The following is a 144,179-nucleotide window of genomic DNA, read 5'->3' as shown; positions in this document are numbered from 1 at the left end:
TAGCCTATATGTCTAAAGTTCCATATACTGCAGTGGTAGGTTCTTTAATGTATGCTATGGTCTGGACAAGGCCAGACATTGCACATGCAGTGGGAGTTGTGAGTAGGTTCATGGACAACCCAGGTAAAGAGCATTGGCAAGCTGTGAAGTGGATACTTAGGTATCTAAAAGGGACAACAACAAATGCTTTGTATTTTGGAGGAACTGATATTTTTCTAGAAGGGTATGCTGATGCAGATATGGCAGGTGACAAAGATACTCGAAGGAGCACTACTGGCTACGTGTTCATGGTTGGAGGCACAGCAGTAAGCTGGGATTCAAAGCTGCAGAAAGTGGTTTCACTTTCTACCACAGAAGCAGAGTATGTAGCAATGACGGAGGCAAGCAAAGAAATTCTGTGGCTTCACAGATTCTTAGAAGAGCTTGGATTCAAACAAGACAATTGTGTCTTGTACAGTGATAGCCAAAGCGCTATCCATCTTGCGAAGAACTCAGCCTTTCATTCAAGGACAAAGCACATTGAGGTGAGATATCACTTCATACGCACTCTTTTGGAAGAGGGACAACTAAAGCTAGGAAAGGTGCATACAAGTGAAAATCCTGCAGACATGTTTACAAAGGTGGTCAACAAGGAGAAGTTGAGCTTTTGCTCATCTTCAATCGGCATTCAAGGATAAGAAGCCAGAATGGAAAGCAGTCACAGGTTTGGTTTGGAGATCAGTCTCCAAGTGGGAGATTGTTAAGTATGGAGCCTGATTTAACCTTGTAATTTTCTGTGGTAAAAGCGCACATTTGTAAGGCCCCCATTATGAGGAGAAGCCATCGTGCGTGAAGGAAAATCACTCACCGGAAACCAAAATTTTCACGGACAAGAATCAGGGGCAACTTTTTTTTTCGCCGGAATATTCTTTTTCACCGGAATATTATGGCCGGACGGCGGCCAGAAAGTGGTCGTAAAACAACCGGTCGATTGGCCGGTGGCCGGTAGTCAATGGCCGATGGCCGGTGGTCGGAAGTCAATGGTCGGTGGCCGGTGGTCAGAAGTCAATGGCCGGTGGCCAGTGGCCGAATTCAAAAGCGGACTTGTCTTCTCAAGGGCGGCCACACATGGGCGGATTGGAGGGTCCGATTTGGACTTATTTGCACAAGGGCGGCTACACATGGCTGTCTCTCATAAGAGAGGGCAGCCCTTTTGGCCTATAAAAGGAGGCCATTTCTACACACATTTCATAGTGTGAAGTTGATGCAACAAGGTGAGTGTGAGGTGGTGAGAGTGAAGCAAGGTGGGAGCTCCATTAAGGGTATAATCCCTTTGTAAATTACTTCTTGTTTTGAAGTACTAAAGCCATTGAGTGGCTGCTTTCCCGTGGACGTAGCCCACATTGGGTGAACCACGTATATCGTGTGTACTCTCTCTCTCTCTCTCTCTCTCTCTCTCTCTCTCTCTCTCTCTCTACTCTATAATCTCGTGTATGTAAATCTGTCTCTCTCCATTAAGTAATCTACTCAATTATCTATTTAGCTACGTCTTATTTCCTAACATGCACCCCAGGATACCAATTTTTTTTTAGATTAAGTGAAAGCAAATCTTTATGCAACATGACAGTACAAATTCCACTTCTTTTCACTCAGATGTAATTAGAGCTCCCCCCCCCCCCCTTTCTTTGTGTTCAAAGGTCCGGAGCATTGACTATGTAAAATTTTCCTATATCATGTGCGTTCACTAGAATGGATTAAAAGTACCCCTTATAGGCCTTATCTACACATGTTTTTGCAACTTTACAAGAATATAAAATCCCTTCTGTTGAACACATGTGCTATGTTACATATACTTTAGTGAACTCCCCATGTCAACGGCCTCACAAATCTTGTGCACTAAACATTAAACACTAGAAATCGACCAAACAAGGAGCCAATTTTTACTTCCTTGTGTCCACCTAGTGTTCTTGTGAAACATTGCTAATGATATATATTCAACATCCCCAAATGAGGACATCTTGACAAAGTTTATGATCCACTTTAATAAGAATAACCATTAATGATTAAACTGAAATCAAAATATTGCTTGAATTTCTTCAAGGTGGAGTGATTAAGACTTGCGACCCGAATCATCGTACATGCAAATCAAAATATCCATAAAAGTAAACAATATTTCTCAGATCTGTATGAAACTTCAGTAATCTAAATTAAATACTCTCACTCAATGCGACACCATTTAACAAAAAACATATTTATATTGCATTTATAGAGGAATCCAGCCTCATGAAAAATAATTACAAATGGAGACAATGTTGTTGCTGTTAGGCTTATCTTACAAGTATTTGTCTTCCTCATCTAGAGATTCATATACACTTGAGTATTTGTGTGTCTATGACACTAGGGAAGATAGTAGTACTATATGGGTGGCTTCTATGAGAGCTCCTAGAGAGTCCCTATTGGTTCAAGATTCTAAAAAACACCTACTATTCTTATCAAAATCTTTTAACATGGTAGTGAAAGGTTCCTCAAGGAACAAAAATAGAGTGATTTCCATCTCTGCACATGGTTGCTTGCTCATGTCCTCTTAAAACAAGTTGAATCTGTAAGTAAACAAAAGATTATGTGAGCACAAAGTTATAAAGTACAAAATGATATCATTCCAATTATCTAATGACAATTATACGAAGAATAAATTACAAGAAAAATCTTTGACGACTCTCCATAGATAACACAACTTACTTACATTGTGAGACTCAAATCACCTGCTACACAACTATAGATGGCGCACCAAAGTCATCAACAAAATAGCACCACCCAGTGTTATGAGGTGTGAAGCCTAAACACTGAAATCCATAAAGAGGTTAATTCTCTCCAGCATGATAAACTTAAAGATGGAGATGATGTTAAGCTCTGAATGTAAGCTACAAGGGTAGTTTTCTTACCATTCTATCTTTATGTTGGAGATGAACCCTTGCAATGCCCACGCGATATTCACACCTCCTATTGTTGTGGTATGCAACTCATGTGAGCTCATACTTTTGCCACCTTCGGGAGTAGAGGTTTCCATGTAGTGTGAGTGAATGAAAGTAGGAGTAGAATCTTGTTTCATGTTGTAATGGAGATGAGAGAAGGGAGAGGAGCTAGCTTGGTGTGAAACTATGTGGTGGGTAAGGGGAAGAGATGGAGGAGGAGCTTGCTTGGTGCTACAATGGAGGTGAGAGAAAGCTAGCAGAGAGATAACGATGGACTATAGGGGGTGCATGTGGTTGTTGCAGCAATGGAGAGCTTGGAAAAAGGTTTGTAGAGATAGAAAAACACTTTTAGCTATAGAATAGGTTTGGAAAGACTTTGGAGGGTGAAAATGATGTTTTGATTTGTTTTTTTAAAAAATTAATTTTTTGGATTTTTTAGTGCACGTTTTTAACTTTTGAAGGTCAAAAATACTTTTTTGACCATGAAATAGGTTTGGGGACCTTTTAAGGAGGGAAAACTTGAAATTTGAAATTTTTAGTGTATTTTTAAATCCAGGCCAAAAAGTGGGGGAAAAGAGGTCAAAGTGGTCCCCCCCCCCCCTCTTTCCCCTAGCCACCTCCCTTACCTTCTCACTAGGTAAGAGACAATTAAGAGGTGTAAGGCTACCTTGTCCCCCTACTTTTTTGAGGGTATAGAGTGTGTCCACCACCCTCTTCCTATTGGCTGACCTCTAATTAACCTTAATCCCAAAGGGCCCCTAGAGGGTTCATATTTTTCCTAATGAGTGGCGCATCAAGTAGAGATTGCCTTCCATTTGTAGGCTCACCACATAGATTGACCATGGAAAATCTCTAGGCTCAGTTTTCTCCTTTTGAAGGTGAATTGCCCATTGCATGTATTTTATTGCTCCATCTGGAAAAGCCATTTTCTTTGTTCCACGCGTCAAACTAGATTTGATCCATTCCTCACATAGCATTAAAATTGTTTTATAAACAACATCATTGATGTTATACATTTTGACCACCTCCTCCCAGTCTTTACATGGTGAAGACTCATTCAAATTGTTGAAGCCTTCAAGAAGTGCATCTTGAATCAATTTGTCTTGCTTCAACTGCTTGATTCGATCATACATGTCAGTTGCATCACCATCCTTTGCACTCTTTGACAGTAAAGTCTTCTCATCTCTAATCTCTTCATGAATAGTCTTTACCTCTGATTCCTCAAGGCCACAAAGGTATCTAAATACAGTTGTTGGGGGTTTCTTATTCTCCTCTTCTAGCTTTTCAATGATTTCTATCCAGCAATCATAAACTAAATCAGAGTACGTGACCATGTGTGCTTGTTTAGCAATCCAACTTGCTGCTGCACTCATTCTTGCCAATCGAAGAAAAGCCTAAAAAGAAATAGAGAAATAATTAAACTATTGAGCAAGATTTGTTAATTAAACACTATCAAAAAGACAAAGAAAATAACTTACATCCCATCCGGCATGAGATGCATGTCCCTCTGCAATTCCACTTGCTGCCTTTGGTGGTCGTCCTGAGAAGATCCATTGACTCCGTAAATGTCTCAATATTTGGCTGTAAGGTTGCTTGACATACAATGCCTGAGCCTCCTCATTTGCAATGGCAGATATAGCAGTTGCAACAAATGGAGGAGCATTCACAACAATGCGAGCCTTTCTAAATTTATACACGTTAATCAGTCTTTCAAATATCTCTTTGTTGTTTTGTTCATTGTGAAGCAAAACTTTTTCAGCATAGATTGAATGCTGCCCATCAAGAATCCAATAATGATAATCTTTAATTTTTTGCTTCTCTACCTCTTCTACTGCCAAAGGAGTCCCCTTCTTTGATTTTGCATTTCGAACAGGCATCAAATATGCACATGCTGCAGGCTTGGTCGTACTCCGTGAAAATCCAAATAACACACTTTCAGCGTGTTTTTTATCCATAATACGTGCATTATAGTGATCAGGAGCAAGCCAACAATTTTGAATAGGGATATCAAATTCCCTATATTGGAAAGGAAAATAATTTATGTACTTATTCATTCCACCTGTATCTTTTTCTTGTTCTTTCATGGCCTCAGCTTCTAAAACATCTGGATCAACAATTCTCATCTTTGACATTGAACCCTCTGTTGATGAGGATGCCAAAGATGCCTTGTCTACATCCAAAATGGAACTAGTTCGCTTAGCTCCTATTTTTTGCACTTTTGCTTGCTTCTTTGTGGATGGTGGTCGTGAAGCTTTCACCTTTTTTCGTTGTAGTGTGGCAATGATGGATCTTTGAAGTTGATCTGCTGTGATGTTTGGATTTGATTCTGCAAACTTCCATCCTCGAGAAAACATTGTCTCTTCTTTGTTTCTAGACATGCGCTCCAATGCATATGTTCCTGGAGATAGTTGAAATTCTAGATTCATTGGAACTAGAATGTCAATGCATTCCACCTCCGGATGACTATCAACTACAGAGACAGATGCTTCCACAACTTGTCCAACATCTTCAAACAAGCTGTCATTCTCCTTTTTGGCAATAATTAGATGCACCTTATGAAATTGTGCACCCTCTATACCATGTATGCCCAAATACCATTTCCTAACATCATTGCAAGTATAGTCAACTGAGACAGCAACCCTTGCAACCTGTTTTTTTGGAGCCATCTTTCCTGAAACAAAAAAAACCAAATGTTATTTTAGCATATACTTTTTTGTAATGAATTAAGTTTGTGTGAATACAAGGTCCACCACTTGTTCAAGTTAGATCTAAGCAAGTATACATAGTAATCTTTTAAGCTAGTAAACTAAGGGAAGGGAGAAGTAAGGTCCACCACTTGTCCAAGCTCAGCTCTAGACAACATGGAGAGATTGAAGGTCTACTAATTGTCTAATATAGGCTAACTATATTGAAACATATAGAGAAGCAAAGGTCCACCACTTGTCCAATCTAGGGTCCATTGAAACATGGAGAGAAGGATGCTCCACCATTTGTCCAAAATAGGCTCCATTGAAAAATGAAGAGAAGCAATATGCACCATGTCTTCGAGATGCTAGGCTCCATTGAAATACCTTAAACCCACGATATTTTGTATATGGGGGGTTTAAATTCAAGGTCCACCACTTGTCCAACCTATTCTCCCTAGTAGCATGAGTGGTTTGGTCTCAAGATTCACCACTTTTCCACTCTATGTCATTATATTAAGAAGATCTGGGTGTTAAGGTCCACCACTTGTCCAACCTATAAGGCTATATCTTAAAGGGTATTCTTTCTGACCACTTGGAATGACCATGATAGGTTTTACATGGGGGTTTTGTTCCAAGGTCCACCACTTGTCCAAGATAACTCTATTGAAACATAGAGAGAAGCAAAGGTCCACCACTTGTCCAAGCTAGGGTCCATTGAAACATGTAGAGAAGGATGCTCCACCATTTGTCCAAGCCAGGTTCGATTGAAACATGAAGACAAGCAAGCTGCACCATGTCTCCAAAATGCTAAGCTCCATTGAAATATCTTAAACCCATGATATTTCGTACATGGGGGGTTTACATTCAAGGTCCACCACTTTTCCAACCTATTATCACTAGTAGCATGAGTGGTTTGGTCTCAAGATTCACCACTTTTCAACTCTATGTCATTATATTAAGAAGATCTGGGTGTTAAGGTCCACCACTTGTCCAACCTATAAGGCTATATCTTAAAGGGTATTCTTTCTGACCACTTGGAATGACCATGATAGGTTTTACATGGGGGTTTTGTTCCAAGGTCCACCACTTGTCCAAGATAACTCTATTGAAACATAGAGAGAAGCAAAGGTCCACCACTTGTCCAAGCTAGGGTCCATTGAAACATGTAGAGAAGGATGCTCCACCATTTGTCCAAGATAGGCTCCATTGAAACATGAAGAGAAGCAAGCTGCACCATGTCTCCAAGATGCTAAGATCCATTGAAATACCTTACACCCACGATATTTTGTACATGGGGAGTTTACATTCAAGGTCCACCACTTTTCCAACCTATTATCTTTAGTATCATGAGTGGTTTGGTCTCAAGATTCACCAGTTTTCCACTCTATGTCATTACGTTAAGAAGATCTGTGTGTTAACGTCGACCACTTGTCCAACCTATAAGGGTATATCTTAAAGGGTATAATTTCTCACCACTTGAAATGTCCATGATATGTTTTACATGGGGGTTTGGTTCCAAGGTCCACCACTTGTCCAAGCTAACTCTATTGAAACATAGAGAGAAACAAAGGTCCACCACTTGTCCAAGCTAGGCTCCATTGAAACATGGAGAGAAGGATGCTCTATCATTTGTCGAAGCTAACTCTATTGAAACATGGGGGGTTTACATTCAAGGTCCACGACTTGTCCCACCTATTAACGCTAGTAGCATGAGTGGTTTGGTCTCAAGATTCACCACTTTTTCACTCTATGTCATTATATTAAGAATATCTGGGTGTTAAGGTCCACCACTTGTCCAACCTATAAGGCTATATCTTAAGGGTTATTCTTTCTAACCACTTAGAGTGACCATGATAGGTTTTACACGGGGGTTTGGTTCCAAGGTCCACCACTTCTCCAAGATAACTCTATTGAAACATATAGAGAAGCAAAGGTCCACCACTTGTCCAAGCTAGGGTCCATTGAAACATGGAGAGAAGGATGCTCCACCATTTGTCCAAGATACGCTCCATTGAAACATGAAGAGAAACAAGCTACACCATGTCTCCAAGATGCTAATCTCCATTGAAATACCTTAAACCCATGATATTTCGTACATGGGAGGGTTACATTCAAGGTCCACCACTTGTCCAACCTATTGTCTCTAGTAGCATGAGTGGTTTGGTCTCAAGATTCACCACTTTTCCACTCTATGTCATTATATTAAGAATATCTGGGTGCTAAGGTCCACCACTTGTCCAACCTATAAGGCTATATCTTAAACTTTATTCTTTCTCACCACTTGGAGTTACCATGATAGGTTTTACATGGGAGTTTGGTTACAAGGCCCACCACTTGTCCAAGCTAAATCTATTGAAACATAGAGAGAAGCAAAGGTCCACTACTTGTCCAAGCTAGGCTCCATTGAAACATGGAGAGAAGGATGCTCCACCATTTGCCAAAGATAGGCTCCATTGAAACATGAAGAGAAGCAAGCTACACCATGTCTCCAAGATGCTAGGCTCCATTGAAATACCTTAAACCCATGATATTTCGTACATGGGGGGTATACATTCAAGGTCCACCACTTGTCCAACCTATTATCCTTAGTAGCATAAGTGGTTTGGTCTCAACATTCACCACTTTTCCACTCTATGTCGTTATATTAAGAAGATCTAGGTTTTAAGGTCGACCACTTGTCCAACCTATAAGGCTAGATCTTAAAGGGTATTATTTCTCACCACTTGGAATGACCATGATATGTTTTCATGGGGGTTTGGTTCCAAGGTCCACCACTTGTCCAAGCTAACTCTATGGAAACATAGAGAGAAGCAAAGGTCCACTACTTGTCCAAGCTAGGCTCCATTGAGACATTTAGAGAAGGATGATCCCCCATTGGTGGAAGATAGGCTCCATCGAAACATGAAGAGAAGCAAGCTGCACCATGTCTCCAAGATGCTAGGCTTCATCGAGATACCTTAAACCCAGGATATTTTGTACATGGGGGGTTTACATTCAAGGGCCACCACTTGTCCAAGCTATTATCGCTAGTAGCATGAGTGGTTTTGTCTCAAGATTCACCACTTTCCACTCTATGTCATTATATTAAAAATATATGGGTGTTAAGGTCCACCACTTGTCCAACCTATAAGTCTATATCTTAAAGGTTATTCTTTCTTACCACTTGGAGTGACTATGATAGGTTTTATATGGGGGTTTTGTTCCAAGCTCCACCACTTGTCCAAGCTAACTCTATTGAAACAGAGAGAGGAGCAAAGGTCCACCACTTGTCCAAGCTAGGCTCCATTGAAACATGGAGAGAAGGATGCTCCACCATTTGTCCAAGATAGGCTCCATTGAAACATGACGAGAAGCAAGCTGCACCATGTCTCCAAGATGCTAGGCTCCAGCGAAAAACATTAAACCCACGATATGTCGTAGATGAGGGGTTTACATTCAAGGTCCAACACTTGTCCAAGCTATTATTGGTAGTAGCCTGAGTGGTTTGGTCTCAAGATTCACCACGTTTCCACTATATGTCATTATATTAAGAATATGTGGGTGTTAAGGTCCACCACTTGTCCAACCTATAAGGCTACATCTTAAAGGTTATTCTTTCGCACCACTTGGAGTGACCATGATAGGTTTTACATGGGGGTTTGGTTCCAAGGTCCACCACTTGTCCAAGCTAACTCTATTGAATCATAGAGAGAAGCAAAGGTCCACCACTTGTCCAAGCTAGGCTCCATTGAAACATAGAGAGAAAGATTCTCCACCATTTGTCCAAGCTAACTCTATTGAGACATGGGGGGTTTACGCTCAAGGTCCACCACTTTCCAAGGTATTACCGCTAGTAGCATGAGTGGTTTTGTCTCAAGATTCACCACTTTTTCACTCTATGTCATTATGTTAAGAATATTTGGGTGTTAAGGTCCACCACTTGTCCAACCTATAAGACTATATCTTAAAGGTTATTCTTTCTCACGACTTGCAGTGACCATGATAGGCTTTACATTGGGGTTTGGTTCCAAGGTCCACCACTTGTCCAAGCTAACTCTATTGAAACATAGAGAGAAGCAAAGGTCCACCACTTGTGCAAGCTAGGATCCATTGAAACATGGAGAGAAGGATGCTCCACCATTTGTCCAAGATAGGCTCCATTGAAACATGAAGAGAAGCAAGGTGCACCATGTCTCCAAGATGCTAGGCTCCATCTAAATACCTTAAACCCACGATATTTCGTAGATGGGGGGTTTACATTCAAGGTCCACCACTTGTCCAACCTATTATCGCTAGTAGCATGAGTAGTTTGCTCTCAAGATTCACCACTTTTCCACTCTATGCCATTATATTAAGAATATCTGGGTGTTAAGGTCCACCACTTGTCCAAGCTATAAGGATATATCATTAAGGTTATTCTTTCTCACCACTTGGAGTGAACATGATAGGTTTTACCTGGGGGTTTGGTTCCAAGGTCCACCACTTGTCCAAGCTAACTCTATTGAAACCTAGAGAGAAACAAAGGTCCACTACTTTTCCAAGCTAGGCTCCATTGAAAGATAGAGAGAACGATGCTCCACCATTTTTCGAAGCTAACTCTATTGAAACATGGGGGGTTTACGTTCAAGTTCCACCACTTGTCCAAGCTATTATCGCTAGTAGTATGAGTGGTTTTGTGTCAAGATTCACAACTTTTTCACTCTATGTCATTATATTAAGAATATTTGGGTGTTAAGGTCCACAACTTGTCCAACCTATAAGCCTATATTTTAAAGGTTATTTATTCTCACCACTTGGAGTGACCATGATATGTTTTACACGAGGGTTTGAGTTCCAAGGTTGACCACTTGTCCAAGCAAACTCTATTGAATCATAGAGAGAAGCAACGGTCCACCACTTGTCCAAGCTAGTGTCCATTGAAACATGGAGAGAAAGATGCTCCACCATTTGTCCAAGATAGGCTCCATCGAAAAATGAAGAGAAGCAAGTTGCACCATGTCTCCAAGATGCTAGGCTTCATCGAAATACCTTAAACCCAGGATATTTTGTACATGGGGGGTTTACATTCAAGGGCCGATACTTGTCCAAGCTATTATCGCTAGTAGCATGAGTGGTTTTGTCTCAAGATTCACCACTTTTCCACTCTATGTCATTATATTAACAATATGTGGTTGTTAAGGTCCACCACTTGTCCAACCTATAAGTCTATATCTTAAAGGTTATTCTTTCTTACCACTTGGAGTGACCATGATAGGTTTTATATGGGGGTTGGTTCCAAGCTCTGGTTCCAAGCTCCACCACTTGTCCAAGCTAACTCTATTGAAACAAAGAGAGAAGCAAAGGTCCACCACTTGTGCAAGCTAGGCTCCATTGAAACATGGAGAAAAGGATGCTCCACCATTTGTCCAAGATAGGCTCCATTGAAACATGACGAGAAGCAAGCTGCACCATGTCTCCAAGATGCTAGGCTCCATTGAAAAACATTAAACTCACGATAGGTCGTAGATGAGGGGTTTATATTCAAGGTCTAACACTTGTCCAAGCTATTATTGGTAGTAGCCTGAGTGGTTTGGTCTCAAGATTCACCACTTTTCCACTCTATGTCATTATATTAAGCATATGTGGGTGTTAAGGTCCACCACTTGTCCAACCTATAAGGCTACATCTTAAAGGTTATTCTTTCTTACCACTTGGAGTGACCATGATAGGTTTTACATGGGGGTTTGGTTCCAAGGTCCACCACTTGTCCAAGCTAACTCTATTGAAACATAGAGAGAAACAAAGGTCCACCACTTGTCCAAGCTAGGGTCCATTGAAACATGGAGAGAAGGACGCTCCACCATTTGTCAAAGATAGGCTCCATTGAAACATGACAAGAAGCAAGCTGCACCATGTCTCCAAGATGCTACGCTCCATCGAAATACATTAAACCCACGATATTTCATAGATGAGGGGTTTACATTCAAGGTCCACCACTTGTCCAAACTATTATTGCTAGTAGCCTGAGTGGTTTGGTCTCAAGATTCACCACTTTTATTAAGAATATGTGGGTGCTAAGGTCCACCACTTGTCCATCCTATAAGGCTACATCTTAAACGTTATTCTTTCTTACCACTTGGAGTGACCATGATAGGTTTTACATGGGGGTTTGGTTCCAAGGTCCACCACTTGTCCAAGCTAACTCTATTGAAACATAGAGAGAAACAAAGGTCCACCACTTGTCCAAGCTAGGGTCCATTGAAACATGGAGAGAAGGACGCTCCACCATTTGTCAAAGATAGGCTCCATTGAAACATGACAAGAAGCAAGCTGCACCATGTCTCCAAGATGTTACGCTCCATCGAAATACATTAAACCCACGATATTTCATAGATGAGGGGTTTACATTCAACGTCCACCACTTGTCTAAGCTATTATTGCTAGTAGCCTGAGTGGTTTGGTCTCAGGATTTACCACTTTTATTAAGAATATGTGGGTGTTAAGGGCCACCACTTGTCCAACCTATAAGGCTACATCTTAAAGGTTATTCTTTCTTCCCACTTGGAGTGACCATGATAGGTTTTACATGGGGGTTTGGTTCCAAGTTCCACCACTTGTCCAAGCTAACTCTATTGAAACATAGAGAGAAACAAAGGTCGACCACTTGTCCAAGCTAGGCTCCATTGAAACATGGAGAGAACGATGCTCCACCAATTGTCGAAGCTAAGTCTATTGAAACATGGGGGGTTTACGTTCAAGGTCCACCACTTGTCCAAGCTATTATCACTAGTAGCATGAGTGGTTTTATCTCAAGATTCATCACTTTTTCACTCTATGTCATTATATTAAGAATATTTGGGTATTAAGGTCCACCACTTGTCCATCCTATAAGGCTATATCTTAAAGGTTATTCTTTCTCACCACTTGGAGTGACCATGATAGGTTTTACATGGGGGTTAGGTTCCAAGGTCCACCACTTGTCCAAGCTAACTCTATTGAATCATAGAGATCAGCAAAGGTCCACCACTTGTCCAAGCTAGGGTCCATTGAAACATGGAGAGAAGGATGCTCCACCATTTGTCCAAGATAGACTCCATTGAAACATGAAGAGAAGCAAGATCAACCATGTCTCCAAGATGCTAGGCTTCATTGAAATACCTTAAACCCACGATATTTCGTACATGGAGGGTTTACATTCAAGTACCACCACTTGTCCAAGCTATTATCGCTAGTAGCATGAGTGGTTTTGTCTCAAGATTCACCACTTTTCCACTCTATGTCATTATATTAAGAATATGTAGGTGTTAAGGTCCACCACTTGTCCAACCTATAAGTCTATATCTTAAAGGTTATTCTCTCTTACCACTTGGAGTGACCATGATAGGTTTTACATGGGGATTTGGTTCCAAGGTCCACCACTTGTCCAAGCTAACTCTATTGAAACAGAGAGAGAAGCAAAGGTCCACCACTTGTCCAAGCTAGGCTCCATTGAAACATGGAGAGAAGGATGCTCCACCATTTGTCCAAGATAGGCTCTATTGAAACATGACGAGAAGCAAGCTGCACCATGTCTCCAAGATGCTAGGCTCCATCGAAAAACATTAAACCCACGATATGTCGTATATGAGGGGTTTACATTCAAGGTCCAACACTTATCCAAGCTATTATTGGTAGTAGCCTGAGTGGTTTGGTCTCAAGATTCACCACTTTTCCACTCTATGCCATAATATTAAGAATATGTGGGTGTTAAGGTCCACCACTTGTCCAACCTATAAGGATATATCATTAAGGTTATTCTTTCTCGCCACTTGGAGTGACCATGATAGGTTTTACATGGGGGTTTGGTTCCAAGGTCCACCACTTGTCCAAGATAACTCTATTGAAACATAGAGAGAAACAAACGTCCACCACTTGTCCAAGATAGGCTCCATTGAAACATGGAGAGAACGATGCTTCACCATTTGTCGAAGCTTATAAGTCTATTGAAACATGGGGGGTTTACGTTCAAAGTCCACCAGTTGTCCAAGCTATTATCGCTAGTAGCATGAGTGGTTTTGTCTCAAGATTCACCACTTTTTCACTCTATGTCATTATATTAAGAATATTTGGGTGTTAAGGTCCACCACTTGTCCAACCTATAAGGCTATATCTTAAAGGTTATTCATTCTCACCACTTGGAGTGACCATGATAGGTTTTACATGGGGGTTTGGTTCCAAGGTCCACCACTTGAATCATAGAGAGAAGCAAAGGTCCACCACTTGTCCAAGCTAGGCTCCATTGAAACATGGAGAGAAGGATGCTCCACCATTTGTCCAAGATAGGCTCCATTGAAAATGAAGAGAAGCAAGCTGCACCATGTCTCCAAGATGCTAGGCTCCATCAAAATACCTTAAACCCACGATATTTCGTAGATGGTGGGATTACTTTCAAGGTCCACCACTTGTCCAAGCTATTATCGCTAGTAGCATGGTTTGGTCTCAAGATTCACCATGCAGTTTTCCACTCTATGTCATTACATTAAGAATATCTTGGTGTTAAGGTCCACCACTTGTGCAACCTATAAGGCTATATCCTAAATGATATTTTTTCTTACCACTTGGAATGTGCATGATATGTTTTACATGGGGTTTTTCTCCAAGGTCCACCACTTGTCCAAGCTAGATCTATTACATATATATTATACATACAATATTCAACTAGATTCCGTACCTATCATGTCCAGTAGCATGGATGCTGTAGCTTTAAGGTCCACCACTTGTCCAACCTATACTCTCTTATGTAAGGGAGATCTCGCAATAAATTCAAAACCTTCTTGCCTAAATTTAAAATTCAAAATCTAATTGCCTAAATTTAAAATATCCCTCCCAAATTTTAAATATCCCGCCTAAATTTTAAAATATCCCGCCCAAATTTTAAAATTCAAACTTTTTTATAAAAATTTTAATATTACCACTTAAATTTAAAATATTCCACGCAAAATTGATTTTAAATTCAAGTTTACCACAAAAAGATATCATTATACCACCTAAATTCAAATATGCAAACCTCAAATCATTATATTGTATATAAATTCAAACAAATTCAAATTAACAAGCCTAAACTGATATTAGTTTGCATAGATATGAATTTATCACACCTAAATTATGTCACCATGCTAGAGAGAGTGGTTAGAGAATTTGAACAAGGTCCACCACTTGTCCAACCTAGATACCAAGAAGGATTGAGTGTACAAGGTATTGTTTGGAGGTCCTTATAGTCCACTGGTCTCAAGGTCCACCACTTGTGGTAAGGGTCACCAAAAAGTGTATATATTCATCCAAATAAATACACGTATTTTTGGTCTACATGTCCTAGTTTCAACCATTTATGTCCATTAGGTGTATCACTAAACAACACTATTATTTTTGAGAAACAGAAGTTACAATCATATCTACAAATGGATTAGAGGAAAATCAGCTCAGCATACATCCAGAACTCGCTACAAGAATCGACTTTAACAGATCACGCAAGTAAGTATTCCATTCAAGTTTACTAGTATTACAATGTGTTAGTTATTTGTGATATTTATGTATGTATATATACTATGTGTGCATATCGTAATTAAGTGTAATTGTGTATCTGCATTATGTATGAGTATTACAATGAAATAACACAAATATACATACATACACATAGATAACACAGACGCACACATACATGAGCATGTATTTTCAAGAGAGAGATAGCAAGATACAGAGATAGATAGATAGAGAGAGAGAGAAATACCTGTTTTCTAGAGAGAGGAGAGAGAGAAAGATAACAGATTTCACTGTGTTTATGTATGTGGAAGAGAGGAAGACGATGTATGGGAATATGTGCACGTATTTTCAAGAGAGAGACAACAAGATAACAGATTTCACTGTGGTTATGTATGTGGAAGTGAGGAAGACGATGTGTGGGAATATGTGCATGTATTTTCAAGAGAGAGACAACAAGATAACAGGTTTCATTCTGGTTATTTATGTGGAAGAGAGGAAGCCGATGTGTAGGAATATGTGTATGTGTGCGGGGATATTTTTAAACTACGTATCTCTGTCTTTTGACGAGAGAGTGTGTGTGCAAGAAGAGTTACAGAGAACCATCTTCTGTATATTAAGAAAGACAGAGAGTGAGAGAGAGAGAAATACCTGTTTTTTCTCTATTCGTGAGGTGTGCAATGTCTCCTGAGAAGAAGCTATGCCCGATCCGGCCCTTCTGGAAAGCGTTGCGTACACTGCTGTTTCTTTCTCTTGTGCGCGAACTTTCAATCCTGTGCGCTCCACCTGTGTGTTGTGTACGATGCCGGGCTTGCTCCTCTACGTGCACGTATACTCCAACTGTGTACGATCTGTGTGCGCTTTCTGTGTGTTTTCTGCTCGCCTGATTTCTCTGTGTGCGTTGCTCGTGCGCTCTCTCTGTGCCTAATCTTGATAGGGTTTATTAGAATGCCACGTATGCTACAAGTCCATGTTTTATCATAGGATTAAAAAAAACAAAAGCAATATAAAACATTAACCAATTCACACATCCAAAATTAAAGAAATCATGGTTGAAAATATGCAAAACATGCGTAACTCTATACTATGAATTCACCCCGCCCCTTGACCCCGCCCGGGGTGCTGCCCTGGACCCCGCCTGGGGCGCTTCCCCAGGACCCCGCCCGGAACAATATCCCAAAATCAGCCTCCCTAGCCCCGCCATCGAGAGCGTTATATTCCACATCCCCATCAAGAGCGCTACCCCCAAACCTCACGTGGAAGCGCTGCCTTGTCACCCCATTGTGGCATTGCCCTAAGACCCCGCATCTGGAGTGCTAAATGGGAACATTCTTCATTAGTGAAATTTTGAACATAAATTATATTTAGCATATACTTAAATATAATACAAATATTAACATATTAACTATACTACTAATTTACTATAGCAGTTCTAGATTATGTCCCATACTATATTTAAGGTGCCAAAGGTTTGGCCTTATGGTCCTAGATTAGGCCAAGTGGTCAACACATATAGGACCAAGTGCACACTGTGCCACAAAACTTGGCCACCACTTCACTTGCCAAAGTTTAGGCCACATGGTCAATCCTAAGTTTCCAATGTTCTTATTATGTCACCTTTTTGCTCGTGGAAAACCTAGGCTTGTTTTCACATACTCAAGCACTTCAAGCCATAATAAATTTTCATTACTCTTCGGCAACCCTTTTGTTCAAGTCTTTGAAAAACCGTTGCTTAAGGCCACCCTAAACCATTTTCATTTAGGGGTGTCTAAAACTAGCTTTTTGGCAATTCGAGAAGAAAATGGTCAAAGTTTTATACTTAGTTTTAACCATTTGACCAATTCAAATATTGGAAAGCAAGGTCTTGTAATACTTTTCTTTGGACATCACACATTAAAACTAGGTCCCTTACTTGTCCAAGCTATGCTCTAATACAATGAAGGGATTTTGGTTTCAAGATGCACCACTTTCCCAACCTTGATTCCATTAAAGAAGCTAGCTCTACTTAGACATTTAATAGCAAGGTCCTGTAGCAGTTCACATTGAACATTTTCCATGGCAGCTAGCTCCGCCACTTATCTAAGCTATGCTCTAATACAGTAAGGGGGTTTTGGTTTCAAGATCCACCACTTGTCCAAACTTGATTTGGGAAGCAAGGTCCTACAATAGTTTGCTTTGGACATTCACCATTACAACTAAGTCCACTACTTCTCCAAGCTATGTTCTAATACACTAAGGACGTTTTGGTTTGAAGGAGAACCACTTGTACGACTTTGTTTTTGGAAGTAAGGTCTTTACATAGTTCACCTTGGACCTTGGACATTGGATACTACAACTAAGCCCACCACTTGTCCAAGCTATCCTCTATATATAGCCAAAGGGTTTGGGTTTCAAGATTCACCACGTTTCCAACCTTTCTTCCATTAAAGAAAGGAGGGGCATTATAACTAGGTCCACCAATTGTCCAAGATATGCTCTGATATAGAAAGGGGATTTTGGTTTCAATAATCCACCACGTGTTCAACCTTGCAAGACTCAAGGGATACTTGGACATTGGAAAGCATAGTCCTATAGTAGTTGATAGGTGGCAGTGGGTATAACAACTAGGTCCAACCTATGCTCTCATATAGATAAGAGGCTTTGGTTTCAAGGTCCACCACTTGTCCAACCTTGCTTCCATTAAAGAAATGAGGGGCTACGTAAACATTGGCAAGCAAGGTAGAAAGGTCCTAAGGTATTTCACCTTGGATATTGGGCATTATAACTAGGTCCACCACTTGTCCAAGCTATGCTCTGATATAGAAAGGGGATTTTCGTTTCAAGGTCCACCACGTGTTCAACCTTGCAAGACTCAAGGGATACTTGGACATTGGAAAGCATAATCCTATAGTAGTTGACAGGTGGCAGTGGGTATTACAACTAGGTCCAACCTATGCTCTCATATAGCAAAGAGGCTTTGGTTTCAAGGTCCACCACTTGTCCAACCTTACTTCCATTAAATAAATGAGGGGCTACGTAAACATTGGCAAGCAAGGTAGCAAGGTCCTAAGGTATTTCACCTTGGATATTGGGCATTATAACTAGGTCCATCACTTGTCCAAGCTATGCTCTGATATAGAAAGGGGATTTTTGTTTCAAGGTCCACCACGTGTTCAATCTTGAAAGCCTCAAGGGATACTTGGACATTGGAAAGCATAGTCCTATAGTAGTTGATAGGTGGCAGTGGGTATTACAACTAGGTCCACCACTTGTCCAACCTATGCTCTAATATAGCAAGGATGCTTTGGTTTCAAGATCCACCATAATTTCCAACCTTGCTTCCATTAATATAGCAAGGAGGATTTGGTCTCAAGGTTCACCACTTGTCCAACCTATGCAAACCTTTTCCATGTTGTAGCATGATTTTTTGTTTGAAGAGTATTTTTCTATAACTATGGATTTAACAATGTAATCTTTTTCACTTACAGGATGGACTTTGAATCTGGGGAGAAAGTACATATGATACTTGACAATGAAATTGTTGGTATTGGATGTGTGTGTAGAATAGATCCAAATTCCACTTGTGGTGGTACAAAGATAGGGCAAGAAAATGTCTCCATACTAGTGGAGGAATGCTTGAAGGATGTGGTCCTACCTTTTCCTACAATGGATACTTCATCTCTCCAAGGCTCATTATGGAGTTTTGTTCGATGGTCAAAGCTTCTTTTGTAATCTTTTGTATTAAATGGGAACTTAATTGATCCACAGGAAAGCTACAATGGTGATGACGAACATGATCATCCTGATCCTCTAGTTACAGATGCAATACCTATGACAAGCCCAGAATTTGAAGCAATGATTCCAGAGTCTTGGAGAAATCAGAGGGTCCTTTTAAAAGATGACACAATGATGCAAACCATGAATGAAGGGACCATCTTATATGTATTTCCACATGATTATGTCAACTTTCAGGAACTTGGTCCTGATTGTCTGGGTGTGGGTATTGAAAGAGAAAATGCAAGCATCACTTTGCTAAAGTGGCCCATCAAGCAGACAACAATGTTGAATGGGAGCCCATTACAACGATTTGTTCCTGTTGATGGCATGCATGCTACATATGAGGATGTATCCAACGATGACAATGTTGGAAAAAAACTTGATGGGAGTAATGTTGTCCAGTTGTCAAGGAAGAGACGATACACTTTCATGAACAGGACTCAAAAATCAAAAGCAACACCAGCTTCGACTTTTTACCTTTCAAACAAATCAATTCAAAGGGTATCATGCATTGATTGTTGTGCACAAAAATGTTGCCAGTTTGCAGATCGTGATATGGTGACAAGGTTACGACAACAGTTTTGGGGAGAGTCTCAAAAATCACGCACTAATTATGTTTATGATGTTCTTTCTATATGTTATCAGAAAGATGAGAAGTCACGATACCAATTCAGGCTAAATGGCTCTATTGTTTGTTGTAGAGCATGGTATGAGCTACATGGAATACCAAAGACATCATTTTATCGATACAAGGAGAACTTTGAAAATGGTGTGCGCCAATATGTACATGGGAACACATGTACATTGAGAAGGGGACTTCAACATACTAGTTTAGCAAGAGCACTACTAAATGAGTTTGTGGAAAACAACTCTGAGAAGATGCCACATAGAAGTAGAACACTGCTAGATGGCTCAAGAGAGACTCAATTGGTGATTCCATCAACATACAAACAAGTGGATATTTTATGTGAAATCAACATGACACTTGACCAAATGGACTATGAGAAGAAGCTATCCCAATCTTCTTTTGGTAGAATTTGGAACAAAGAGTACCCACATGTCACTTTAACAAAGACGAGTGAGTTCTCTAAGTGCAATATTTGTAGCTCAATCAAGGCAAGGTTAGAAGCTAAACCTTCTCTTGAAGAGAGAGCTCTTATCTTGAGGGAGAGAGAAGTTCACATGGCACAACAAAAGAGTTGCAGAAGCCTATATTATGCATGGCGCACGTATTCAGAAACTCAACCACAAAAATATGTATGCATAATCCATGATAAGATGGATCAAAAGAAGACTTCCATTCCTAGATTACGCATTGTTCCCAAGGGTGTGGATTCAGGATATAATCTGCAGGTGGCATTGATTGGCATGATCACTCATGGACATGGAGAAGGTCATTACGGACACTTTGTCTTGAATGGTTTGTGGCCAGCTGATCCAAATCTTACAATTGGCTCAATTGCTAATTGTTTACATAACCTAGAGAGGATAGATAAGCATCCTCTTGGTGATCTAGTAACAAATGGACTTCCAAGGAGCAATATTTCACTACTACATGCTTTGAACTCAAGGGATGCTTTGGACTACCATAACTTGAGTGATGGAAAAGAGCCCATTGTGCAGTCGTCAGAAATTGCAAAAGAGGAATTGGGGTCAACATTTCGCAGATTGCCAGAGAACTTGTTGCTACAATTGGATAATTGTGCAGGGGAAAACAAAAATCGATACTTATTTGCCTATTTGTCAATGCTTGTTGCAAGGGGTGTTTTCAAAACCATCCAGCTGGGATTTTTAATGGTTGGGCATACACATGAGGACATAGACGCCATGTTTAGTAGGTTTTCAGAGAAGCTGAGAGTTACACAAACCTATACTTTGCCACATTTGATGGATACATTACGAAACAGCTCATCTGCATCTCCAGCTCCATTTTTTCTCACAAAGATCCCCGATTTCAAGCAATATTGTGATGGCTATCTTTGTGATGGACAAGACATACTTGTTGGACATTCCAAACCGCTTCAGTTCAGGTTCTTTATGCAGGATGAGACACCAATGATGCAATATAAGGCACATGTAGGTGTATCAAGTTGGAGTGGAATTATTCGCCTTTGGAAAACAGACACAAAAGGCAAGCCAATGTTACCACATGGAGATCCACCTCTAGTACAAATGGCGGAGTATGTCAAGGCCCACAAAGAAGTCATTTTGGGGCTAAAGAACTATATAAAATTTTGGAAAAATTTAGGGAATGGTTCAAGTATTCCGCAATATTATAGACCCGTGATAGATTATTGGAGTAAGGTAATTGAAGAGATTGGAAAAGCAATCATATCAGAGGGAGTCTTGTATGAAATGTTTTGGCCAAAAACTCAAGAATATTCTCACCTACAAAGCACTACAATGAATTTGCAACAAGGAGCAGAAAGATTCCTAGGCCTTGAAGAGTTGAACGATCATTTTTGTGGGCCTCAACGAGATAGGCCAAGGGAAGAGTTTGACCCTATGTTTGATGTGCACCAAGGTGACTTTCTTATGCTTGTTCCGAGTGACACAGAAATCTATCCAGTGTGTCTTGCAATGGCTTTATCTGACATTGATAATGAGCCTACATCACCAAACTACAGAAAACTCTTGATTCAATATTGGGCACCTTGTGCGAGAAAAAGTGGGATGACAGATACTCAAGCTTACAGCAATTGTTGGAAGGGTTATTGGGCTGTCAACTATAAGGACCCACAAGTGTGGGAAACTGTAGATGCAATTGTTTGGTCCTGGAGACCCAACAAAGAAGGACCATTTTCTAGAATAAAGATTCCAGAAAGGCATGCTCTAAAAGCCAAAGAAGGCCTCACTCGTGCACATCAACCACACTTGGATCAAAGTTCAGATAGGGTATCAAATGTGGAGTAGAATTATGTGGAGCTTCTATTGTGACTATACTAGTCAGTTTGTAAACAAAATCTTTTTTGTATCTTCCTTTGTTTTATGTAATTTATAGTTATTATTCAAATCCATGTGTTGTATATCCTCTTGACTTTTGGTGTTTATCAACACCACAATCCTATGAGATTTTCACTTTATTTACTAACCACACACCTCAATTTTTCCCACTTTAAGTGGAAAATTCCCAAATTACATGAATTTAGTCGATTTGGAGATTCCCATAATGTGAGATTTTTACCAAAATACCTAATATGGTCTTTCTAATTGAACACTAAAATACAAAGGATCATCAGTGGGACACTTTGAGAGGGCTCTATTCATTAAAGTAATAGTAACAGGCTCTAGCTTCTTGTCTTTAATAAGCTCACACTCATCCCGTTTCAACAAAAAATGTAGTACCCCTCGTGACTCTTCAAATGTGATTTTGTAAAACTCCACCATTCACTTCTGCAACATCTGTAGGTCCATAAAAATATTATTGAACTCATCATATGCTATGTTTGCTCCATGGCCACTGTAAGCTGCTTTAATATGAAACGGATGTCCAAGATATTCTCCCTGTGAGTCGTTAAGCTGAAGCCTCTCTTCCCAAACACTTGAGGCTGATGGTAAAAGTTTGGATTTTATTCCCTTCTTAACAAAGATGGATGAGACAGATTTCTGTATAGCCGAATATCCTCTTTTGCTTACACCAAGTGAATCAAGTGTGCCTTGTATCTCTTTTGCAGGCACTGAGTTCTTTGAAATAAAGCGGTCCACTACATTTTGCTGTAGGACCTTAAACTTCATGTACTATATCTGTTGCAGGCTTCTACTTATAAGTGGCTTCAATCTCTTTCCTATATTGGCTTTGGGGTCAATGTTTTCCTTGTCAGGAGAGATTGAATCTCTACATGAAGACAATGCATAAGTAAATAACAGAAAATTTACTTAACTAACACTAAATTTAGGCACATGAAAACAATGCATAACTAGAAAAACAAAAAATTTACTTAACTAAGACTATTTAGTCAACCAAGAAGCATCACCTTAATGCCTGGATTCTTTTCTTGAGACCTCCGGATGCAACTTGCAATGTTTCAAGATTGCGCAATTTCTTCTTTCGGATACGACCACCCAAGATGGTGTCCTTCATTTGACAACTTCGTACCTTTCCTTTGAGTTCCTGTACCTCTGTTTTGTGTTGCAAAATGGTAACCTGATCTGTAGAATGCAAATCTGAAAGACGAAAAATCTCACATTGTTGAGCTTGGAGAATGTCCTTATAAGTTTCAGCTTGCCTTGTAAGAGATTTACAATAACCCAGAAGACCGTTTTCTCCATCACCAGCAAAGGTCAATAAGCTTGTAGGATTGGCAAATGCTGGAGACACATTAGTGATTGAATTCTTAGGATAGAGAGATCCTCTCGTCCAGATATCTATGTGTTTAGCTCCCTGAGCTTTGAGCGTGTCTATGGATGCGGGAGGTATATGTGTGTTTGCTTTACTCCGCTTAATCAATGGTTGGTACTCGTTGTCCAAATCAATGTGAAGGTGATATTTGGCTCGTTTCTGCGTAACATTTGTGCCATTTGAGGAGTGTTCCATTAGCCAAAGGTGCAGGTTTAATGAAAAGTGAATAGGCGGCTGGGGCTTCGTCCCTCCATGTTCGCCTCATTCCCTCCATGTTGACAAGGTTCATTCAATGCAACTGAAAAGAAGATTATCCCTCAATCATTATGGACGAATGTTCAGAAGGGTAAAGAATCTACTTAATGTACACTTTTTGAACTTTTACCATGACGGACCCGCATCTATTATTCGTCATATTTTCTAGAGAGAGAGTGCAAAAATTACATTTTCTTAGAAGGCCCTCCAAATGACCTCCGAAATTTCCTAATGTCTACGAAGGGAATTCTGTCTAAGGCATCTTCGCTGTAAGGCACTATAAGCTCTGGTTCTTTTGTTTCAAGGTGGGGTTCTACCACTACATCGGATTTTTCTTTAGTGTCTCTTACCACAAGCTCTTCAAGCTTTGCGATACTTTCAAGCTTGGGTTTTTGTTGTTCTAGCATTTCTTGCAAGATTCTTACCAAACAATGATAAGCTTCCAGCTTAGCTGCTCCATGTCTGGAGAAGGATAATTTTTCCATTTGTTTTCCATGTTTTGGCTTGCTTTAAGTCGTGCTTGGTAGGCTTCCAAGGTGACATTAATAGGCTCAAAAATTTTATCAACCATAATGGATCCTCCAGATTTCACGGTTGTTCCTTGAATTCACTTCCAGTTTCTTTCAACTTTTCTTGGAATAGCTTTTTTGCTTTCTCCTCGATTTCTACCCGTTGTTTTTGTTTTCTCATCTCATATCTTTTGCTTCTGCTCCTTTTGATTCTTTGAGAGGAAACTTTCGTATTTTTTGAATCATCAGAGGAGTTGTGTTTCTTTTTCTTGGCCTGGGCTCTAGTGATTACTTTGATTGGAACAATCGGTTCACTCTTTGATGAGCTACTATGTATCACTTGGACTACGTTTACTACGGTTTTACCCTTGTTTAAAGGATTTTTAGGAAAATCTTCCAGAAAGTGTCCACCCTTTTTGTATGCAATAGGCTTCAACTGGTTTGAGTTTTTTGTCAGGCTCTGGACATTCATTTTCCCAGTTGATCATCTGCACCACAGTTATGACAATCTCATGTTCTTGGCTTAACCATGGGTCTTACCATGGGAGGTCTAACACCTTGATTAGCTACATAATACATTGGTGCGAGCTCTAGTGGAGCATAAGTCACGGTTTCTTCCATTGGTGGTGGATGTGAACTATACCAATCTCCTTCTACCATTACTGTAGATGGACTAGGCTTCGCATAGGGTTTAACAGGCACTAATGCTTGTTCATCTATGACTCCTTCAGAGTGCATGTACTTTACAGGCACTGCATTATGTCCTTTATACGGAGGTTGTTGTCTCAACACAGGTTGAGGTCTTTCCATACCCATTGGTGGTCTTTGAGCTTGGGCCATATTAGGCTGATATCTGTACATGGGTTGTCCTTGTGGCCTCATGGGCACGTACTGAACATTCCCATCATTCTTTGGTCTGAAGTAGCACTCGTGGGTCTCATGATTGGTCCATTTACCCTCGATTGTACACCATTTTTGTGGCCTAATTGGTTGTCCCTGTGGAGGTATCCCTTGTCCTGGTCCCCTCATAAGTTCTTTTTGCATGTTGTTCATCATGTCGTTCATCCTTCTAAGCATATCTTCTATAATTGAGAGTGGTGCGACAACAACCGTTCCCACTTGTGCTGGTTAAGTGAATGTTGTTTTCTCACTTTGGTTATCCTTAGGGACATCTTATTCATTGAAAATATCACAATTGTCTCCTAAGTCAATAGCATCTGACACACACTCTTCTAGGGTTGTATGCTTTTTACTATAGAGTATAGCATGAAGCTCTTCGTTTATCAGTCCCTCTAAAAACAAGGATACAAGTTGTTCTTCTGCAGATATCTCTAGCCCTGGGCATCTGGCAATGTATTGTTTCATTCGAGTTGCACAATCTCTACAGACTCATCATGTTTCTGTTTAAAGCTATAGATTTGAGCTACCGTATTATGCTTGATCCCCGTTTTGGAACATCAACTACAAATCCTTGAGCTAAAATGTTCAAGTCCATGATTGACCTTGGTGGAATGTTTTGGAACCATGTCAATGCTTTTCCTTCTAATGTCATTCCAAACCCCTCGAATTCAGTATGGAAATCAAATATTCATTCTGCTCTTAGCATTTGTTTAAAGCTGGATAAGCGGTCGGTTGGATCCCCTGATCCACTGTATTTTCTGACCCATTTCTGAAAATCAGCTGGTCTGACACGTCTGTTTGGTTCAACTCCAGGTCTTTTGGCAGTTGGTCCTGTTCCGAGTCCTTCAAACCACTCTGTTGGAAATAGTGACTCATGTAGCCCTGGACTGGCCTTAGTGTCACCCGGTTTTCTATGTGATGAGAAGGTTTTTGACTTCTTTACATTACTTTCACATGATCTCTCACGGTGTTCATCTCTTGGAATTATTTCTGGTCCTTATCCCAATATCCAATCCCATATGGAATACCCTTGGTATTTGGTTTGTTCTACCTCTTCAGTCATCATAACAAAGTTGTTGTTATAACAATCCCTACACAGGTAGGCTGGTAGGTCTTCTGATCCCTTATCTTTGATCTTGAAGATATATATGATCTTCATGGCCATTAATTGTCCTGGTTTGGCATGCAAAATCCACAAAAGATCTTTTATGTTTCTATCTTCCCAACAATAGACCCCGATCCTAGGATTATCCGTACTAAGCCGTTTCAAAGGCTTCAAGTCTACTTGATCGTATCCCTTGAATTCTAAAGCTGGTGTCCTTCTTTTGCTGACATATCTAGGATTATTGTGTTTACTTCTAACCCCCATTTGTCTACCACGTCAAGGTTTTCAACTTGTACATATTGAGTTCCGTTTCTTTCCATGTACATTTTATTTGTTTATTTGCCCTAACCTCTTCTTCGAACTCAATACCATGATCATCAATGCGAATATCATACTCCTCGTTAGGGTCCAAGTAAACCTAGGCTCCATGGCGGTTAGTCTTGTAAAATGAGAGTATATGCTTATAGCGCACTGTTGTTCCTATTTCCGAGTGAGTCGAGTAAGAAGACATTTCGGATGTTGAATCTAAAAACGTGTATGAGACTTCTTCAAGAATTGTGTGCAAGGAATTGCCTTGATTCACGCTTTCTTTGGTGGATACTCTACTGGAGGTTTCTCTGAGTATGCCCTGATTTCCTAGTACACGACCAGATCTAAGGTTCATATAGACTTATGAAGCCCTAGATAGAGTATTCACCTTTGGATTGACTTGTCGTCAATTTCCACTTGATTTGATTGCAACTTTATGTCAAGCCACTAATTCCTCGTCTGCAACCTGATTCCCGTACAAATTTGATCAAGTTGTCTATTCTTCTATAAAGACAGTAGTATTTTTGCTAACTCTCGTGATTGGTCTCTGTGTATCACTTCAAATCGAGCTATGGGATTCAAAATTTGACTTTTTTTAGCAAAAAATCAAAGGTTTAATCTACAACCATGAAACTGAGTGAACATGTACCATTTCTGATCCGATTGAACCCAAAATTGCCCGGTGGCTTTATATTATGTTGGTCTAACACTGTATAAGTTCAAAAGTCAAAATTAATGTCTCTAGATTATTTAGTCGTGATTATTTAGTTTCGTCAGTTTTTTGCACTTTTTTGATTGGTTTGGCAAGTATACAACTTGGTAAAGTCTCTGGACTAGTTTCAACAAGTTTCGACAAAATCTGATCAAGTTTGTCAACTGTTTTGTGTCCACAGACTTTGATTTCGAGAATTTGGCTTAAGTCTCACTTTTGTGATCCAAATTTCACAAAAATTTATTTGTGAAGTCTACTTGATATGCTTGACCTTATGGTATACTCAAACTTTCAAGTTTTGAAGCAGATGTAAATAATCACGATTAATTACTCCAGCTATATTTTTGCAACTTTTTGTCCCAACTTTGACACAAATTTGTAAGCACCTCAAGTTAAGGTCACTAGCCAAGTTTCATCGAGTTTGGTCAATTTTTGATCAAATGGTCATCAATTATCCGTTTGGAGACTAACTTTGCAAATTTCATCACAATTTTCAATCCAGTGATCCAAATCTTACCAAATTTGGTTTGTGGGCTTATTATAACATGGTAAAACTAATGGTATGCTGACTTGGTCAAAAAAGTTAAAAAATGGAGTAGATGTAAATAATCATGATTATTTACAACTGACAAGTTTCTGCATCTTTTTGGTCAACTGAGCACGAACACATGTTTATTACATCAATATAAGCCTATGAATCAATCTTCAACAATTTTGGACAAATTTTTTCCCAATTTACACTCAAGATTCAAAAAATCACTACAAACTTTAGTTTTTACCCAAGTTTTTGCCAGTTTGGTAATCCAAATCTCTTCGGCCTTTACAAAAGTTGTTTGTACATATGCAATGAGTCAATGGTATGAACCTTGGTCAATTTAGAGCAGAAAGTTAATAATCACGATTATTAACTTTAGGCTTGAAATGAACACTTTTTTATAAATTTTTCAAAGACAGTCTTTACATTAGCTATTTTAAGCCTATGATCCAAGTCAGAACTTAATTTGGCCTAAAATGTCAAGAAAAATTAAATAATATGAGTTTTGGCCAAGTCTTGAAATTTTTACCTCGGAGTGTCTTTGAGCTTACCAACTGGTTCATACAACTTTTAAGCTTACTCTCTAATCAGATTGAGTGGTTTTGAGTCTTTTCGAGCTATTTCTAGCCGTAGACCTGAAATTATGCAACTTCTAATAACAACTCACACTTGATTCTTTCAGAGTTTGCAATGTTTTGAAATACACCTCGGATCCTACTTACCCTAATCCTAGATTCTCATGCAATGGGGTTGTGGAAAGTGTCCACAAACACTCGTTTTCTTGTGTTTTATGTTTTTCTGAGCACTCATCTTAAGACTTGTCTCGTCTACTAATCATTTTCAAAATCCTAATCTATTTCTACAATTCTACAATCCTAAAGGTACTCAACAAGTACACTTACATCCAAGCTACCTCTACACAGTAAACGATGACAAACTTAAGCTATGCTGTTTCTAAAAGAAAGTTTTGAACTCTAGGCAAGCCTAGAGGAAGTTAAAGGACAACTACACAAGACGCTCGTGTTTTTTTCTAGTTTAGGTCTCTTCAATCCCCGACAATGGTGCCAAATGTAGGACGTATGTCTAACCTCACCATCCTATCTTATTGCAGTATTAGCGAGAACCACGATTAATTTGTCAATCCATGGGATGAAGCTGACTCAACTAGTGCATAGAGGCTACAAGAGGTTGTCAATCTCTCAGAAAACAACAACTAACAACTCGTATCTAACTCAGGCTACACTCAAGTGACAGAAATCACCGAAAACCAATCGCTCATCGACAAACAAATCACATCCGTTACAGCATCAGATCATCCAAACGTAACAAAACTTCTAGGACAAGTTTATAAGATCTAAACACACATGCTTATTGTTTCAAACCCCACTTTAGGTCAAGTTTCAAAATCGCGATTATTAACAACAGTGGATTTTTGACCTATTGTTTTTGACCCAGAATGCATCTAAATGCCAAGCAATGATGCCCCAATACCCCGCCTATGCTTAGTTTCAGATTTGAAAGTGTAAATTCCTAGTTATGATGAAATTAGGCCCCGGGTCGATGACGCCAAAAGCTATGAGATGCTGTGATCTATCTACGTCAATGTGTAGAGCTCTTACATGCGGTTGCAATGCAACAAACGTGACTGCAATGTTACAACCGGGGAGGGAGTAGGAAGCGCGAGAAGGAGAGGAGTGAGCGTCATTAGCTCACGCTGTGTATTTCTTGTCCAAAAACTCCTTAAAAAATTACAAAAATTGGCTTTTATACCTTAGCCAAGGTTTTTGGGTGGTCAAAACTAATAATCTGAAGTTCTACCAAAGATGAGAAATGACTGACTGATACAATCTGGAAGCTTGTAGACCTGGCTCATCAATTACAGAGTTTATCCGAGAAAATAGGAGTTACCATATTCCTGATTTATCAAAATAATAAATGTTTTACAAAGAGAACTCCGAAAAATGGTATCAATGTTAGCTTGCTGCTAACAGTTGGCCACCAAGCTAGACATCCAAGCCTATGAGATGGGAGATGTACTACCTGTCCGATGGTGCTTTCAAGGGGCAAGAAGCCTCAATCACTCCCTTACTCGGAAAATTGAGGCTCCATGTCCAAAAGTATGTGGACAAGGAAGATTTCTTGATCTCTCCTCTCAAGCACGAGGATGTAATCGTAGGGGCACCATGGTTTGATCGCATGGCCTTCCAATGTTAAATTATTTGAAAGGTGAATCTACTTTAAGTTCAAGAAAAAAGATAAATAGATACTAAGGAGTTGGGTAGTACCATACCTATTGTAATGATAAGGAAGCTTTCATAAGTCAATAAAGAGCTCTTTTTGTGTGTACATGATTTTTGTTAAAGATTCTCAAAATGAACCTAATGCTTTAGCAAAAGAAAATATAAATAATCAAAAGGAATTAGAGTTATCCGATTTCCTCAAGGGGTTTCAAGATGTTTTTATTGACGATATCCCTTCTGAACTACCTCCCAAACGAGGCAATGATGACCATGCAATTGAACTTCTTCCAGGAAGTTCACAGCCTAATAAACCTCATTATAGAGTTTCCCAAGCTCAACAAGTGGAGATTATGCGGTAAGTGCATGAGTTAGTTGAGAAAGGAATGGTTAGGCCTAGCTCATCTCCATTTTGTTCACCCGTGTTATTAATGCAAAAGAAAGACGGCACATATCGTATGTGTGTCGACTATAGAGCACTAAATAGGATCACTATCAACAATAGGTTTCCCATTCCACGAGTAGAAGACCTATTTGATAAGTTACAAGGGTCGACCTAATTCAGTAGGATTGACCTAAAAAGTGGCTACCATCAAATAATAATAGTTGATCAAGACATAGTAAAAGAACACAATTTGCACTACGTTTGGTCTTTACGAGTACATTGTCATGCCTTTTGGCTTGACCGAATGCACCAGCGACATTTAACTGCTTGATGGAGAAGCTATTCAGGCCTCACTGAACCTTTACTGGGGTGTTCTTTGATGATATAATCATATACTCTAATTCATTAAACGAACACAAGAAACACCTCTAGGTAATATTTCAAGTTTTACAAGAGAATAAACTTTATATTAATCAAAAGAAAGGAGAATGGGGGAAATGGTGATGTTGCCAATGCTAAAATGCCCATGATTGCAACAAAACATGATGCCATGAGCTCCCTAGCTTGGGAGGTGTATTATGTGCTTAGTGGTGCTTAAAATGTAGAGTGCATGGAGCTAGTGCGCTCTTCCTTCACTTGTGTCCCTTTGTGCTTAACGGAGGCCTCTTTATATAGGCTTTAGAGGTGGTCCTTACCTAATGGTCCTTGCAAATACCCACTGGTCGCTGTAGGGAGTCTAGATGCCTCTCTAGTGAGAGAGATAGAGAGGGAGAGAAGGTAGAGATAGAGAGAGAGGAAAGAGTGGGATGGGGATAGTTTTTTTTACATCCACTAGCCACTGGCTAGGTTATTAAGGAAGAGTGGAGTTTGGGGCATTTACAAGGGTTTTGTTGATGGTTCGGGTGGCCAGTGTGAGGTTTAATGCTGCAAGAATTGGTATTTTGTTGCGTAAAGCCAAAATGCTACCTGTCACTTCCTTCTAGTGCCGGACTGGGCGCGCCTTTCGGTGCCACTTCTTGTTTTGGTATCGGTTCCTTGTGCTTTTGACGTTTCTCCTTCATCGATGTAGAGTTATTCTTGCTTTTTTTACTTTTTTTTGTGAGTGCGTATGACGTGCATGTGCTTGTTCTAATGTGTGCGTGCGTGTATGCGTGCTCATGAGTGTATGTGTGAGTTTCGAGATGATTTATGAATGTGTGTGCGCATGTCTATGGTTGTGGGTGTGTTTGTATGTGTGTGTGTGTGTGTGGGAACAAGAGAGAGGGAGTAATAATAGATATAAAATATTTATATATTATCTTATTTTATTTTTATGTTGCCTGGTGCGCAGGTAATAAACAAAGACAGAAAGAACGAGCTTTAGAGAGGGAGGGAGTGTGGGCGCTGGGGAGAGGGGGGGGGTGAAGAGTGTGTGAGTGAGTGTGTATGTGTGTGTGTGAATAAGAGAGGGGTGTGTGTATTATGGGAGAGAGAGAGATGCTGTGTGCTGTGCTTGTGGGCTTACGATGGGAGAGAGAGACAGAGAGGGTGGGAGTGAGATGGGGAGATGTTAGAAGCTGGACACACCCCACGACACTAACTACTCGGAGGATTATTATTTTTTGTAATTATTCATTCATTGAGTAAAACTTGATTTTTCACCTTGTAAATATTGAGACTTACAGAAGTTTCCAGATTGTATCCCAGTTTTGATAGTTAGATTGAGTAGATGGTTGATTTTGGAAATTTAGGGTTTGAGAAATTGTAAGGTATATATACCACTTTTTGACCTTAATGAAAAAAATCTTTTGTCATTTTAAAAACAAGTTTTGAAGTCTGTGAGTGAGCGTACTGTGAACGAGAGAGAGAGTGTGAGCTTCATCTTCACGCTACGTGTGCTCCGGTGGTCGGAATTGAGTGCAGAGAAGTGCAGCGTGTTGCCCCAGACGAGAGCTACGTGCCGAAACCTACATTGCGCGCGTACGGCCTGGTTTTGCGAGCTCCTTCTACGAGCTTCATCGGGTGTTTGGGTGAGCATACGTTGTCTGATTTTGCATTGCAGCATATCCACACGTTCACATTGAGTAGAACTACACTACACATTAGGCACTTTAGATTTTGGAAATGAAGACCTGCAGATTTCGGCCAGACATCCTACGTGTTTCTGCACCAAGTGTTTTGGGTTGGGATTTTGGTTCATAGACCTTAGGGAGAACGACCTATTGGTATTAGTAGGGTCTTCTTCAAGTTCTATGGTGTTTCGAGATTGCTTGATGGGTGTTCGGCTCTAGAAAGCGTTGTAGGAAGTTTCCTCTTATGCACTCTTGAAGGCTGTGAGTTAGGCAATTGGTAGAGACCTCTGTAAGAATTAGTTAGGAGTCGGTCCAGTGTAGGTTGACACCTTATGCTTGCTTCCACACGCCTGCGGATCGAGATTCGTCCTTAGCTGACATTACATGTTAGGTGAGTTCTCGCTGTGCTGATGTCCGTTGCGGCGTATCCGTCCAACATTGGCACCGCTCCCGGGGACGAAAACCTTAGGTAGGTGACCGAGGCTAATCCTTGAGGATTGGGATTTTTGGCTTGCCAAGAGTCTTGTTTTACAGTTAGATAGGATCAAAGGGTGGAGGACTCTCTAGGTCTTAGAGGGAGTCTAGGAAGCGTGTGTCTGGCCTAGATCCTTCGACTTAGGTAGATGAGGTAGACTTAGGTAGTTTTAGGTAGTAGTCGAGTTCTTGAGTAGGAGTTGGAGCGGTAGAAGCGGTGAGAGGAGAGCTTGAGAGTCTGGAGACGCCAAAAAGCAACCAAAAACACCATTATCATCATTTCACATGATAAGTAGGAGTAGAGTAAGTAGGACATCATGATTCATGATCTAGAGCATTTCATGCATGTATACTTGCTTTGTAAAGTCATTACAAGTTTGTAAAAGACGCAAAGGTGTGTTCGAAAGCCTAATTGAAGTCCAAAACTTACTGTGAGTGTTTCTGATAGATCTACAGAGCATCAGAAGCATTTCTGTCAGGAATTTTTTTTTTTTAAAGCCAAGAGACATCCTACGCGTAGGATGTCTACAGGCTAATTTGGGAGGAATTTTGGGATTTTGAGTTGACCAATGTGTTCAGAAGGTAGGATTTACCCTAATTTCAACTGGAAAGTGGAAGTTTGGCCACATCTTGACAGGATAAGGCCAAATAAACTGAAATTGCCGGACATCCTACCCAAATAGTGCCAAAACATTATTTTGAGACCAAAACCATAAGATGGCTGCATGAGCATGTCTTGCATGATATATTGAGTGACTGAAAGGGGTTTCGCCTCATTTGGGTGAGAAAATTGGGTTCAAAGCGGACATTAGCACTTTTGACTGAAAAAGGCAAGAACAACTGAAAATTGGAACTTTTGAAATCCAAACCAAAATCTAAGCATACCACTGGGTTACTGACATCAAGGAGAAGCTATGGGACAAGTCTGGGGTCAAACAGGCCGAAAAGACATCCTACGCGTAGGATTTCTTCTGAGTGATTTTGGACTCCAAACCAAATTTTGAGTACACCAAAGTGATCAGCAACTCAAGGGGAGCCTGGGCTTTGAGTTTGAAGCCATTCTGATGAAAAAGACATCCTACGCATAGGATGTCTAAAGAAAGAAATTGAAGCCAGACTTTGATAGTGAGCATAGCAAGGTGTTGTATAGCCTAAGGCAAGTCTCCTATTCAATTTTGGTCCAAATTGGAGTTGATTAGATTGATCAATATCAGCAACAGGCTGTCGAAACAGGTTTGTGACTCATATAGGTGTCCAAATCAAAAAGTAAAAGCAGTTGTAGGCTCAGCACAACAAGGGGAAACCACAATGCAAAAATCCAGGCAAAACACAGTAGGGAACATCCTATGTGTTGGATGTCTATTGGGACATACTGCAAGGAAAATTTGACTGTGGATAGACAATGAGATTCCATTTGGCTTAAGGGTTCCAGAACTTCTTTCAGAAGTGAATTTGGACCTTGTTTGCCCATTTGACGAAGCAAAGACTGAATTCAGACTTTTTCGCGTAAATTGACCAACATCCAAGGGAAGTACAGTTTCAGATTAGCAAACCTAATCCAGAACATCAGCAGTGTATCAAATACAGTAGTGGTTGAGATTAACTCTCCAGTATACCAATCATTACTAAGGTAACCTCTAGCAGATAAATGCTTTGACTCGATTGCCAAAATTAAAACGCTTGTGTACAGGTATATTCAGCAACAAAGCAAGAAGTCGTTCAGAAACTGATCCTTTGCTAGGTGAGTGGTTGGATTTGTGATAAATTGCATTGATAAGACTTAGGCAAGGCTAGATCCGCTAGCACCGATTATTGAGAAAGGTAGTGATACTGACACTTCGTCAGACGAATCGTTCTTCATGATGGGTAGTCAACAGCTAGAAGATTTCACCTATGATGGACCTATGCGAGGAGGAAGCAGCTCCCAAAATCCTTTGAATGATTCCAAGCTCACTGTGAGCTTCTTAGAGGGAACAAACTCAAGGGGAGCCCTAGTCTATTCTGACTACCGAGGATGCAAGTGCATTTGTATCGAAGAGAGACCAGCTCAAAGATTGGAGATAAACCGAGTCTATGATGATGGAGATAGATTCCGAGACGAAAAGGGGAACCACTATCTAATAGTTAGTAACCCCGAAGATTACAACAGATATGGAGATAATGTGGCGAAAGGAAAAATGATTTCAGACACTCAAGAACTGCCACCAAACATGGATTGGCTTGGAGCTATTTTTAGGTATGATAAGAAAACAACCAGGGTTCCAACTTATAACGAGAACGTGGGAATCTACAAACAAGAGAGTGAGGGTATAGTCTCTTACTTTCGCAGCAAAGAACCATACGTAAACGAATTAAGCAAAGACAAGGTTGTTTACTTGTTCTCTTATGAAAGTGCTATGGGGAAGGTTATAGTTTTTGTTGATAGATACGGGCGAGAATACCAACGTATTCTCCCAGAGGAGGTAGAAAGGGCAACAGGTCCAGGAGCATCATCATATGCCCCTGAGGAAGTGCCAAGAGCCACCTACACCCCAAGCAAGTCAACGAATCCTTTTTCAAATGAGTATAACGCTACCTCACATTCCACCCGACCGCAAGTATTCAACAACCAAGACCAACGAGCAAACCAGCCATCATTGCAGGCATGGCTTCGACAGAGTGCAACATTGCAACAAGACCGAAACTGAGATGGTTATCAAGCCGCACGAGGGCTAAGGGATTTGCAAGAACCACCGCTCTATTCAAGGTATCAGGGAGAGAGTAAGCCAAAGACTCAAGGGTCGACAGAGCCTGGAGGACCACCCATAGAATGAGTTTGAAGAGAAGAAACACCTCTAGCGAGAACCATTAGAAATTATGGCTTAGGAGCACCATTGGGAGAGGAACCAGCCTATTACAGAAGACCTGAGGAGGTATATCGATTAGGACAGAAGATCCAATGATGAGGTTTGTAGATCATCGGAGGATTGGGCCTTCTCAAGTGTAAAAATGGGTAAACAAGAAATACACGAGAAGCAGAGACCCAAGAGATCATGTAGCAGCCTTTGTGCGTGTAATTAGAGCCGAAGAGGTGTTAGATTTTCCTACCCAATTTGCAGGGTTTGGACTAACCCTAGAGGATGATGCTGTCACTTGGTTTGAATCTGTGGAGCGTAGAGACTTTGAGTCTATGGAGGAAGTGATTGACGAGTTTATCGAGGAATCACAAAGGGGAATAGCTCATAATACCGTTTCACAGATCCATAAATTCAAATAGAAAGATGGAGAATCTGTACGAAAGGCAGCCCTAAGACTAAAAAGATATGTTAAGTTCTGTCCTGTTGAAGAACTGCCAACTGAGTCCAGACTTATGCTGATATTCATCCAAGGACTAAGGAATGATGATCTCCAGAAAGACTTACATATAAAGAGGAGCACGACATTGAATGAGTTGACCAAGGAGGCTCTTTACCTAGTGGACAATTATGCGGTCTACAAAGAGGGGGAGCTCAAGGACCTTGATGACGATTCGTCTTCACAACAAAGTGGAAGCAAGTCTTCTAAGACAGCACTGAAAGGAGAAGTAGCTGTAAACCAAGAGTAGCTTGTAGATGAGGTGCTAAAAAAGATCAACTTGTATGCCAAACCCCAGGCTAAACAGCCCAAGTGGTGTGCTATTGAACAAAAATGGACAAACCATGGGACCGAGGAATGTTATTATAACAAGGGGTATGTGAGAGAGAGACCTTAAGCTCCCCAAGTTCCGGTAGCTTCCCCTCAAGTTCCACCGATGCCTAGATATCAAGCAGGCAACCTACCAGGACCTGTAGGTGTAGAAAGACCACAACCGGTGTTGGGGCAACAACCACCACTACCAGGAATACGACCAGTTGGTATAAGATACACACCAACAGTAACTGAATCAGAGGATAAGGCTTTGGTGCCTATGAATGCATATTATGAAGATCCCAATGGATATGCGGCAAACCCTGTCTGTTATCCACCGGAAGAACCCTTGACACCTGAACCATGGAGCATGATAGGAAATACAGGACCACCAACTGCTGCACAAGCAGCACGAGAAGAAAGATATAGTTTAGATGAACGAACACTGATGTTCATAGCCAATGGAGGCATGGGCGGACAGCGACATGCTTACCAACAAAGAAGAGCTCAAGGAGCACCTCAACAACCCAAGGGACCCTGCTACAAGTGTGGTGGAGACCATTGGCGGAGAGACTGTCCTCATGATGAAATCATTAGAGTCAATGCGTATTGCCCAGAATGTGGAGTTACTCATTTGATTCCCGATCGCCCTAAAAATCCGAACAAAGGAGAAAAAACCACCTTGAACATGTTAGAAACAGTACCTTCTAGTGGAGGATCGGAAAATAAAACAATCATACCCATCCACGCGGTAACACGAGCCCAAGCTCAAAGAAGAACGAACGAACCCATAGTTGAAGAACCAAAAACTGATGCCCAAAGTTCAGAAACAAGAAATCAGAGAAGCACATGGAAAGCTAGAAAGGCGCGTAGGAAAGCCAGGAAAGAACGAGAGCAAACAACTCTATCCGATGAGTTAAAACATACAAAGGAGAGATTAGAGCGGTTAGAGGATATGTATAAAAAGATGATCGAAACAACTCAATCATTGATGGAAGACCCGCTGGGTAAACCTGCAAATTGGCATGAGGCACCATCTCCAACCCTTATCCAACCAACTTTGGAGAAACATGTAGAAACGAAGGAAAGACTACTAATGCCTATGAGTCCAGAGGAGAGCCTATCATAGTGCCAAATATCACAGATGGGACAAGTGACAGGTTCCAACCTAAAATATTGGCAGAAATGGGTAAGGATTGTAACGGTCTAGATGATCTGCGGAAGCAAATCCGTGAGGCCAACGAGGCTAATAGGATGAGTAACCACCTGAATAGCACGAGGAAAGAAAAGAATGTAATCTTACCGCCTATTGAATAATTTGAGGCAAGATCGCAAATGAACTTTGAGATACATTCACAAGGGGGAGACCAAGGATCAATTAGTTCGGGGCACAGCCAACCAGACTCGCTGAGAACTTTACCCTCTTACCTAGGAGAGTACAAAGCCAAGTCGGAGGTGAGAGCACTCCCATCTCAAAGACTTTCTTCTAACAAAGTGGTGGATTCGCAAGGACTGATTAATTTGTTGGTCCACTCCGGTGGCATGCACAATCACATTAGTAGAAATCCTAAGGTTACGACCAAACATGTGGACCACAGTAGGTAAATGCCTAGAAAAATTTGGAGTTAAAGACCCCACCTTGAAGCTACAAGAAGGGATCAGGGAATTGGACAGGCCTCAACTAAACACTAGGCCAATACCATTGAACAAAGTTGGAGAATATTGCGAGGGAGAAGATGGAAACACCACACTAGCAGTAGAATTCCAAGGAGTCGTTTCCAAAGCTATTCTTGACAATGGAGCGGGAGTTGCTATCGCCACCAAGGAAATCTGGGAAAAATGGGGAAAACCAGCTTTAAGGGCTACCAGGATGAAACTGCAATTGGCAAATGGGTTCATGGAGAAGACTCTAGGACTCTTAGAAAAAGTGATTGTCACTTCGTGCGGAATCGAGTATGAGCATACATTTGCAATAGTCGATTTCGACAAAAAGAACAATTATGAGATCATCTTGGGGCGACCATTCATGAGAAAATTAAAGATGGTCCAAGATTGGGGTTATGACCACATATACCTCAGACATGGCGAGACAACAACTAAAATACACTTGAAAGACCATAGTTACAAAGATGTGAACGAAACACCTATGGAAGAGTTTGATTCAGCCACAGTAGCAGGATCGGAACTCCTAGCATAGTTAGGGCAACCAAAAGAGCTATGGATGTACGGAGCTTCACATTGTGCACAGCGAGAACACAGACCAACAAACTGTCAATCCGAGGACGTAGCTGACCCGACTAAGGCATGGAGGCAATCTCTGGGTTGTCAACCCTGAGCTAGACACGAACAACACTCTATAGTCACTAATCCTACCACAACACTACCATAAAGCAAAGAAACAGACAACGCATCCTACGAAACACTATAAGATCGAAACAGTCTTAAACCATATTGGAATGACTTGAAATCGGAGGGTAAGACTCACCAGGACATATCCTATGTGGCCAAACACCTAAACCCTGAAAACCATAACTGTAAGACCTCTAATCGCTGTCGCGATAGACTAAAAACAGCAATTTCCAAAGTGTCCAAAACTGATCTACAAAGACATCAACATGAAGAGCTTCTCGCCCTGATTCTAACGACTACTTGATCATTTAGAACGGATGTCGTTTGAGGTACTTACGACCAAATATAGCTCGTAGCAGGCGGGCTCGCGATGTGGTCCTCGGCTTGCGTTGACGCGGAGAGCTCCTCGATGCTAACACGCTCCTACTCTCATATCTGCAATGTGATTAGTGTGCGCGACGGTGTGTGTACATGAAGCTCACTACTGTGTGCTGCAGAACCCACGACTGTATATTAATTGAGATAATGTAATGTGTTCTTTACAAAGCCTTAGGTTTTAGCTTATATGCAAAGCCTTCAAACCTAATGTCCGGCCAAATGACCTGAATTGTCCCTAGGCTTCTACAGATCTTAATTACAAGAAACTGAGTTGGCTTTACTCATTATACAAGCATCTGTGGTCAAAATACAAGTGCCGACTTAAAATATGAGGTTCCCGTAAACATTACAAAAGTGGCCGTAATGGCTCAAAATAATAATAACGGGATATTCAATGACGTCCATGAACTCGTATCTTCATGTTGCAGCATCCATCTTCATCTTCATCACCATCTTCATGTGGAATCTTTATAGAATCTTTGAGGAATATTTGATGGAATCTTTATGGAAACGTTCTTGAAAGGGCGTTCTTTCAACACTCTCCCCCTCCGAATTCTTGTCGTCCCCGACAAGACCCTATGTCTTTGCTGGCCTTGACGAGTTCTTGATGTCTTGGTGTTGGTTGAAGTTGTTGTGGCAGCTTCTTCTGTAGTTGGTCGCTTTGCGTGATGTTAAAGTTGCCTTCAAATTATACCTGTAGTGTATCTGAAGCCTGGAACTCTCCCCCTCCGATTGGTTGTTGTATCTTGAATTGCATGAGGTTGTACGACTTGTTGGTGCAGCATGTCGTTGTCATTGTAGCTCTAGTATTTGCTTGTCCTGTGGTTGTTATCTGGCAGTTGTACCTGTAAGTTGACTTGAAGCTTAGTCAAGCTGTTTTTTGGCCTCTCCCTTTTGACTTGTCAGTAGATTTGCAATTAGTAGTGTGGGGATATCGTGGTTCTTCTTGTTTTTGTTGTTATAAAAAATAAAAGAGTAAAAGTAAAATGTAGCGTATATACAAAATGAAGGTATTAGATACCTGGATAAGACTAAAGGGAAAAACCCAGTGGGAAAAAATGTCTTTAGTCATAATTAAATGCGAGGCTATATGTACTTAGGTTCTGATGTTTTAGAGTTATGTTGAGTTAAAGTACATATGGCCATATGGCTACTAGTATGGACTTGATATACATGGATAAGTGTTAGTAGCTTGAAGTCAGAGTCATTGTTGTTGAGCAAAGGCTTATAAAACCTGTTTCCGCTTGGTCATCATCATTTGTTTGTGTAAGTGCATGGGTGGAATAAAAAAGAGTGCCTAATGCATATGTCCAATGATGGGACATCTATATGCTTGCACAAAGTTATGCATGTTAAACAAGATGCGGTGGGAGAGAAGAGTATTGATGGGTTCTTCATGGAGTTAGTGTAGCGAGCAAAACATATAGCATGAGTGCTTCAAAAGCTTTCACTACTCACATAGGGGTTTTTGCTGTCGAGGTTTCTCCACTCTTCCTCACTGTGTCAAGTACGTGAGTGTTTTTGTTTTGGACTACTCCGCCTTCTCCACCTTATATATTATATGGACTTTGACTCTTATGCTCACCTCTTCCAGCATGAGCGACATGACTTTATGTATGCTCAACTCTCCAGATTGAGCTTATACCTATTAGCTAGACTCATAGACCACAGAAAAATATTAACTTGAAGCTTGGGTCGGACACTTTGCTCATTTAGTGGCTTAGCTGCTCGACTCTAGACTCTTATGCCATGTAAGTTTAATGGCGACTTGGACTTACCTGATCGCGGCCTGAAATCCAATTCCATATGCTTTTGATGTTTAGGCCTTTCTTGTTAGTTTCTGTTTGAGATGCCATGTTGTCCAATACATTGGCATATATCTGCTCTTCATTCCTTGGTAGCAAATTGTGGTCGCTTGATGAGACATGTATTGATGTTGAAGCAATGGTTGATGAAGTCTTCTTCATCTAGATAGTGTTCTTCAAAACTGTGACCTCCGCATTTACCGTTGCTTTCTTTTTGTTGTTAAGAGGCTGTAAAGGAGTTGTGTATCTTTCTTGTTGTTGAGCCTCAATCGCGGATTTTGGAACCCACATTGTTCTTGGGCCTGGTGTGATGTCCTTTGCCACTTGCCTTGTTTCTTCTTTGACTTGATGGTACCTTGTCTTTAATTTCCAAATATGGCTGTTACTTTTGTAAACGCCTTGCTCTTGTAGTAATTGACGAGGGATCCATCTATAGGTTGTAGTACTCTTGGGTGTAGCGGGTGGCTGCTCTTCATTTCTTGATGTTTCTTGCTTTTCCTCGGTGATTCCTTGATAAGCTACTACCTTAGGTAACTAGATTTGAAAGTTACCTTCATAGAATCCTTGTGCTTCGAGTAACTTGACTGGAATGAATCTTTGGACTTGCTTGGAGGTGATCTTCACTTGACTTTGTTGGGTAGTCTGGTAGAATTCTGATTTCATTACCCAAACTTGTCGTATGGTTTGTCCAGTGGAAGACCTTCTCTTTTGCTTTTTGTACCTGTCCTTTCTCTTGGTTGAGTTATGTGATTGACGTTGACGGCTTTATTGATTCCTGACTGAGTGTTTGTCATGGGATGGAAATCGCCAGGCTGTCATCTTCGGCTTGTTGACCCAAATATCTGAATTTCCTTTCTTGTAGCCTTGTGCAATAATTGACTCGCTTGATGTGATCCATCCTGTTACCTTTTCTTGTTGAGGTTGTTCATGTGATTGTATCCAAATTGGATCATTAACTTTAATATGTGCCTTGGATACTAGCACTTGGTTGACCTGTTTTGACTTCCTTTGGAGACTTTCGAGCGATGGAAACTTTGGTTGATAGACTTTTTGCTTGGGTTTCCATTGTTTTGTTGATGGTTTGGCTTTTGATGTAGAGGCTTTGTCTTGCACTTGCATTGGCTGGGCTAGAGACTGTGGGCTTACTTTAGCTTTACCTTTTTCAATAGCCAAGAATCTTTGAGCTATTGTAGGCTTGACTTCTATTGCCACTTGATAGCTTGTCGTGATGACCATTGTTGAAGATTCAGGCTCGTTGTCAAAGACTTGTGCCCATGGCTAGGACAAAATCAAGTGTGTTCCCATTTTTTGAGAATCTACCACCAACAATTTTTCTTTCACATTCTGTGAGTGTAGTTGGAGAGTAGCTTGTGCAATCCCCATACTTATAACATCTACTTCAAGTGAGAGATTTACCTTTATCTGAATATCATAAAGCTTTGGATTACCTAGAAGTAACCACATGCCATATGACATGACATTAGTCGTGGAATTTGTATCAATTTCTTCCATAAAATTCATCTTGACTCCGTCTTGTGCACTTAGCAAAAAGTTGATCTTCTTTGGTACTAGATTGCCTGTGTTCTCTTGAGTGACTTGAGCAATCTTTGGCATGGACTCCTTGTCGTCTTCTTCTTCATTGTTCACACTTGTGAGTTCATCTGTGTGTTCTAGCTCCTGCTTGACCACCATTTCCTCTGATATGTCTTTTGGAGAGACAAAATCAGCATTTGGTTCCTGTAGAGTCATAGGCTCTTCTTCCTCGACTTCAGCTATTGAAATGTAACCAATAGTGTCTGAACTTCTTGTCACTTGCTGCACCTCTTCTTTGATTGATTCCAAGTCTTCATATTGCACGTTTGTAGGCGCTGGACCTGAAGCATCTTCTTTGGATCTTAGCCCTTCTTCCTGCAACTTTGCTTTGTTGACTTGCGGCTCCTCCTTTGTACTATGCATTCGAGTTGGACAGTTTGTAATCAAGTGTGTTATCGCACACTGATCGCAAAGAGCACCTATTTCTATATGACCAGTATTCGGGCTAGGTATCTGGTTTTGTGTTATCCCCATAGCTGATAACCCTGTTTCGAACTCATACTCAGATTCGTCATCTGTCTCACCCATAACCCTTAGCATGTAGTAGGGGACTATGTCATACCCATTCTCATCGCAAAATTTTGTTGGTGAGGTCTCATTAACACAGACATCCAAAGTAACCAATATCTGAGTCCACTCTAGCGGTTCTAACGCCTCTTCCGGAAAAGGTTCTCTTATGTAAGCATCATCTTCTAAGACCCTCTCTAAGGAATTCTCATTTCTCCCAAAGTCACTACACTCCGATGCTCCGCACATCCAGATTTCTTTCTTTTTTCCCATCCACGGATGGTCTGTTGATCCACTTTGTGTTGCAGAATCAAAATCTTCCACGGGCGTTCTAGTTACATCTTGGTAACTATGATTTCTCATATTTACACGTGTTGTGGTTTCAGCATGTTTCAAGTATAGATAATCATAACCCCAATCTTGTACCATCTTGAGTTGCCTCATGAATGGTCTTCCAAGGATGTTTTCATAGTTATTTTTCTTTCCAAAGTCAACTATGGCAAAAGTATGCGCATACTCTATACCACAAGAAGACGCCACTATCGCTTCTAGCAATCCCATGGGTCTTTCCAGATGCCCATCAGCTAACTGTAATTTTATTCTGGTTGTTCTAAAGGCGGGCCTACCCCATTTCTCTCATATTTGTTTTGTTGCTATGGCAATTCCTGCTCCGCTGTCAAGTATAGCTTTCGTTTCAATCCCATTGTACTTGACAGGCAAAGTGGCATTACCATCTTGTCAAGGCTAGGGACTTGCTACGTGCCGTGTGCGAGCCACAAAGGCTCCTAGCACACATTCATACAACAGACAAGCTCACAAGGAAGAATGGTGTGTCACTCACCTTCCTGCGTAGTTGCGAATGAAGGATTCCCGCGTCGCGAAGAAGAGGGAGACACCGCTACGCCGCGCTCAACCGCCTCGCCACCGTCGTGCCGCCGCAACGCTCGATCGCACACAAACTCTCTCTCTCTCTCTCTCTCTCTCTCACGCACACACACAAGGAGATGGTGAAGGAGAAGGTGGAGATGGAGCAAGAGCAGCTTCTATTGCACAATGAGAGAATGACTCAATTTTAGGTTTAATTGGCTTTTATGTGAGCTCACCCCATTCACACTTGGGCGCCCATGCTTAGCCAACTAACCCTAGCATGTTCGTGTTAGAGTGCGCCTCTCATCGGCGATCACTCTTCCTTTCCCTATTGGACCGATAAGCCCGATGCCTGACTCTACTTAAATAAATAATACGGTTACGGTATCCGTCATAGGCGATAGGGTGTCCGTGAGCCACGAGGGTTAACATTGCCCCCCTTCCTGATGTAGATTCCGTCCTCGGAAGCTATTGAGTTGAAGCTTGGTATGTCCATGTTGTAGAGCATCTAGATTTGAAGCTGCAAGGCAAAGTCACTGTTTTAGCAAGCGGAATTATATTGCCATAAATCATGAGGGGAATGTAAAGTACATGTGGAAATGAGTAAATGCAAGATTTATGAAATGTTAGACTGCCATTAAGGACAAATAAATTGCACTTTGAGTAAATTAATTAATCAAGAGTTTTGAGCTTATGGGTGAGTCTATCAATTAGTTAGCTATGACTAAGGTTAAAACAACTACTCTAGTACTAGCTAAGCTAAGAAGATTATCTAAATGCAAGATTCCCTAATTATGCTTTTCAGCTTTGATTAGCCAACTCGTTCTCACAACTGCAAACAAAAGCTTGAAATGTTAACTATAAGCTCAATGGAAGTCTTTTAATTTTTCTTTATTTTTTTATTTTTCTTTTTTACTTTGGGTCACAATCATGTGACGTGTGTGCTTATTTTGTATGTCCGGGGTTTTTTGCTTCTCAAGGAAAAGCGCCCACACTGGGAACCTCTAGGGCTCTAGTACCATAGACAATACATGTGAGTGAAGTACCAATTCAAGCCAGGATTTCTCTTCCAGCGTAATATTTTTCATTTGTGGCACTTATGTTTTTTTTTTTTGCTTCCATTTCCTTGGTATTCGCACTAGTGTTTTTTGTTGTTTAAGTGAGCAAGCCTTTCTGTGCCTAAAACATTCCTAAGGTCTCAAATACTCGGATAATTTTATTAGCTAGGCCTAGTGGTCAAGTAAATGAGTTAACCTAAAGTCACGGTCTCCTAATCTCCAGGCTCATCCATAAGATTAAACTGGAGTTCAATCAACTTAAGCAAAGACAAATTTATACATCTATAATGGCAGATAACAATCATAACTATTGCACTCAAACAAAGCATGAAAAATCATTATTAGCAATTACACATATCCACCAACATGAATCATGGAAAGTAGTACACCTGGAGGTATGGAGTGGCTCATTTCGTTGAAGCAGATGTCCTCAGCCATGTGGATGGAGATCCATATAAGTCCTACCTAACACATCCAAAAACAGGCACTATACCTCTAGGAGGCATGTCAGTGTGAAAAATTAAAACGCCTAAAAAACAAACTCAAAACACAATCTAGACCCCTAACCTACCTATCTGTCACCCCTTTTAGAATCAAGGAAAGAGGATATTATATAAACCGGGTGGCCACCCTAAGGCTAGGCCTCTATCCTCATCATCTAGATAAATAAAATCGTTGTCCGTGAGGCCATAGTCTTCCTCGGTCTCTATTAGTTCCTCTTCATCATCCTCTTGTGCAAGCATGCTAATCAAGAACCTCGCGATGCGTGGATACTCATCTTGTGCAAAAGAATAAGCATGTGCCACTGGAGACACATTCGCTACTGGGTAGGGATCACTAGTTAGCCATAGACATATCAGCCATTCTAACTCCTCAAAATTTCTCTCACATGCAAGGCTCTCTATCAAATCCCATTTGCAAGAAAGTATAGGGTAGCATACGTAGAACACTTGAGGAAAAGACAAAGGGTACCTTTCATCAAAAATAGAAGTGCATGCCTCTGGTGAAGTAGCCATTTCTGACAATACAGATAGATTTGGTTAGGCCTTTAAAACATAAGAGTTGTTTTTGTGTGTTGCTTGAATTGACACGGTGAATTTGGACTTATATGTAAGATCTGATAGGGTGCTCTCTCGTTGCTAGTCGCTCTTGCTCTTTACTATTTTTGTTTTTTGTGAGTATAAGGCTATATATATACATTCCCTAAGATTGGAATTGAGAGGTCAGGGAGGAAGGTTGAGAGGGGAGTGAGTGAATGATTGATGTTAGCAAACACTCCCCCCTTCCTTGGGTAGATCATACCTTTTGGAATGAGGTCGTCACCTTTTGAAACCAATTGTTCCAAGTTGTTATGGGTGAAGGCTTTAACCAATAGTTTTCGACCGCCCTATGCATTTCATCTAGTTGCAAGGGTGGTAAGGTACTCTCCCATGATTTTATTTGCAACATTGTTGTAGGTGGTGAACTTACCCCGGGAGGTGCAAACTCTTTCGTGCTTGTATGGATATGTACAGTGGTAGGTGGAGGTTATGTCGAAGCTTCTATTTGCGTATAGGAACTACATGAAGAGCAAGAAGCTTCATTTGATATCCCTGTTCCTGAGCTAGGTGGAACAAATCGTTTATTCTTTGGTACCCAAACTAGCTCTAGAGCGGGTGTGTAACATTCCATGATTTTTTCCTTTCCGCGATTTTCAATTTGTTTTGGAGCCACAGGATTGGGTTTACATGGGCCAGGTGACAAGTAAGAGTACACTTTACGTTTGGGCACCCAGATTCGATCATTTCCTTCATAGTATCCTTGGGCTTCCAATAGTCGTTTAGGAATCCAACGCAACGTTTCTTTACATTTCTTGGAGTGAGTGGGACGGTTCTTACGAGGTTTCCGTTTTTTTGCATCAACCATGCTCACTACAGAAGCTTTAGGGACCCACTTGTATGTTTTCTCTGTTATATTAGGATGGTTCTTGTGTGTCTCAAGCTTTCTTTCAACTACATCAATTGAAGCTCTAGAGAGTTGGGCTATGGGGACGTATGGTTCAACCTCCTGGACATGCAATGTCTTGGGTTTTATTTCCTTAGGCAATATCTCAGGGACTATGGCTTGAGAGGTCGGGCTAAGAGTTGGTTTTTGCGTTGTAACACCCCCAGTCCCCCAATCAATAGTGCATTTGGTGGCTATCATCCACGTGTGGCCTAGGTTTATATTACCCTCCATAGTTCCAGTAGGCATGACCAAAAAGTCTTGAGCTACAATTCCATTGTCATAACTGACAGAAGTGTGCTAGATTCCAAAAACCGTAGGTTTTTTCTTGTTGACACGCTTGACTTGGATAATACTTTCAGATAGAGGTGGCTTCCCTAACTGACACCACACCCCATAGGATAGTAGATTATATTTAGCACCCGTGTCCAATAAGGCGTTATATAGCACTTTTCCATAGGCACTATTTAACTCAATAGGGTATCGTAGAAGTGTGTCAGAGTCCAACCCATCCTCTTTGATTTCCACGTGGAATGCATTTGTGACTCCAAGGTTAGCCTCTCGTTTTTGTCTTATACGTTGTTGTCGCTCCTTAGCCTCAGCTTGAGCTTGTATCTTGTTTAACTCGGTTTGTGCTTTGGCGGCCTTCTTTTGATGAATGGCCTGTAGTTCTTCTTGGCTTAAAGGATCATAATATCTTTTGAATTTACTCCCATTGAGGAATCCAATGGTTTCAACTCCATCAAGAGTTTCCACACGAAGGGTACCTTGTAGGGTAATTTCACATACTCTATATGGTCCTTTACCAGCATATTTCAACTTTTTCTTCTCTTTACGTACTCCATACATAAGGAATTTATCACCAACTTTGATGTCCTTGTCCTTCACATGGCGATCAAACCACTTCTTTCTCCTATCCTTTTCCACAAGAGCATTTTGCACAGCCAACTGTCTTTCTTCGTCTAGTTTTTCTAAGATATACAAACGCTCGGTTAAGGGGTTACCATTCCATCCTTCTTGCGAAGCTACCCTAAGACTAGGAATGACAAACTCCCAAGGCATAACCGCTTCTTGGCCGTATACCATTTTGAATGGCGTACAATTAATAGCCACTTTATAAGCAGTACGATAAGCCCATAGAGCAGATGTCAACTTCAAATCCCAATCAGTGCGATGAGCTTCTACCGTCTTGGTTAAAATAGAGATTAGAGTCTTGTTGGTGCTCTCGGCTTGTCCATTAGCTTGCGGGTAATAAGGTGTAGACTTATGGTGGGATATCATAAAGGTCGTGGTAAGCTCTCTTATTACCTCATTTATAAAATGGGTACCATTATCACTAACAATTTCAAAAGGGCAACCAAATCTTGTGATAATGTTCTCAAAAAGAAACTTAGCTGTTGTCCTCGCGTCAGCTTTTTGTGAAGCCTTAGCTTCAACCCACTTTGTTACATAGTCCGTAGCAACTAGAATATATCGAGATTGAGTGTTGCGAGCTGCGGGACTAATTGGACCTACAAAGTCTAAGCCCCATTTTTCAAATGGTTGGGTTACTTTAATAGGATGTAAGGGAATTCTGTCTTTGCGCTGTGTGGTCTTGTAACGTTGGCACTCATCACACCCTTTTGTAAAAAGTGATGCATCCTTAAATAAATTTGGCCACCAATAGCCTGATTGCAGCACCTTTCTAGCAGTCAGGTCTCCTGAAAAATGTCCTTCTGCTACGCCCATATGTGCTTCTTGCAAGATATACAAATATTCATCCTCGCGGGCACAACGCCTAAGAATATCGTCCTTGCCTAGTCTATACAGAGTTCCGGCAATCAAACAATAGGGTTCACATTCTTTTACTAGCCTTCGAGCGATATCCTTACGAATTTCCTTGGGTGGAAAACCATTAACTAAAAAGTTAACAATGTTCTCACTCCATTTAGACATAGTCTCAACTATGAATAGGGAAGTATCGGGTAATTCATCATCAACTCCTGTAGGGGCTTCACCATTGGGTATGCGAGACAAATGATCAGCCATGACGTGCCTTTTACCGGGTCTCACTACAATCATGAAATCAAACTCCAGAAGAATTAACAACCATCGTGTGATTCTTCCTGTGGAGCATGGCTTGTTTACCAGATACAACAACGCTTGATGATCCACATAAAATACAAACTTGTTTGCCAGAAGGTAGTAGCGAAATTTCTTTACTGCATAAACCATTGCTAAACCTTCTTGCTCTGTAGTGGTGTAGTTCCTTTCAGCATCGTTCAATTGACGGCTTGCAAAGATAATGGGATAGTCCAATTTATGTTCTCCTGGTTGAGTGAGAACACACCCAATAGCAAAATTTGATGCATCAATATGCACATGGAAAATGACATCCCAGTTAGGTGTCCTTAAAATCGGAGCACTTGCTAGTGTTTTCTTCAATTGTTCATAGGCCTGGTCACACTCTTCAGTCCATTTAAACTCAATGAGAAGCTTGTACAAAGGACGTGCTATCTCAGCGAAAAATAAAATAAACCGTCGATAATAACCCACATGTCCCATGAACCTTTGAACTCCCTTGTAATTGGTTGGTGGTGGTAACTCTAGAATCACTTTAATTTTGCTCTCATCGGTTGAGATACCATTCTTAGATACTATATGCCCTAAAATAACTCCATGCTTGACCCAAAATTGGCATTTGAACGGGTTCAATGAGATACGATATAACCTACACTTTTCAAACACCTTCCGCAAACATGATAGATGTTCTTTCCAAGAAGAGTAAACACAAAGGTCGTCTAAGAAAGCTTCACAAAACTCTCTCAAATATTCTTTAAAAGCAGTGTTTATTAATCATTGGAATGTAGCAGGGGCAATTGTTAAGCCAAAAGCCATCACACGAAATGCAAACACGCCAAATTCTGTGATGAAGGCAGTTTTAGCTTGGTCCTCTAGCGCTATCGTGATTTGGTTGTAGCCTGAGTACCCATCTAGAAAGCTATAAGCTTCCTTGCCTGCAACTCTTTCGAGTACATGTTCGGAATATGGTAGGGGGTAATGGTCTCTTCTAGTAGCTGCATTAACTTTTTTGAGGTCCACGCACACCCTGAGTTTCCCATTCTTTTTTGGCACGATAACTATTGGAGACACCCATTCAGAGTGTTCAATAGGATATATGAGCCCACATTTGATAAGCTTTTCTAGTTCTTCTTGAATGATCCTTGCGTACTTAGGATTCATCGGGTAGGGTCTTTGTTGTACGGGCTTCGCAGTGCTACTCATAGGGATTGTATGTTGGACCACAGAAGGTGGAACACCTTTCATATCATGGTATGTCCAAGCAAATACGTCCTTGAATTCCTTGAGAAGCTCTTTGAGGACCGCCTCTTCAACTTCTGTGAGGTCTTGGGCAATAAAAACAGGTTTTGATTCTTCACCGAGGTCAGCTAATTCTATTTCTTTAACTATTGCCGGACCATCATAGATTCCATTATTCCCATCGATAGGTATTCTTTGGGCTTCTGTGTACACAACCTTTGCTTCCCCTGTGGTGTAAGATTTGAAATGTTCTGGTGCAGGATGCAAGTCTGTGGATTCTGGTTGTGCTTTGGTCTGTGCTTCTATTTCTTCTTTCTTGTGTTGTCGAGCTAACTCTTGGTTTTGACGCCTCCTTGCAGTGCGGCTCAACTTTGGCTTGTCTATGATCTCTAATTGGGCTATGTCATGGGGTCGTGGTCTACACCACATAACATTTTGGAGATATTCACCCCAATCGTCTACCAATTTACGATGAGCATCACATGCTCCTATATAACTGAGCCATTCTGCTGAGGATCTCTTCTTTTTTATCCTAGCACATACATTGGCTCGATATCGACGCCTCTTAAAGTTTTTCTTTTCCTTGTTTGAGACCTGCTTTTGATTTGCATTTAGATCTGGCTCACTAAAGGAGTCCTCGTTGGTATCCTCTTCACTCTCGGAGGAGCTATCATCGGTTGATGTGCTCGGCCCTTCCGAATGTTTTGACTCTGAACTGGCTCCACTCTCTAATTCATGAGATTCATAATCCATTTCACTCTGGGAGTCAGTGTCTGAGTCGTGTTGGTCAAAGTCTTCTATTGAGCTATCGGTGTCACTGTCAGATTGGTCTACAATTGCCTTGCCCTTAGAAGATGCATGTATGGCACTTATCATGTTCTGAGGTGCAATTTGTGGTACCTCTTCCCCCTCTGGTGTGACCCAAGTGGTTCCTCTATTTCCCCAGGTATCTATGGTTGCAGCTAGGTGTACCCAGTCTACGTTGTCTGATTCCGTCATACCCGGTAACACATCCATGTAAGGAGAATCTTGGCCAATGTCTGTATCCTTCTTACAAGTGTAACAATATTGTAGTGGGGCCGAGTGAACTGTGGTGTCAGAGCAATGATCAATAATGGTTTTACTCCCTAAGGGGTGTACCTTACCAGTCACCAAATCCACTCTAAGGACAGAGTCTTGGAATTGCAAATAGACATGATTTTTAGACCAATCGTGAACCATTTGTGCTTCCCTCATGAATGGTCGTCCTAAAATCATTTCATATGACATAAGGTGTTTAGAGAAATCCATTACAATGAACGTATGTCGTACCTTGTGTCCTAGAACTTTGATCTTAAGATCCTTGAGCATCCCCATAGGTTTGGCTACGGTACCATTTGCCATCTTTACCACAATGTTAGTAACACTGAGGCGGGGTTTTTCCATGGATTCCCAACAATCTTTTGTAACGATGCTAACTCCCGCACCACCATCAAGAATTCCCTTTATAGTTAATCCCTTGGTAGTGATGGGTAGGGTCGCATTAGACTCGTCGCCTTCAAAATACTGCCCTAATTCGTTAATGGGTACCTCGATCACAGACTCGTGTCCATCTAAGTCAAGTGATTGCACATGATTTTCCTCATCAATCATAATCGAGTCAGGCCTATTTGGTTGCGCAAACTGCGGTAATCCCGTTCGTAGCTCTCCGTTAAGGAATGCTCGAAGTGCAAGGAATAACTCAGGATCTCCATACAGCTTTGCTATGATCGTGGTTCGGACCTCAGAAGACATGAAGTCCACCAGTTTAGCAACATTCATTGGCATTTTGCAGGGTGTAGGTCCTTGACTAGGAACTGGTGAGGATGGAATCTCATATTCCTCAATGGGATCAGGTATTCCTTCGTTAAACATCCTTTCCAACAAGAAGGGTGTATGCTCACTTTCTGATGTCCCGTCCTCACTCCCTTCTTGGATGATACTAGATATGGCCAACGGTCTATGGTTCATGTGGGGTGGATGAACTTGCGTGGGAAACACTGTGTCATGAATTTTGACATGCATGGGTTCTGGTTCTAGTTTCCTTTGAGTCTCCTCCACTAAACCTCTTAGATGTTTCACCTGCTCAATCTCGTCTACTGGGTTTGGGTACGTCCCAATCTTCTTTTTATGATTCTTCCCTTTTTGCCCCTGTGGTTTATCTTGGGGGTCTTGGATTGGATTTGGAAACACTTGTGGTGTTTTCAGAGGCTCTTTATGGTTTTCTCTTATTCGGTTTTCATTTGGTTCCATGTTACGGTTTTCTTTGTCGGTCTTTCCCTTTGTGGTATTGGTTCTAGTCTCCATTGTATTGATTGAATCTGAATCATCCTCGAGGTCATTCATATACACGGGGTCATCTCCTGTTCCTATGTTTGTTTTGGAACTTGGCTTTGAATTTCCCGTATTCTGCGACCTCTTCCTTTGTGTCTTCTTTTTCTTTGCTTGGATAACTGACGCGGTATCTCTCTCTTCGAGGATATGGCCTGGCCCTTGAAGCATGGACCGTGTAATTGCATAAGCGGGTGCGAGGGGTGGTATTGGCGATGTCACACTAGCAATTTCGACCAAATTTAGGGGTATGATTTTAGGCGCATTTGGGTTATAGGGGCATTGGGCAATCAAGTGATCTATGCCACAACGATTACATGTGAGTATTGGCATTGCAGACGTGCTCCCTTGATTCATTTGCATCTGTGCAGCATTCTTTTGCAGCCTAATAGGGCACTCCGCTGCCCGATGTGGTCCACCACACTCGTAGCATTGAAGAGGTGGCCTCCTAGCCTGGGTGTTGATATTTTGACCTCTGGATGTGAGAGCAGCAGCTTGATAAACCGGCTTGACTTGCCCCCAACAATCTTCCATGTAGTATATAGGACACTCTTCCAATGTATCAAGTCCGTAGGCAATACTAGTGTCTATTTCCTCCTCACACCCATCTGCATAAGCATTAGATGGCTCGCAACCCACTTGGTTCATAGGGGCGACTCTTGGATGTGGGGGCTGCAGTCCTAGCACAGGAGGTGGTAGCGGTGTAGCTTGTACAACATTTTGAGATCTAGGGACCATGTGTTGCGGTAGTTGCTCAACAGGTGGAGCAGGCATCAATACAGGAGCTCTGGGTGCATCCGTCCAGGCTACAGGTGGTCTATTTGCCATCATACGTTTGATCATTAAACAATCCTTAGCTTGGTGACCATACCTACCACATGCGTTGCAAGTTCCATTAAATTTTACTCTAAACGTAGGGCACTCACTAGTGCTATGTGGACCTAAGCAAATGGAACACCATTGTTGCTCCCTTCTTGGATACATGTGACTATTTTGAGGGGGTCGATTATCCTTAAGAGACTCTTGGATTGCCTTGGTGAGGTCTGTCAAGAATGTCTCAAATACCTTTGGCTCATTGGCAATGGGCTTTGCAGTCATGGGTTCATACTCAATGGCTTGTGAGCTAGTGGATCTCGTGTCAGTAGACACCCTCATGCCTGCTATCATCAAGTTGTCCTCTAATTGGATTGCATTGGCAGTGACATCTTCCCAGGTTGTGATACCTCTAATCACTAGTCCATTATAGATTCCTTCATTCCTCAACCCTCGAATGAATCGATCAAGCAGTTGGTTATTGTTGAAGCGCTCATTTACAGGGCACCGAGAGTTTAAGTGCTTTAGACGACTAATGAAGTCCCTTACTGACTCTCCTTCCTTACGTTCGGCCTTCTGTAGCTGAGATGCTACACCCCAAAGCACACCTTCTCGTATGTACTCCTTTAGAAACAACCTTTGAAGGGTAGGGTAGATTGTTTTCTCGTCCACCCTTAGGGTTCTATACCAATCTCCAGCCTTCCCACTTAATGTCAAGCTTAAGGCATTGCACTTATGTAGTTCGTTGCGTTCCCCTAAGGAATCACATACTTGTTCAAACACTTCAATGTGTTTTCTAGCATCTTCGTCCCCATTGAATTTTTGCGTGAGTTTGGTAATTTGTACTGCCTTACTTCTAGGCTCTCTATCAGATGCATGACGCATATTTTCCGTGATAGATCGACCTATGGTTTGAGCAAACGCTGCCAAGTCACCTATGTGAGGAGGCAGGGCCGGTGGAGGTACTCTTGGAATCATATGTGGGAGAGGGACGGGTACCGGTCTTGGTATATGTGTGGATGATGCAGGATATGGAACATAACCGGGCATAGGTACACTCGGATAAGGGCTAGGGAGCGGCACTCGAGGAGCATAACCAAGTGGTACAATTGGAGGTGTGGGGGCCATGTGTGCATAAGGGGCTAGAGGCACATACGGTCGAGGCCCCATATTAGGTACTACGACACTAGGTAGTGGCACTGCGCTAACCGTAGATGTCATCGGTACATTCTCTGTCAGGCTTATCCCTGGAGTGAGCGCTGGGTTTTCCTTAATAGATGGTTGAGCCAAGTTAGGGAAGCTAAAGTTGTCGCTCGGAGGCTTAGATTGCATAGAGACACCAGGTAAAATGACGTAAGATGGGTCCATGGGACTCATTAGAGGAGTCTCCATTTGTGATAGAGTAGGCTGTTGAGCCTTGCTCGTATCCAGAAATCTCATGGGGCCAGTTGAGAGTATATTTACCCCTCGGTTTTGCCTTTCTGATTGAATAATGTCATGGATAACATTACAGATCATTTTCTGTTGATCTTCGATGCTCGTGGCACTAGAGGTGGATTGTACAATCTCTATCCATCCTACATGGTAGGCGTGGCCAGAGTGTAGATCCGTCAACACCTCAGTGTGGAGGTCGTATGTCCAATGATTGTTAATGAACAATCCTTCTAGAGTCGACGTGTTAACGGTTTCTTGTGAGGTAGAAGAAATGTTGCTCCCCGTCGTTTTACTTGTCAGCAACGGTACTCTAGAGGGAACTTCTGAAGGAGGTAGCTCAACAGGGCCTTCTTGGTAAGAAGTTGGCAGGATATCCACATGGACACTCTTTGGGGGTGTGGGGTCCACGTGCGATGTGAAAGAAGAGTCCACCTCCCCACCCCCTTCGTGTGCTTCATTTGCATCAGGTTCCGAGCGAGTAGCTCTACCTAATGTTTCCATGAAACGGCTAAACATACTAGTACTAGGCTGTGGAGCTTCGGGAGGTGCATGGCCTTCTCTCTTAATGTTTTGGGTAGGGTATGCTTCCATGATTTCTGAGTCGGAGGAGGAATCACTAGCGGCTATTTTAGGGTCTTGGGTGGTGCTACCTTGTGTCCCCGCTGAGGGTCTAGAGCCTATCGTGGATGGGTAATGGGTGTCCATATGAATAGAGGCACCCTCAATATGCTCGTGTTCTAGCACCCGCCCAGAGTGTAAGTGCATGTGCTTTTGATACCCTCAGGTGTCAAAAAGCTGCTCTAGAAGGCCTTGTGACTAGTTTTTTGCGTGTTTTTTGTTTGTTTTTTTGCTAGATTTTTTAGAGCGTGTTGTGGAATGGGCCGTGTGATAGCTCGAAACGAGCGTATCGCTAGGAGGGACGCGCTGTGCTTTACAGCCCACTGTTTGGTTCTATTTTTCTCCAGAAAAGCCCGAAACAGTCTTTTCCTAGCTGGGGAACTAGGCTCCAAATAGCAAGTCTAAGGGTGCAAGTGGGAAGAGAAGGGAGGAGAGTGGAGGACTTGTCCCACATGCTCTCATTCCCTCTTGAGGGAGTAGGGTATATATATAAGAGTGAGTCTAGTATATATCATAAGACTGAGGACTGAGGCCTGGGCTTGGGCTTGGGCTTGGGCTTGGGCTTGGGCTTGGGCTTGGGGAAACGATCCCGATCTAACTTTTATACAAACCTCCATTTTTATAACCTCCGTTTTTATTTTTCGAAAATTTAACCTCACTCGCGTTTTTATTTTTCAAAAAAAAAATGATATTATTTGGTACGCGTTTTTTGGATATTATTTGGTACGCGTTTTGGTGCGCGTTGACCTCACCTAACTATTTATTGTCCCGCCTACCTGCTGACCTGCTAATCAGTGGTTCACCTAATTACTAACCTGCTTAATTAACTAACTGTGCGCCTAACTATACACAAACCAGAAAACACAGAAAACACAGAAAATGCAGAAGTTGAAACTTGACAGAACTGTGCAGTGCAAACCAGAAAATGCAAAAAACGCAGAAACGCAAGAAATGCTAACTGTGTAAGCTGAACTCGGAGCTTAATAGAACTAACAAAACAGAGCTTAACAGAACATAGAAAACTTGAATGCACTCAACTGCGCCTTTCCTACATAAAAAATAGCTTCAATACAATTTACAGGTCGCCATTGGAGCTTCACGCGCAACAGCTACCCGGCAACGGCGCCAAAAATGTCAAGGCTAGGGACTTGCTACGCGCCGTGTGCGACCCACAAAGGCTCCTAGCACACAGTCATACAACAGACAAGCTCACAAGGAAGAATGGTGTGTCACTCACCTTCCTGCGTAGTTGCGAATGAAGGATTCCCGCGCCGCGAAGAAGAGGGAGACGCCGCTACGCCGCGCTCAACCGCCTCACCGCCGTCGTGCCGCCGCAACGCTTGATCGCACACACACTCTCACTCTCTCTCTCTCTCTCTCTCACGCACACACACAAGGAGATGGTGAAGGAGAAGGTGGAGATGGAGCAAGAGCAGCTTCTATTGCACAATGAGAGAATGACTCAATTTTAGGTTTAATTGGCTTTTATGTGAGCTCACCCCATTCACACTTGGGCGCCCATGCTTAGCCAACTAACCCTAGCATGCTCGTGTTAGAGTGCACCTCTCATCGGCGATCACTCTTCCTTTCCCTATTGGACCGACAAGCCCGGTGCCTGACTCTACTTAAATAAATAATACGGTTACGGTGTCCGTCGTAGGTGATAGGGTGTCCGTGAGCCACGAGGGTTAACACATCTTCTCCTTCACAGTACTCTCCTACTTTGTTCAGAGGTACTGGTCTTACATTTGATCTAGGCTTCTCGATCTCATCTATTTCTTTTTCCAGGAACCTTAACGGGCTTTTGATCCCAATTTTTTCCAAACATTTTCCTATATCCGTCCACATACTTGGCCTGATTTTCAAAAGTTCTGCCAGCGTAATTGTGCACTTCACTGGCGTGGATAGCAAGTCAGTCAAAATTTTTGTGTCCAGTTCTTTTGTCCCCCCTAGCCTCTGTGATGGAACTCTCACAATCTCAGAACTTGCCTCAAAATCTCCCATGTACTGTGGCAAAGTTCTTAACGATGCAGGTCTACTGTCTTCGGAGGCTATCGATCCTACGTCACCATAATATGACCTCGCATCAACACTCATTTGTGGTCTATCTAATGTGATTTCAGGAAATGGTGCTGGTCCAGCATCCTCTTCTCTTTTTTGGGCATCTCGGACGGCCTTCCATAACTCCTCTGGCCACTGCTCCTCAACTATAGGAACATAGGGTGGGAAATCCCTCATTGATTCATCTGTTGTATTTTGGACTACCCTCGAGTGTTGCGACCTTGGCAATGGTTATTCCCTATGATCTACCTCTTCTCTAGGCAATTCGTCTACTTTAATGCTCTCATCTTTGTGCACTGGGGTGACTATCCTATCCTTCACTTCTGGTGGAGGTGGTTCTAGCAATGCTTGAGCAGTTTTAATGAGCTGCTTACACATTTCTTGCCTCTGATTCTCTAGTTCAAGATAAGGATAAGTCATCCATCTTTGTTATAAGGTCTGTCTATTTGCCAATCTAGCCTCATAAGCCTGTAAAATCGCGTCTAAAGACTCATTCACTTTGTCCACTAGGACAGATCCTCCTGAACTAGCACTCTTGGGTGCTTCAGCTGGTTTAAGGGTTTCAACTTCCCTTTGCTGTGTCTGTTGCTCTTGAGTTGTTTCCAACTTAGCTGTAACAGCCTTTTCTTCCCCTTTTTCCCTTTCTATTCTCGCTTTCATTCTAGTCCTTCTTGCTCGTCTAGAGTTTCTACGGCTTTTGGAACTCTTACTAGTCTCTCCATTTGTAGGCTTCTGCTCTTGCACTTTTGCTTGTGCTCTTGTCACAACGTTTACTGGAGAAACTTGCTTAATTTCATCTTCTTGTTGTTTAAGCACATGTTCTTTTGCAATTTTTTCTTGGTATGTTGTTGTTGTCGTCTCTCCTTTTGTTGCGGCTCGTTCTTTCTCTGATTTGCTGGTAGAAGGAAAGGTAACATGTGGTTGCATTTTACCTTTCTTTCTTGGATGCTTAGGACAATCCAAAATCATATGTGTGATTGCACACTCATTACAATATACATTTATCATGATATCATGGTGTGGACAATCTTAATCAAGTGATCACTACTACCACATCTATCACATGGACGTATTGGTTGTTGTGGCAATACTTGATATTGACCTTGAAGTGGCCTTTGATCTACCACATATCTTTCTGTTTGAAGCTCATGACTCTCATATGCATTTCTAGTAGCTATGGGTCTTTTACTTAAGAACACTTGTTCCACTACAGGATGATATCTAGGAGGTTGAGACATAACATGCTCAAACCCTGGTGGAGTCTTAGGTCTATAGTCAGGACAATGTCCTGTTGGATGGTCCCCTCCACATGTCATGCACCTGCGCCGTTGAGGAACTCTATAGGCTGGTACTCTGTCAGAGTGGTTGATGCGTTGCATCACATTCCCTATGATTTGCTCCTCAACATTTACTTGGTTTTGTCCTAGATTCCCTCTTTGATCCTCAAGATCAGCGGTTTTCTTTTTCTCACTCGCATCATTCATCTTCTTTTGACCATCTTCATAGAATTCGAAATTGTCAACTAGGTCAACTGCCGCTTTGGTCACCTCTTCTAAGGTTTGGTATCTTTTCATGTATAGGTCCTTTTGGAGATTCTCATTCCTAAGCCCTCTGATGAAGCATAGGATCTGACGTTCTGGCGTTGGTAACTCTTGGGTAGGACATCTAGCAACATATTGCTTGAAATGCAGTATTGCATGTCGCAATGTTTCTGTTTCGCCTTGTTTAAATTCCTGAATCTTAGGAAGGGTGTTATGCAATGATAAACCCAGTGGTATACTTGGTTTCAAAAAATTTCTCAAAATTTTTTCCTCAGTTGTCTATCGCGATAGACTCACCAAGTACCCCTTGCAGATGTCCAAATGCACTCAAACTTTGTGTACAGGGTATAATGGGCCTTCTGAACCCAAATATGAAGTCAGATTTGAATTTTGATTTTTCTACAGTGAATTCCCAAGTCTATCGCGATAGACTCACTAGAGTTACTGGGATACAATTTTTCAACTCTTTTCACAGATTTGAGTTCCCCCTTCTCTTGAGATACTACTCACCAAGTTTCAACCAATTTGGAATACTTTTCCTTTGCAACTTGCATCAAACAACAATATCTTTTCAGATCTTGTGAAGTATTCCACTTAGATGCACTTCCAATGCTCCAAATTTACTCAAAATTTAACCATAGGCTCACAACAACATGTAGAACAAGGCCCTAAGGTCAATTTTCAAAAATTTCAATTTTTGTGAAAAAACCCTAGTCTATCGTGATAGACTCAGCAAGTTCTTCAGTTTTGAAAATTTTCCAGATTTCTCTTCACCACTGTGTTCCCTATGCTCTGTACACCTTGCTCACCAATTTTCACTTGTTTTGGATTTTTTCTTAGGTCTCTAACTCCAACTTTAGAATTCTGAGTCTATCTAATCACTAGAAATAGACTTAGGATGACTTCCCAATGTCCAAAATCCACCAAATTTTGTGTGTAACCTTCTGAGAGGCTAAACAAGCTATGCTCCAGAGGGTTTTGAAAAATTCAGTTTCTTTGGCCCTGCTTTGAGTCTATCGCGATAGACTCAGCAAGTACCCCTTTTATAGGTCAAACTTGAACTTTGACTATACCACTGAGTTCCAACACCTCTCCTTAGTCCTCCTACCAATTTTCAAATGGTTTGGACTTTTACTTTGTCAGTTAGACCAGATCTGGTGTTTTCTACAAGTTGAATCCTCTCAAATAGTCTTAGACCCACTTTCTGATGTCCAAATGACTTCAAAATTTTTATATGTCCTTGATAGCACCTTTCCAAGCTATGCCACAGAGGTTTTTGAAAAATTCAATTTCTATCACTGGGTTCTTAGTCTATCACGATAGACTCACCAAGTATGCTAAAATGACATTTTTTTCAAATTTTCTCTTCACAGATGTGTTCTCTAGCCTCTGTAGATCATGTATACCAAGTTTCACAAGGTTTGGAAATTTGGTCAAGTCCCTTTACCCAATTTGTCTCTGAAGTCTGACTCAAAACACCAGACAAGTGCTTTGGTGGTCTTCTTGATGTCAAATTTCAAATTTGAAATGATGGTTAAGGTCTAGGTGAGGAATGGATTCAAGCTATCTAGTCACAATTTCCAAAAACTGTCCCACTCAAAATGTCATGAGTCTATCGCGATAGACTAGGCAGATTGTGCAGGAAAAGTCAACTCAAAATTGTGACTTCACTTTTAGATTCCCCTTACTCTCTTGTGTCTATCCCTCAAATTTCATGCAATTTGGACACTTAATTTGTGTTTTGGGCCATTTTTAGTGTTTTTGTCAGAACCTGAATCTCTATCTGGGCTTTAGATTCACTTCTAGTGATCCAAACACCTTGAAATTTTGTGTGTATGCTATGTAGGCTCTGCTTAAGCTATCCCTAGGAGGGATTTTCAAAATAAGGTCCACAACTAAATATCCCCAACCTATCGCGATAGGCACATAAAGCCTTTCCCAGTTTTGGTCTTTTTACAAAGTTCTCTTCACAACTAGTTTCCTTATCCTCTGTATAGTGAATACACAAAGTTGTGCAATGTTTGGGCTATTGGTCAAGGTCTTTTTACCACTGTGTCTCTGAACTTAGACTATAAACACCAGACTTGAGGTTTAGTGGTCAAGCAGGTGTCCAAGTACACTCAATTTTTGGGAGCAGCCTTGTATTGATGTGTTTTACCTGTGGTATGAGGGGTTTTGCCTGATTGTGAGTCTATCTCCAATTCACTAGTCTATCGCGATAAACTAGGCAGAGAGCCACTGGAAAGTATTTTTTTCTCTGTTTTTGGACAGTTTGGTTCCCAATGCCCTTAGAAACCTGTCCCCAAAGTTTCATTCAATTTGGACTTCTTTTCCTTTGGATTCCAGTATTTCACAGCTCACTTCCTTACACTCGGAAAAAGAAAATTCCCACTTAGATGCACAGGCACTAATGCAAATGCTTTGAAATTTCATATACAAGCTCTAGAGCATATGCAAAACAAGGTCTTGAGGTCAAACTTTTTGTTTTTTTAAAAATTGCAGATTTGGTTTCAGATTTTTGCTTTTTGGGTTTTTTAGGCTTTTTTTTTTTTATTGGACCAAATCTGTGTTTTCCCCCTACCTTAAGGTCTCCAATGCAAAAACAAGCACTCAAATCGGCTTTCAAACGACCATTTTAGAGCACTTTTACCATAATCAACACAATTCGGCCTTTTGTGTTTTCAAACACATTTTCATGTCAAAATTGCTCTAGATCATCATCAGATGTCCTACACTACCTAAAGTCCTACTTTGGATGGTTGAATGGTTGTTTTTGCTTTCTGGCAAGCAAACAGCCTCCTGCTTACCTTTTGCATTTTTCTTTGCGTTTTTTTCTCTTTCGAGTTCCTCACAACCATAAGTCACAACCAAACACACTAACCGTAAAACCTAATCTAAACACACAACAAAATAATATAACCATACCTCAACCTCATGGTGGACCACCTCGGCGAGACGCAGGCTCCCTGGCTATCCCTTAGTCAAGAGATCCGCTCTCTGACTTCCCACTAAGAAGGCAAATGGTGACAACACTCTAGAAAACTCTAGAGAAACGCTATACTATCAAATACGAGTGATGCTGTCTACGCTAGTTTAGGCGCTTCGTCCCGACAACGGCGCCAATGTTAGCGGGTACGCCGCGACGGACGATGGAGCACAGCGAGAACACAGACCAACAAACTGTCAATCCGAGGACGTAGCTGACCCGACTAGGGCATGGAGGCAATCTCTGGGTTGTCAACCCTAAGCTAGACACGAAAAACACTCTACAGTCACTAATCCTCCCACAATACTACCATAAAGCAAAGAAACAGACAACGCATCCTACGAAACACTACAAGCTCGAAACAGTCTCAAATCATATCAGAATGACTTGAAATCGGAGGGTAAGACTCACAAGGACATATCCTATGTGGCCAAACACCTAAACCCTGAAAACCATAACTGTAAGACCTCTAATCGCTATCGCGATAGACTAAAAACAACAATTTCCAAAGTGTTCGAAAATGATCTACAAAGACATCAACACGAAGAGCTTCTCGCCCTGATTCTAACGACTACTCGATCATTCAGAACGGATGTCGTTTGAGGTACTTACGACCAAATATAGCTCCTAGCAGGTGGGCTCGCGATGTGGTCCTCGGCTTGCGTTGACGCGGAGAGCTCCTCGATGCTAACACGCTCCTACTCTCATATCTACAATGTGATTAGTGTGCGCGATGGTGTGTGTGCATGAAGCTCACTACTGTGTGCTGCAGAACCCACGACTGTATATTAATTGCGATAACGTAATGTGTTCTTTACAAAGCCTTAGGTTTTAGCTTATATTCAAAGCCTTCAAACCTAATGTCCGGCCAAATGACCTGAATTGTCCCTAGGCTTCTACAGAGCTTAATCACAAGAAACTGAGTTGGCTTTACTCATTATATAAGCATCTGTGGCCAAAATACAAGTGCCGACTTAAAATATGAGGTTCCCGTAAACATTACAAAAGTGACCGTAATGGCTCAAAATAATAATAACGGGATATTCGATGACATCCATGAACTCGTATCTTCATGTTGCAGCATCCATCTTCATCTTCATCACCATCTTCATGTGGAATCTTTATAGAATCTTTGAGGAATCTTTAATGGAATCTTTATGGAAACGTTGTTGAAAGGGCAAAACTAGCATAGACTGCATCACTCGTGTTTGCTAGTATAGCGTTTCTCTAGAGTTTTCTAGAGTGTTTTCACCATTTGCCTTCTTAGTGGGAAGTCAGAGAGCCGATCTCTTGACTAAGGGATAACCAGGGAGCCTACGTCTCGCCGAGGTGGTCCACCATGAGGTTGAGGTATGGTTATATTATTTTGTTGTGTGTTTAGATTAGGTTTTACGGTTAGTGTGTTTGGTTGTGACTTATGGTTGTGAGGAACTCGAAAGAGAAAAAAACGCAAAGAAAAACGCAAAAGGTAAGTAGGAGGCTGTTTGCTTGCCAGAAAGCAAAAACAACCATTCAACCATCCAAAGTAGGACTTTAGGTTGTGTAGGACATCTGATGATGATCTAGAGCAATTTTGACATGAAAATGATGATCTTTTTTCGATCCCCGGCAGTGGCGCCAATGTTTTAGGGCAAAACTACTCCCCTGTTCATACTCACGAGTATGACACAGACAACATACTTATCATCCAATGACACGACTAACCCGTAGGTGCACGTAGGCAATTTCGTTAGCTTGTCAGGCTGAGACTAATCTACACATACGCACTTTTATGATGCATCACTCATTAACACTGATAAAATGCAACCCACTCTATCCCTTAACGCTTACAACACAGTTTACACGTTGTCAAGAGTTTTTTGGAGCAAGGAATTGCGCATATGTACATATACATGCATGGTGCATCAAATAAAGGATTGCCCATTTTCCAGAGCCAGGTGGTTACGTGGGGCCCACATGTGTACAGGTAGGACAGCATGTACATAGTGTAGCGATTTTCACTATTATCAGTATTAGTGTGTTTTTTCTGCAATAAAGTGAAGTTGGTAGCGCGTAAAACTTCTCGAGGAAGCTATCCGCGGGCCGACGACGGGAGGTCAGCAGGTGCGTCAGATGGCATCTAGTGGCGTTAGGAGGGCGAACGAGGTCAATATTTGCACGCGGATGAGGACGGACACATCGTGGGTGTTTGCTTGTGAGAATTATGCAGAAAGGTCATCATGAGGACCTTTTTTTGGGGACACTTCACGTGGTGGCGAGATGCATTATTGGAAAAAAGCTGAGTGCCAGGTGTGTGAATGATGCAAAAAGGTGACAACTATGCACTGCGAGGTCAGTTTTTGGCCTGTTCGGGGTCCGTTTGAGGTCATCTAAAAGGCCAAGGGTGCCCAACTAAAGAAGCTAAGTGTGGGAACTGAAAAAACTGAGAAAAGACCAGAAAAAACGTGGAGAAGAGAGGAGGAACAGCCGCAGGTGTGTTTTTGCTCATTTTGGAGCCTGTTTTGGCCGTAAACTGCTCATCCGAGGTCGGATTTGAGCACTTTGACATTGTAGACTGGGGTTTTGGGCCGTTCCGGACGCGATGGCGCTGTCCATTTTGCCAAATTCCTCACTCTTTTTTTGCTGTTTTTCTGTGTAATCTTCTCTGGTGAGTGAAGCTTCTTCTCCAATTTGTGATTGTATCTGGTATCTTTTACCCATATTGTGTGAGCTGTTTGCCCCATTGGTGTTGGCCCAAGCTCATTTGTATCTAAACATCAAAAATTCTCCTCTTTTGAGCTGAGTTTTTTGGGTGTGTGTGTGTGTGTGTGTGGAGTGGGCAAGTGGATAGTCTCTTTCCTCTCACTCCAGAGGTGTGTTCCCTGTCTCGGCCAGGTGTGTTGTGTAAGCCGAGTGGTGCCCCATAGTGTGTGTGTGTGTATCTTCCCAAGAGTGTGTGTCGGGTCGTTATAGAGGCGCTGTGTGTGTTTTCATCCCGCTCACATTATTTTGGCGCCCCCACGGAGGATCTTCTTCGAGTACCTTCTACTTCGAGCTTCAAGCTTCGAGATTCGGGATTATAGGTTGCAGGTTGCAAACTACAGGTTACAGGTACAGGTATAGGTACAGGTGATTAACAAAGGCACAGGTAGCTGGAGTATAGTGATATACTAGCAGTGATGTCACTTGCAGTTGTTGTGGGTATGCATCACTTGGCACCTATTTGAGCGCATTGTCTGTTGGATTGTACGTTACTTGTGGAAACTGCCATTGTACGCATTTGTTGAGCCATACTTGGTTGTATTTGGCAGTCCCAGCCATTTCTTAGACTTGGTCTGGAAGATAGTCATTTCTGAGACTTGACTATACGCGATTTGCATTATCCTTCGTGTGAGGGTCGATAGCGTGAGGTTTTTATTGAGCTGGGGGATTCTCAAATGTGGAGATCCTTTTGGTGATACAGGTAGCTGGAGCACCCTTTTTGTGACCTTGCCATAGGCTATGTACTAGTGAGTCCTATTTGATGCTCGGGTTCTATTGTTGACAGTTTATGCATAGTGATACAGTCTATATTTTGGGTTCTCATTGCTCTACTTCTGGGGAAACTCTGTCGAAATTTTCCCAAGTTATGATGGCTGGTTTTTTGGTATTTTGAGCCATTTATGCTGTTATGCTGCTGAAATTTTGGCAAAAATCAGAGGTAAAGTCAGGTGTGCCTTCTTGGGAGCTTCATGGTTGGCTTTAATGGATGATCAAAATGGCCCTCAATTCACTCCATTTCATTTAACTCAAAGAATCCAGATTAATGTTCATGTGTCCAGGAAGATCTTTTTCCAGCAGCGCATAGTCTTTATGTTTGGGCCAAGAAGATTGAGAGAGATCCTGGAATGTCCTTTGCCTGTTGTAATTCCGATGATCAACTATGAAAACTCATTTGATGTGCATGTGTTTGTTCTCATCTAAAGCTGAGCTCCATTGAGGTTTCTGGGGATTGGGTAGTAAAAAGTTTTGGGTTCTTGCACGTGTGTTCAAAGGGGTTCTCAAAGCATTGTAACTTGGGTAGCCATGGCTTTCTCTTATCCGGAGTTTCATGGAAGAAGTGATGAAGATGTGGAAGAATTTTTGGAAAAGATGGAGGTTGCCTGCATTAGCAACTAGATTCATGACCATGCGCAGATGTTACGCCTTCTCCAAATTTGTTTGAAGAGTGATGCACGAGTTTGGTCTAAAGCATTTGAAGAGGAGTTGCGTGTGGCTGATCCACCTGTAAGGTTGAGTTGGGACAATCTACGAGCAGGGTTGGAAGTGGAGTTTTTGAAGATAGAAGATCCTGACAAGGTGTGGCAAGAAGTACAGGCTTTGGTGCAGAAGGAAGGTGAGCCAGTAGATGCGTACATACGTAAGTTTTCATTGGCATGGGAGCGAATGTGCAAGGCTTTAGCACCACAGGTACCCCCGCTTGACATGATGAAGAAGGACAGGTTCTTGGCTGGTCTTTGGGAGAATATACGTTGGAGAGTGGAGCTAAAGAAGCCTAGGACATATGAGGATGCACTAGAGGTAGCAAGGAACAAAGAGTGGAAGCTGAGGAAAATGAGCCAGTTAGGGGTGGAGTCTTTGCCAATGAGGTCTGAATTTCAGCCTATAGAGTCTTTACAAGGGCGCATGTCAGGGGTTCATCATGAACCAGTGGTTCCTGTTACTACTCAGGTTATGCCAGCAGTGGTCACTACAGCAGTGCAAGATGATGGCCTAAGGCAAGACATGAGGCAAGTGGTTGATCTGATGAAGAATCTCAGCCTAAACATGCTAGGTCAAGTGGGAAATAATCGAGGTCGAGGGCGGTTTGCAAATCAGCCAGGAGGTGAAGAAAGACCTAGGAATGGTGCTGGACAAAGTAATAGTAGGTTTTGGAGGCAGACGCCCACATGTTATAATTGTGGAGAGTTGGGTCACATCAGCCCGCAATGTGATAAGCCACCAAGGATGGGGGGAGACATGTATCCATTGCCAAGAGAGGTGCTAACTAGGTCAAATGATTATGGCATCGAAATTAAGGGAGACGAAGGAACCAGTGGACTGACCCAGGAGGAAAAGGGAAAGACAAAAGTGCTAAGTGTAGTCACCTTGGAGAAGGCATCAAAGCTAGAGGATACATTAGTGATGCCTATTGGGAAGAGGACCACAGAGGAAAAGGAAGGAAGAAGTGCCCCAGGTCCTAGTAAGAAGAAAGGAAAGAGCCATGAAGGAGAAGATGTCAAGGCCAAGAGGAAAAGGAGAGCTCGTCGAAAGTTTCATGTTTCAGATTTTCCAATAGGGGATGGGCAATTAAGCTATGACTTGAAGGAGGATCTGACGAGCAGGAAGGCAGATGTTACTTTTGGGCAGCTTATAGAGATGGTGCCTAAGCTAAAGCGACAGTGGAAGAGGATGGTTAACCCAATGGAGAAAGAGCCAGAGAGAAGTTCAGTGAAGGTGTTGGCAATGGACGAGCTACCAGACATTTGTCCAATAGTAGATGTGTGGCATAAAAGGAAAAATTTGGGACAAGGTTATGTGGATGGAGGAGCCCAAATATGCGTCATAACACACTCATGCGTTGAGAAGATGGGTCTCACAGTGGCTGGGGTGTCAGGTTTTCGGATCAGATTGGCAAACCATCAAAAAGTAAAATGCTTAGGTGTTGTAAAGAGCTTAGAAGTGGAGGCATATGATGCAAAGGCAGTGGTTGATTTTCATGTGATGCCAGCAGGGTTGGGAGCATATCCTATTATACTGGGCAGACCGTGGTTACGTGTAGTGGGGGCTGTTCAAGATTGGCGACATGGTACGATTAGCCTCTATGGAAAGACAGGTACCAAGAACCTTTATAATATGGACACAAGGAAATGATTAGAGGAGCTTTATGAAGATGAGGATGAGTCTAGTGATGAAGACTCTTCCACGGTGACAGATGAGGATAGTGATAGCACTACCAGCAGTGATGAGGATGCTGATGTTGCATTTCTTTTGATGGATAAAGAAATCCAGGAGTGTGGTTTAGTTGCATTTGCGAATGAGGTTGAAGATGAAAGTGAAGGGCCTTATGAAGTGATTGAAGGGCTGATGCAAACCAAGGTTGAGTTGTCAAAGAAGCAAGAATTAATGACGCAAATGATTAGTGGAGACCTCTCAACTATGGAGAAGGATATATATTTGCATATGCTGGCTAGTTTTCCTGATTTGTTCATTACTTCATATGAGGAGATCAGAGGGTTGAAGGGTGAAGAGATGCATATAGAGCTGAAAGAAGGTGCTAAGCCAGTGCGGCAAAGGCTAAGAAGGATGGGTCAAGAGAAAATGGAAGCCTTGCGGGTAGAGGTGGACAAGTTATTGAAGGCAGGGTTCATAGTCCCTGTGGAGACCACAGAATGGGTGAGTCCAGTAGTAGTCAGTCCAAAGAAGGATGGGAAGTGGAGGATTTGTGTAGATTTTAAACCCTTAAATGCAGCCACTAAGAAGAACCCATATCCTCTTCCATTCATTGATCAGATCTTGGATTCAGTGGCAGGTTATGAGAGGTACAGTGTGTGTGATGGTTTTTCAGGCTATTTTCAATTGAAGATTGCTCTTAAAGACCGCACAAAGACAACTTTCATTACGCCATGGGGCTGCTATTGCTACACAGTATTTCCATTTGGGTTGTCAAATGGACCTTCCTTCTATCAAGAGAGAGCAAATTGGGTGTTGGAACCATTCATTGGTAGTTGTGTTAAAGCTTTTATGGATGACTTCTGTGTCTATAGCAGTAGGGCTGAACACCATGAGAAGTTGCAGATGGTATTGGCTCGATATGATGAATGTGGAGGACAACTAAATCCAAAGAAATGTCATCTAGCACAGCCAAGGGTGAAGTTATTGGGCCACATGGTGTCAGAAAATGGCATTGAGGCTGATCCAGACAAGGTTAAGTCTATTATTCTTCTTCCATCACCTACGAGTACGAAGCAATTGGCAACATTTATACTCAAAGTGAAGTACATGGCACGGTTTATTCCATTGTCTTCGCAGCTTCTTTATCCATTACAGCAAGTGGCAAAGCATGATCCATTGCAATGGGATGACAAGTGTGAAGAAGTGTTTCAAGAGGTGAAAGAGGTTAGGGGGGTTGTCAGCCATGCAGGCTCCTGATTGGGAGAAAGTTTTTTATGTAAATCCATCAGTAGGGGATGATGCCATTGGAGCCATGCTATTGCAAAAGGGGAAGGGCAGCCATTATATGAGGCCAGTGTATTGTGCAAGCCGAGTGAAGTTGGTAGCGGAGAGAAAGTTATCGGAAGTAGAGCTAGTGATGGCCAGTGTAATATTTACTTGTCGACGATTTCTTCATTACTTGCTACCACGGCCTTTTGTTTTCTTGACGAGTTATGCCTTTTTGCCACAGTTAATTAATGGTATTAACATGTCAAATGTGGTGAAGAAATGGGTAATTGAGCTGCAAGAGTTTGAGTTCTCTTTTCTAGTGAAAGATAGTACAAGGGCTACCCTAGCTGATTTGTTGACCTACAAGGAGAATCCCCTTATTGTTAAGGAAGAGGTGGTGAGAAAGGTAGTTGAAGAAGTGCCGCAGATCAGCAATGCACATGTGTTGTTCTTTGATGGTTCATACAGAAAGAGCCACGATGCAGCTTCAGGGGGTATAGCACTTTATGATCTAGAGGGGAAGCTAGTATGCAAGAGAGGGTTCAAATTGGATGCGCATAGTAACAATGAGGCTGAATATGCTACATTGGAAGCCGGATTACACATTTGTTTGAAGCATGGGGTTCGAAGGTTGAGCATAAAAGGTGATGCCTTGTTAGTTGTGAAGCAAGTGCTGGGTGTGTGGAAGAGTAAGAACACCTCATTGAAGGAAATGTGCTTTAGAATTAAAGGCCTGTTAAAAAAGTTTGAAGCATGGAGCATCAGACACATTGAACGTGCTCTAAATGGAGAGGCACATGAAGCAGCTCAAGGCATGATTGGGGAGCTATTCGTGTTGAGGACCAATTTACCTCTTTATCATGGCCGGGAAAGTTTGGCTCAAGAAGAGGAGTTTTTGCTAACAGGAATCATTCCAAAGGAGATTCAGAAGTCTAAGAAGTATGGCTTTGTGTGTAGAGCATACAGGTACAAATTGATTGGTGATGTCTTATACATGAAAGGGGTTGATCTCGTGTTGAGACGTGTACCTTGGCGGGAGGAGCTTTACAGAGTGTTGGAAGAGAATCATGAAGGCGCATGTGGTGGCCATTTTGCTCTAAAGATCACCTTGCATAAGATTTTGCAAGAGGGGTATGTATGGCCTAGTTTGCACAAGGATGTTCACCATTGGTGTAGGTCTTGCAATAGGTGTCAAGCATTTGGGAAGAGAGTGTTGAAGCCAGAGCTACGAAAAAACCATTATGGCGTTTGATGTGTTTGAAAAGTGGGGAATTGATGCAATAGGCCCGTTACCTATCACAAGCAGGGGCAAAAGCTATATTTTGACGGCAGTGGACTATCTTTCTAGATGGGCAGAGGCTATAGCAGTAAAACAGATCACTGCAAAGGATGTGGAAAAATTTGTGTATGATGAAATATGTTGCAAGTTTGGGGTGCCATTAGAGCTACTTTTAGATAAGGGGCCATGATTTAGAGCTAAACTGCTAGACTTCTTATGCACAAAGATGAAGATTAAGCATCAGCATACCACTCCTTATTACCCACAGTGTAATGGCTTAAATGAAAGATTCAATGGTGAGTTGGTACAAATTCTTTCTAAAGTGACAGAGCACCAAGGAAAGAATTGGGATTTGGAATTGCCTAGTGCATTATGGGCTTACCGTACTTCGGTGAAGACAGGTACAGGGTTTACTCCATTTCATTTGGTGTATGGAAAGGAAGCACTATTGCCTGTGGAGGTAGAATTGCCTGCAGTCAAGATGTTAGAGAAGTTGCTTGGGCCGCCTAGTGATGCATTCAAAGAGAGGCTCTTGCAGTTACAAGAGGTCCAGTTGGATAGGATGAGCGCATTGGAGCATTATGGGCAGATGCAGGATAAGGCTTTGGCAAAGATAAATGAAAAGGTTAAAAGTAAGGGTATCAAGAAACATGACTTGGTTTTGTGCTACAACAGCAAACTGGATAACACCTTCCAAAAGAAGTTTCAAATTAAGTGGGAAGGCCCTTTCAAGGTAGTGGAGTGTTTCCCGAATGGTACATATCAGTTGGCTAACCTGGATGGGATTTTACATACGTCAAGGGTAAATGGATTGCGGCTTAAGTTGTATCATGCCAGGTTGATGATGGTGGAGCAAGATGAGTTTTCTGAAGAGCGAGTGATGTCTGTGAGGGATGAGGAGACCTGTGATGCGGCGAGTCTCATATCTCTCTTTGCTGCTGCTGATCATGAATGATCTAGCAGGCTAGGGGATGGGCAAATTATGTCAGGAGTTTTTTGGAGCAAGGAATTGCGCATATGTACATATACATGCATGGTGCATCAAATAAAGGATTGCCCATTTTCCAGAGCCAGGTGGTTACGTGGGGCCCACATGTGTACAGGTAGGACAGCATGTACATAGTGCAGCGATTTTCACCATTATCAGTATTAGTGTGTTTTTTCTGCAATAAAGTGAAGTTGGTAGCGCGTAAAACTTCTCGAGGAAGCTGTCCGTGGGCCGACGACGGGAGGTCAGCAGGTGCGTCAGATGGCATCTAGTGGCGTCACGAGGGCGAACGAGGTCAATATTTGCACGCGGATGAGGACGGACACAACGTGGGTGTTTGCTTGTGAGAATTATGCAGAAAGGTCATCATGAGGACCTTTTTTTGGGGCCACTTCACGTGGTGGCGAGATGCATTATTGGAAAAAAGCTGAGTGCCAGGTGTGTGAATGATGCAAAAAGGTGACAACTATGCACTGCGAGGTCAGTTTTTGGCCTGTTCGGGGTCCGTTTGAGGTCATCTAAAAGGCCAAGGATGCCCAACTAAAAAAGCTAAGTGTGGGAACTGAAAAAACTGAGAAAAGACCAGAAAAAACGTGGAGAAGAGAGGAGGAACAGCCGCAGGTGTGTTTTTGCTCATTTTGGAGCCTGTTTTGGCCGTAAACTGCTCATCCGAGGTCGGATTTGAGCACTTTGACATTGTAGACTGGGGTTTTGGGCCGTTCCGGACGCGATGGCGCTGTCCATTTTGCCAAATTCCTCACTCTTTTTTTGCTGTTTTTCTGTGTAATCTTCTCCGGTGAGTGAAGCTTCTTCTCCAATTTGTGATTGTATCTGGTATCTTTTACCCATATTGTGTGAGCTGTTTGCCCCATTGGTGTTGGCCCAAGCTCATTTGTATCTAAACATAAAAAATTCTCCTCTTTTGAGCTGAGTTTTTTTGGTGTGTGTGTGTGTGTGTGTGTGTGTGTGTGTGGAGTGGGCAAGTGGATAGTCTCTTTCCTCTCACTCCAGAGGTGTGTTCCCTGTCTCGGCCAGGTGTGTTGTGTAAGCCGAGTGGTGCCCCATAGTGTGTGTGTGTGTATGTCATAATAATCAATATCTAATTCTCCTAAATGATTTTCTCATATTAAACTGATCATTTAATGTGGGGAAGTGCCAAGGGAGAAAAAGCTAGAATATTGGTTAAGTTAGCAGACCGGCCACAGTAGGGATCCAAAGGAGGGAAAATAGGGATCCAAAAGGGGGGCCATCTGCAAAAGAGCCATGTGAAACAATGGGCTAAAAAGACCCTAAGGTTCAGCCCATTAAGACTTCCAAAATGCTAAGGTTCCAAAATTCAAAGGTTGTGTCCAAAGGTCAACCTTAGGGAAAATTGGATGCTTAGAGTGTGTGCCCAAAAAGTCTTTCTACATCCCTACATGGGAGGGGGCGAGCCCCAAAGCTAGGGGATGAGAGAGAAAACCACACACACACACACAGGCTCCCTTTACACAAAGGGAATGAGGGACACATGTCAGCTCCCTAGGCCAGATGCCCACAAGGTGTGCCCAATTCCTATTGGAAGACCCTTGAAGTGGACCAATGAGAATTAGGCTAGAGTAAATCTAGTTTAATTAATTTAAAAACATTTAATAAAAGAAACCAATAAGAATTAAGTGTCCTAGAAGACTATTGGGCAGTCTCCCAAGGGGTCCAATGAGCATTCAGGAGCCCCATGGCTTGCCTGATTCCTATTGGCCAGGAGGCAAAGGGGTCCAATGAGAGTTTAGTTTAATTATTTAATTATCTAAAGCTCTCACAAAAGGGGAAAGGGGGACACATGTCAGAAGGCTATCACTTATGCTGCTTAATCCCTATTGGCTTGACCTGGGGAGGTCCAATGAGGCAAAAGCCAGCCTAACTTAGCAGCTAGGGCTCGCCCAAGAGAGAGAGGGGGCTGATTTTTGCTTGGCATTGACACACACACTCTCACACTTGACCATGTGTGAAGGAAAAACACTCTATCTCCTCCCAAGCTTTAATGGAGAGCTCATCACCTACTCCAAGCTTGTGAGACAGAAGCCTACATCAACACTCTCTTGGCATGTGGATGCAAATCCAACCAAGAGCCAAGCTTCAATGCATGCTCATCTTCTCTACCAAGCTAATTACTAAGCTAAGCTATGCTAATATGAGTGATTATGTGAGGAGATGTACTTCTTTCTCGTAAGATACTTCTTTTTCCTCTCAATCTACTCTCATACCCTGCTAGCTCTCACCATCTTCGAAGGTGTGTGAGGTCTTGGGTCTGAGAACGGGGATAATTCAAGTTGTGTTTGATTAAGTGTTTTGCTTGGTGTATGAAGCTTCCATCTTCATTGCACTAGCTAGTCTTGAAGGAACACAAAGAATTGTATTGTACAATGTCTCTCTTGATGGGAGAAACCATAATACAAAGCCTTTTGGAGGGGGGACCGGCTCCATGCAAATCCGGTCCTCAACTGTTGTCAATATCTTAATTGCTCTCTCTCTTTTGAAAGTATTGTCGATGCTATCTAACTAGGTGTTATGCTTTTTGTTGCTCTCTCCACCCAAGCACTCTTGTAATTATCATTAGGAATCTATTCTAATGAAATGCCCACTATGTTCATGCTAATTTCCGCTACAAATAAGATTTTAGGCCATTAAATGTTACATTGGTATCAGAGCTCAAGGTTTGTCTTTTCTTGCTCAAGAAGGGAGGTCCTCAAGCTAGCTACAAATGGTTGGTATTATTAATTGCCTGTGAGTAAGTAGAATAGGGATTTTTCAGCCTTGCAGTGCGCCTGCCTTTGTGCAGTTAACGGGGCATCACCGTCGAGAGCTATGGTCTTAATAGTGGAGTCCTACGGGGCTTGCCTACGGCTTAACCACTATTGAGCTATTAGAAGCTTGACAGGAGCCGGTGCTGTTTTGGTGTCGAAAGACCCTCTCTTCTATTCCTTGCAATTAATGGTATTCGAGCCGCGGGTACAGTAGCTTGAGTGCTTTTTCTAAAGGGGTAAAGAGGAGTAGCAACTAGGGCTTGAAGTGCCAAAGTACACCTAAAAAGTTTACACCTAAAAATTGTTAGAATGGCTGACAATATTAAAGAGAGTGAAGTTAATGTTGATAACTTTGATTTTGCTCATGAGCAAGCTACTAATGATGCTTCAATGCTTGTTAATTATCTTGTTTCTAGGCTTCAACAAGCCATGGGCAATCCATCTCTCCAAAGTGAAGTGCAACGGCAGCTCCGTGCTCACGGGATTCTCCAAGCTCATCACCATGACGAGAGAACACCTAGGAAGCCTCCTTGTGAGACTACCAAAAGAGGTCTCTCTCCGATTCGGGAAGAAGAAGAGAATCCATATGAAGGGCTCAAGAACTTACTTCTTGATGATGCATCTCCTTCCCAAAGGAGAACTCAAGAGCCTCCACCGAAGGAACGAGAAAGAAGCGAGTCTCCCACCACCTCGGCGGAGATGGCTCCACGAAGACGGCAGGCTAAACGCTCTCCATCACCACCAAAGCGGAGAAGACCATCACACTCTTCTCCACGCCATAATTCAAAGAGGGATGATAAAAAGCAAGAGAAGAAAAAGGCGAGAAAGAGGACACCCTCTTCTCCATCTTCTTTATCCTCTTCCTCTTATGAAAGCTATGGTGAAGACGACAAAGATCAAGACAAGAAAAAGGCGAGAAAGAGGTCACCCTCTTCTCCACCTTCTTCAAATTCTTCATCTTCTGAAGAAAGTGATGGTGCAACTTTTGAACCATCAAAAAGAAGAGGCCATAGGAAATCCTATGCCGCATGGAAGAGGTCGTCCAAGCTGAAGAAATTCAAAGAGGGAGGGAAGAGCATCTCTTTCCTTACCTATGATGGCACCTTCGGTGCTACAGACAAAGTTTTGGCCTTTATCCAGCAATTCGATGCGGCGTTGGAGATGAGGGCTTCACAGAGTCCTCTAAGCTACGCAATGTAGCTATGCACTTTCAAAAGTCCGCCAGACAATGGTGGTCTAGCCTACGAGCCAACGGTGAAGCTCCACGAACATGGAAGGCTTTAAGAGCTTCCATTATGAAGCAGTTTTTGGCCACCGATGCCAAAGACAAAGTACTCACCGAATGGCGAAGCTTAAAGCTCTCTCCCAATGAATCCATCCACAAATATGTAGACAAGTTTTGGGACCTACAACTCAAAGCCACTGTCTTCAAAAAGTTGGATTTTGGAGAGCAAAAGCAACAATTTTGTGCGGGCTTAACCGAAGAAATGGCGGAGTATGTCAACTCCCAAAGGCCACGTACCATATCGGCGGTAATACACCATACTATGGTGGCCTCGCGAATCAATTTCCAAACGGGGGGTAAAAGAAATAATAAGCCCCCGGAAAACAAGGGTTCCAATGAGCCTAAGGGGAAGGACAATGTCCAAAAGTCTCCTAAGGGCAATTCCAACAAAGCCTAAAGAGAAGGGAGTTTACAAAGGAAAGAATAAACTCTCTCCTGAAGAGCTTGAGCGTTATCGTAAAGATAACCGGTGTTTCAAGTGCGGCGAACAAGGGCATGCGTACCGCGCTTGTCCCCAAAAGAACAACCGCCAAGATCCTCCTAGAGCTTCTTTGGTTGAAATCCAAGAGGAGGAGATTCATCAAACTCACCACAAAGGATCTCCTCTATGCCATGCTTGGGGAAAGGTAAGAGAACATGATGCTTTTATTCTCTTTGACCCTGGTTCTACTCACAATTTCATATCTATGGAGTTAGCCACCAAGCTAGGCATACAATCCTACGAGATGGGAGATATCCTACCCGCAGACAGTGCCTTCAAGGGGCAAGAAGCTTCAGTCACTCCCTTAATCGGGAAATTGAGGCTTCATGTCCAAGGCTATGTGGACAAAGAGGACTTCTTTATCTCTCCTCTCAAGCATGAGGATGTAATCCTAGGGGCACCATGGTTTGACCGTCTGGCTGCCCATGTTAAATTTCCTGAAAGGAGAATCTCCTTTAAGTTCAGGGAAAAGGACATGTATATAGATGCTAGGGAGATGGGTAACACCATCCCCATTGTACATACACCAGCTTTCAACAAGTCAATAAAGAGCTCTATTTCCGTGTACATGATTTTTGTTAAAGATTCTCAAAATGAACCTAATGCTTTAGCAAAAGAAAATAAAAGCAACCAAAAGGAATTAGAGTTATCCAATTTTCTCAAGGGGTTTCAAGATGTCTTTATTGACGACATCCCTTGTGAGCTACCTCCTAAACGAGGTAAAGACGACCATGCAATTGAACTTCTTCCAGGAAGTTCACCGCCTAACAAACCTCCTTATAGAGTTTCTCAAGCTCAACAAGAGGAGATTATGCGGCAAGTGCATGAGTTAATTGAGAAGGGCATGGTTAGGCCTAGCTCATCTCCATTTTGCTCACCTGTGCTATTAGTGCAAAAGAAAGACGGCACATATCGTATGTGTGTCGACTATAGAGCACTAAATAGGATCACTATCAAAAATAGGTTTCCCGTTCCACGGGTAGAAGACCTATTTGATAAGCTACAAGGATCGACCTACTTCAGTAGGATTGACCTAAAAAGTGGCTATCATCAAATAAGGATAGTTGATCAAGACATTGTAAAGACCGCATTTCGTACTACATTTGGTCTTTACGAATACATTGTCATGCCTTTTGGCTTGACTAATGCACCAGCCACATTTAACCGCTTGATGGAGAAGCTGTTCAGACCTCATCGAACCTTCACTGGAGTGTTCTTTGATGATATTATCATCTACTCTAATTCATTAGAGGAACACAAGCAACACCTCCAGGTAATATTTCAAGTTTTAAGAGAGAATAAACTTTATGTTAATCGAAAGAAAAGTGAATTTTTCTTGCAAGAGATTCAATATTTAGGTCACATTATCTCTCAAGATGGAATCCAAATGGATCCATCCAAGTTAGAGGTAATAAAAGGATGGCCTAAACCAAGGAATCTTCATGAACTAAGAAGCTTTATAGGTATGTGTGCATACTATAGACGCTTCATAGAAAAGTTCTCACAAATTGCGGGACCATTACATGACCTAACAAAGAAAAATGTTAGGTATACGTGGTCTGCTAAGGAGAACAATGCTTTCGAAAAGCTTAAAGAAAAGCTTATCTCTCAACCTGTGCTTACACTACCGGATCTCTCAAAACCATTTGAGGTCCAATGTGATGCTTGTGGTGATTGCCTTGGGGCTGTTTTGCTCCAAGAAGGGCACGCCATAGGCTATGAGAGTCGAAGGCTCGACCCTGTTGAGCAAGCTCTAGGCATATACGAAAAAGAACTCCTTGCAGTTCTACATGCCTTAGACTCATGGAAGCACTATTTATTGGGGACTCCTTTCATTCTGCGAACGGATCACCAAAGTCTTAAGTACTTCATGACGCAGACCAAGCTCTCCGACAAACAAATGAGGTGGGCAAATTTCATTTCGCAATTTCATTTTCATATTGCTCACATTGCTGGCAAGCATAATCAAGTAGCCGATGCACTCTCAAGACGACCGAGAGTGAATGCGGTTTCCATAGCAACTCACAATGATCTATCTTCAATGATAGATGAGTATGCTATTGATCCCGATTTTAGAGATGTGATTTCAGCCCTTGCATTAGGGAAGAAAGAAGAACCATTTACTTTACAAGATGGTTATCTTCTCTATGGCAATAGACTATGCGTTACTAACTCACTACGTGAGAAAGTAATGTATGAATCTCATGCTCCCCCATATGCGGGGCATAGAGGGATTCAGTCTACCCTAAAGGGAATTGAAACATATTTCTATTGGCCTACCATGAAAGTGAACATACATGAGTATGTTTCCAAATGTGTGGTATGTCAAAAGACAAAATTTGATAGAGGGAAGCAACTTGGATTGCTTCAACCCTTGCCAATCCCTAATTCACCGTGGGAGAGCATATCCATGGATTTTATCTTTGGATTGCCTAAGTCTATCCATGGGAATACGGGAATATGGACGATAGTAGACAGGTTTAGTAAACAAGCTCATTTTATACCTGTCAAAAAGACTATCAAAGCCCATCAAATGGCAACCCTCTTCATTTCACAAATTTTTAAGTACCATGGCTTGCCAATGTCCATAGTGTCGAATAGAGATCCTAGAATGACCAGTAATTTCTGGAAGGGTCTCTTTGAGAATTTAGGAACAAGGCTAAACTTCTCTTCGGCCTATCATCCACAAACTGATGGCCAAAGTGAAATAGCTAACCTAACTATTCTCGATCTACTAAAAGCCTATGTAACGGAAGTAGATCAAAGATCCCAATGGGAGAAGTACTTACCCTTAGTAGAGTATTCTTACAATAACACTGTACATACTTCTACAGGAAAAGCACCTTTCGAGGTAATTGAGGGAAGATCAAAAAGTCCCTTGCTACTTAAGGTACATGGGAAGATCTTCGCTGCAGATGAGTATAGCCGAGACCTACAAGAATCTTTCCAAAAGATTAAGGATGCTATCTCTATCTCACAGCAAAGGCAAAAGGCTGCTGCTGACAAGCACAGAAGAGCCCAAGCCTTTAAAGAAAACGATTGGGTCTTGTTAAAGTTTCCCAAGGCTCGATTAAGGCACACGACGGGCAAGAATCCTACGGGCCACCAAAAGTACTATGCTAAACTAGCAAAAAGGTATTATGGTCCCTTCCAGATTCTTAGGCCAATCAAAGAGATGGCCTATCAACTTAAGTTGCCCAATCATTGGCTCATACACAATGCTTTTCATGTGAGCCTTTTAAAGCCTTACAAAGGAGAGCCACCTCAAGAACCAACTATTGAAGACCCACCGGAGATCGAGGACCACGAGGAGGTGCTGCAGCCCGAGTCCATTCTCCGACATGAAGACAAGGTATTAAGAGGCGGTAAGACTATCAGACGATATCTTATTAAGTTTAAGAATTATCCTTTTGAAGATGCTAGATGGATGCAAGGCATACAATTAAAGGATAACCTAAACCTTGTCAATGCTTACAATGCTTCCCAAGAGTAAGCAAATGTACAAAATGATAAAAATGAACAAAAGTTTTTGTCTTATAAGACTCTCTTTTTCTTTATTTGTGCACAAAAATGAAGTAGTATGCATGCTTAGATCAAGTTTGTGGGGACGACGTCTCCCAAACACCAAGTAGAGCTTGTCACTCTACTATGGAAGACTGATAGGACTAATGTGCAGACATGCTTGCGGCAGCCTCAGGCTCTCAAGCGCCAAATGGACTAGTCATCCATTATGGAATGATGTCGTAGGGTAACATAGGGATCCTCTACCCGCTAAGAAAAGGACTCATGCATATGCTTTATCTTCTCTACACCATAGTCGAGGACGACTATGATTTCAAGAGAGAGGTAATGTCATAATAATCAATATCTAATTCTCCTAAATGATTTTCTCATATTAAACTGATCATTTAATGTGGGGAAGTGCCAAGGGAGAAAAAGCTAGAATATTGGTTAAGTTAGCAGACCGGCCACAGTAGGGATCCAAAGGAGGGAAAATAGGGATCCAAAAGGGGGGCCATCTGCAAAAGAGCCATGTGAAACAATGGGCTAAAAAGACCCTAAGGTTCAGCCCATTAAGACTTCCAAAATGCTAAGGTTCCAAAATTCAAAGGTTGTGTCCAAAGGTCAACCTTAGGGAAAATTGGATGCTTAGAGTGTGTGCCCAAAAAGTCTTTCTACATCCCTACATGGGAGGGGGCGAGCCCCAAAGCTAGGGGATGAGAGAGAAAACCACACACACACACACAGGCTCCCTTTACACAAAGGGAATGAGGGACACATGTCAGCTCCCTAGGCCAGATGCCCACAAGGTGTGCCCAATTCCTATTGGAAGACCCTTGAAGTGGACCAATGAGAATTAGGCTAGAGTAAATCTAGTTTAATTAATTTAAAAACATTTAATAAAAGAAACCAATAAGAATTAAGTGTCCTAGAAGACTATTGGGCAGTCTCCCAAGGGGTCCAATGAGCATTCAGGAGCCCCATGGCTTGCCTGATTCCTATTGGCCAGGAGGCAAAGGGGTCCAATGAGAGTTTAGTTTAATTATTTAATTATCTAAAGCTCTCACAAAAGGGGAAAGGGGGACACATGTCAGAAGGCTATCACTTATGCTGCTTAATCCCTATTGGCTTGACCTGGGGAGGTCCAATGAGGCAAAAGCCAACCTAACTTAGCAGCTAGGGCTCGCCCAAGAGAGAGAGGGGGCTGATTTTTGCTTGGCATTGACACACACACTCTCACACTTGACCATGTGTGAAGGAAAAACACTCTATCTCCTCCCAAGCTTTAATGGAGAGCTCATCACCTACTCCAAGCTTGTGAGATAGAAGCCTACATCAACACTCTCTTGGCATGTGGATGCAAATCCAACCAAGAGCCAAGCTTCAATGCATGCTCATCTTCTCTACCAAGCTAATTACTAAGCTAAGCTATGCTAATATGAGTGATTATGTGAGGAGATGTACTTCTTTCTCGTAAGATACTTCTTTTTCCTCTCAATCTACTCTCATACCCTGCTAGCTCTCACCATCTTCGAAGGTGTGTGAGGTCTTGGGTCTGAGAACGGGGATAATTCAAGTTGTGTTTGATTAAGTGTTTTGCTTGGTGTATGAAGCTTCCATCTTCATTGCACTAGCTAGTCTTGAAGGAACACAAAGAATTGTATTGTACAATGTCTCTCTTGATGGGAGAAACCATAATACAAAGCCTTTTGGAGGGGGGACCGGCTCCATGCAAATCCGGTCCTCAACTGTTGTCAATAGCTTAATTGCTCTCTCTTTTGAAAGTATTGTCGATGCTATCTAACTAGGTGTTATGCTTTTTGTTGCTCTCTCCACCCAAGCACTCTTGTAATTATCATTAGGAATCTATTCTAATGAAATGCCCACTATGTTCATGCTAATTTCCGCTACAAATAAGATTTTAGGCCATTAAATGTTACATGTATCTTCCCAAGAGTGTGTGTCGGGTCGTTATAGAGGCGCTGTGTGTGTTTTCATCCCGCTCACAACGTCTAGTGAACTCGGAATCGCATCAAACTTACTAGGCATATACTCTGATGTCCAAATTTTTGAGAAGGCTGTGAGACAGGCCAAAAATGTGCGAGCTATTTTACATAGCATCTTGCAGGATAGGTCAGGAGAGCCTCCGAATTCTGCTATGATGCCCTGCAGGGTTTTCACCATGTAAGAATTGGATATTCTCTCTCCCTCTGCTGGCCCTGGCATTACTGGATAATTCAACCATGTCAGATTTCTGCTCTGTAGTGCTTTATGTTGGCTGTAGGTGTATGTTCGTGGAGTTAGGCAAAACGTTCTGTCATTCCTCAGCTCATGCGGTGCGTTGACTAAGTGGATCAGGTTATGAGGATGATCCAATAGACATTGACGCCTCCACTTTGGCTGGCTGTTCACTTCTCTGTTTTGTTGTTCCCTATCTTGTACTTCTCCTTTAAACACCGGCACTTGTTCTTCTTTTTCGAGCTGCCGTTGATGTGTTAGAGTTTCGTACTTCAGCAGAGCATAGGGCAACATGGGTGCATTCCATTCCTTTCGTAGCTCTGCTGTGGTTTTGCCCGATCTGGAAAGTCCTTGTAGCAACTCCTTCTCGAGTTGCATAGACTTGTACCATATCATTTCTGTTTGCTTTTCCATATGCTCATCTAGCCTCTGCTCTTCCATCTTCGTGACTGAATCTTCTTCTGTCTCTTGGTCTTTGGAGTCGGGTTGATTCGTCTACGTATCTGGTGCCTCCTGTTCATCTGAATCATCCCCGTACTCATCTTGACCCCCATATACTTCGGCGAGTCCAGCCAAATTCGTTGTGGCTGGCTCCATGTGCACTCGTACCTGTCCGTGGGGCTGCCCTGCACTTTGTAGACTTGCGATTTGTGCGGCCATTGTTCTACTATTGATTTGTAGAGCTTGAAATTCCATGTCTTTTTTAGCGGCCGACTCCTCTAACTGTTTTATCTTGATGTGTAGGTTTTCATTTTCTTCCCTGAGTGATTTGGAAACAATGCTTTCCATTTCACTGTCAGGAGCTGGTCCTTGCTGTTGTTCACTTTGCAAATCTGAAATTTGTCTTTGTAGTTCACCTTCTGCTCTAAGTGCACTTTCAGCAATCATTAAACGTTGTTTTCTCTCTAACTCCAACTCCCTCTTTAGTGTAGCCACTTCTTCTTCTGGATGGACTACTGATGTTGTTGGTAGCGACGTTTTTTGCTTTTTAGCGCGTTCGATTTCTCTTGCTTGGATATCTCTTACTGCTCTCAAATCTTTGACTTCAACTTGTAAGTCATCGATGACGACTTGCAAACTTGTGATGGCCTCTAGCGCATCTTGCTTTTCCTTTTCCAACTGTTGGATGTGCTCGTCTCTTTCACTGACATCCTCAAGGAACACGTTTATTGTATCTTCACATATGGCATTGAAGTCTTCCGATTCCAGTAAATTGTCCCTGAGAAGATCTACTGTGCCTTTGAGTCCCAATATTTCAGCATCTCTAATGCTGATCAGCTTTAAAGTGTCCTCCCTTTGCTCTTGCAGTCTCAGGACTTCTTCATCAGTTTTTTGTAGCTTCATTTTGTTGGATCGGTTCTGATCAACTAACCATTGACTGTGCGGTCTTGTTCGGCTTAGTATTGTTGCCATTGACTGCAAATCTTCATCTATAGTAGCTTCCAGCTCAATTTCCTGAGAGGAGGAAGCTTTATCTATAGACTGATCCACCACCTTTTGCTTGCCTTTATCACTTTGTGATATGGCTCCAGTATTTTGGCGTCTATCTTTTCCTTCTTCCTCTTCTTCCTGTTCAGTGGGCGGTGTGTGAACTCTGTCATCTCGAGGTGAGCTTTTTGAATGCAAAGTAGATTCAGCAGGTGGGCTAGAGTGCCTCTCACTTGTATCTGACCTTGGAGATGGCGGCGGTGTCTCTTGATCACGTGAAGTCGGCCTCAGCTGATCTCGCAAAATTTGGAGATCCTCCTCTTCCAGTAGCAGTTCTGGCTCATCCCTCGCATTTCTTTCTCGTATGTATTTCTCGAACCAGTCCAGCTCAAAGGTTGGGTTGTTTCTATTCTTCGTTCTCAGTGTGAAAGTGCTACTAGAAGGTTTCCAAGTGGCGCCTACATCGCCCCGTATAAATCTTTCTAGAGAAAACCCTTCTAGCATTCTTTCCATCTTTGCTATCTTCTGCAACCTGGTGTTGTTTTCCAATTCATCTTTCCGCTTCTTTAGTCGGACATCTTCCCCTTCAGCTCTTTTGTCTTCTTCCATCTTTTCTTGTGTACTTCTTGTCACTCTTTCCAGCTTGCGTCCTCCAATGGTATTAATAGATGCCGGTACTTTCCTTTGTGATCTGTCTTCGCTATTTTCCCTTAATACCAGCCAGTCGTTCTGATGAGGGGCAGGTGGCAACTGATCTGCCGCTCCTATGGCATGGTATATCACTCTGGTTAGGACTTCTCCTCCTGCAATGTAATTGGGTCTGTCCTGCCTTAGCTTTGTCATTTCTTCAAACAGATATGATTCGTGATCTATGTAGAATTCATGGGTCATTCCCATAGCCCATGTCAATGTGGTTGAGATGATCCCATGCGGTGTAGTGTATCTTGGCGGCCTTTTGCTGTAGCTCAACAAACACTGACTATAGATCTGTGTCAGTTCTCTTACTTCTGGGTTTGCTATGAGTTTGAAAGAAGGTAGCTTGGAATTTTGCAAGTAAACTGTGAGGTTTTTCCTTCTTTCTTTCATGTTTGCCCCTTGATCTGACAGTTTCAATGCTTCTTTGATGATCTCTTTGGTGATCTGGATCTCCATCACTTCATTATCCATGCCTGCCACTCTGTAAGTACCATCTTCTTGGATAGTCTCTATTAGATGTTGTACCCTCTTGAAATCTATCCCTACTAGTGGTAGTGACACAAAGTTCCACAAACTGACTTTTTTGAGCCATGACCTTTGCGGTGATCTTTTCAAGTAATTCTCTGCCTCCTTGGGAATCATCACCGTATCCACTAAGTTTCCTTTGTCATCCACATATGACCCTTGATATATCTGAAAGGCCGCTGCCTGTTGCACATCTGCAGGTATCCATGTGGCTGCTGGCTTTAAAGAATTGGGTAGAAGTGCATAGGGTACTGCACCTTCCCTTTCCAGATTCTTGCCTTTTCTTTTTCCCAGAGAAGCCTCCATAGATCCTGTCATCACAATTAGCAGTTAATGCACAAACATAGTACTACTCTCCTAAATTGATTACCACTTAATCATGCATCTAGATGAGCTTTTTTAATCCCAAGATTAGTTAATATAAAATGTTAGCAGATAGACAAGCTCTTCCATTGTGCGACTTTGGCGGCTTCAAATTGATGTTATTGGTGAAGGAGAATAAGTCCAAATGCCTTGAAATTTTGTGTGGTGTATGCTCTCATGGCATGTAAGGTCACTCTATAGGCCAAAGCTCAAAATCTCTCATTTTGCTACTTTTTCTTAGTCTATCGCGATAGACTGGCATTTTTTTGATTTGGCTCCTTTTTTGTAGTTGTGACTCCACCAATGGGTTTCCCATACCTTGCACATGGTCTGACCCCAATTTTACCTCAAATAAATGTCTAGTGACCCCTGTTTGGATCAACTCCCATTTTTCCAGATTCCCTTCAAGGAGATGTTGGTCTATCTCCTTCATTTTGCGTTGTTTTGGGCTCAAAATTAGTGGGTAGTTACCTTGACTCATATTGGAAGACATCTGCTAATTCAAATTTTTGAAAAGGTGGTCCACTATCCATCTGCTTGGTCTATCGCAATAGACTGAGGTTTGGTGCCAGTGCCATTTTTTTTGGTTTTGTGACCATCTGTCTGTCTTCTCCCAGTTGATGCAAGGTTTCTTGACCCTTCACATGTAAATTTTACCTGTCTGCCCATGAGATGTCCTGTTCTGACTCTGAGTTGTCTGCATGTCTTTCTCAGCTTGCCATATGAGTCCCTCTTGGCACCAAATTTGGTGTACTGCCTTCATTTGCTCCCCCAAGTCTAGCTTGTAAAAATTTGAAAAGCCTTCTCCCCCTTAATTGCTGTAGCAAGTCTATCGCGATAGACTGGTTTTTTTTTTTGGCCAAAATAGATTTTTCCTGCACTTTGACTTGATATTGGTGGTTAACCTCCCTTGTTAGTATTTTTCATGAAGCCAAAGTAAAAGATTTCCTTGTCTAAATGTAAGTCCTAGTCTATCGCGATAGACTGGGTAGTTTGTCATGTTTTCCAGTTTTTTGATGTTAGTTGACAATCATGGTTTTAATAGGCCCTCCTAGACACACACATCAAGTTTTAATCAATTTAGCAAAATGTACTCCCTGTTTGCAGTACTTAGCTGGTCCTGAAGTCGAAGTAGACCACTTAGGTGATAGTCGCGGTTCCTTTTGGTCTTTGTATGATTCCGGCTGTCTTTTACTTCCTTTTGACCTTCCATCCAACCAGTCGATTGTTGTTTTGGTGTTTGAAACACCAAGAACGACCATTTGGACGTCTTTCTGGCCTGTTGCCGGCATTTTCCCTAGTGGCAGAACTCTTTTCCTGAGTGGAGACATTCCATCTCGTAGTTGATCTCCTTTGGATGTTCCTTGTTGAATTTGGTGTAATGTTGTCACTTGGTCGGCTCGTTAGAGTATCGTGACGCTTTGTGCGGTTTTTGTCAGATAGGGACTTTAGGCTTCGTTTTGACGAACTTTTTCATAATCTAATCTTTCAGTCAGTTTGTCGAGGTCATTGTCTTGCTGTCTATGAATTTTGGCTCATTTCCGATCACCTTGGTTTTGTCGCCCCTTTGCAGGTCCTGCTAAATTAGGGTTTTTTGAGCGGCTTCCTTCACGCTTACCGAGGTCATAGGCTCGATCCCTAATCTATAGGCATTGTGCCTTTCACTCTTGGTCCCATTCGGTGGCCTCTAGGTCTCCCTAACAATCATTCTACCGTATGTGTGCACAGGTTGTGATTGTGATGCCGGCGCGGTTTGGCAACTGACTGAAGTAAACAACACTTAGAGTCAGTGTTGACAAACATACCTCTCATATCTGATGTCGATCTGGCAACCATGCGCAATGGATGAGCTCCTGGAAGTCTCAACTGCTGTAGGGAGCTCTCTCTCTCACTATGGAAAATGACTCAAATGAGGGATTTCTAGCCTAGCCTCTCTATATGTAATCGAGACTCCGACACCAAATTTTACCATCTTTTACCTGTGGTCATAACTTTTTGCGAGATGCGGTTGAGGCTCGCAAATTTCCTGATTTGGACTTTGGTTGCTCCAGTTTTACCAGTTTTGTAGATTTCCCCTGTTGGAGGTCCCTTCATGGCGGTGGTCATTTTGCTCTGTCACCTTTGCAGTCCTTATTTATTCTGTGTCTTCTTTACCTTGCTCTGATCAGGCGTCTCTTCTTTTGTGTTTCCATCTGGATTACGGATTTTTTTCTATAATTTTTGCTAGAAAATGGATAAAATAAAGCAAATAAATCCCAAAATAACCCAAAAATAGAAATTCCAACCTAGAAAAATACCAATGAGAAGCTAAACACTTTGTAGCTCACTTTTCTCTCGTCTATGTACAATATCGCTCACTATCGTCAACCTTGGCCTATTTTGTGCTGTTTTTAGACAATTTTTAGCCAGAGTTGACTCTCTTTATAGTCTATACACATCCCTAGGGGCTCATGAATGATGATTTGGTTCCCGATTTTGATTAATTACGAGGGCATAATCTTTTTCCCAAAATCACACAAGAAAACGCAAAAATGGTTGAAAAATTGCTCGCAAACATTGCCCTCTAATATATGACATGATGATTCCGCATTTGGAATCCCTCCCCCCCTCCTAGTCGGAGTCCTCCCGGACGACAGGGTATCGTCAAGGGTATGCGTTGTGCATGGGTTTGAACTTGTGCTAATGCAGGCCTTGTAATATAGCCCTATATGCATGTACGGTCAATGCATGTAGAAAGAATTTATGCAGTGCAAGAGGAAGGTATAAGCGATTCGCTTATTGGCATTTGTCGTTGAGGTTTCCTGTGGTATCATGAATTGGCTGGTAGATTTTCTTTCCAAGTAGTAGTTGTAACTCCGCCGCTCGTTGTTTGATTGTTTACCACTGATTTTGAATTGACGTCTGTGGTTCCTTTGAAGTCGATATTGTCGTATCTGGTAGAACATTCTCTCTTTCTGCCTTGATGACTCGAGTCTTAGACATTGTAGTTTTTGTTGTTGATTCTGTTTGTTTTCTCGTGCTGTTTTTATGATGTTGCTTGACCTTCATAGTTGTAGATATCTGTACGATTGTCATCTTGGTCTGCCCTTCTTGTGTTGTTGGATCGTTTTGAATTCGCACTTTTGGTCGCCATATCAATATAGTCCGTTGAGTATTTGACAGATTGACTATGTTTCTTTGAAGTTCCGCTGGCTTTCGGTGTTTTGTATGTTCTTCAAACTCCTTTTTTATAGGGATTAGGCTGTCGCGCCGTATCCACACTTTGTATTGCTGCTTTTGATGTAATTGTGCCTCGGTCAGATCTGTACGCCATACCCAAACTTGCCTGGTTCCCTGCATGGTTGCTGATTTTTTATAAGACGTTGCTGGACTTGTAAACTTTGTTTGTTGTTGCTTAGATCTTTGCGGTTGTATTGACTTTTGTTTCCCCCTTGACATGAATTGGTTATATGATAAGAATGGTTCTGAAAAGTTTTCCTTTTTGAAAAATTCCTCATTCGTATCCAAATCAATGAATACCCTGTTAGCTTTCATCCATGACACTGCTAAGATACACGGAGTTGCTGATTTGCTTGGTGGCAGTACATGGAATTTTGTAGTGTACGTGTGTGTGATTGGTATTATAATAGAACACATCGTGGTCACCTCATCACCCGAAGCTACTTTCAACCTGTGTGTTTCTAGAATCGTTTTCATTGGTTCAAGTTTTTGAAAGAGCTTAAAGCTGATGACACTCATTTTTTCTCCAGTATCAATCAATGAATAGATTTCAACTTGTTTTGTGCCTGCATAAGCTTTTATGTAAGGACTACACCATGTATCTTCCAAATCTTTGATGATGTTATCGTCCTGAGCCCTAAGGTCTATCATGGTCTTTTCTAATTCGTCGCTTTGTATATCTGCTTCGATTGTATGGGCTGTTGAAAGAGGATATTCGTCAGTCATCATTGGGGTGACCATGTTTATTGTTCTGAGAAACTGCTTTCGTTTAGCAATCCGTTCCTTTGCTTCTTGTTGTGCCTGGTCTTGAATTCGTTGTTGTTCCTGTCTATAGGTTTTTCCATAATGGAGTTGAAACAAAATTTCCGGTGTTAAAGGTAGATGATATTTGTTTAAACGACACCCATTAATCCAGTTCGGCATTTCTTTTCCATCTAGTGTCGACAGTTTTACTGCTCCACTGGATGATATTTCTTGGATCACATAAGGCCCCATGCCCCTTTTCTTTAGCTTTTTGGCGTGCTTTTTAAGGGTGTATACTAAGACATAGTCGCCCGTTTTAAAGTCCTTGTTCTTGACATGTTTGTCAAAAAACTCTTTGTGTTGTCTTTTTTTTGCATAGATTTCCGCTACAGCATTGGGTCGTAACTCATCTAATTTTTCAAGGTCCTCTAACCGTTCTGAAAGTTCATGCCCCGTCCAGTCCAATTGTTTTGCTACCCTTAGTGTGGGGATCAAAAAGTCAATAGGCAATATTGCATTTAATCCATATACCATATTAAATGGTGTAGCATTGAGTGTTGTTTTGTATGCAACTTGATAAGCCCACAATGCCGAATAGAGCATCTGATCCCAATCTGTTCTTGTTTCACTAACCAGTTTCGTAAGAACCGTGCACAATATTTTGTTGGTCGCTTCCGCTTGGCCATTGGCTTGAGGATGATAGGGTGCAGACTTGCGATGAGTTACCTTAAACTCATTTAAGAGATGTTGGATAACTTCATTTACAAAGTGTGTCCCTCTATCACTCACTAGCTCGATTGGAAGGCCATAACGTGTAAACACATATTCATATAAGAATTGTGTCATGGTTCTCGGTCTGCTTTCGTTGTGGCTTTTGATTTCACCCATTTGGTCATGTAGTCTGTGGCCACTATGATATATTGTGCGTGTGAACGATACGCTGGTGGAGTGATGGGACCAACAAAATCCAATCCCCATTTAGCGAATGCTCGAGCACTCATCATTGGTCTTAAGGGAATTTCGTCTCTTTTAACTGGTACCTTAGTGCGTTGACATTCATCACACCTTTTCATGAATTCTACTACGTCCTGAATCATGGTCGGCCACCATATACCTGCAACCATAATGATTTTCACGGTTCTCTTTGCTGAAAAATGACCACCTGCTATGCCTGCATGAGCCTGTTCCAATAATGGAAAGTAGTCATTTTCATGTGGAACTAACCTCAGCTAGTCATCAATTCCTCTTTTATACAATTGGTCACTAATGATGGTATACCTATTCGCTTCGATTTGTAAAGCCTTTTGTCTAGCTTTAGACCAATCTCCTGGCAGCTCCTTATTAGTCAAATAATCCGTAATAGCATGACTCCATGAGGGTGCTACTGTCACTTGGTATAATGTGGCATAATCCACAGTGGTATTGGATGTGCAAAAGTCGCATTTCTTGATGTAATTTGCTACATCGCCTGCCATTCCTGGCCAATACACTCCAAGTCTTCTTAATTGTGCATACATCATTTGATTTCCTCTATGGAATCCCCCTGTTGGTGTGTGGGCCTCCTGTAGATACGCTTCGTACTCCTCTAGGCCTATACACAATCTTAGAATCCCATCGTTTCCATGATGGTACATTCTTTCCGCAAGCATTGTGTAATTTCCTTCTTGTCTAATGTCTTCCACCGTGTGTTTGTCGTCAAGATTCATTCCATATGTCAGCAACAGAATAATTTGCTCTGACCATTTCCGTACCATCTCTATATTAAACAGGTATGGGTCTGGGAGATCATCATCTACTCCTGTAGCTTTTTCGCCATGTAGTAATCGAGAAAGATGGTCTGCTCTTTGATGAGTTTTTCCTTTCTTAACTACTACTGTAAAATCAAACTCCAGCAACACGATGAACCATCTTACAATTCGTCCCGTGTTACAAGGTTTGTTTACCAAGTACAAGAGTGCCTGATGATCCACAAAGAATGTGAATTTGTTCGCGAGTAAGTAATGCCGAAATTTCTTTACAGCATATATCATACCCAATCCTTCTCTTTCAGTGGTTGTATAATTCTTCTCTGCACTGTTGAGTTGTCTACTAGCATAACTGATTGGAAAATCTGTCTTTCCCTCATCTGGTTGTGCTAGTGTACAGCCTATTGCAAATGCCGAAGCATCTACATGTACATGGAAGATCTTTGACCAATCTGGTGCTTTTAGAAATGGTACAGATACCAATGTATCTTTTAATTTTTGGAATGACTCCTCACATTCATTTGTCCAAATGAAGAGCGTGATTAGACTATACAAGGGTTTTGCTATTACAGCGTACATGTAGATAAAATGTCGGTAGTATCCACAATGTCCCATAAATGATTGTACCTCTCGTACAGTGTTTGGTCTTGGCAATTCTATGATCACCTTCACCTTGTCTTCATCAGTGGTAATTCCATTAGCCGACACTATGTGGCCTAAGATTTTACCTTTTTGTACCATGAATACGCATTTTTCTGGGTTGAGGCAAATCCTATACGTTCTGCATTTTTCGAATACCTTTCTCAGATGATCTATATGGTCTTCTCTCAATAGAGAATAGACACACAAGTCGTCCATGTAAATATCCAAGAATTTTCGCAAGTATTCTTTAAACGCGTTTGTCATTAATCTCTGAAATGTGGCTGGAGCATTGGTCAAGCCAAATGGCATTACCCTAAACGCATATATGCCCCATTCTGTTGCAAATGCTGTTTTGTATTGATCTTCTAGTTTAACCCCCAATTGGTTATAACTAGAGAACCCGTCCATAAAGCTATAGGCTTGCTTGCGTGCCACTCGTTCTAGGACATGTTCAGTGATAGGAAGAGGGTAGTTGTCTCTTATTGTTGCTGCGTTTACCTTCTTGAGATTTACACGCACTCGTAATTTCCCATTTTTCTTGGGTACCACCACTATAGGGGACACCCAGTCCGTGTGTTCTATCTCATAAATAAATTCAGCCTGCATAAGTTTGTCTATCTCCTCTTTTATCCTTTTGGCGAATGTCTCATTATACGTGTATGGACGTTGTTTGCTTGGCTTTGCATCAGACTTCAGAGGGATTGAGTGTTCACAAATGTTAGGATCCACTCCCTTCAAATATTTGTACGACCAGGCAAATACATCTCAAAATTCCTTAAGTGTTTTGATCAGTAAGTCCTCTTCTTCTCAACCTAGATCTGTGGCAATGTAAGCAGGTCAAGGATTTTCTCTTGGCTCTGCTAAGTCTATTTTCTTGGCATTCCCTGGCCCATCGTAGGACTCGTTTGATTTAGGCTCCCTCATTGGTTGCTGAACCACCAATCTTCTTTCCTAAATGGTGTACTTACAATAGTGAGGAGGTACATCTATCTTTTTACTCCCATCACTAGCGTTCGCTCCATCACTACTTTCCATTTCAGTTGTCCACACATTTTTAATTTTTTGCTTCCACTCATTGTATCTCGTTTTCCATTATATTTTCGTCATAATTGGACTACCACAGACATTCCGTTTTTTTGTTGCGACTCTTTTTTTTGGTTTGCTGGTTTTCTTAGGTTTCAATAGTTTGGACTTAAATCTTGAGTCTTCAGCAACCTTAAGAAATCTTCCTGACAGTACTTTATCCTTAGCACAATCAACAGCATGAATGTTCATAAGGAAATGTGTCTTACCTTCAAACTCCTGCATAGGTCTCAACCTTGTTGGTGTACTGATGTGGTGTCGTTTACTCTTGTATCTTTTTTGGCGTCTCGCACTTTGGTTTGGGAAATTGTAGAAGACGTCATTGTCTTGATCTTGATTGTCGTCTCCTTCTGTATTTTCCGACTTCTCGTCATCCGCGTTATGCCTGTTTTCACTTTGATCAGAAGAATCATAAAATGGTTCTCCTTCCTGCTTGATTTCTTTAGTGGGGATGTCCACATAGCCCACTATTTTAATCTCAAGTTTTGTTTCTGTTTTATGGATCCTCGTATTCTCAGCATCTACCTCGTCCTCGTCCTCCTCCACAATTTTGCTCAACATGTAGTATGGTATGATATCGTAGCCATTCTCATCACAAAATTTGGTGGGAGTGACTTCATTGATGCATACATCCAAGGTAGCCAAAATTTGAGACCATTCTAGGGGTTCTAGCTTCTCTTCAGGAAAAGGTTCTCGTATATAGACGTCGTCTTCCAAGACCCTCTCTAGTGTCCTTTCATCGGGGTCAAATTCACTACATTGAGATGCCCCACACATCCATATCTCCTTTTTCTTACAAAGCCACGCTGGGACTTCTGATCCACTAATGGTGGCTGAGTCAAATTCTTCCCCCGGGGTTCTCGTGACATCATGGTAGCTATGGTTTTTCATGTTTACGCGTGTAGTAGTTTCAGCATGTCTTAGATACAAATAATCATACCCCCAGTCCTGCACCATTTTGAGTTGCCTCATGAACGGCCTACCAAGGATAATTTCATAGTTGTTCTTCTTGCCGAAATCTACTATGGCAAACGTATGTTCATACTATATGCCACAAGAAGATACCACGATTACCTCAAGCAATCCTATAGGCCTTTCTATGTGCCCATCCACCAGTTGCAATTTCATTCTAGTTGTTCGTATTGCTGGTTTTCCCCATTTTTCCCATAGCAATTTGGTCGCAATGGCAATGCGAGCTCCACTATCAAGTATTGCCTTAGTCTCTATGCCATTATACTCAACTGGTAGGGTCGTGTTGCCGTCTTCCCCCTCACAATACTCTCCTACTTTGTTGAGTGGCACTGGTCTAGTGTTGACTTTCTTCGGTTCTGTGTCATTAAGCTCGGTTTCGAAGAACTTAAGAGGCGTCCTTATGCCAAATTTTTCAAGACATTTGCCCACTTCCGTCCACATGCTTGGGCTAATTTTTAACAATTTTGCCAATGTGATTGTACACTTGACCGGAGTGGTCAACAAGTCTGTCAGGATTTTAGTGTCCAATTGATTTGAACCGCCTATTCTCTGAGAAGGTACTCTTTGAATTTTTGACCTTGCCTCATAGTCCCCCATATATGATGGCAAAGTTCGGAGAGATTGGGATCTACTATCTTCGGATGCAACTGAACCATTATCCCCTTGAAATGATTTAACGTCCAAATCCCATGGAGTCTTATTCAAGTTCAGCTCCTAGAAAGGCGCTGACTCGACTGTTTTTATCTCATATTTTTCTTAAGCTTTTTGCACCGTTTCCCATAGCTCTTCAGGCCACTTTTCTTCCACAATAGGAGAATATGGTGGAAAATCTTTCAGTGATTCATCAGTGCTATTAGGTACGTCTTTTGCATCCTATATATCTGGCAAGGACTTAATGTTTTCTATCTTGTCAGGTATCCTTTGTTCGGTTTTGTGAGGTGTTTCATTGTTTGGTGGTTTGATTATTCTATCTCCTGCGTCCATAGGTGGAGGCTCCAGTAAAGCTTGTGCACTTTCAATCAGCTATTTACACATCTCTAGTCTCTATTTTTCTATCTCTGGATATGGATATGTCATCCACCTTTGCTCTAGAGTCTGTCTATTCTTCAATCTTGCTTCATATGCTTGCAAGATTGCATCTAAGGGTTCATTGATCTTATCTACCAATACCGACCCTCCTGAGCTTGCACTTCTTGGTCCTTCCGTTGATTTTAGAGAGTCGGAATCTCTTTGCTGTTTAAGTTGTTCTCGAGCTATCGTTAGCTCAGCTTCTACATCTTTTTGTTTTCGCTCACGTCTAGGTTTCATTTTCGCTCTTTGTTCTTTCCATGGATTATCACGACTGACACTAGACTTGTCAGTCTTGATTTCTTCTTGATTTTCATCGTTACTCTTGGGCTGATTGTCATTTTTCCTTGCTTGGGCTCTAGTCAAGACCTTAACCGGAATCGGAGTTTCGTTTTCTGACCCTCCACTGTACGGTAGCGCTCCCAGCATATTCAAGGTAGTTTCTGCTCCTTTGCTTGGGTTTTTAGTGCAATCAGGGATCAAGTGAGTAATTCCACACTCCCTGCAATATGCGTTGACCCTAATGATTTCTTCATGAGGGCAGTCCCTTAGCCAATGGTCTCCTCCACACTTGTAGCATGGTCCTTTAGGCTGTTGAGGTGCTCCTGGAGCTCCTCTTTGTTGGTGTGCACTCCTTTGCCCGCTCATGCCTCCGTTGGCTATGAACAACAGTATTCTTTCATCGAGGCTATATGTTCCTTCCCGCGCTGCCTGTGCAGCAGTTGGTGGTCCTGTATTTCCTATCATGCTCCATGGTTCTGGTGTAGAGGGTTCGTCCTGTGGATAATAGACAGATTTCGCCGCATATTCATTGGGCTCGTCGTAGTATGCATGCATAGGTACCAAAGCCTTCTCGTCCGACTTGGTTACTGTGGGTGTGTATCTTATACCGACTGGTCGTAATCCTGGTAGGGGTGGTTGTTGCCCCAACATTGGCTGTGGTCTTTCTGCACCTACAGGTCCTGGTAGGTTGCCAATCTGATATCTAGGCATCGGTTGGACTTGAGCAGATGTCGCCTGAGCTTGTGGAGCATAGGGTCGTTCTCTCACATATCCCTTGTTATAATAACACTCCTCAGTTCCATGGTTTGTCCATTTTTGTTCAATCGCACACCATTTTGGTTGTTTAGCTTGTGGTTTGGAATACAAGTTAATCTTTTTAAGCACTTCCTCTACAAGCTGCTCTTGGCTTACCACTATTTCCTCCTTCAGTGTTGTCTTAGTAGACTTGCTCCCGCTTTGTTGTGAGGAAGAATCATCGTCAAGATCCTTGAACTCACCCTCTTTGTAGACCACACAATTGTCCACAAGGTATAGTGCTTCTTTGGTCAAATCATTCAACGTAGTGCTCCTTTTCATATGTAAGTCCTTTTGAAGATCTGCATTCCTTAGTCCTTGTATAAATATAAGCATGAGTCTGGACTGAGTTGGCAGTTCTTCCACGGGACAGAACTTAACATATCTTTTTAATCGGAGGGCGGCCTTTTGCACGGACTCTCCATCTTTCTGTTTGAATTTATGGATTTGCGAGACGGTATTATGAGCTATCCCCCTTTGTGATAATTCCTTGATAAACTCGTCAAACACTTCCTCCATAGACTCAAAGTCTCTTCGCTCCACCGAGTCAAACCATGTAGCCGCATCATCCTCTAAGGTTAAACCAAATCCTGAAAATTGGGTAGGAAAGTCTAGCACCTCTTCAACTCTAATTACACGCACAAAGGCTGCTACATGATCTCTTGGATCCTTGCTTCCCGTATATTTCTTGTTTACCCATTTTTGCACTTGAGAAGGTCTAATTCTACGATGGTCTCCAAATCTCATCATGGGATCTCCCCTTCCTAGTCGATATACCTCCTCTGGTCTTCGGTAGTGGCCAGGTTCTTCTCCCAATGGTGCTCCTAATCCATAATTTTTAACAGCTCTCGGGACAGATGGTTCATCTCTCTGAACTCATTCTCGAGGTGTTCTTCCAAGCTCAGTTGACCCCTGAGTCTTTGGCTTACTCTCTCCTTGATACTGTGCATAAAGAGGTGGTTCTTGTAAATCCCTTAACCCTCATGCGGTTTGATAACCCTCTTGGGTTCGGTCTTGTTCTAAGGTAGCACTCTGTTGAAGCCATGCCTGCAGTGATGGCTGAGTAGTTGGTTGGTCCTGGTAGTTGGACGTCGGTGGTCGGGTAGAATGTGAGGTAGCATCATACTCTTCTGAAAAGGGATTAGTCGACTTGCTAGGGGAGTAGGTGGCTCTTGGTACCTCATCGGGGCCATAGGTCGATGCTCCCGGAATTGTTGCCTTTTCAACCTCTTCTGGGAGAATACGTTTGTATTCACGCCCGTTTCTGTCAACAAAAACAATATCCTTCCCCATAGAAGTTTCATATGAAAATAAGTAAAGAACCTTGTCTTTGCTTAATTCATTCGGGTAGGGTTCCTTGCATTGAAAGTAAGAGACTATTCCTTCGCTTTCATGCTTGTAAATCCCTACATTCTCATTATAGGTTGGGACTCTGGTTGTTTTCTTATCATACATAAAAAGCGCTCCAGGTAGATCAATGTTAGGAGGCGGTTCTTGGGTTTCTGAAACCATTTTCCCTTTGGCCACGTTATCCCCATATCTGTTGTAATCCTCAGGGCTACTCACTATCAGATAGTGGTTTCCCTTTTCGTCTTTGAATCTGTCTCCATCATCGTAGAATCGAATTATCTCTAGTCTCTGAGCCGGTCTTTCTTCAATACAGATACACTTGCGTCCCCGATAGTCAAAATAGACTAGGGCTCCCCTCGAGTTAGTTCCTTCCAAGAAGATCATAGTGAACTGGATTTCGTTTAAAGGATGTAGGGAGGTGCTCCCCCCTGGCATTGATCCTTCACTGTTGAACCCTACTGGCTGTTGACTCCCCATCATAAAGAAGGACTTTTCCGACGAAGTGTCAGTATCACTACCCTCTTCAATGATTGGTGCCAATGGGTCTAGTCTCGTCTGAGTTACACTCTCTTCTGTTGACGTGGTGCTAATTTGACTTTTGACACTTTTAGCTCCCGACTTAACAAAGGCTCCTGACCTCAAATACATATGAATGAAAGTTTTGTTGCAAACTTAAAGCTTACCTGGACTCCTTCTTCCTGTATAGCTTTGTGATGACCTCCTTCTGGGATCTACACAAAGATGGTTAGTCTGTTCACAAGTGTTTTCCCTGAATTACCAAAAAATCTTTCAAGTATATACAGTAACCACTTAGTCAGTCTTCTGGTGGTCCAATTTCAATTCTGAAATGATGGCTGGGATCTATATAGAGAGAATGTCCTAGCAGTATAGTCACCAATTACAAAAAATGACTAACTCACTACTTCCTTAGTCTATCGCGATAGACTGACAATTTGCTCAGCACAAGTCAATTCAAAATTGTGACTTTACCCTTGGGTTCCAGTTACCCTCTATAGTCTATCCCTCAAGTTTTGTGAAGTTTGGACTTATTTTGACCTCAAAACTTAAGCACTTCAAAAATTTCACATTTCTTTGACTATTCACAACTCCATTGCACTTGAAGTGATGCAAATTTGATGACACTACATCTTAAACTTGTGCACTTCAGTCATTCCTCATGACATAGTCAGTTTACCCTTGGCTAATGTTTATATCTCATCTTGGCCTCTTTTAGGTTCAATTTAGTGTTTCCTTATGACAATCATCTGTTTCTTTTTTCCTTTTGTTGGTTTTGGTCACAGTTTTTATGTTTTCTCGAGTGTTGAATCATAAATTTCAATGTCGACTCTTTTCACCCTTTTCAAGGGTATATGAGGTGGGTTTTGCTTTCAAGGCAAGCAAACAGCCTTATTGTTTCTTCTTTTTGTTTGTTTTTTGCGGTTTTACAGTGTTTTTCTACTCTATTTCTTCACAAGTATAACAAGAACTCAAAATCAAAAACCATAACTCCTCATTATCCTATTAACTAAATCTAACTAGTCGCAGACCCTTGGCAAGACACAGGCTTCCTGGCTATCCACTAGACCTCAGGATACTCTATCCTGGATCTTGTTCTAAAAGTTTAAGCTCTCTCTAGTCAAAACTAAAGTAAGCTAACCATCACACGAGTGACGTAGATCTCCCTACTTAAGGTCTTGTGTCCCCGGAAACGGCGCCAATGTTTTAGGGAAAAACTACTCCCCTGTTCATACTCACGAGTACGACATAGACAACATACTTATCATCCGATGACACGACTAACCCGTAGGTGCACGTAGGCAATCTCGTTAGCTTGTTAGGCTGAGACCAATCTACACATATGCACTTTTATGATCATCACTTATTAACCCTGATAAAATGCAACCCACTCTATCCCTTAACAATTACAACACAGTTTACACGTCCAATGAACTCGGAATCGCATCAAACTTACTAGGCATCATCCTCTCACTAGGACATACTTACCTATAAGTCTAATCTCGCCAGATTTGAACCCTAGCTATCTCGAATGTCGTCGCGATAGACCAACAGGTCATAATCCAAAAGTGGGCAAAACTTAAGTTTATCAGTATCTATGTGTAGCTAATCTCTTTCTCATTCCATGAAGCACTTGATTATTGAAAACAGACACCATTTGTGCTACTTACAAGCAAAACAAGCTCATGGAAGAATCGATCGCGATCAACTCGAAAGGGCGAATGCGTGGCGTGGGCGCGTAGCTCTCAGAGAGACTATCGCGGTGGTGTGGTCGCGTTGTGAATCCGGTGAGGGAGAAGCGCGTAGCGAAGAGGATAAGACACACTCTCTCTCTCTCTCCGACTTGTACGACACAGGATTAATTCAAATGTTGTTTTTCAAAAATGGTTCTAAGGTGACTTTTATACTTTAGTCACCTTAGCTCAAAAATGTACATGGGATTCTCTTGCTCATGATTACAAAGTGGGAATAAATCTAAGTCCTGACTAACTGACTAATGTTTACATAATCCAGAAGAATGGATCAAACTGATAAGACGTCTTTGACATAAAAAATGGAATTAGATATGCTATTCAAATGGGCTCATTACAACAGTTGGACCAATGGGGCTCCAACACTTAAGAAGGGAGGAATGCATCAATTGAGGACAAAGAGTATAATCCAGAACCGTTCCCTGAAGATGCCTTGGAACCTCTAGAATGGGAACACATACTAGCAACAATGGATGTCTGTACCATTACAGATAGTCCAACAACAAAATTTTGCGATAAGGATGGCTATGATGTGTTACCCTATTACATGGTAAGCGTTACACTAGGAGAAAAAGAGACAATAGGACCACCAGAACAAGAAGAGTTTTACAACTCCTCTGAACATTTGGAAGTAAATGATGATGCAGATAATGAATGTTCAAACACCTCAAGTGAGCGTGGAAATGAAACCGAGAATATCAAGTTTTATGATTTTGCTAATCAACACCCTAGACGCCAAGAACGCTATAGGAGGAAACGAGCAGGAAACAAAGCGAGAGAGAACTTGATGCCCAAGATAAAAGGTAAAACTCACTATTTGATGCCTGTAAAAGTAGAGGATTGTGTAAAAGATCAAATATCAGGAGGATTCTCAAAAGATTGAAAAGAAAGAACACGAGAGGAAGTAAAACATGTACGAAAAGCTAAAATAGAAACAAAATCACAAAAATCTCAAAAATCAAAAAACCAAACAACAAAAGACCAAGAGTGGACCAAATTAGAGCGTAAACAGAAATACCAAGAACTGAAACGATCTTTGCGTGAGATATGGACTACAGAAGATGATAGTGATGGTAAAGGGGAGTCAGAAAAGGGGAACATGAATGTACCATCACACTATTGGAAATTTACTATCCAGGACAAAAAAATCATCATTACACCACCAGTCAGGGAAAGAACCAACCAAGAATCTTACGATGGGCCAGAAAATGCAAAAAAAATAGACCTTGCAGAACCAGGTGAAAAGCCTCAGCCGGTCTATATAGCTAACGATTTAGAGCCTGAAGAAGAAGAACGGCTAAAACAACTTCTCAAGAAGTATAAAGATGTATTTGCTTGGTCCTATAAAGACCTCAAAGGAGTTGATCCATCGATATGCCAACATACAATTCCTTTGAAATTGGATGAAAAACCTAGCAAACAACGTCTTTATACATATAATGACACATTTGCTAAATGAATCAAAGAGGAGATTGATAAACTGATGGAAGCTGAATTCATCTATGAGATTGAACATACAGATTGGGTGTCACCCATTGTGGTAGTTCCCAAAAAGAATGGAAAACTGCGAGTGTGTGTAAACCTCAAAAAGGTAAATGCAGCCACCATCAGGGATAATTATCCCTTACCAATCACAGAACATGTGCTTGAGCGAGTGGCCCGAAAACGGGCTTATTCCTTTCTGGATGGGTTTTCAGGATACAACCAACTGGCAATAGCAAGGGAGGATCAACACAAAACAACATTATCCACAGAATGGGGGATTTATGCGTATCGAGTTATGCCATTTGGCTTAACTAATGCCCCAGCCACTTTCCAAAGGTTAATGACGCACGCATTCAAGGAATACCTAAGAATATTCTTAGAAATTTACATGGATGATCTTTGTGTACACTCTCTTCTACGAGAAGAACATATTGACCATTTGCAAAAGGTCTTTGAAAAATGCAGGACGTATCGAATCTGTCTTAACCCGGAAAAGTGCTTATTCATGGTTAAGCATGGCCGCATCTTAGGACACATTGTCTCAAGAAATGGCATAACCACAGACCTAGACAAAGTCAAAGTCATTGTAGACCTACCAAGGCCTACTAATGCGAAACAAGTGCAATCCTTCATGGGACACTACGGATATTATTGAAGATTCATATACATGTATGGGGTTATCGCACAACCTCTGTATCGTTTGCTAGTCAATTTGGAGTGGACTGAGGAGTGTGAAACTTCATTCCAAAAGCTCAAGGAAAACCTTATATCAGCACCTGTACTGAAGGCACCAGATTGGGAAAAGATATTCCATGTTCACATTGATTCTTCTACATATTCCATTGGAAGTATTCTGGCTCAACCTGGAGACGGCGGAACAATGGATTTTCCGGTTTGCTATGCGAGCCGACAGTTAAACAGTGCAGAGAAGAACTACACAACCACCGAGCGGAAAGGGTTAGGAATGATTTATGCTGTAAAGAAATTTTGGCATTATTTGCTTGCAAAACAAGTTTGTGTTCTTCACAGATCATCAAGCTCTTTTGTATCTGGTAAATAAACCATGCAATACAGGGAGAATCGTAGGCTGGTTTACTATATTGCTAGAATTTGACTTCACAGTGGTGGTCAAAAAGGGTAAAACCCATCTACGAGCGGATCATCTTTCAAGAATACACAACGGGGAAGCTCCTAAAGGAATAGATGATGACATACCAGATGCGTATATTTTCAATATTGAAATGGTACCCAAATGGTCTCAGGAAATTGTTAGCATTCTTTCCTTTGGAAGTAAGTTTGATAATATGGAACACAGATCCAAACAGCAAACAATTCGACAAGCAAAAAACTTCCAGTTGATAGTAGCAGGACGGCTGTATCATCTTGGATTGGATCTAATCTTACGATTATGTAAAAATCCGAAAGAATTCGAGTGCTACCTTGAAGAGGCACATGTCCAGGATTGTGCATTTCATTGTTCAACAGCAGTGAAAACACACCAGAGACTGAAACAGTTAGGGTTTATTGGCCAACTATGTATGGGGACACACATTCTTATATTACCAATTGTACTATATGTAGTGCCAAAAGACCAGTGGATCACACAACTTTGTTTCAGGTAAACATAGCACCTGCATGGAGTCAATATATCATTGACTTCTTGACCACTAGGACGTTCCCTGAGAACATCACAAGAGCACGGAAAAAAGCTATAGATCTAGAAGCTCGTGACTTTCAGTTAATTGGGAACCAACTCTATAAGCGAGGAAAGGACAATCAACTTAGAATCTGTGCAAGTGAAAGCAAATACCTGCTAATTCTAGAACATGCACATAGCGGAATAAGTGGAGGCCATTTTTCGGGCGATAAGAGCGTAGGAATTTGGTGGCCTACATTGCACATGGATTCTGAAGAGTTTGTAAATCGTTGTGATGCATGTCAACGCACCAAGGTGCCAATAAAAAGAGATGAGATGCCATTACGGCCAATTATGGGAGCAAGAGCATTTGCAAAATGGGGCATTAATTTTGTGGGACCTATATTACCCCCTGCATATCGCACCCATACCCAATATATCATTGTGGCTACAAACTATCTAACAAAATGGGTCGAAGCCAAGGCAACACAAAAAGCTGATGCACACACCACTGCACAATTTTTGTATGAGAATGTTTTTGTACGTTACGGGTTACCAATAGAAATTGTCAGTGATCGTGGGACACATGTTCTCAATGAAGTGATTGAATATATGCTAGAGGAATTCATGGTCATACATAAGAAATCTGCACCATACCATCCACAGGCCAATGGACAAGCTGAGGCCACAAATAAAACACTATGCACGGTTCTCACTAAAATAATGTCAAAATCAAGAACAGATTGGGATCAGCAGCTACACTCAACATTGTGGGCATACAGAGTAGGTTACAAAACATCAATAGGAACAACACCGTACAACATGGTGTTTGGCCTAAATGCTATACTACCCATAGAGTTTTTTAATTCCAACTCTACGAGTAGCAAAAAGCTTAGAATGGACAGGGCATGAGCTCTCTTCAAGAATTGATGATCTTGAAAAGCTAGATGAACTCCGCTTACGAGCTGTAGCTTCAATCTATGCTAAAAAGAGAAGACAAAAAGAATTTTTTGACAAACATATGCGCACTAAAGAGTTCAAAACAGGTGATTACGTACTTTTTTATACCTTGAAGCAACATGCCAAGAAACTTAAAAAGCGAGGGATCGGACCATTTGTGATTATTGATCTATCACAAAGTGGAGCTATCAAGCTTGCTACATTAGCAGGTGAAGAAATGCCGAACTGGATTAGTGGATGTTGACTGAAGAGATATCATCTACCACTCACACAGGAGATGCTCCAACAAATTCATCAAGGAAAACAAAGAATGAAGGAAAAAGAGAGAGTACGAGAGGAAGCTCAAGCAGAAGCACAAGAACGCATTGCAAAAAGAAGACTTCTACGACAACAACAACAAAGTGGACCACCATTGCGAATCAATGCCATTCGACTGACGAAGTTGGATGAAGAAACAGTGGAGCCAATAATTGCGGTCAAATTGGGCAGCAATCAAGTTGAATCGACAGCCTTGCTTGATTCAGGAGCTCAAGCAAATTTGATCTCCTACGGATTATACCAACAGCTCAAAGTCATAGGTCATTTTCATCATACTCCTCAAGTGCTGAAAAGTAGCACATCACACCCGTTGAAAACATTGGGATGGACTAATTGCATGTACAGATACATCAATATATTTACCCAGACAAATTCTATGTGGTGACGGATGAAAGCACACAACACCCAATGATGTTGGGGCAACCTTGGCAAAAAGAGTACAATGTGCAGATCGATTGGAAAGCAAAGGCAATCATAATTCAGCATGCACATGAACAACAGGTGACAGCCTTTGCTCAGCAACACCAGAATGATTAGCTGTTGCAAGCCATGTAATCACTGGAAACAAAGTCAAAAGCACACATGCCATCAAAGAACAACATGATACCCGAGACCAACAATCAGGTAAAAGCCAACCATGCTAATTACAGACATATGAAGTCACCGGCCACAATGCAAAGATCTAGGTTACCAAAACAAGGGAAACAAGTATGGATGCGGAAGGATAGAAATGCCATGGCAGACAAACAACAATGCAACAACAGAATTCCAACAAAGCAAATGGTTCAACCACAAACCAAGGGTATAAAACAGATATGGATCCCAAAGAAAATGCTTAGCTATAACCCAATTTTCACTCGCATTTGGATACTAAAGCAAAAGCAAAAGGAACTCCCTTCAGTACAAGCAACAACAAATGGCAGACAGCTTCATTTCAAAAAGGAAAATCGATTATGTGGACGCCAATCAACAACAAACCAGTGGCAAACAAGAAAGTGCCAAACCATCTCCAAAAACATGCAGAAACAAAATACCAATGGAAAGCAAAGGCAATACGGCCCATAACCATTACGACCCAGCCAATTCTCTCCTTAGACACAGCTACGGCTCTATCAACAGTGTCGGCAAAGCCAGTGCCTTTTGCAAAAAAGAAAATTAAACAGAGAGCAGTAGAGTTACAACTGTTACTTGCAAAGAAAACAAGAAACCTCAACGACGAATGCCAATAAGCATCTTGCTTATTCCCTTCTCTTGCACAACATTAATTTTTCCATGCATTGACCGAGTATGCATAAAGTAGGGCCACATTCATCGTCCAGGCATAAGCACAACTCTTTCAACCTATGCACGGCACATACTCCGAGGCGATACCTTGTCGTCCGGGAGGACTCCGGCTAGGAGGGGGGGAGGCATTCTCAAATGCGGAACCAATAACAGAAACAACAAAAAAGGGCATGATTTTTGACTATTTTAAGGGTTGTTGTTTGATTGCAAAATTTTCTGGAGTAACCCAAATTCATATGCCCTTATACAACATGTATCTACAGGTATATGGGGCCAAACGCCAAATCAAGCCCCTAGCTGTGTGTATATAAGTAGAAATAGCCATTTTTCGGGCAAAATATTGGTAAAACGGAGAAATCCGGCCATAAAAATTTCATGTGAGTGTACATAATGTTTTGCGGTGATGTTTGTGATTTATTATGATTTATGGGGATTTTCTAGGTTTGATTTGCTATTTTCCTTTTAATTTTGCTAATTTTCGGCAGAAAAACTTCAAAAATACAAAAAGCAAGTGAAAAACAGTCGTAATGAAAAACAAAAAAATATGGGGATGACCAGTGACTATAGGACAACCTATGGTACAGTGGGGGTGCAATTATGAGACTGAAGCGGAAAGCGTGTTTTGGCCAGGTTTTGACCGAAATGCCAAATTTCTGATAAACAGAGCAAAGGGAGTCCAAATCAAGAAGATAGGAGCACATGTCAAATTTTGTGAAAAGTGGTTCGGGGACCTCCATTATAAGAAATTTTCACCTCATTCTCACTATTGACTTTGTGGAGAGAGCTTCCTGCCACCTAGAGCGGACCGACCTTCCAACAGCTTCTACGACGAGCACGACTACCCGACAAGCTCCAGACATGAGAGGTAGGCTCACCACCTTGAGCTTTTCACGCATGTTTGTCATTTTGCCGCGAAAACTAGCGTAGGGGTCACACACAAAGCGGGCGGTAGAGACCTACAAATAGAGACGGCGGCCTAACGGCTAACCGGAAAGCAACAAGACTTCATCGGCAGCTTACCCTAGTCTAGGAGACCAGTCCTGGATGTCCAAAGGCAGTAGGAAACCATCGGAAAAAAACCATAATTCCGAGAAACCCGCAAGAGGCCACCAAATGGGAAATCGGCGAAACGGCGACCAAATTCTACCAAAATTCATGGGTAGGAGCATCTCGACATGCTTGACAAGTCTATATGACCCGCATGACCAAAAAGTGACCCGAAGCGGCACTAAACTTTAGAGACGGAATCAGACACACAAAGCGTCAAATTGCTCTTGCGGCCAAACCACAAGCCCGTTAGCCACCAAACTTCACGAGCGGCCTTCCTAGAACATCAACAACCAAGTCCTATGGTGGTAGACCACCACAAATCATTGAAGGTATGTAAAAGCAACCATGGGTGCTTCTAGAGCGACAAATTGCCAAATGGAGCTCCGGTGAAGCCAAAGTCGACAAAAACCATACGGCAAGGATCCCCAAGGGATCGGGAAGCTATGGAGACGAACATCAAGAAATTTCATCGCCAAAAATTACTCCAAAAGTCATAAAACGGCTCGAAGGCTCTGACGTCCACACAGGGAGTTATTCTCTATCCATTTGACTTTTTTGTTGAAATTAGGCTCAAAAGGGACTTAGGGGGGCCAGGGGCAAGCACTGGGAGCACCATCCATGAAAAAATCACCAAGAGACATCCTACACGTAGGATGTCTCAAGGGCACTTTTGGGCACAGACTCCAACATTTTTCATCATGCACATTTTATGAATGACATTTACAAGCTATCCACCAAGTCTCATCACATTTGGACCAAATTTGACCTCATATGCATGAAAAAACGTAAAGTTAGGGCATAGAGGCAATAATGGGCCATAGACCTACCAAATCTTGTCCAAATCGAATGAAACTTGCACAACACATTCACCAACACATCAACAACCAATTTGTGTGGTCTGAAGGAAAAAATGATGAAATAGACATCCTACGCATAGGATGTCTATTTGATTTTTTTGACCAGCAGGGGATGTTTGATCATTCCATATCCAATCACCTCATCATCAGGAGCTCATATATCAAGTTTGAAGCCATTCTAATAATTTTTGACCCCCAACACTATCAAGATACACTTTTTTGAGCCCAAAAACACCATATAGGCCCTTACAAGCATCGAACCTTGTCCAAATTCAAATCCAATAACATAGCCATGTTCCATAGGCCAAGGACTACCCACAGGACAAGTTTCATGTCATTTTGATGAAAAAGACATCCTACGCGTAGGATGTCTCCAGCATAAATTTAGCCTTCTGTGTAAAGAGTGACATCATGGGAGCCAGTACCATGGTGCAATAAGCCCATATACCAATTTTCAACCCATTTGGACATCAATTGCTACCTATGATTGACTTTCTACCCATATTGTGACCTAAAAGCCTGAATCATCCTAAAACTCCACTTTTTGATACCCAAATCCAAATCCAAGCACATAGCCATGTTCCATGGGCCATACACTACCATCATATCAAGTATGAACCAATTCTGATGAAAAAGAGATCCTCCGCGTAGGATGTCTAGATGAAAGTTTTTGCCAGATTTGCAAATGAGAGCACATGCACAGCTTCACAAGTTCCTTTTAATCTTTGTTTTCAATTTTCAAGTCATTTGGATAAGTAAAACTCAATTTCGCAGCTAATATGGAAAAAACGCTAACTTCGGACTACTGAGTGCAACAGGATCTATGGCAGCCTCGAAATCACCGACAAAGAAGAAGAGAATGACCATCAAGGATTACCTGGAAGAAGTGGAACCCTTCGTCATTCCAGAAGGAACACTAAAGCCCACCAACACATGGATACAAGAAGATCTGTTAGAGTCCAACGACCTAAAGATCTACCAAGGAGTGTTCAAGGACACTGAAGGCAATGTTATAGAGCTACCAATGCTGCCGAGAGAACTCAATGAGTTTGTACGAAGCAAGATGTTCGGATACTTGGAGAAGATTGATCTCCACAACTACTTTGAAGCAATACCGGCAGGGGTGGACATCAAAAGAGTCTGGGAGTTTGTGAAAACCATCAAAGAGGATGGAGTGGCCAAAGTAATAGATCTACAAGGCAGGCCAAGAACGAAGATAATAATCACTGAGCGGGTTGTAGCAGATGCACTAGACCTCTCCAACGAGGGGGATAGTGTAACAAAAAGAAGGGATGAGGTAAAGGTGTACCATGAGAAAAAGGGGGATTACACCTTTGAAGACATTGCCAACCCAAGAGTGGCAATCATGAGCGAGTTATACAACCAGTACTTCCACATGTGCACGAAGAGGCCACAGAAGTACAGAGTGCCGCCAGGTGCAATTGCCACGACATTCACTTGGGCAATGACGAAAGGCACCCCAAAGATAATCAACTATGCGGCATATATACATGACAACCTAGTAAATATGGGTAACAAGAAGCCGACCTATATAGTGCCAAGAGAACTAATCACCAAGGTGATTTATGGGGCACTACATGCAAAGGGAAGGTGGCCTGACCCCTCATCTCAGAATGATTGGCTGAGGCTAAAAGAAGACAAGGAAGATGAGCCGCAAAGAGCACCAAGGGTGGCAACAAGATTGAAAAGACAGCTACAGCCCGCCGTTCCAGAGGAGCAGCCCGAGCAAAAGAAAGGGAAGAAGGGATTTTCTCAAGTGCAGGCCAAAGAAACAAGGTCACAGAAAGCGGCAAGACTAGAGAGGCTGATGGAGAGCTTCCGAGCAAAGAGAGCCCTCAAGGGTGATTTAAGTGAACTCTGGAAGCCTTCTCTAGAGTCTATGTCAGGATTGTCCAGAAGAGTGCAAAGGGACTGATTTGAAGACTATATGAAGAATTTTGAGATTCTTGATGCTGCATCAGAGAACATTCCACATGTCCCTTTCACAGAGGAGAAAGTACAGCAAATAAGAGGGTATATCTTAAAGGGTATTCTTTCTCACCACTTGAAATGTCCATGATATGTTTTACATGGGGGTTTGGATCCAAGGTCCACCACTTGTCCAAGCTAACTCTATTGAAATATAGAGAGAAACAAAGGTCCACCACTTGTCCAAGCTAGGCTCCATTGAAACATGGAGAGAAGGATCCTCTACCATTTGTCGAAGCTAACTCTATTGAAACATGGGGGGTTTACATTCAAGGTCCACCACTTGTCCAACCTATTAACGCTAGTAGCATGAGTGGTTTGGTCTCAACATTCACCACTTTTTCACTCTATGTCATTATATTAAGAATATTTGGGTGTTAAGGTCCACCACTTGTCCAACCTATAAGGCTATATCTTAAGGGTTATTCTTTCTCACCACTTGGAGTGACCAGCATAGGTTTTACATGGAGGTTTTGTTTCAAGGTCCACCACTTGTCCAAGCTAACTCTATTGAAACATAGAGAGAATCAAAGGTCCACCACTTGTCCAAGCTAGGGTCCATTGAAACATGGAGAGAAGGATGCTCCACCATTTGTCCAAGATACGCTCCATTGAAACATGAAGAGAAGCAAGCTACACCATGTCTCCAAGATGCTAGGCTCCATTGAAATACCTCAAACCCATGATATTTTGTACATGGGGGGTTTACATTCAAGGTCCACCACTTGTCCAACCTATTATCTCTAGTAGCATGAGTGGTTTAGTCTCAAGATTCACCACTTTTTCCACTCTTGGTCATTCTATTAAGAATATCTGGGTGCTAAGGTCCACCACTTGTCCAACCTATAAGGCTATATCTTAAACTTTATTCTTTCTCACCACTTGGAGTTACCAAGATAGGTTTTACATGGGAGTTTGGTTCCAAGGCCCACCACTTGTCCAAGCTAACTCTATTGAAACATAGAGAGAAGCAAAGGTCCACCACTTGTCCAAGCTAGGCTCCATTGAAACATGGAGAGAAGGATGCTCCACCATTTGTCCAAGATAGGCTCCATTGAAACATGAAGAGAAGCAATCTGCACCATGTCTCCAAGATGCTAGGCTCCATTGAAATACCTTAAACCCATGATATTTCGTACATGGGGGTTTACATTCAAGGTCCACCACTTGTCCAACCTATTATTCTTAGTAGCATGAGTGGTTTGGTCTCAAGATTTACCACTTTTCCACTCTATGTCGTTATATTATGAAGATCTAGGTTTTAAGGTCGACCACTTGTCCAACCTATAAGGCTAGATCTTAAAGGGTATTATTTCTCACCACTTGGAATGACCATGATATGTTTTACATGGGGTTTTGGTTTCAAGGTCCACCACTTGTCCAAGCTAACTCTATGGAAACATAGAGAGAAGCAAAGGTCCACCACTTGTCCAAGCTAGGCTCCACTGAGACATTTAGTGAAGGATGATCCCCCATTGGTGGAAGATAGGATTCATTGAAACATGAAAAGAAGCAAGTTGCACCATGTCTCCAAGATTCTAGGATCCATTGAAATACCTTAAACCCACGATATTGTTTACATGTGGGGTTTAACGTCAAGGTCAGTCACTTTTCCAAGCTATTATCCCTAGTAGCATGAGTGGTTTGGTCTCAAGATTCACCACTTTTCCACTCTATGTCATTATATAAAGAAGATCTAGGTGTTAAGGTCACCACTTGTCCAACCTATAAGGTATATCTTAAAGGTATTCTTTCTCACCACTTGAAATGACCATGATATGTTTTACATAGGGGTTTGGTTCCAAGGTCCACCACTTATCCAAGCTAACTTTATTCTTCTCATAGAGAGAAGCAAAGGTCCACCCTTGTCCTAAGCTAGGCTCCATTGAAACATGGAGAGAAGGATGCTCCACCATTTGTCGAAGCTAACTCTATTGAAACATGGAAGGTTTACATTCAAGGTCCACCAGTTGTCCAACTATTAACGCTAGTAGCATGAGGGTTTGGTCTCAAGATTCACCACTTTTTCACTCTATGTCATTATATTAAGAATATTTGGGTGTTAAGGTCCACCACTTGTCCAACCTATAAGACTATATCTTAATGGTTATTCTTTCTGACCACTTGGAGTGACCATGATGGTTTTACATGGGGGTTTGGTTCCAAGGTCCACCACTTGTCCAAGCTAACTCTATTGAAACATAGAGAGAACAAAGGTCCACCACTTGTCCAAGCTAGGGTCCATTGAAACATGGAGAGAAGGATGCTCCACCATTTGTCCAAGATAGGCTCCATTGAAACATGACGAGAGCAAGTTGCACCATGTCTCCAAGATGCTAGGCTCCATCGAAATACATTAAACCCACGATATTTCGTAGATGAGGGGTTTACATTCAAGGTCCACCACTTGTCCAAGCTATTATTGTAGTAGCCTGAGTGGTTTGGTCTCAAGATTCACCACTTTTATTAAGAATATGTGGGTGTTAAGGTCCACCACTTGTCCAACCTATAAGGCTACATCTTAAAGGTTATTCTTTCTTACTACTTGGAGTGACCATGATAGGTTTTACATGGGGGTTTGGTTCCAAGGTCCACCACTTGTCCAAGCTAACTCTATTGAAACATAGAGAGAACAAAGGTCCACCCCTTGTCTAAGCTAGGGTCCATTGAAACATGGAGAGAAGGATGCTCCACCATTTGTCCAAGGTAGGCTCCATTGAAACATGAGGAGAAGCAAGGCTGCACCATGTCTCCAAAATGCTAGGCTCCATTGAAAAACATTAAACCCACGATATTTCGTAGATGAGGGGTTTACATTCAAGGTCCACCACTTGTCCAAGCTATTATTGCTAGTAGCTGAGTGGTTTGGTCTCAAGATTCACACTTTTCCACTCTATGTCATTATATTAAGAATATGCGGTGTTAAGGTCCACCACTTGTCCAACCTATAAGGCTACATCTTAAAGGTTATTCTTTCTTACCACTTGGAGTGACCATGATAGGTTTTACATGGGGGTTTGGTTCCAAGTTCACCACTTGTCCAAGCTAACTCTATTGAAACATAGAGAGAAGCAAAGGTCCACCACTTGTCCAAGCTAGGGTCCATTGAAACATGGAGAGAAGGATGCTCCACCATTTGTCCAAGATAGGCTCCATTGAAACATGACGATAAGCAAGCTGCACCATGTCTCCAAGATGCTAGGCTCCATCGAAATACATTAAACCCACGATATTTCGTAGATGAGGGTTTACATTCAAGGTCCACCACTTGTCCAAGCTATTATTGCTAGTAGCCTGAGTGGTTTGGTCTCAAGTTTCACACTTTTATTAAGAATATGTGGGTGTTAAGGTCCACCACTTGTCCAACCTATAAGGCTACATCTTAAGGTTATTCTTTCTTACTACTTGGAGTGACCATGATAGGTTTTACATGGGGGTTTGGTTCCAAGGTCCACCACTTGTCCAAGCTAACTCTATTGAAAACATAGAGAGAAGCAAAGGTCCACCCCTTGTCTAAGCTAGGGTCCATTGAAACATGGAGAGAAGGATGCTCCCACCATTTGTCCAAGGTAGGCTCCATTGAAACATGAGGAGAAGCAAGGCTGCACCATGTCTCCAAGATGCTAGGCTCCATCGAAAAACATTAAACCACGATATGTCGTAGATGAGGGGTTTACATTCAAGGTCCAACACTTGTCCAAGCTATTATTGTAGTAGCATGAGTGGTTTGGTCTCAAGATTCACCACTTTTTCACTCTATGTCATTATATTAAGAATATTATGGTGTTAAGGTCCACCACTTGTCCAACCTATAAGGCTATATCTTAAGGTTATTCTTTCTCACCACTTGGAGTGACCATGATAGGTTTTACATGGGGGTTTGGTTCCAAGGTCCACCACTTGTCCAAGCTAACTCTATTGAAACATAGAGAGAAACAAAGGTCCACCACTTGTCCAAGCTAGGGTCCATTGAAACATGGAGAGAAGGATGCTCCACCATTTGTCCAAGATAGGCTCCATTGAAACATGACGAGAAGCAAGTTGCACCATGTCTCCAAGATGCTAGGCTCCATCGAAATACATTAAACCCACGATATTTTCGTAGATGAGGGGTTTACATTCAAGGTCCACCACTTGTCCAAGCTATTATTGCTAGTAGCCTGAGTGGTTTGGTCTCAAGATTCACTTTTATTAAGAATATGTGGGTGTTAAGGTCCACCACTTGTCCAACCTATAAGGCTACATCTTAAAGGTTATTTCTTTCTTACTACTTGGAGTGACCATGATAGGTTTTACATGGGGGTTTGGTTCCAAGGTCCACCACTGTCCAAGCTAACTCTATTGAAACATAGAGAGAAGCAAAGGTCCACCCCTTGTCTAAGCTAGGGTCCATTGAAACATGGAGAGAAGGATGCTCCACCATTTGTCCAAGGTAGGCTCCATTGAAACATGAGGAGAAGCAAGGTGCACCATGTCTCCAAGATGCTAGGCTCCATCAAAAAACATTAAACCCACGATATTGTCGTAGATGAGGGGTTTACATTCAAGGTCCAACACTTGTCCAAGCTATTAGTGCTAGTAGCCTGAGTGGTTTGTCTCAAGATTCACCACTTTTCACTCTATGTCATTATATAAGAATATTAGGGTGTTAAGGTCCACCACTTGTCCAACCTATAAGGCTATATCTGAAGGTTATTCTTTCTCACCACTTGGAGTGACATGATAGGTTTTACATGGGGGTTTGGTTCCAAGGTCCACCACTTGTCCAAGCTAACTCTATTGAAACATAGAGAGAAACAAAGGTCCACCACTTGTCCAAGCTAGGGTCCATTGAAACATGGAGAGAAGGATGCTCCACCATTTGTCCAGGATAGGCTCCATTGAAACATGACGGAAGCAAGCTGCACCATGTCTCCAAGATGTTAGGCTCATCGAAATACATTAAACCCACGATATTTCGTAGATGAGGGGTTTACATTCAAGGTCCACCACTTGTCCAAGCTATTATTGCTAGTAGCCTGAGTGGTTTGGTCTCAAGATTCACCACTTTTATTAAGAATATGTGGGTGTGTTAAGGTCCACCACTTGTCCAACCTATAAGGCTACATCTTAAAGGTTATTCTTTCTTACTACTTGGAGTGACCATGATAGGTTTTACATGGGGGTTTGGTTCCAAGGTCCACCACTTGTCCAAGCTAACTCTAATGAAACATAGAGAGAAGCAAAGGTCCACCACTTGTCTAAGCTAGGGTCCATTGAAACATGGAGAGAAGGATGCTCCACCATTTGTCCAAGGTAGGCTCCATTGAAACATGAGGAGAAGCAAGGTGCACCATGTCTCCAAGATGCTAGGCTCCATTGAAAAACATTAAACCCACGATATGTCGTAGATGAGGGTTTACATTCAAGGTCCAACACTTGTCCAAGCTATTATCACTAGTAGCTGAGTGGTTTTGTCTCAAGATTCACCATTTTTCCACTCTATGTCATTTATTAAGAATATGCGCGTGTTAAGGTCCACCACTTGTCCAACCTATAAGGCTACATCTTAAAGGTTATTCTTTATTACCACTTGGAGTGACCATGATAGGTTTTACATGGGGGTTTGGTTCCAAGGTCCACCACTTGTCCAAGCTAACTCTATTGAAACATAGAGAGAAGCAAAGGTCCACACTTGTCTCAAGCTAGGGTCCATTGAAACATGGAGAGAAGGATGCTCCACCATTTGTCAAAGCTAGGCTCCATTGAAACATGGGGTGTGTGAGTTCAAAGGTCCACCACTTGTCCAAGCTATTAGTGCTAGTAGCATGAGTGGTTTTGTTCAAGATTCACCACTTTTTCACTCTATGTCATTATATTAAGAATATTGGGTTTTAAGGTCCACCACTTGTCCAACCTATAAGGCTACATCTTAAAGGTTATTCTTTCTTACCACTTGGAGTGACATGATAGGTTTTACATGGGGGTTTGGTTCCAAGGTCCACCACTTGTCCAAGCTAACTCTATTGAAACATAGAGAGAAGCAAAGGTCCACCACTTGTCAAGCTAGGGTCCATTGAAACATGGAGAGAAGGATGCTCCACCATTTGTCCAAGTAGGCTCCATTGAAACATGACGAGAAGCAAGCTGCACCATGTCTCCAAGATGCTAGGCTCCATCGAAATACATTAAACCACGATATTTCGTAGATGAGGGGTTTACATTCAAGGTCCACCACTTGTCCAAGCTATTATTGTAGTAGCCTGAGTGGTTTGGTCTCAAGATTCACCACTTTTATTAAGAATATGTGCGTGTTAAGGTCCACCACTTGTCCAACCTATAAGGCTACATCTTAAAGGTTATTCTTTCTTACTACTTGGAGTGACCATGATAGGTTTTACATGGGGGTTTGGTTCCAAGGTCCACCACTTGTCCAAGCTAACTCTATTGAAACATAGAGAGAAGCAAAGGTCCACCCTTGTCTAAGCTAGGGTCCATTGAAACATGGAGAGAAGGATGCTCCACCATTTGTCCAAGGTAGGCTCCATTGAAACATGAGGAGAAGCAAGGTGCACCATGTCTCCAAGATGCTAGGCTCCATCGAAAAACATTAAACCCACGATATGTCGTAGATGAGGGGTTTACATTCAAGGTCCAACACTTGTCCAAGCTATTTTGCTAGTAGCCTGAGTGGTTTGGTCTCAAGATTCACCACTTTTTCACTCTATGTCATTATATTAAGAATATTAGGGTGTTAAGGTCCACCACTTGTCCAACCTATAAGGCTACATCTTAAAGGTTATTCTTTCTTACCACTTGGAGTGACCATGATAGGTTTTACATGGGGTTTGGTTCCAAGGTCCACCACTTGTCCAAGCTAACTCTATTGAAACATAGAGAGAAGCAAAGGTCCACCACTTGTCTAAGCTAGGGTCCATTGAAACATGGAGAGAAGGATGCTCCACCATTTGTCAAGATAGGCTCCATTGAAACATGACGAGAAGCAAGCTGCACCATGTCTCCAAGATGCTAGGCTCCATCGAAATACATTAAACCCACGATATTTCGTAGATGAGGGGTTTACATTCAAGGTCCACCACTTGTCCAAGCTATTATTGGTAGTAGCCTGAGTGGTTTGGTCTCAAGATTCACCACTTTATTTAAGAATATGTGAGTGTTAAGGTCCACACTTGTCCAACCTATAAGGCTACATCTTAAAGGTTATTCTTTCTTACTACTTGGAGTGACCATGATAGGTTTTACATGGGGGTTGGTTCCAAGGTCCACCACTTGTCCAAGCTAACTCTATTGAAACATAGAGGCAAAGGTCCACCATTGTCTAAGCTTAACTATTGGGGTTTGAGAAGCAAGGTCCACCACTTGTCCAAGCTAACTCTATTGAATAATAGAGAGAAGCAAAGGTCCACCACTTGTCCAAGCTAGGGTCCATTGAAACATGGAGAGAAGGATGCTCCACCATTTGTCCAAGATAGGCTCCATTGAAACATGAAGAGAAGCAAGATGCACGATGTCTCCAAGATGCTAGGCTCCATCGAAATACCTTAAACCCACGATATTTCGTAGATGGGGGGTTTACTTTCAAGGTCCACCACTTGTCCAAGCTATTATCGCTAGTAGCATGGTTTGGTCTCAAGATTCACCAGTTTTCCACTCTATGTCATTATATGAAGAATATCTGGGTGAGTGTTAAATGATATTTTTTTTGACCACTTGGAATGTGCATGATATGTTTTACATGGGGTTTTGTTCCAAGGTCCACCACTTGTCCAAGCTAGATCTATTACATATATATTATACATACAATATTCAACTAGATTCCCTACCTATCATGTCCAGTAGCATGGATGCTCTAGCTTGAAGGTCCACCACTTGTCCAACCTATACTCTCTTATGTAAGGGAGATCTCGCTATAAATTCAAAACCTTCCCGCCTAAATTTTAAATATCCCTCCCAAATCTTAATATCCCGCCTAAATTTTAAAATATCCGCCCAATTTTAAAATTCAAACTTTTTTATAAAATTTAAATTTTACTACTTAAAATTTAAAATATTCCACGCGAAATTGATTTTAAATTCAAGTTTACCACAAAAAGATATCATTATACCACCTAAATTCAAATATGCAAACCTCAAATCATTATATTGTACATAAATTCAAACAAATTCAAATTAACAAGCCTAAACTGATATTAGTTTGCATAGATATGAATTTATCACACCTAAATTATGTCACCATGTTAGAGAGAGTGGTTAGAGAATTTGAACAAGGTCCACCACTTGTCCAACCTAGATACCAAGAAGGATTGAGTGTACAAGGTATTGTTTGGAGGTCCTTATAGTCCACTGGTCTCAAGGTCCACCACTTGTGGTAAGGGTCACCAAAAAGTGTATATATTCATCCAAAGAAATACACGTATTTTTGGTCTACATGTCCTAGTTTAAACCATTTATGTCCATTAGGTGTATCACTAAACAACACTACTATTTTGAGAAACAGAAGTTACAATCATATCTACAAATGGATTAGAGGAAAATCAGCTCAGCATACATCCAGAACTCGCTACAAGAATCGACTTTAACAGATCACGCAAGTAAGTCTTCCATTCAATTTTACTAGTATTACAATGTGTTAGTTATTTGTGATATTTATGTATGTATATATACTATGTGTGCATATCGTAATTAAGTGTAATTGTGTATCTGCATTATGTATGAGTATTACAATGAAATAACACAAATATACATACATACACATAGATAACACAGACGCACACATACATGAGCATGTATTTTCAAGAGAGAGATAGCAAGATACAGAGAGAGATAGATAGAGAGAGAGAGAGAGATAAATACCTGTTTTTTAGAGAGAGGAGAGAGAAAGATAACAGATTTCACTGTGTTTATGTATGTGGAGAGAGAGGAAGACGATGTATGGGAATATGTGCACGTATTTTCAAGAGAGAGACAACAAGATAACAGATTTCATTGTGGTTATGTATGTGGAAGTGAGGAAGACGATGTGTGGGAATATGTGCATGTATTTTCAAGAGAGAGACAGCAAGATAACAGATTTCACTGTGGTTATGTATGTGGAAGAGAGGAAGACGATGTGTGGGAATATGTGTATGTGTGCGGGGATACTTTTAAACTATGTATCTCTGTCTTTTGACGAGAGAGTGTGTGTGCAAGAAGAGTTACAGAGAACCATCTTCTCTATATGGAGAAAGACAGAGAGTGAGAGAGAGAGAAATACCTGTTTTTTCTCTATTCGTGAGGTGTGCAATGTCTCCTGAGAAGACTGCCCGATCCTGCCCTTCTGGAAAGCGTTGTGTACGCTGCTGTTTCTTTATCTTGTGCGCGAACTTTCAATCCTGTGCACTCCACCTGTGTGTTGTGTACGATGCCGAGCTTGCTCCTCTACGCGCGCGTATACTCCAACTGTGTGCGATCCGTGTGCGCTTTCTGTGTGTTTGTTGCTCGCCTGCTTTCTCTGTGTGCGTTGCTCGTGCGCTCTCTGTGTGCCTAATCTTGATAGGGTTTATTAGAATGCCACGTATGCTACAAGTCCATGTTTTATCATAGGATTAAAAAAACAAAAGCAATATAAAAAATTAACCAATTCACACGCCAAAATTAAAGAAATCATGGTTGAAAATATGAAAAACATGCGTAACTCTATACTAGGAATTCACTTTTTAAAAAAAAAATCTTTGGGCGCCCGGGGGCTGCCCCAGAGGACCCGCCAGAACAATATCCCAAAATCAACCTCCCAAGCCCCGCCATCGAGAGCGCTATATTCCACATCCCATCAAGAGCGCTACCCCCAAACCTCACGTGGAAGCGCTGCCTTGTCACCCCATTGTGGCATTGCCCTAAGACCCCGCATCTGGAGTGCTAAATGGGAACATTCTTCATTAGTGAAATTTTGAACATAAATTATATTAGCATATACTTAAATATAATACAAATATTAACATATTAGCTATACTACTAATTTACTATAGCAGTTCTAGATTATGTCCCATACTATATTTAAGGTGCCAAAGGTTTGGCCTTATGGTCCTAGATTTAGCCAAGTGGTCAACACATATAGGACCAAGTGCACACTGTGCCACAAAACTTGGCCACCACTTCACTTGCCAAAGTTTAGGCCACATGGTCAATCCTAAGTTTCCAATGTTCTTATTATGTCACCTTTTGCCTCGTGGAAAACCTAGGCTTGTTTTCACATACTCAGGCACTTCAAGCCACAATAAATTGTCATTACTCTTCGGCAACCCTTTTGTTCAAGTCTTTGAAAAAACATTGTTTAAGGCCACCCTAAACCATTTTCATTTAGGGGTGTCTAAAACTAGCTTTTTGGCAATTCGAGAAGAAAATGGTCAAAGTTTTATACTTAGTTTTAACCACTTGACCAATTCAAATATTGGAAAGCAAGGTCTTGTAATACTTTTCTTTGGACATCACACATTAAAACTAGGTCCCTCACTTGTCCAAGCTATGCTCTAATACAATAAAGGGCTTTTGGTTTCAAGATGCACCACTTTCCCAACCTTGATTCCATTAAAGAAGCTAGCTCTACTTAGACATTTAATAGCAAGGTCCTGCAGCAGTTCAGATTGAACATTTTCCATGGCAGCTAGGTCCACCACTTATCTAAGCTATGCTCTAATAGAGTAAGGGGGTTTTGGTTTCAAGATCCACCACTTGTCCAAACTTGATTTGGAAGCAAGGTCCTATAATAGTTTGCTTTGGACATTCACCATTACAACTAAGTCCACCACTTCTCCAAGCTATGTTCTAATACACTAAGGAGGTTTTGGTTTCAAGGAGAACCACTTGTACGACTTTGTTTTTGGAAGTAAGGTCTTTACATAGTTCACCTTGGACCTTGGACATTGGATACTACAACTAAGCCCACCACTTGTCCAAGATATCCTCTATATATAGCCAAAGGGTTTGGGTTTCAAGATTCACCACTTTTCCAACCTTTCTTCCATTAAAGAAAGGAGGGGCATTATAACTAGGTCCACCACTTGTCCAAGCTATGCTCTGATATAGAAAGGGGATTTTGGTTTCAAGGTCCACCACGTGTTCAACCTTGCAAGACTCAAGGGATACTTGGACATTGGAAAGCATAGTCCTATAGTAGTTGATAGGTGCAGTGGGTATTACAACTAGGTCCAACCTATGCTCTCATATAGCAAAGAGGCTTTGCTTTCAAGGTCCACCACTTGTCCAACCTTGCTTCCATTAAAGAAATGAGGGGCTACGTAAACATTGGCAAGCAAGGTAGCAAGGGTCCTAAGGTGTTTCACCTTGGATATTGGGCATTATAACTAGGTCCACCACTTGTCCAAGCTATGCTCTGATAAAGAAAGGGGATTTTCGTTTCAAGGTCCACCATGTGTTCAACCTTTCTAATATAGAAAGGGGATTTTCGTTTCAAGGTCCACCACGTGTTCAACCTTGAAAGACTCAAGGGATACTTGGACATTGGAAAGCATAGTCCTATAGTAGTTGATAGGTGGCAGTGGGTATTAAAACTAGGTCCAACCTATGCTCTAATATAGCAAAGAGGCTTTGGTTTCAAGGTCCACCACTTGTCCAACCTTACTTCCATTAAAGAAATGAGGGGCTACGTAAACATTGGCAAGCAAGGTAGCAAAGTCCTAAGGTATTTCACCTTGGATATTGGGCATTATAACTAGGTCCACCACTTGTCCAAGCTATGCTCTGATATAGAAAGAGGGATTTTTGTTTCAAGGTCCACCACGTGTTCAACCTTGAAAGACTCAGGGGATACTTGGACATTGGAAAGCATAGTCCTATAGTAGTTGATAGGTGGCAGTGGGTATTACAACTAGGTCCACCACTTGTCCAACCTATGCTCTCATATAGCAAAGAGGCTTTGGTTTCAAGGTCCACCACTTGTCCAACCTTGCTTCCATTAATATAGCAAGGAGGATTTGGTCTCAAGGTTCACCACTTGTCCAACCTATGCAAACCTTTTTCATGTTGTAGCATGATTTTTGTTTGAAGAGTATTTTTCTATAACTATGGATTTAACAATGTAATCTTTTTACTTACAGGATGGACTTCGAATCTGGGGAGAAAGTACATATGATACTTGACAATGAAATCGTTGGTATTGGTTGTGTGTGTAGAACAGATCCAGATTCCACTTGTGGTGGTACAAAGATAGGGCTGGGAAATGTCTCCATACTAGTGGAGGAATGCTTGAAGGATGTGGTCCTACCTTTTCCTACAATGGATACTTCATCTCTCCAAGGCTCATTATGGAGTGCTGTTCGATGGTCAAAGCTTCTTTTGCAATCTTTTGTATTAAATGGGAACTTAATTGATCCACACGAAAGCTACAATGGTGATGAAGAACATGATCATTCTGATCCTCTAGTTACAGATGCAATACCTATGACAAGCCCAGAATTTGAAGCAATGATTCGAGAGTCTTGGAGAAATCAGAGGGTCCTTTTAAAAGATGACACAATGATGCAAACCATGAATGAAGGGACCATCTTATATGTATTTCCACATGATTATGTCAACTTTCAGGAACTTGGTCCTGATTGTGTGGGTGTGGGTATTGAAAGAGAAAATGCAAGCATTCATGATGTGGTTGAAGTGGGTAGCATCACTTTGCTAAAGTGGCCCATCAAGCAGACAACAATGTTGAATGGGAGCCCATTACAACGCTTTGTTCCTGTTGATGGCATGCATGCTACATATGAGGATGTATCCAACGATGGCAATGTTGGAAAAAAACTTGATGGGAGTAATGTTGTCCAGTTGTCAAGGAAGAGACGATACACTTTCATGAACAGGACTCAAAAATCAAAAGCAGCACCAGCTTCGACTTTTTACCTTTCAAACAAATCAATTCAAAGGGTATCATGCATTGATTGTTGTGCACAAAAATGCTGCCAATTTGCAGATCGTGATATGGTGACAAGGTTACGACAACAATTTTGGGGAGAGTCTCAAAAATCACGCACTAATTATGTTTATGATGTTCTTTCTATATGTTATCAGAAAGATGAGAAGTCACGATACCAATTCAGGCTAAATGGCTCTATTGTTTGTTGTAGAGCATGGTATGAGCTACATGGAATACCAAAGACATCATTTTATCGATACAAGGAGAACTTTGAAAATGGTGTGCGCCAATATGTACATGGGAACACATGTACATTGAGAAGGGGACTTCAACATACTAGTTTAGCAAGAGCACTACTAAATGAGTTTGTGGAAAACAACTCTGAGAAGATGCCACATAGAAGTAGAACACTGCTAGATGGCTCAAGAGAGACTCAATTGGTGATTCCATCAACATACAAACAAGTGGATATTTTATGTGAAATCAACACGACACTTGACCAAATGGGCTATGAGAAGAAGCTATCCCAATCTTCTTTTGGTAGAATTTGGAACAAAGAGTACCCACATGTCACTTTAACAAAGACGAGTGAGTTCTCTAAGTGCAATATTTGTAGCTCAATCAAGGCAAGGTTAGAAGCTAAACCTTCTCTTGAAGAGAGAGCTCTTCTCTTGAGGGAGAGAGAAGTTCACATGGCACAACAAAAGAGTTGCAGAAGCCTATATTATGCATGGCGCACGTATTCAGAAACTCAACCACAAAAATATGTATGCATAATCCATGATAAGATGGATCAAAAGAAGACTGCCATTCCTAGATTACGCATTGTTCCCAAGGGTGTGGATTCAGGATATAATCTGCAGGTGGCATTGATTGGCATGATCACTCATGGACATGGAGAAGGTCATTACGGACACTTTGTCTTGAATGGTTTGTGGCCAGCTGATCCAAATCTTACAATTGGCTCAATTGCTAATTGTTTACATAACCTCGAGAGGATAGATAAGCATCCTCTTGGTGATCTAGTAACAATGGACTTCCAAGGAGCAATATTTCACTACTACATGCTTTGAACTCAAGGGATGCTTTGGACTACCATAACTTGAGTGATGGAAAAGAGCCCATTGTGCAGTCGTCAGAAATTGCAGAAGAGGAATTGGGGGTCAACATTTCGCAGATTGCCAGAGAACTTGTTGCTACAATTGGATAATTGTGCAGGGGAAAACAAAAATCGATACTTATTTGCCTATTTGTCAATGCTTGTTGCAAGGGGTGTTTTCAAAACCATCCAGCTGGGATTTTTAATGGTTGGGCATACACATGAGGACATAGACGCCATGTTTAGTAGGTTTTCAGAGAAGTTGAGAGTTACACAAACCTATACTTTGCCACATTTGATGGATACATTACGAAACAGCTCATCTTCATCTCCAGCTCCATTTTTTCTCACAAAGATCCCCGATTTCAAGCAATATTGTGATGGCTATCTTTGTGATGGACAAGACATACTTGTTGGACATTCCAAACCGCTTCAGTTCAGGTTCTTTATGCAGGATGAGACACCAATGATGCAATATAAGGCACATGTAGGTGTATCAAGTTGGAGTGGAAGTATTCGCCTTTGGAAAACAGACACAGAAGGCAAGCCAATGTTACCACATGGAGATCCACCTCTAGTACAAATGGCGGAGTATGTCAAGGCCCACGAAGAAGTCATTTTGGGGCTAAAGAACTATATAAAATTTTGGAAAAATTTAGGGAATGGTTCAAGTATTCCGCGATATTATAGACCCGTGATAGATTATTGGAGTAGGTAAGGTAATTGAAGAGATTGGAAAAGCAATCATATCAGAGGGAGTCTTGTATGAAATGTTTTGGCCAAAAACTCAAGAATATTCTCACCTACAAAGCACTACAATGAATTTGCAACAAGGAGCAGAAAGATTCCTAGGCCTTGAAGAGTTGAACGATCATTTTTGTGGGCCTCAACGAGATAGGCCAAGGGAAGAGTTTGACCCTATGTCTGATGTGCACCAAGGTGACTTTTTATGCTTGTTCCGAGTGACACAGAAATCTATCCAGTGTGGCTTGCAATGGCTTTATCTGACATTGATAATGAGCCTACATCACCAAACTACAGAAAACTCTTGATTCAATATTGGGCACCTTGCGCGAGAAAAAGTGGGATGACAGATACTCAAGCTTACAGTAATTGTTGGAAGGGTTATTGGGCTGTCAACTATAAGGACCCACAAGTGTGGGAAACTATAGATGCAATTGTTTGGTCCTGGAGACCCAACAAAGAAGGACCATTTTCTAGAATAAAGATTCCAGAAAGACATGCTCTAAAAGCCAAAGAAGGCCTCACTCATGCACATCAGCCACACTTGGATAGAAGTTCAGATATGGTATCAAATGTGGAGTAGAATTATGTGGAGCTTCTATTGTGACTATACTAGTCAATTTGTAAACAAAATCTTTTTTGTATCTTCCTTTGTTTTATGTCATTTATAGTTATTATTCAAATCCATGTGTTGTACATCCTCTTGACTTTTGGTGTTTATCAACACCACAATCCTATGAGATTTTCACTTTATTTACTAGTCACACACCTCAATTTTTCCCACTTTAAGTGGAAAATTCCCAAATTACATGAATTCGGTCGATTTGGAGATTCCCATAATGTGAGATTTTTACCAAAATACCTAATATGGTCTTCCCAAATGATATGAAATTTGGTGTATGTGTTCAACACAATATGCAGAAGATGGGTATAATTTCAAAAGTTCAAATTTTTTGCCAGAATCACCCCTCAGACATCATACGCGTATGATGTCTCTGCTGATGAATTTTTGGACAAAATTCATTCACAAGCATACCTAAGTCTCTTACACTAGTTTTCAAGAACTTCTACAAATTTTCATGCAAAAATGTGCTCAAAATCACAAGTTTTTCTATTTTCTGTTTTTAACACTCTGTCCTTTGTCTTTTGGGTATCAAGAGTTGGTCAAAACTCTAGTCTCAATGTGTACCTAGAGTAAAACTCCCCTTCTGAACACTTTGGTGCAATCAGAATTTTCAAATTTGGTATCAAGATGCCCCTTGAGACATCATATGCATATAATGTCCAAGTTTACAGAATTACATTTTTTCTTCACAAAACCCTTGCACATGGCCTCTTATATGCACAACATCAATCAGTCATGCAAAAAATATCAACAAAAAGCTACTTATTGCATTTTTATCCTCAAAATCTAGATGAGAATCAAATCACTTACTTAAAGCTACTTCTACAAATCATATGGGGTTTTGCATTTATAAGTAGAAAAATCCTTCACTGCCACACATTTTATCACCTCACAAATTAGTCGACCACCAACAACTACTCTATTCTACAACTAATAATACAAATCATAACTAAATCTACCTAGTCGTAGACCCTTGGCAAGACACATGCTTCCTGGTTTTCCACTTGATCTCGGAATAAACTCTTCCAGATCCACTTAAGAAAAATGCTTTCTAAAGCAAGCAACAATCACACGAGTGTTAGTAGGAATACCTACCTAAGTCCTTGTATCCCCAACAATGGCGCTAATGTTGCGGGAGCGAATCACACCACCCATAAAGTGCATGCAACACAACCTAGATCGATATAATTTCAATCGAGGACACATATGACACAATAGTCACACGGAGGCAATCTCTTTAGCTTGTCAAGCTAAGACCATCCCATGCATACAACACTCTGGAAGGCTAACTAAACCACAATCTAGAATCTCACTACTCTAAACAACACAACTCAACCCACATACACACAAATGGAAGGAAACTCACTAAATCATGCCATATGAAACTTAAGGAACACCATCCCCTCACTAGGATACACCTATTCCAAAGCCTCTACACTCAAAATTCTCACTCTAAATCCATATGCAGAAAATGCGTATGAAGACAGAGCCAGATTTCAGAAGTACTCAAAACTGAAATCTATGAGTACCTATGTGTAGCTTATGTTGCCATGATTCTAATGACTACTTGCGGGTAGAAAGCAGACATGGTTTGCTACATTTACGACCACAAATGGCTTGTAGATGCGTTAGCACGCGTGCTCCATCTCATATGAAATGCTTGGCATTGTTGCGTAGCTCTCACCGAGCCTAGCACAAAAGTGTTGTTGGTTCTCCAATGCAATGAGCAAGCGGGGAGTAGCGCCAGGATGAAGCTCATGCTCTCTCTCTCTCTTCCTCTTTTTCTTGCTTCTTTTGCATTATTGAGTAGTAGCTCCTACATCATCTCTAATTGCATTATTGAGCAGTAGCTCCTCCATCATCTCTAATTTATTTTTTAGCTTGTCATTCTCATTCTAGAGCTCTTGTTGTTGTTTCCTTAGTCTTTCTTCTCCTGCCAAAGATCCTTATGCCATGTGAATCATTTGTTAATTCCCTTTAGAGAACTGCAATCTTATCCTCCAAGGCTTGTATAGCCTGGTTATTGGTTCATGCGCTTGCTCTAGCCACCCTTGGGGTCCCTTTGAGCCTCTGTATCATGAGTTCTTGGAGTGCTAGTTTGTCCTTTAGCTCCATGATCTCATCTTCGGCTGATTCTAGATTATCTTCCGTCTTGTACTTATCCTATTGTAGCTTAGTGATCTCCTTGGACACTTCAGCTATTTGCAGAGTCAGTGTGTCTCTTTCAACCTCAGCACCCTGAAACATTTTTCTTTGTGTCTCTTGCTCACTTTTAGTGTTCTTTGCTCTCTACATATATCCTTGCCACTCTCTTTCAAGAGTGTTGTGCTCTCTGATCACATTATCTTATTTTGTTTTGAGCATGTTGTTCGCTTCCACCACAGAGAGAGATCGTGTTTTGATTTGATCTAAAATTTGGTGTGCATCTCTAACATCTTTGTCGTTGGATTCCACCATACTTTTGGTAGTAGACTTTGGCAATGGTCTGGCTAAGGGGACTTGGTGACCCATACTAAGCAATATACCTGCTAGAAAAGGTTTTCAAGGGCTGGCCAAAGGTCTCCATTGTGGCACGGGTGGAATTTTCACCAACCCTGGTACTCCAGGTTGTGGGGACTACATTTATGGTGCCCTTCTTTGTCTATCTTTGTCCTTAGGCTTTTCTTCAGCTTTCTCTTCATTCTTTGTAGCCCATGGTGGGATAAAGGTGCCATATGCATCCTCAGATGAATATCCATCTTTGAGGTGGTCATCATAGGTGCATCTTATGGCCTTTTATTTTTCCTACGGTGTTGGTTCGGCCTCTAATTTCTTCTTTGGAAAATCCTTTCGTTGATATGCTGGTGGTTTTGGGCTTGGAGGTTGTTGGGTCTATCTTGGGAAAGAGGTGAGGTTGTTCTTTTGCTGCCTTTTGTCTATGACTCAGTTTCTTACTCTCCTTGCTCTTCTAGCTCTTCTTGCAGCTTTCTCTTAATGTTATGTACTTCTTCAGCTGTGAAAGGCTTGTTCTATAATTATTTTTGACTATTCATAGGCCCTGATGTTGTGATCAAATTGGTCTTCTAATGGTCTTGAGGAGCTGGCACCCATATTTGCTGGATTTGGTACCCAGTACTCTTCAAAGTCATCTTTTAGAGGTCTCTTAGTCCTTAACTATTCTATGAGCCTCTCAATCCGGGCCGCTTTTTGACTCTTGGTCTCTTTCAATCCTTCCTCCTTGATTATTGCAGCTTTCCCTTCTTCTTTGGTGGCTCCTCGACTGTATCTTCCTGCACAGTCTGGAGCTTTTGCATGAGCCGCATATAGATAGCTACTCCAACTGCAAAAGTTCCTCTTCTACATCCTCTTTTAGTCCAACCACTCGTTCTGTGTGGGTGGTTCTTGCCATTGTCCTCTAGCTCCAATTGCTTCTTATGCAATTTTTGTCAAAATTTATGCACCACCGATGTATTTAGGCTTTTCCGTTCCCAAGCCCACTACCTGCTCATGTATTTAATGGGCATAGTTCATGTCTTTTGGTATTTTTCTACCTAGTGCACAAGTAATTGTGGTGGCAATGGTATGTGGTTGGGTTGTGTACTTCTGCGGCCACTTGTTGCAGACATGAAATAATTAGTTGTACAACTTGCAGATCATATTTTCTCTTTGATCCACTAGGTCTTCAAAGGTGGGATTGGCCTTCTTTTGAGAATAAACTTTTCACTTCGTCTCTTCTTTCACAAACAAATCTACCATTGTTGTGTAGTCCCGAGGCATCGGCAATGATTTGAGGTGTAATGAAGACTTCTTTGCTTTCCCCTTTAAGTGTGGTGAGAGTTGTCGTGCCATCTTTTTTTATGGTGATGTCAGCTCATAGACTCTTTGGAGATCAAAACCATATCACTCTGATGTGAGAATCCATGCATGTCTACTCTTTCTAGGTGGTTGAGAAGGCCCTCTTTGTTGGCATACTCACTTAGATCTCTTGGAATCATTGGCATGTCCACCGTATTTCCCTTGGTATCTGAATGTTCTCGGATATAGTCTTATGCCTTTTGCTTCTAACATGGCTTTGTCCATCCAAGCTTAGTCGGATTTAGTGTTTCATTTAGCATGGTAAAAGTCTCTGTTTTTGCCATGATATCCTTTAGGGTAGGCCTTTTCCTCTTTACATGTCACAGGCCTGCTTCCATTGATCATACGTGCACTCCAAGTGCAAAAGTTTACAAAATCTGGCATTCTATTTGTTTCTAGCTATTTATATGGGGTCTAAATGACTTCAAAATTGGAACATAAGCTAATCAGGGTGTAAGGTGTTATGCAAGTTGACAAAAGTTCATTTTGGTGTTGTGAGACGCGTATGATGTCCAAGTGCTTAGAATGAGGTGATTTTTTATATGTGCATAGCTCATAGCATGTACATCATGGATATATGCTTGGATTTCAATTTGGATGTCATTTGGGCAAGATGTGGCCATTAGAAATCCTTTCAGGCCTTGAATTTGGATTTTGGCTTAGTTTTGAGCAAGTTTTGAGCAAGTGAGGTTCAAATGGGATGAAACTTGGTAGATAGGCTCATGGGCATATGGCAAGAGAATTGGGCGGGCTAAGACCTCCTCAGGTGAACAACTTAACACCTTGAGACATCATACATGTATGATTTCCAAGCGCTTAGAATGAGGTGAGATTTGACATATGCATACCTTATAGCATGTATATCACCCATATATGCCTGGAATTGGAGTTTAACATGTGTTGACCCGTGGGTCAACCACACGACATAACCAACAAAGCCTTATCTCTTGAGAGTTATGAAATGATGTGAATCATGGTTATAAACATCATTTGTAATAAGTAGCTAGTCTAGTTACAGAAGACGGGGTGCAATGGCACTTCCAGATTGTATATACAAAGTCAATTTATCCCTTGAACTCTATTTAAGGTTTAACCTATGGTAGTCTTGATATATAAGGTACCTAAGTCAGTTTGTAAAGAGAACTTTTATCATAATTAAGTTTTAAGCTGCTGTCGACGGTGTGTGAGAACAAGATGGAGACGTCAGCAACAACTAGCTGACCTACGACAAGAGATAGAGAGGGCAAGAGGCCAAACTACAGATCCGAGTCCAGGTGAATTTGGAGTCAGTGCCCAACATGAGCCTCTAGAACTTCTCAAAAGTTCAAAAGAACCTTTGTTGGTGGAGATACCTCCACAGATCTAGGAATAAGAACACATGTTAATGGCGAAAGAAGAGACTCGCCTTTGCACTTTAATAGAGAAAGCCAAAGAAGAGAGTGCAAAAGATGCCAAAGAATGGGAACAGAGGATGTTACACTCAGTGGGTGTCCAAAAGCTTGACACAAATGTGATAAGAGAGGAATGGATGCAGCCATCCCTTCCCTACCCTCTACTCAAGTATGAAGTGATGATAGTGAAAAATTTCATCCGAGGAGAGGAGCCAACACCACTCTTTGACGATGATATCAAAGATTAAGAGGACTTCAAAAGGATAGTGGATTCACAACCTAAATGGAAAAGAGGATGGCTCTCCAAGTATCCAGCATACCTTGTATGTCTGGGTGAGGTGCCAAAATCAGTAAGGGATGAGGTCTCCTTCTGTCTTGTGCCCAGAGTTAGAACCTGGATCAATCATTCCAGATTACTGGAGAAACATCCCAATTGGCTAAACTACCCTAAGCTTCTACCACCCAAGGAAGGAGAAGAATAAGTGGAACTTATATGGTGAAAAACCTCAGGGGCACCATTAAGCTTTTCACTAGCTCCCCTGAATTGACTTGTGAAATGCTTAGCAAGATATGTAAAACATTGCTAGCTTGCATCAACGTGTTCGCACCATCCAAAGAACCGAACTCAACATTACTATCAAAACGAGCAACACCGTCAGCAAACTGAACTATGATCTGACAAAGTAGCCATCCCCTGAGGTGCTTGTGCGCTCCTTGCCGCACTGTCGAAGCAAGGGACTTGCCTAACACTGTGTGCGAGCCACAGACGGCTCCAAGCACACAACTAGCTTAACTAGTAAGCTCAGAAGAGGGCAATGGTGTGTCACTCACTGCTCTATGCTCCTGCCGTGGAGGATTCCTCGCCGCGAAGAAGAAGGAGATGCCGCTACATCGCGCTCAGCTTCTTCACCGCCGACGTGCCGCCGCAATGCTCGATCACACACACACACACACACTCTCTCTCTCAAGTATGAAGGAGTACGAGCGGAAGTGCGACGCGAGAGAGAGTGCGAGAAGAAGAGCACGATGATATGGTGAACTCGCTCTACTGTAATGTGTAGAGCATAGTGAGTTCTTATTAGGTTTTTACAAAAGAATATGTGTACATACCTGGCGGCCCACCCACTTACCTGGGCGACCACATTGGGCTTTATACCCCAACAACCTCCCACTTAAAGTCCAATGTGGTACTTTAAGTGTGAGAGAAGCTACTATACAAGCTAATATACAAGAGATGTAGAGAAGTGATGTACTACCCTACACCTAACTGCTTGCAAAAATGCGCAAAGCTCTCTGAGGGAAGTCCTTTTGTAAGTAGATCAGTAGGATTTTCTGTGGTGTGAACTTTGACAAGCTGAAGTTGCTTATCCTCGAGCATTTCCCTGATGAAATGATACTTCACATCCACATGCTTTGTCTTTGAGTGATAAACTAGATTGCGAGCTAATTGTATAGCACTTTGACTATCACAATATAACACAGGCATCTCTTCTTTGATTCCCAAATCTGTTACTAGTCGATTAACCCAAATTGATTCTTTGCATGCCTCTGATGCTGCAACATATTCAGCCTCTGTAGTAGACTGAGTAGCACAATCTTGTAATCTAGAACGCCATGATACTGCTCCACCAGCCAATGTAAAGACATACCCTGATGTAGACCTTCGGTTGTCTAAGTCACCTGCATAATCTGAGTCTGTAAAACCCTTTACACTTAGCTCCTGACTCCCATAGCATATACACATACTCTTTGTAGCTTTCAAGTATCTCAATATTCCTTTCACTTCCTCCCAATGTTTCTTGCCTGGGTTTGACATGTATCGACTTACTACTCCCACTGCAAATGCAATGTCTGGGCGAGTAGCAATCATTGCATACATCAAACTACTCACTACAGACGCATATGGAATCTTATCCATTTCAGCCTGTTCTTCCTCAGACACGGGACAATCTTGTTTGCTAAGTTTCACATATGGTGGCAATGGAACACTCAATGCCTTTCCCTTCTCCATATTGAAACGTTGCAAAACCTTGTCAATATACTCTGTTTGAGATAACCAAATCAACTTCTTTGATCTGTCTCTCTCAATGCGCATACCAAGTATATGACTTGCCTCACCCATGTCTTTCATGTCAAACGATTTTTCCATCTTTGACTTCAAAGCTGAAATTTCTTCCAAGTGCTTGCCAGTAATCAACATGTCATCCACATACAAAATAAGGATCAGCCAACTGCCATCCTTAGCCTTCTTTGTATATAGACAGTGATCGAATTCACTACGTTTGTAGCCTTGAGAAAGCATAAACTTGTGGAATTTATGGTACCATGTCCTCGGTGATTGTTTTAAGCCATAAAGACTCTTTAACAACTGGCATACCCAATCTTCCTTGCCTTTCTCAACAAACCCTTCTGGCTGTTGCATGTAAATTTCCACATCTAAATCACCATGCAAGAACGCTGTCTTGACATCCATTTGGTGCAACACCAAATCTAATATGGCAACCAATGCAAGAAAGCATCTCAATGTAGTCATCTTGACCACCGGAGAGAAGACTTCATCAAAGTCAATGCCTTGTTCTTGCTTAAAGCCCTTGGCAACAAGCCTTGCTTTGTACTTTGGCTGACTATCATGAGCGGTGATCTTATACCTGTAAACCCATTTACAGGGTAGAGCCTTTTTGCCCCGTGGTAATTTAACTAGCTTCCATGTCTGGTTTTTATGCAGAGCTGTCATCTCTGACTGCATGGCCAATTGCCAATTCCCGGAGTCCTTCATTTGCACTGCTTCTTTGTAACATGAAGGCTCATTGCAATCAGTCAACATGACATAGTTCATAGATGGAAAAAACCTATCAGGAGGTTGCGTGACACGTCTAGATCTACGCACAATAGGTGGCTCAGGCTCAACCACAACCTGTGGTTCCAATCTATCCTGTCCTTGCTCCTCTTGAGCCCTGACATTTTGTCTTGCACGTGCAGGTCCATCTTCTTGGAAGACAACTCTTCTAATCTCCTCAACCCTCTCTGGTTTAGAATGATATTTGGATTCATTAAAGTGAACATCATTGCTGCGGACAACCTTTCTGGATTCGGGATCCCAAAGTCTGTACCCCATCTCACCAGAATTACCATAGCCTAGAAAGATGCACTTTCTACTCTTTGGCTCAAGTTTGTTCCTAAATTCCTTTGGAACGTGAGTATATGCCTCACAACCAAAGACTCTGAGATGCTTGTATGAGGGCATTTTGCGTGACCATACCATCTCTGGCACTGAATCCTTCTGCAAAACCTTGCTAGGAGATCTATTTACAAGATGAACAGCTGTTGATACAGCTTCAACCCAAAACCCATTTGGCAGCTGTGCATTAGACAACATACTTCTGACCTTCTCTTGTATGGTCCTATTCATCCTCTCAGCAACACCATTTTGAGGAGGATTGTAAGGAGTAGTAAGTTCACATTTTATGCCTTTTGACTCAGAAAAGTCTTGAAAGGCCTTTGAAACATACTCTCCACCATTGTCAGTGCGTAAGCATTTAAGCTTCTTGCCACTCTGATTCTCCACAAGTGTCACAAACGTTTTGAAAACACTAAACGCTTCATCCTTGTGCTTGAGAAAGTAAACCCATACTTTCCTCGAGTAATCATCTATAAATGTCATAAATTAAGAAGCTCCCCCTAGAGATAGGTTAGGCATAGGTCCACACAAATCACTATGAACAAGTGCCAATTGTGTATCTCTTCTACTGCTTCTATGCTTATGTGGCTGCTGTGTTTGCTTACCATACAGACAATGTTCACATAATTCAAAATCATTAAATGAAAATCTAGGCAAATAACCAGAACGAGACAAGATTTCCATTCCCTTCTTGGACATATGTCCTAACCGGCTATGCCACAAAGAAACGTTCGGCTGCTCGGTTACATTGATTACATTTTTAGAGACATTTGATACATAAATCATGTAAAGTCCTCCAGACTTTACTCCATGTGCTACTGTAATAGAACCCTTGGATATCTTCCACATGTTCTATCCAAAAGTGGTGACGTAGCCAGTATCATCAAGTAAACCTGTGCTGATCAAGCTCTTTGTAATTGCGGGAACATGTCATTCTTCAGCGTGAAAGAAGAGCCATTCTAAAACTTCAATTGAACATCTCCAACACCTAAGATCTCACATGTCTGCCCATTGCCTAGCCGAACATGATCTTTAGTGGTCACATAAGAAGTAAACCACTCCTTGTTTGGAGACACATGAAGTGATGCCCGTGAGTCTATAATCCAGTCACTCAGTGCATTTCCATCATATGTTGTAAGAAGAGCTGAGTCCATTGTATTCTTCAAGAAGTAGATTTCTCCTGACACTAGACTGTCATCCTCTGCAACAGTGTTTGTCACATTTATTTCTTGAATCTTCACTGAGGACTTGTTCTTCTCACCATGGTCTTCAGCTTTCTCTTTGCCTTTTTCTGCTTTCCATTCTCTGCAGTCTCTTTTCATGTGACCCTTTTTGCCACAATGGTAGCATTCTATGTCACTCTTGCCTTTAGCACTGCGGGACTTGCTACGAGACTGATTCCTCTTTCCACCGTTGTACTTTTCTTTGGTCCTTCCCCTGACAACTAAGGTTGTTCCTTTGCCTTTGTCCATTGTCTTTCTATTGGTTTCTTCAGTAAGAAGACTTCCTTCTACACCTGCTACGTTCAAACCATCTGGAGGTCCAGAATTACTCAAAGCTGTGCGAAAAGTGTCCCAACTTTCCGGCAATGTGATCAACAAGAACATAGCTCTAACAGGTTCATCAAACTTGACACCTTGAGCTGACAACTGACTGTAGATTGTGTTGAATTCATTTAGATGATTGGACATAGGTGTCCCTTCTTTCATCTTCAAGTCAAACAAGCTTCTTAAGCCAGTATACCTGTGAAGCTGCACTCTGCTTCTCATAAAGATCACTCAGCTTTAACCATGCTTGATAAGCCGACATCTTGTCTGCTACATTGAAGTAAACGCTTTCTGCCAAAGTCAGCATAATGGTAGAAAGTGCCAATTCATCCATTTCGCTCCATTCATCTTCGTCCATATCTTCTGGTTTTATCCCCTTGAGATTTATAGGTTTTATCTGCTTCTTTTGTACCAACATGTGCCAAACCTGCTTCTTCCACAATGGGAAATTGGTTCCATCCAGCTTCTTGATATTGTAAAGAGCAGTGTCTTGTGATCCAGCCATAGCTACGCTTCACAGTGGTTTACTTTCTTGGGAAAAATTCGGCAGAGTTTCCCCTGTAAACTAACCTCTGAACCAATATCAACCTGTCAAATGAACCAAGAAAGCTTCAGATTCTGCATAAACTTCGGCAGAGTCTCCTTTGTAAAATGGCTCTGGTGTACTCAAAACAGACCAAAAACAACTCAAAAAATACTATCTCTCTGACACTGTAAGCTGCGGGTAAACCTGTCCTGCACCTGTACTGTCTCTCACTGTCCTCTAAGCATAGAATGTGACAATGCCTCAACGGCAGTAAAGCAAAGATGGAATCCCAACTGTCTAACTCACAGTCAATACATCCTAGCTGCCTATCTAAGGGTGCTTGAGGGATCGCTCTAAGACTTGTATCACCGAAAGGATCTCAACATTCGAGAATCCCCCAGCTCAATAAAACCTCACTCGACCCTCGACAAAGGCTGCAGTAAACCTGACAGTACATAGACTTCCCACAAAGTCATACATCCACAAATTTCCCACTATATGTTGTAACCGCTGCAGCGGTTGTTTGCTGCGTGACTCACAGCCAGCAAACCCTCAACAGACATACATCATCTCTGACAATACATCCCATGTGGAAGTACCTGCAATGTCAGGATGAAATCTGGAATATCAAGCTGCAAACACAAGCTACCTGATGAACTAGTGGATGTCGCCTACAGTCTGTGTGTAGATGCGCCCGTGTCGTATGTGACACGCCTCCAAGAATTGTGAGCCATCCTTCGATGTGTAGACAGCCACAAATCAACACTCTGGGAGTGTCGATATCCTCAGCACCTGCAGTCGTAGGCCGAAAAAACCCAAATTTGCAAAGTCGGATCTCCACCCGTCGAGACCACGTAGTCGAAAATGGCCTACGCAGACCTTTGTCGAAGCCGAACGGTGGCCGAGACGACCTCAGAATGAATTTCTAACAACACCAAGCCCTTCGGGTTTTCCCACGAGATTTGGGGCCGTGTCTTTGCCTGTCGAATTTCACTCCAATCTGAGCTGGTGACTCTAGCCTCCTGCAGTGCTGCCCCGAGCCTCGATCTGAGCTCTGATACCAGTTGAAGGAGTACGAGCGGAAGTGCGACGCGAGAGAGAGTGCGAGAAGAAGAGCACGACGATATGGTGAACTCGCTCTACTGTAATGTGTAGAGCATAGTGAGTTCTTATTAGGTTTTTACAAAAGAATATGTGTACATACCTGGCGGCCCGCCCACTTACCTGGGCGACCACATTGGGCTTTATACCCCAACAAAGTACACACACACACACACTAGTACACAAGGAGATGGAGCAAGAGCACTCTTCTTGCATTGCACAAATGAGAGAATAAGTGAATTTTAGGTTTAGTTGGCTTTTATATGAGCTCACCCCATTCACACTTGGGCGCCCATGCTTAGCCAACTAATTCCTTGAATGTCCCACTTAGAGTGCGCCTCTCATCGGCGATCACTCTTACCCTTTTCTTATTGGACCGACAAGCCCGGTACCTGACTCTACCAAATAAATAATACAATGTCCACCGTAGGTTACAACGTCCGTCTCGTGGGTGATAGGGTGTCCGTGAGCTGTGAGGGTTAACATGCCCCCCTTCCTGATGTAGATTCCGTCCTCGGAAGCTATTGAGTTGAAGCTTGTTGGTCAAGGTGGAAGAGCATTTGAGATGAATGTCCTTAGCCTTCTTCAGTCACTGCAAAATCAAACAACAGTGCACAGTAATTGCATTCTCATAAGCGATTAAAAAGCATATGCAATTTTAGGCAGACAATCGATTGGTAACAAAATTTTAAACAATTTGTCAGCAATAAGCATTAAATTGCAATGTAATCAAATGCATAAACAGATGTAAAGATAAAAAATTAAACAAGTCTGGGGTCGCTAATTTAACGGTCGAAAGGCACTAGAGATCGATTATTAATACCATGGGTAAGCTTCTTAATTTTCTCTGGTTAATTAAGTTGTTTAATCGCGAGAGCCGAGTATTTCATGTTCGAGGGCTGACTAGAGGCTATACCTAGAGGACCTTGTAGCTAAGCTACGATAAGAGGAATTTCTCATGAAATCATCGCCTGACTGATTACCTTTGCTTTGACCCCCCAAAGTCTTTTCACAGTGATTCAATTTTGATGTGTGTGCTTATTTTGTATGCCTTGGGTTTTTTTATTTTCAAGGAAAAGCGCCCACACTGGGAACCTCTAGGGCTCTAGTACCATAGGTGATACATGTGAGTGGAGTACCAATTTAAGCAGGGATTTCTCTTCCAGCTTAAAATTTTACATTGTGGCACTTTGATATTTTTTTGTGTTGTTTATTTTCATCATTTTAATTTTGTAGCTTTGGGGGGTCATATAACTCTGATACACCTCCCCAGGCTCATCACACTAGTAAACTCCCTTTATAATACTTAAGTTGAAGGTCAATAGGGTCAAGCCCACTAGAAAGCCCTAGTACATTTCACACAATGCTGCCTAAATCGGATTAAGAACCTAAGTAACCATTGCATATAGGAAGGCATTCCCCATGGTATTAAGAGAAGATTTCTAATACCTAGCTTGGTCAAACTAGCTTAGTCGGGCTGCTTGATTTTTAAACCTAGGCAAGTGATTATGATAAAAAATTACATTGAATTAAATGTTTGATACTAAGAAAATGCGATGAATATTATGCTGCCAATCACAATCAAAGTAGACAAACATGGATGCAAAAAAAAGGGGCAATGCTAATGGACAAGAAACACCTGTTTGTGTCGATGGTCGCGCTTGATTTGAAGTGTGAATGAGAGAAAGATCCCATGAAGGTCCAAATTCTAACAACAGCAACACGTTCCTATACACACTAAGAAACACAAAGAATACCTCTAGGAGGCACATCAGTGGGAAAAAGGAACTTTGCTAATTGCTCAACTCTAAAACAGAAACATTGCTATTGTACTAATCTTACCTACCTTCCATCGCTCGAGTGATGACAATAAAAGGTGCTTTATGCCATAGGTTTCTGTTTCAGTGTGATGCATGGTTTTTAGGACCCCTTCTGAAGATGCAATAAAGGCACAGTCAGTTGTTGGGGAGATGAGGATACTCTAGTCCAAGGGATCTCGAAAGAGAAGAAAAATCTACTTCACAAGCACCAAAGAGTAAAAAGTGCCATGGACAGAAGATACGTGGGAACGAGCTCTTATGCATGCCTACAACCTATATCTTACAGAATAGCCCATTCTAGGTGTGAATTTCTAGTGAAATTTACACGAGGATGTTCGTGTGGACTCACAGCACAGCATACTCCGTTTTCACTTTTTTACTGACAGTAAATATTTTTTACCACAGTAAATATTTTTTACCTACAGTAAATATTTTTCACCTACATGGTAAATACAAATCACTTTTTACCTACAGTAACTTTTTTTACCCATGGTAAATATTTTTTACTGCACCATAAGTATTTGGTAGGTAACAGTTCACTGTTACTAGAAGCAGTGATTGGGCATCAACAATGCAGTTACAGGAGGAGAAAAGGAGAAAATCTTATGGTAAAGGTGAGTCAACAGGGATAAAGACTTTTGAGTTGAAAAGAGACATGCTGATTTTTTCAAAGAACACATGTCAAAAGAAGCCATGGTTGAGGATGTTTTGAGAATTTGATATTCAGGAAGACCCAGCTGCCACCTCCCCCCCTGCAGGTCCCCCCCTGACATATGCAGAACCTCCAGTTTCAACAGCCACCTTACCTGCTCTTAAATGCTGGTCAAGGCCTTATCCCCATGTGTCACAATCAGAAAAATCAGCATTTACCCCCCCCTCTCACATCACTCTAGAGAATATCTTGATGGTGACATATCAGGTGACCTCAATCTGTTGACCACCCTAAGCAAAAAGTAATCCCAATCAGCGGATTTAAGCATGTTTATCCCTAATCCTAAACCCTCTCAGAAACCTATATAAGGAGGCCTTCTCTCACTCAAAACCAACACTTCACCCACTTCACTAAGCAATGAAGCTATGACGACATTGCTCACAACGAGGAGCTATGGATGGAGCTCTACTCTCTCTCCCTCTCTCTCTCTCTCCCTCTAGTATGCTACATTATTAGCCCTAAAACCTAAATAAGGAGTCTTCTCTCATGCTCCATGGCCACCATCCTCGCCATCATTCTCTAAGGTATTGATGTGTTGCTAGTAGGATCATACCTACTTGCTGGGTTGATTGTTTTTGACAAGGGATTATGCCATCCTTGGCTTGCTTCTCTATATCCTTGTTATGTATGATCAGATGCCGTTGTATTGTTAAGCTGATGTCTTGTGTATATATATGCTACATAAGGTTCCTAAGCTTCGTTTCTATGGTTTTGCCATATGTTTTGATACCATCATAATGTCAGAAGTCTCCCGTGCCTATGTGCACTATGTGTGAGGTCCCTAAACCTCTTAATTTAGGGTGGTGCCCCCTTTGTTTTGTTCTTTGCTTGTTTGCATGAGGCGTGGTTTTTGGAGTGTGCACGAGTACAGAGGCCACCCGATTGCACTACTCTTTTTCCCTCTATCATTTTGGTGCCCCCACGGAGGAGGGCTACACAGACCTTCAGTCCACAAGCAATGAAGATGTGCAATCTACAACATGGACGAATGGCGTGAGGAGTTTGCAAATTGGAGAACAGAAGAGGAGGAGGCTTTAGAGGCCTTAAAAGCTTTCATCGAGGTCTTGTTACCAGGTTGCAGTGTCATTGAAATTCAAGAAGTAAGTTCTTCTACATGCCTTGTTCGTGATCGTCGCCAACGAAGGAGAGTGAGAAGAAGAGCTTGATATACCTCTCCTCTCAACCTATGAGTGTTCCAGAAACCTCCAACGCACACGAGCTTGAAATATTCTACATCAACATACACGAAGGTACTGTGACACACATTAAGGGAAGAGAAAGCATCACCAGACCTCTCTTTCCTAAGGAGCCGACTAAGAGGAGGAAGATCACCTCTACACCTAAGTGGCCCAAGGCCGCAGCGCGTGCTCAAGCGTAAGGTAACATTTGGCTTAATCTCATTAATAAGGGATTACATGACCACTACAGGCAAGAAAAAGGCTAGTGAGCAATCAACTTCAACCTCCAACTTGCAACCACGACTCTCACCCCTAAATCCTCCTGAAGCAAAGAGGCGAAGGCTTGCCTACAAGATTTCCGCCCGTCTGCGAGTGCTCCCAGTGCACTTTGTGAATCCAGACACCACCAATCCCAAGCCAACCTCCTGTCCGCGTGAAGATCACTTTGTATATTGTCCAAAGTGCTTTGGATACCGGGTGAAAACCCTCCCTGCCCTACCTTTGCTACTAATTTTCAAGAAGTTATCTCAATCTAAGGAAACTATCTTAGTTGATGATGTGCTGCACATTAATGGTGTCACCTTCATTCGTCATGCTGATTATGGTAATAGCATCCAATTGTTGCTTGCTAAAAGGCTCAGCATTGTACAAAGTGTTGCCATCACGCCTTACGTCTTCACAGATGCATCAGGAAGAGTCGAAGTGATCCGAGGTGCTGACCTTCTGTGGCTGATCAGGCTCATTGGTTCCAAGGTGGTGCAACTAAGCTAGGCTCTTGTGTGTAAGTATGGATGCCAATAATGAGAATGATGATCCCCGCATGTTTCCTTTCCATTTTGTGCGTCATATCCGTGTGAATATTTGTATTGATAGAAAAATCTTTTATCAGCAAAGAATAGCCCTGTTGTTTGGAGCTGAGAGACTTGGGGAAATCTTGCGCTCTCCTCATCCTGTCATTCTACCCTTACTAGACTATTACCATTCCTTTGATGTGTCGATCTTCATCCTATTTTGAGCTAAGTTGTGCTAAAGCTCCAAATTGTAATTACTATACTCTATTTTAAAATAAATTGGAGCTGTTTGTGTAGTTGTTTACTCTCTCACTTATGGCCTTCCCTAATTTTTATGGTAAGCCTGGGGAGGTTGCTCCAGACTTTTTGGATAATTTGGAAATGGCCTTTCTGGTATCCGGAAGGGATGACGAAGCTACTAAGTTAAGGGTCTTTCCTTTGGTCTTGAGGGAAGGTGCAAAATTATGGTATCAAACTTTGGCACCTGAAGAAAGAAGAGACTGGGAGTCCTTAGAGATGGCCTTCATCGAAGAATTTCGTCGCCATGAGCCTCCTGAGGATATATGGAGACAGCTCTTAGAGCTACGCCAAACATCACCCAATGACTATAGAAGCTATGAAGGAAAGTTTTCCAACCTGTGGGAGAAATGGTGTGCATCACTAGGTGAAGGAGAAAGGGCGCCAGAATGCCTAAAGAAGGACTGTTTCCTAGCAAGGCTTTTACCCCATCCTTCGAGAAAAGGTAAAAGGTAAATTCCCAGATACCTTTGATAAAGCTATGACTTATGCAAGGGAGAAGGATAGGAAGTTAAAATTCCAAGCTCAACTACAAGGGGGAATGGAGCCTCCACCGCTAGCTCAACCTACGGCAAGGGTAGTAGCAGGGATAGGAGCAATAGACCAAGAGTCCTCTCAACAAGAATTACTTCAACAAATCACCAATCAACTAGAGAGCTTGTCCATCAATCTGGTTCAAGGTGTAAGGGCTCCCCAGCCAGGAAATGAACGAAATAGACAAGAAGGACAAAGGCAAGCACGTGAGTACATTTGCTACAACTGTGGAGAGGTAGGTCACGGCATGTATTATTGCCCCCATCCACGACGCTATCAAGGAAATGGTAATCAAAGACGGCCTCCTCGCCAGCAAGTCACTCCTCCTCGAGCTAGGCCACTAAATGGACAAAATGCACACGTGGCTCCACCAATCCAAATATTGAGACCCCCTCCTCCACCACCACAAGCACCAGCAGAGATCCCTCCACTACCATCGGGAGGGGAGGACAGGGCTGTCTCTGTCATAAGTCTTGACAATGGTAAGGATAAAGGGAAAGAAAAAATGGAGGAAGCTGTTGCCATGCCAATAAAGAGAGTTAGGAGACAAAGAACTGATGAAATGGAAGCTTCAGAGCCGGATAAAGGGAATGAGGGTTCCTCCCAAGTGATAGGAGACAAGAAAAGGAAGAGTAGGTCAAGGAGGCACATAGGAGTAGAAGACTTTCCACTTGGGGTAGGATCCATACCTTACGACCTGGTAGCAGATGTGAGTAAGCAAGGACCAAAGATTTCATGGCAGCAACTCCTCCACCTTTCCCCAAAGATGCGTAGAACCTGGTCTAAGATGGTCAGCACCAGGAGGGCTAAGGCAAAGTCAGTTGGGTCTATTAGTGCAAGAGGCATGAAGGATATCGTGCCAGTCATTGATGCAGAGATTAAGAGTCAGCGAGTCTCCAATGTGTACGTAGATGGTGGAGCCGAGATTTGTGTTATGACAGAGAAATTAATGCACAGGTTGGGTTTGGAAGTAAACGAGCAAACTTCCTTACAAGCTAAGATGGCAAATAATGTAAGGGTGGCTTGTGTGGGAAAGGTTAATGGAGTGAAGGTTTCAGCTTTTGGTGTGGCAATCTCAATTGATGCTTATGTGATCCCAACTAAGGGGGAGGGCTATCCGCTAATCCTTGGAAGACCTTGGCTTATGGCTATGAAAGCTAGGCAAGATTGGGAGACAGGTTCCCTTGAGTTGCGACCAAATCATAAGGTAGGTGGCAAGCAACAAAAAATTGTGTATGACATGAAGCAGGGTAGACAACAAGACCTAGAGATGGAGACTTCTATGGATGAATGGAGCACAAGCAGCTGCTCTTCATCTGAGGAGGTCATGCTAGCTCTTTGGAAGTCATGGGTATAATACTGCGAAACCCAGAAGGAGAAGGTGGTCAAGACTCTCTAAACAAGGAAGAAGCCACAGGCTTAGAGGAGATGCTAGCTAAGGACCTACTAGAAGAAGAGAGAGAACCCTATTTGCAGGTACTAAAGAAGCATGCTGGCCTCTTTATAACTGATTACGAGCACATTAAAGGAGTGACGGTAACCCAACACCATATCCAATTAAAGGAAGGTGCCAAACCAGTGGTGCAAAGGCTAAGGAGATTAGGGCTAGTGCAACAAGATGCACTCTTAAAAGAAGTAAAAAGATTACTCAAGGCAGGATTTATCTACCCAGTGGAAGATTCTGAGTGGGTGTCTCCAGTTGTGGTAGCACCAAAGAAAAATGGGAAGTGGAGGGTATGTGTGGATTACAAGCCTCTAAACGCAGCCACAAAAAGGGACCATTTTCCTTTGCCTTTTCAAGATGAAATACTAAATGAAGTGGCTGGTCATGAAAGGTACACAGTGTGTGATGGGTACTCAGGCTACTTCCAAATCAGAATTGCAGATGAAGACCAAAGAAAGACTACCTTCATAACACCTTGGGGGTGTTTTGCTTATAGAGTTATGCCTTTTGGTTTAACTAATGCCCCAGCTACTTTCCAGAGGTTTATGAACTTGGTGTTTCAACCTTACTTTGGTAAGTCCATACGAGTCTTCATTGATGATTTTTGCATTTACAACTCTAGGGAAGTACATCTGTCCAAGGTTGATGAAGGTTTCACCTGTCTGGCCCAATTGGGTGGGCAATTGAATAAAGACAAGTGCCACATAGGTGAGAGCAAGGTCACTCTACTAGGCCATGTTGTGTCTCAAGATGGTATTGAGGCTGACCCTGAAAAGGTAAAGACATTGTTAGCTTTACCTACTCCTTCAAACGTGAAGCAACTAGTCTCCTTCATTCAAAAGGTTCGCTACATGGGACGATTCATACATCTCCTTTCTCAGGCAATCTATCCTTTGCAGCAGCTCACTAAACACACTACATTGACATGGAGTGAGGAGGGTGAAAGGTGCTTTCAAGAAGTTAAAACCATTTTGAGCTCATTGCCTGTCGTCCTACAACCCACATGGGGTGAATTATTCTATGTAAATCCTAGTGTAGGTCCAGAAGCTCTAGGAGCTGTCTTGATGCAAAAAGACCCAAAGACATCTCTCATGAGACCAGTCTACTTCTCTAGTAGAGTGATGACAGCTGCTGAAAAGGGTTTCAGCGCAACTGAGCAATTGGTGCTAGCTCTTAAGTTTGCAGTGGAGAAGTTTCGGGCTTACTTACTTCCGAGACAATTTGTGGTGATCACAACTGAGGAGGTTTTTCCATATGCCCTACAACACATGGAATTGTCTCAAAGAATAGCAAAGTGGGTGGTGCAGCTTCAAGAGTTTGACTACACACTACAAGTAGAGGATTCCACCCGTGCTTGTTTGGCAGATGTCCTCACACAAAGGTGTTATGAGAAGGCCAAGAAAGAGGCACCTAGTAAGGTACCGCCTATCCCGGAGCCTGAAGTTCTACTGGGAGCACACAGTCTGTATTTTGATGGGGCTTACAAGAGGACCAAAGACAAGGCATCAGCAGGCATAGTAATATTAGGTCCAGAGAAGGAGAAGATCTTTGCAAAAGGGTTTCATCTAAAAGAGGTTCATTCTAACAATGAGGCAGAGTACCATGCCCTTGTTTTAGGGTTGCAATGTTGTCTTTCTCAGGGCATCACAAAGCTAAATGTTTTTGGTGACTCCATGTTGATTGTTAAGCAAATGGTTGGTGTATGGGCCTGTAAAAATGACAAATTGTCTGTTAAGATGAGGGAAGCAAAGGCCTTGTTGAAGGGTTTTAAAGAAGTTCAAGTGCACTTTGTACCTAGAGATCAAAATCGAGAAGCAGATGCCTTAGCAGGTGAAGAACTACAAACTCTCATAGTAGGTGCTATCCTTGTGAAAAGTCCTTTATACCAGGGAAAGGAGGAGCTGCATGATTTACTTTACTTTCTTGAGCATTGTGAAGCACCCTCTGGTATGAGTAAAAGTGAACGTAGGTGGTTGGCAAAAAAGCTACCAGCTATAGCTTAGTGAATGAGGACTTGTAT

Source organism: Adiantum capillus-veneris, chromosome 2 (assembly GCF_014529385.1).
Source record: "Adiantum capillus-veneris isolate H3 chromosome 2, ASM1452938v2, whole genome shotgun sequence".
In the NCBI taxonomy this organism is placed as follows: Eukaryota; Viridiplantae; Streptophyta; class Polypodiopsida; order Polypodiales; family Pteridaceae; genus Adiantum; species Adiantum capillus-veneris.
The sequence above is the reverse complement of the archived record's forward strand: the minus strand, read 5'-3'. Positions refer to the sequence as shown.